General features: G+C 40.3%; 6 protein-coding genes across 8 annotated transcripts in view; 3 read left to right on the top strand and 3 right to left on the bottom strand.

Annotated features, from left to right (window-relative positions):
• Window positions 1–45,368, top strand: part of SLC1A7 (solute carrier family 1 member 7) — a gene marked incomplete at both ends in the record, with an annotated part of 47,210 nt that extends 1,842 nt beyond the window's left edge. The window contains 9 exons of the mRNA XM_080349123.1: window positions 12,957–13,172; window positions 24,591–24,633; window positions 25,530–25,749; window positions 26,808–26,907; window positions 27,917–28,150; window positions 35,535–35,729; window positions 38,824–38,958; window positions 42,949–43,048; window positions 45,132–45,368. Of these exons, the coding sequence (XP_080205249.1) occupies window positions 12,957–13,172; window positions 24,591–24,633; window positions 25,530–25,749; window positions 26,808–26,907; window positions 27,917–28,150; window positions 35,535–35,729; window positions 38,824–38,958; window positions 42,949–43,048; window positions 45,132–45,368 (1,480 nt within the window). The remainder of the gene's footprint in view (window positions 1–12,956; window positions 13,173–24,590; window positions 24,634–25,529; window positions 25,750–26,807; window positions 26,908–27,916; window positions 28,151–35,534; window positions 35,730–38,823; window positions 38,959–42,948; window positions 43,049–45,131) is intronic.
• Window positions 45,369–58,736: 13,368 nt separating this feature from the next.
• PODN (podocan) lies at window positions 58,737–81,209 on the bottom strand (the record flags this gene model as incomplete). Its single annotated transcript, XM_080349263.1, has 10 exons — window positions 81,025–81,209; window positions 78,268–78,509; window positions 76,457–76,550; window positions 74,730–74,794; window positions 70,415–70,524; window positions 68,013–68,169; window positions 65,937–66,052; window positions 63,384–64,041; window positions 60,786–60,934; window positions 58,737–58,911 (listed from the first exon to the last, which is right to left on the bottom strand). Exons 1-10 carry the CDS (start codon window positions 81,059–81,061, stop codon window positions 58,737–58,739), a joined length of 1,803 nt encoding a protein of 600 aa, XP_080205389.1. The 5' UTR covers window positions 81,062–81,209.
• Window positions 81,210–88,462: 7,253 nt separating this feature from the next.
• SCP2 (sterol carrier protein 2) lies at window positions 88,463–108,906 on the bottom strand. Its single transcript, XM_080348991.1, has 16 exons — window positions 108,823–108,906; window positions 106,848–106,902; window positions 106,187–106,258; window positions 104,776–104,907; window positions 103,725–103,789; window positions 102,594–102,720; window positions 101,646–101,709; window positions 101,303–101,389; window positions 100,557–100,707; window positions 99,526–99,673; window positions 97,504–97,611; window positions 95,362–95,512; window positions 92,827–92,920; window positions 92,083–92,212; window positions 90,613–90,692; window positions 88,463–89,383 (listed from the first exon to the last, which is right to left on the bottom strand). The coding sequence occupies exons 1-16, from the start codon at window positions 108,862–108,864 to the stop codon at window positions 89,288–89,290; spliced, it is 1,602 nt and encodes a 533-aa protein (XP_080205117.1). The 5' UTR covers window positions 108,865–108,906; the 3' UTR covers window positions 88,463–89,287.
• A 156-nt stretch (window positions 108,907–109,062) lies between these two features.
• On the top strand, window positions 109,063–116,373 carry ECHDC2 (enoyl-CoA hydratase domain containing 2; the record flags this gene model as incomplete). The annotated part of the gene is made up of 10 exons (XM_080348746.1): window positions 109,063–109,183; window positions 110,644–110,711; window positions 111,300–111,387; window positions 111,934–112,020; window positions 113,187–113,279; window positions 113,918–113,974; window positions 114,372–114,559; window positions 114,970–115,020; window positions 115,343–115,390; window positions 116,023–116,373. 10 exons carry the CDS (start codon window positions 109,063–109,065, stop codon window positions 116,098–116,100), a joined length of 879 nt encoding a protein of 292 aa, XP_080204872.1. The 3' UTR covers window positions 116,101–116,373.
• Window positions 116,374–117,471: 1,098 nt separating this feature from the next.
• On the bottom strand, window positions 117,472–138,925 carry LOC308042886 (protein zyg-11 homolog B). 2 transcript variants are annotated; one of them, XM_080348652.1, is made up of 14 exons: window positions 138,787–138,925; window positions 132,767–132,932; window positions 129,677–130,431; window positions 126,898–127,038; window positions 125,525–125,701; window positions 125,296–125,360; window positions 124,581–124,680; window positions 124,449–124,499; window positions 123,645–123,806; window positions 123,490–123,537; window positions 122,682–122,879; window positions 122,536–122,588; window positions 121,834–121,931; window positions 117,472–119,478 (listed from the first exon to the last, which is right to left on the bottom strand). In XM_080348652.1, the coding sequence occupies exons 1-14, from the start codon at window positions 138,787–138,789 to the stop codon at window positions 119,288–119,290; spliced, it is 2,208 nt and encodes a 735-aa protein (XP_080204778.1). In that variant the 5' UTR covers window positions 138,790–138,925; the 3' UTR covers window positions 117,472–119,287. The 2 variants fall into 2 exon arrangements, with proteins under 2 accessions (XP_080204778.1, XP_080204779.1); XM_080348653.1 differs by lacking the exon at window positions 122,682–122,879.
• Window positions 138,926–142,029: 3,104 nt separating this feature from the next.
• On the top strand, window positions 142,030–143,859 carry COA7 (cytochrome c oxidase assembly factor 7; the record flags this gene model as incomplete). 2 transcript variants are annotated; one of them, XM_080349222.1, is made up of 3 exons in its annotated part: window positions 142,030–142,156; window positions 142,238–142,378; window positions 143,411–143,859. In XM_080349222.1, the coding sequence occupies 3 exons, from the start codon at window positions 142,051–142,053 to the stop codon at window positions 143,857–143,859; spliced, it is 696 nt and encodes a 231-aa protein (XP_080205348.1). The 2 variants fall into 2 exon arrangements, with proteins under 2 accessions (XP_080205348.1, XP_080205349.1); XM_080349223.1 differs by lacking the exon at window positions 142,238–142,378 and having other exon boundaries at window positions 142,051–142,156.
• Between the last annotated feature and the right edge of the window lie 320 nt (window positions 143,860–144,179).

Raw genomic sequence — 144,179 nt, 5'->3', positions numbered from 1 at the left:
AGAACATTTAGTGGTGCCACTTTATTGGTGGCAGGAATAGTGATTTAGATTCTGTGCTAAGGGATGGTCCATGGTAGCTGCCTTTGTAGTGGGTGGGCTTAACTTAGAATAGCTTTTTCTCTCGTCTAAATTTGTCTTGTCTTCCAAATGACTACAGTCACAAATGCCAGTTGGATGGCCAAAAGCTCTCAGCCCAATGCTGAGAGAAGAGATAAGGAGAGATGGAGAGTAACAAAGCAAAATTTTCCGAACCAGATCTGAGCATAGACTCATACCTGGTTCTGTCCCATGCAGCTGGAGAACATCAGGACAAAATACATTAGATTTTTCTTCAGAGGAGAAAGGAGAGTTTTCCAAGGACAGCAAGAACCTCACACAAAGAAGTAACGTATTAAGAACAGAAAAGTGTTGGAGCTGAGTCACGTGCCCTTCCCTAAAATGTGTAGTTCTTTAAATCCCCTTGCTTTTTAGAGATGCCAGGAGAAGCATCTCAGTAGGTAAGAGCTGCTCTGACACAGGCTGTGACAGCTCTGTGTCACCTACAGATGTGCCAGGAGTGAACCTCTGAGCTGCAGTGTTAGAGCTGATGGCCTCCATCCTCTGAGGAAGAAAGAGAAGTAACTTTACAGATCTTCAAAGAGATTAGCTCTCATTGTAAGACAGCATGACTCTGCCTCTCTGTATAACAAACTAACTATCACTTGCTATTGCATACTGAAATTTCAGGGATTTGCAAACAAAAAATACTCCAGATATATAATTACATTCTTGTACAGTCTTTTTTTTTTTTTTTTTTTTTTCCACAACAAGCACAGTGTTTCCCACACGTGTATTTCATAAAATTAGTAAACCAGTGCTCTGTGTTTTCACCAGTGTGCATGCACATTTAAACTAAATTTCTTTTGCATTTGGAATATTCTCAGCCTGTCCTGTGGGAGCAATGACATTTAAATTATCTTCTCAGTTCCTCTGTATTATTGTTTATGAAAGCCAGGAGTATAGCACCAAGCTCTAATTTTACTCTCCTAGTCAAAGTTAATGCAAGTTTTTCCATGAACTAATAAGTAAAAAAAAAATGTCGAGAAAAGGGAAGGTGAGAAAGGAGGGTTAAAAGAGGCACTCAGTGCAAAACACACTGTCTCCAAGTCCAGATTTTATCTTGAAGGGTTGTGGCAGAAGTAAAAGGTGGAAAGTGTGTGGCTCAGAAGACTGATAATAGTTGAGAAAATCTTACACAAATCCAACCTTACCCAGAAGTGGCTGAAAATTTGTACTATCCCTCCTTCGAGCTGATGGATAGAGAGTTGGAACAGGAACTTTGCAGATTGTATCCATTAGGAAAGAGAAACTGATTATATAGTCAGATATCTCTGATTGAACTGTGTTTATTTTGAAAGCTCCTTGAATCCAGAAGAAATCAGTCAAACAACAGGAGACTGTTTCTTCAGTGCACAGTTCCTTGTTGTACCCAACTCTGTCCCAGCACTTGGAAGTGCTGTACCCCAGAGCTCCTGTACCTTTTTCTGATGTCTCAGATCACCTGTGGTCTTACTTTTTGTTTTCCCACAGACAGAAAAATCTTGAAAAAGCAACCACACTAGCCTTCCAGTTTGAGCCCTTCATGAGCTTCTGGGTCTGTTGTGATGTGGACGTTCATTAAGGATCGGGGTTGATATTATTTCAGTTGTCTGGTTACATAAACAAGCTTCACAGCATCTTAAAATGACTCTAAAAGAAGTATATACTGATTTCCCTGATTCGCTGCCTGAGGTTTAGCCCTGATCATACCTATTGGTATCTACTAAGTGTTCTTTGTATAGTTCGCTCTTCTCAGTGATGAGAACAGGTACCGGCATATAACAAAGGATGCTGCTTCTATCAGCCGCATAAAGAAATTATAACAAATAGTCTGACAGTTTGTATCTGCCTAAGGAATACTCAGCAGGGGAGTGTTACAAAATCAAAGCTTAGACCCTGCAGTTGCCAGATGCACAGTACTTATATGTATAAATATAAGATACTACTTTTAAACTTGGGAACGGGACCTTTAAGAGAGCTCAGAGAGAACAGGAGCCAAATCTGAATTTGTAGTTGCACACCTCGAGCTCTTTCTGCAGTTGGACAGGGGGATCTTCTCAACAAGCCTGGAAGATCAACTACAAATCTGAAGTTCCCTGATTCTCTTTGGGACAGAGGCCTTGATCCTCATATGAGAGCTGCAATGCAAATAATATATTTTCTCCCTTATAAGCAAAAGTTTTCAGCACATATCTCAGGTTTTCAAACAGGCACACACATACGGGGCAGTGACAGAGGTGAATCTCAGTGCATCCTGCTCTGAGTCCTCTGATACGTTTAAAAACCCATGGGTCCAGGTCTTTAGACAGACATCTGCTGATCAGCTGGCCCAAGGTGCTCACGTTTGTTAAACCATCTTTTCCTTCCACCTGGTGCATGTCTTGGCTGTGGAAGCTCAGGCTGCATTGCAGCCTCTGGCCAGGAGGTGGCTCTGCCGGGAATGCTGAGGAACCCCGAGTCGTTAGGAGAGTCCAGTCTCTCCAGAGCAGTGAAGACCTGTGCGTGTCTAGAAGGTCATTTATCTGAGGCATTTTCCAATACTGCTGCCTACCCAGAAAATTATGAAGTATATACTCTTTTTTCAATGTGGTTAATTATAACCTTTTCCTGCCACCTCCCACATGTCAATTGGCAGAGATAGCTCTGCATCGCTTTGGTTTCTCAACTTCTTAAATACCTGAAATAATCAACTCTGATGTCAATGTTTTTGTGCTCCACACAAAGCAAAATCTGGGAGATGAACACTCAGCTTTTCCATTAATATCTCCTCACATTTGCTAAAGATAAAATAAACCCTCTGACGGAATCCCGTCTGTGCCAGCAGTGCCAGCCGTGCTGGCAGCTCCTGTCCCAGAACTCACTTGCTGTCACCTCCCTATAGAGCCTCTTTGTCCTTCTGCCCGTTCCCTGCCCTTCATCTGAGGTTACCCATTTTGTAGTGATTGACTTGCAGTGAACCAGAAACTTGATTTTCACTAACTGTAACTGCACTGACTTATGTTTTGGGGGGAGGTTGTTACTGCACCCTGCTCTGTTACAACTTCATATCTTGTTGTGATTGAGGTTTTGAAGAAGCTGCAAAATGTGTCTGCTGCAGGTTGGAGAGAGTTGGGGCTTGCAGCTCCTGCTCCTTATTTGAAGGTAACACTAGAAGCGCAGAGATTATTTCTTTCCTGTATTCACCCATGTAGTTTCACAGGCCTTAAAGGAACCTAAATCTTTCTTTTGGAGCCTTCCATCCCCTCTGCATAATTGGAGAGAAAAAATAAATTAAAATGTTATGAGTAAGGGTTCTCACACACAGATTTGATTGCATGGGCCTTGCTTCTTCAGCAAAGCAGGCTAAAGCCAGAGTTACACAGGTTTACACCAGCTGAACCTGTTGAGTTCTTGTCTTATATGTCTACCTGTATATGTAATAGAATATTGCATCTCTTATTTCATCACCCTCCTTGTTTATAAGATGAAGCTTTTGTCTGGTAATACATATAGGGCTGAGTTTTCTAAGACTACAATGAGCAGTAAGCACTGAGGCTGTTTGTTGGAAGGAGTTGTCAGGGCAGAACTGAACTGGTCAGCTGTCTAGCAGGCCTGTAACCCTAATGGATATTCCTCTTAGACAAAACAGTTTGTTTTGTTTAAGCTTGGGATAATTATTGTATTTTTAATGTATTTACCACTAACACTTTTCTAGACAATTGAGAAATAATGTTTAGCAGAGATTTGATCCTTTTCCGCGTGCAGAATGTTAAAGATTGTTCCCTTTATAGTAAAATCTAAATAACTGATTTGACCTGTATTTTTTAAAAATACAAAGCTTGTTCCGCTAAGTATGTTGTACCTGATACAAGCAAGTGTATGCTAATAAAAAATTATATTTATTTGAAGGCTTATTTGGGGGTAGTAATAAATATTTGGTATTATTGAGGTTTTGTTGCTGAATTAAATACGATATGCTAAATATAGAACTGTCTTTCTTTAAGGGGATTCCTGTCCATAATGCCATCAGTTCTGGTAATCCCTTATCCTTCTGCTCAGATTCCTGAGTGGGTCATTCTTACTCATGCTGTTAAAACCTAATATTTAATTAGAACATACTCCATTATAGTTCCCTTTTCCCCATATCATTTTTTTTTCACAGTTCTCTCATTTGGGGAATGCATTGGCATTTTACCATCCCACTAATGAAGAATATTGTTTTTCTGTCATTGTTCAGCTGGCCTGTGCCATACCACATTTTGTTTCTCATGACTGATTAGTTACATTTGAATAGCTGACACCTGTATAAAATCTGCAAGGGGATGAGGAGATGCTCTGGGTGCAAGCAGGTGTAAACTCACCGAGCCCACGAGCCATACTGGGCAGGCTGGTGCCAGGTCCCTGCCGGAAGCTGTCCAGCCGCATTAGCGTGGCTTTACGCCCAAGCTCCTGTGCGAAGGACTAATGTGGCTGTATGGCTTCCAGAGCAGCCCTGGCTGCCCAGGGACAAGGCAGAGTGAGTTCATGTCTGTCTGCAGCTGTCTGTCCAGACATACCCTAAAAAACTTCACAGCAACAGTATATTCTTTGGGAGTTTAGGGTTCAGTTAAAAACATGCTGTAATAGTGGACAGACAGGAGATTGTTTGTCTTCTACCATAAGTCAGTGCCTGATATGGTCAACGTGTCTATTGAGAAGGAAAATGCAGATCTCTAAAAGGCTATGAAATATTCTTCTTACTTACCAATAAATTGAAACCAAGATTAGTTCTCTTAAGAATACTGGTTTACATGAATAACAATATGTGCAGTACTATTTCTTCTAATCCATTCCTCATATTGAGAGATACTTCCTATGTTGTCTTGACAAATTCACATCATTTAACTGAAGGCTGAATGAGAAAGGAGAGATAACATAAGCTTCTGGACAGTTTGGGCTTGTTCTTTTCTGCTATTTATGAGTTAAACTATTCCCTTTGGTCATTTTTTTCCTAAACACCATTTGCTCTGTTCTTATGTTTGTGCAGCTGCCAAATTGGGGAAAATCAAGTGCAATCAAATTTATGTACAATATTATCTAGTGAGGTGTTGAACAGCAGCTGCAAAATGCTGCCTATGGCTCTCTGAGGAGCTGCTCAGAGCAATATTTTATAATGTACCAAAGAAACTGTATTTTCACATAGAATTACATTGCTCTTGGAAGCACAGAACTTTTTCTTTACATTATTAGGCGCTGGACTTTTCCCTTTATTCACCTGGTTTACCTTGCCCATAGAAAAATATTGGCACTCAGGAACAAATCTTCCCCACCAGAGGAGGGTAAACCTTCTGCTGGGTTAGTATGGCAAAATCTGCAGGGTACCTGAATGATAACATGAAGTGTGTGTAATGTCCCATTTCTGAACTACCTGTTATATGTATCGCTGTAATGTAAACAATAATGAAATACATTCTACCACAGTGAGAACAAGCTGTTAGCCCTTTCCTAGGATAGGAGATCCACAGCCTTTATTGTGGAGAAAGTCACTCTAGAGATGTGAGTTTTAAGATGACTAGAGGGGATAAATCTATTGACTTTCAGAGTGAAAAGAAAAACTACTTGGATGAAATTGAAAGGGAAGGATTACCCAAGGGTAGGAAGAACTGGTAAGAGAACAATCTCACTCAGTACCATTATACTACTTTAAAATATCCATCTCGCTATTATATTGCAGAACTGATGTCAGGTTAGCTTGTAGAGGAAAATTCCATTCTACCTTCTTAGGAGACCTGATTAAGAATCCCTCCTCTGTGCCCCAGACATCTTCAAAAGCTTCACTACATTATCATCTGTAACATTATCGATGTTCTTATCTATGTTTAGGAATACGGAGTTTAATGGTCAGAACCCATACTGTCTTCTAGTGTTTCCTTCCACCTGTTCAACCAAGAGGTCCACGTTGTGCAGTTATGCGTGCTGTAATGACAAAATTGTACCAGCTCAGCACAAATTACTTAGGCAGTGTCAGTAGGAATTTAGTGACGTGCAGTAGACATGTATGGTCATAAAGTGAATGGGTGTGGAAAGCACTGAAGTGATTACAGATGGTATATGAGCAGTTTGTGACCTGGCAGAATTTTTCTGTAGTCCTCTGAGAGCTCTAAAGTACTTAGTGTATTGCAAAAGAAGGCAATGACATGTGACGCTTGAGGGGCTGGCTGGATTCCCTACATTTCCTTAGGAGAGAAACATGTATGAACTATAAACAGTTGAATAAATCTGACATTTCTTTATAATCCAAATTTATGTTTCAAATCCTTTTGCCCTTTTCTTAGTCTAAAAACACTTGAAAGAACTGACAAAAGAGAAAATCAAGTATTATGAAGATTCTTGGCCCTTTCCACACGTGAAGCTGCATATCCATGTTTAATAGATAATTTGTTTTCATTTGCATCCTGACCTTTGAATTTAGGACTTTTTAAAAATCAGAACAGCTAAAGTCAACAAGCCATCCTGAATTCTGTATGTGCTATACTACAGTGTCTCAGATCTCCTTTATCAGTCAGTGATCAAAGGTTGCTGTTTGTCCCTTCCAGCATTCATAGATATATCGCAGTAGCCTTGCATGCTGAGCTGTTGGGGAGGAAGCAGTGACAGTCATTGGACATTGATCTTCACTGTGTGCTGTACAAAGTCCTGACTTGTTTACACAAGTCCATAAAAATAGATTTCCTCTTGCACACCAAGAAATTACAATGCATGATGTGAATTCCTGACAGGATTTTTACTGTATATGTCAGTTTATCATTAACAGTTAATAAGTGCTAGGTAATAAGGAAAAGGACATCTCCACATTTTGGGTAAAAATTAAAATTCTTACTATTTTATAAAGCGTTATTTAAAAACCAGAATCTCAAAAAGCTGCATGTTATGATGTACTAGAAATACAATTTGGTTTCATTTGCAGATTTCAGTTTCTTTTCCAGCAGCCTGTGTGTAAAACTAAAGTATTGCAGACAGTGAGATCTTCTAACATACTGGTCATTTCTTGCTGTTCGAAGATCAAGAGCCAGACTTCCCACCATGTCTGACACCTTTGAGTGAAAACACAGATAGCTGGGCGCAGATGAGGAAAAGTCTGATGGTCCATGGCAATAGAAAGATCACTGCAGGCGTACCTTTCTTCACTTCAAATTGTTTGTCTTCATAGAATCATGGAATCATTTTGGTTGGAAAAGACCTTTAAGATCATCGAGTCCAACCGTTAACCTAACACTGTCACTAAACCATGTCCTTAAGGACCTCATCTACGCAAAATAAATGAAGTGTCTTATTTTCGCTGTTTCCTTGTCTATAAAATGGAGATACTGCCTTCCTGTATGATATTAGGTTATATTAGTAAAGCATTTTAAGATGATTAAATGGCTTGTGCTGTGGAAATGGAGATTATTACCATGTTGAGACTTGAAGGCACTGACCTTGACAAAAAGGTAAACGACAGCCTGCCTGCCCGATCAAGCAGCATTAGTGAAGCCAGCACTTCACTTTTGTGATGCTCAGCTGTCATATAATCATCTCTAATCTGGCTGTTGGGGGAGCTTCCCAGCCTCCCTGGGAGAATTTGCTCAGGAAGGTCTTTTCTACGGCGTGCAATTACAAAATGAGAACATGAGGCAGGTACTGGATGAATGAAAACAAACATGATTCTAGGAACAACTGTTGGTGGTTAATACTTGACCATTACTTCTTGACAGGATTAATGTCTTTCTAATCACACTAATCCCTTCTGATAACTTTATCCATAATCCATCTATTTCAAAGCAACATCCAGATGGCTTCTGGTGGAGAGGAAGACAAAATAAACATGCAGAATGGGGTCTTAACAGCAGCTTCTTGTATTTTCTCATTCTGAGGATATGGGTTTTGATCTTGAGACAGGTCAAAAATGTGTTTTTTATAAGAAAGCAACAGAAACTTCTTTAAATTATAGGCCATATCTAACTTTTGATCAAAATTCTGTTTTGTTTACTGGCTTTCTGACTTTCTTTCTACAATAAAACATGGGTAGATAGTTCAGAGAAGAGACAAGACAGATTTGGCTGCATCAGAACAACTTATTTCCCAGAAAACAAATCAGAGTATATTTAGAATTACTTAAGTCCCAATGAAAAAGCCAAAAATCTTTTACTTCTTAAGAATAAAAATCTAAACCTTAGAAAGACCATAAACCTAAAATATTGTGGAACATCAGGTTTGCATTGTGTAGAGATCTTCAGATTATCAAAACACCACTTTGAAGAGGCTTGAAAATCACAGACATAGGAGGTAGGACAGAGATTTGCACGGATCTACAGCAGATACAACAGTTTTGGAGGCTGTTCTTCAAATCATGTGTAGTCACTGAGAACACACAATTTAATCCAAGATTTGTTGGATGAACAAGATAGAATTAAAAAAAAAAAGATGCATAATATTCTAGACAGCAGAAAGAAAAGGCACAGGAAAATAATTTTCACATGTAATTGGAACAAACTATGCATGAGATAAAGAGGTCATGGGGCTACTTAGTTTATTGTGGTGTCAGTTATTATATCCAGCCCCAGATGTTTGAAACCAAGGTGCAAGAAACCTCTTAAATCATAGTAATCAGAGATTTCACTTAAATCCTGCACTACAAGATTTAATATCTCATCCAAAACTCATTAACACATATTTTGGAAGCCTTAGGCTTGACTTTTTTTTTAATTATTTTTTTTTTCCCCTCTCTACAAAGTAAGAAATGGTCCCTGAACACAAAATTACACTTCTGCAGAAATTTTTTTTGCCAGACCAATTAAATGAATGAGATGTACTGCAATTAATCAGAAGAGCTGCAGATTGTTTTTCATTGTCTTAATCCTGCTTTGTCCATTTGGCAATCATTAAATATGTTATGGAAGCTTTGCATGAAACATACATGTGGAAGCTACTTAGCTACATAGTAAGTCAAATTATTTTAGTCTATGAATCAAATATTATTCCAAGCCTAACCAGGCTCTGAGGCTTGACAAGATTTAAAAGTATACTGTTTTTCATTCCATTGTGTTTTATGAGAGTCTAGTAGTGGATGGCTTGGGAACATCTCTGTTCAGTCTTAGAAGCAGCTTGGGAAACTGTTGGCGAAGTTTTTATGTAGCCAAGAGTGTCTGATGAAAATTAGATTTAAAGGGAAAACCTGAACAGGATACAGTGATCTTAAGTTAAACCATCTGGAAGTTTATTCCTCCTGACTTCCTTATTCCTTAGGAAATAAGAAAAGTACTTTTTCTTGTCTTTCTTTGACTACATTATGTGAAGGTTAGAGCTCTAGACATCCATGGTGAGGAACTCCTGTGATGTAACTGTGTACTACTTACTTCATACAATAACAGTGATAATCAGTGTCTCTTTTAATCTTTATGTCTTCTGTCCTGTTCCCTCTGACATCAAATGTTATGAAGCCAAATGAAAAACAGTTAATGAGTGATCACTGTCTCATACTAGTTACAGGTGTTTCTTTCTGAAAATTATTCTGAGCAACTGCTTAAAATGGTATGACCAGTGTAGCCCCTCAGCCTTTGGAGACTTGCTTCCACTGGTCCCTTCTTAAAACGGAGCATTGCAGGCATGGAAAAGCCCAGGGCTTTGTCTGAACCCACACGTTTGTTCATGCTTCTGTCACACCACTGTTACCCCTGTTGCACCTCCATAGTTAATTACTTTTGAGGACTTTCTCATCACAGCATGAACTGAGGATGACTTTATCTGGTGACAGGATAATCTCATTACAGATGATGATCTTGTTAATGAATATCCCAAGACAGAGCAATCTCATTATTAGCCCCCTCAGGATTTGTCACCTGAGAGCCAATGTATTATTAGATTCCAGCTGCACAACACCCCCTAGATCCCAATGGCCCAACTTCCTGAGCCTGAGGTGACACCCCCAAAGGCACCTGAACTGCTGGACATATTTAATTAGGATTTTTATCCCTCAGTACTTCTGGACATATTTCTTAGGTGAACAATCAAGACAGTTCAAGTACTATGTGCAGGATTCATCTCTCCATATCTCCATATCTTTCCATCACCCCATATTTCTTAGGTGAACAATTAAGACAGTTCAAGTGCTATGCGCAGGATTCATCTCTCCATTGTTCTGTAGAACAAACACAACGCAGCGGCATCAGGGACAACAATAACTGTGTGGCTTCCCCACATTGGTAGTGGTTTCAGGGCAGTACTAGGAAGAGCAGTGGACTGTCCATCTCCTTGGTAGTGCCCTCTCCAAGTCATCACTGCATGGTATCCTACCTACATGTTACAGATCTGCTGGTCAATGGTCAAGCCATCATACCTCTGGAGTCTTTTTCCCTGCATAATATATCTATAAAGAACACTGAAAATTATTACAATGAAAAACATCCAGCTAGTTAAAATCAACTTCATTTTCATTTTTCTTTTTTGTTTTTTTTTTTTTCCTGGGATGGTTAGGGTGGGGGGTAGAACAGTGCTGAAGTCTAGCACAATGTAGGGGACTCCTTTGGGCATCAATGAGCTGCTGAATTGGTTCAATGGCCTGTGAAAACTCAGCCTGTCGTAAGAGTTCAGTCCTAGAAATATAATAACAACATAGAGATTGTTTTACAGAAAACTAACAATTAATCTGAATTAGATGTATTTAACTCAACTATTTTATCAAAGAAATGTTTTAGAATATTTACTCTTCTGTAGGGACCCACCCAAGGGAAATGCCAAGCAACTGAGCATCGTTGCTGCTACTTGTTCTTTTTTAATATGTAGTGCTGTTTTTACACAGTGCTTTACAGACACACAGAAAGGTGGAATTTTTGTCAAATACAGTGATAAAAGAGAGGGAAGAAAAACAGTTTCAAGAGTGAGAGTTATAAAGATGCTCATTTTCTAAATGATCCATATTACAGTGCAACCAGTGTTTGCCCTTGCTCCTATAGTGTTAACAAAACCAACGCTAGACGAGAGATCGGCAGTGCAGAAAAGCAATACATTTTCTTAATTAATCTAGTGGATAGCAAGAACCTGAGCACTAAATCCCACCCATTTGATTTCATTAAATCTACTATAAAGCTTAAGCTGCACTTTAGCTTTGGCTCTAGACAACCTCACTCAGCAGAGGGAGGTCAAGATCTCATTGAAGGAGGTGCAGCTTAGTAAATGACCATTTATGAGGAAAGGCCTGATAAATGGTTCTGTTTTGATGGGAAAGCTGGATAGTGGGGCACACGAAACAGTAAATGTGGTGTATTATTTCACCTGCAGTTTTCCTGAGATGTACGCTTTAAAGAGTTTACAGATAATTGGTCACAGAATCATGTAAGGTTGGAAAGGACCTTTAAGATCATCAAGTCCAACTGTTAACCTAACACTGCCAAATCCACCACTAAAATGTGTCCCTAAGCACCACATCTCCACATCTTTTAAATCATTCCAGGAATAGTGAATCCACCACTGCCCTGGGCAGCCTGTTCCAATGCCTGACAGCCCTTTCCAGGAAGAAATTTTCCCAATATCCAATCTAAACCTCCCCTGGTGCAACTTGAGCCCATTTCCTCTCATCCTATCACTTATTACTTGGGAGAAGAGCCCAACACCCTCCATGCTACAACCTCCTTTCAGGTAGTTGTAGACAGCGATAAGGTCTCCCCTCAGCCTCCTGTTCTCCAGGCTGAACCCCCCAGGTCCCTCAGCTGCTCCTCATCACACTTGTGTTCCAGACTCCTCACCAGCTTCATTGCCTTTCTCTGAACTCTCTCCAGCACCTCAAGGTCTTTCTTGTAGTGAGGGGCCCAGAACTAAAGACAGGTTTTGAGGTGCGACCTCACCAGTGCTGAGCACAGTGGGACGGTCACTGCCCTGGTCTTGCTGGCCACACTATTCCTGATACAAGCTACACACCCCGAGCAACACTGGTGTCACTGAGCACTCAAATCTCAGCCTTGCATCATTTGGAAACAGCACCAGAGTGTATGTCAGAGCTGCCTGGAGCAATTTCAGGGACCAAACAGTGCCCTGTCTAATTTGCCTATAAAAGATGGTCAGTGGGAGCTAAAGCATTTGACAGAGAGTTGCCTACCTTGGCAGAGGAGGCTGTACAAGCGAGGGGGTGACTACTGGTCAACCTCTGGCAGTGGTGAGCAGGGACCTAAAGGGGAAAGGGTGGAGCGACCACAGCCATTTCTTTGCTCACCACTGTGCAGCCATCCCTGCCCATGAAGGATTTTCCTCTGCTCACTGACAATGTCTCCACTTCAGCTGGAGACAAGCTGAATCACAGCCCACTCCCCAAAGTGCCCGCTGGTAAAGCAAAAATATACTGTGCTTTGTATTGGTTTAGAAAGAAAAGAAGTTATTATTTTAGGTTAAAAAATGGTCTATATGACAAAATTGCTCCGTTAGTGTTTTTCATTTTGAAGTCATGGTCTGGCTGCACACAGGAAGGGATAAGGGTCTTGACCACATTTCCTTCAGAGTTCTCTTCTGACCAGAATTATCCTATGATTCTGTAACATTATATGTGGCGTTTCATACATAAGTTTGTATGACTGATCATTGCCTTTAATCCTGTGAACTGAACCATCACGTGTGTAGGTTGTGTAAAAATATCCCTCGAGCTTCAGGGAACAGTCGATAGGATTCTGTCCCCATGTGTGCAGCCTAAGCTTGCAAGTTCATTGGCAATCTCCATGGCAATAGAGAGACATCCCTTTAGACAAGGAGGCTACAGCTTTAGTGTTACCAGCAAGCTTCTAAAAACACTGATGAATCCTGAGAGAAGCAGGTAAACTGCAATAATTAGGAAATTAGGTTTCCAGTTGCATTAATGTTATGCAAAAGATAGTATGTGTTGTGATTTCTTTCCACAGCTTAATGTCTGGGCTAGCAGCCCTGGATGCCAAGACTTCCAGTCGATTAGGTATCATCACTGTCACTTACTACCTGTGGACAACATTTGTGGCTGTGATCGTGGGCATAATTATGGTCTCCATCATCCACCCTGGTGGAGCGGCACAGAAGGAGAGCACCGAAGAGGGCGGAAAGCCCATCATGAGCTCTGCGGATGCACTGCTTGACTTAATCCGGTAACTACGCTTGTTCTTTCTGCTTTCTGAAGGTAACATTTTGTACCCAACTGCATGAGGAACTGTTGCCTGAGGATGAGTTCTGAACCAAAGAATGAACACTCTGTTCAAATCAGGAAAAAGAATCAAGGAAACTTCAGAAGATGATTTTCAGCTTATCAGATGTTTATACTGGCTGTTTCTAGTAAAATGAATGGCCACCAAGTGTATCAGAAATTCTCACAACACTGGGGTATGTTTTGGGTTTTTTGCCTCCACAGAATCACGTGTGGCCTGTAGAGCTCATAATGAAATCTATTAAGGCCAAGATAGTATTAAAATGCCATGTTAATTTAAATAGGGACAGTTGTAATAGGCAAAACCTTAAGAGCTGAAATACACATTTTTCAGGAAGTAATTCTTAAAAGTGCCATTACAACTGCTCATAACAACTCTCAGATGAAAGACACAATTAGAAAAACCACCGTTGTGATCTTTTTATTCCTTATTTTTATGACAGTATTTCTTCTGCTTTGTGGCTTTTTCTTGTTTGTTTTACTTGGTTTTGCAGAAGGGAGGGTTGTTCTTTTAGACCAGCGTTAGATGGTATTTTGATAGCTTTGCCTGAAAATCCCTCTTTGTCTCAACACTTCAGGTACTAGTGGGATTAGTTTCCTGACTGAACATAGTGTGTGCCTCACATTTACATTGCTCATGCAGAAAGACCAAGTTTTGCCTTTGGTTGGTAGTTTCACAAGCCAGTGAACTCATACTATATTGAGCAGGGGTGTCTAGGCCCAGTGTGTATCTAAAACATGAAGAGTTCTCTTTGTAGTTTGACTTATTAAAATTAAAAATGTTGCACAATTTTTCTTTCAAAGCCCCAAATTCCTGATGTTGACAGGGCATCAGCACACCGAGTGCTTTAATTAGAGTTACCAGGAACTCAAATCAGAAGGAACTGGGAGGAAAAGCTTATAAAAATATTTTTTTCTCCTCCAAGTTGTACTTAGCCAGGTCATCTGAAACCTCCATGTTTTTCTATTGTATCAATGTCTTACTGAGAATGAGCCAAATTCTATTAGTCACTGAGCAGCAGCTGAGCTCACTCTCTTCTGTAGCTTTCCACAAAACCATCTTCATCTGCAAGAGGCAGATGCCCACTTCACAGCATCTGTATCTCCCCTGTGCCTTTGCAGTGATGTATGTGCAGTGGAATTCACATGTGTGTGTTTATGACAGAATGTTAAGTCACATTATTCTGTTTCTGCTGCATAAAGGTCTAGAATTCTCACACCAAGGGAAAGGAACTGAGCAAGTTACTGGAGTTTTGAATCCCTTAGTACAACAGAATAGCATAAGAAATAAAAGGGAATTTAAGAAAACTGTGATCTTACTGGTTGTGTTCATTGTGGCACTTTTTGGAAACATTTTCTGGCATGCTGAGCTGTTCCTAAGGCCTCAGTCTTAAAGGCAAAGTGAGACCTTTGGTGCAATGTTACATCCACCCTGACCTTACAGCTGTGTCTGGAAAGGGTCTCCCTTGCCATAGGTTCCCGTCCCCTTCCTCTCACCAGCCCATTTGATTTTTGAGGCCCAGAGTAAGCTAGTTCATGGAGGTGAGCCACATGAAAAAGAATTTGGGTGTGCAAAATGTGTAAAATGACCAAACATCTATATGGATGGAACCTGAGATCTCAGTTACAATCTCATCTCTTCACCTCTCTCTGGCTGATCCCTGTGTACCATGGGTTTAGTGCTGAGGTTTGGGAACCATTTATTCTGCTGAGCCTTATTGCAGGTAAAATACTATGTCTTTATCTAAACATTTGCAAATATCATCTATAATTTCACTTCCTACAAACATTTACTTGAGCAAATTGTAATAGTTTGCATGCATCTTTCAGGTGTTCATGTTTCTGCCCAGGCATGTGCTTTTAGTCTGCAAAACCTTAAAGTCTTCACTGGTTTGGGCAGATGTGGACAACAACAACAAGCCAACAAGCTACTTTTATTATCGAGGCTTAAAAGAGAGAGACTAGAAGAACTCCCTCTCCTTTTGCTATGCTAAGCAGCAGTCACAGCTGCAATCTTTCTACAAATTGATGGATTTTATTCCTTCACTACAGAAATAACCACATTCACTAACTAAATAAATAAGAATAACAAAATTGTGGGGAGTGGGCTTTCAGCCTAGGCAAACACGATGGGTGAAATCCTGGCTCTGCTGAAGTCAATTGCAAACCTCCTAAGCGTCTGTGTGGAAGTCTGGATTAAATGTAATGATGTATCTGCTGGTTTGAGCTAGAAAAGCTGATCCTTTAGCTCAATGATAAATCACTTCCATTCACAGCTGGACACCATCTCTTTAGGCTCAGATTGGCTTATCTTCTCAATTCATTAATTTCCTCTCAATTTATCAATTGCACATGTGCACAGAAGTTTACACAGGAAACATCTGGTATTCTGCAAATGAAGAATCCTAAATGTACAAGTGGAGAGATGATATATCTGACATAATTGTGGAGTTTATTTTAAAAGCATGGATCTTGACATGATGATACTAACCCTATTCACCCTCACCGATTTAAGATTTGAAGCCATTTGAAGCCATTTTGAAATGATGAAATACATTATTATTTCTTGTGATGCTATATATGACATTGTCAGGTCTGGAATTTTTGGCAGGGAGGATGTTGCTAGAAATTGAATTTCTGGAATTTTGGGGTGAGGATTTTGCTTTTAGAAGTGGTTTTAATCACAAATTAAAGAATGTAATGACTTAGCAATAAATGAAACCAAGAACTACTGCAGAGACTCATGGTCATCCTAAACATATGCAACATTAATCAATAATTATTATTCTGCATTATACTGCAGATGATACTTCCCCTGTATATTTGTCTGTTATGTTAAGAAACCCAGCAATAAATCCTCCAGTGTATATGACTTGATTGCGACATAACAGTCATTGTATTGCATAATTCTGAAGTGGCTCTACACCTCACATCAAGCAGGACATACATAATCTCATCAATATACTGAATTTAATGCCTCAAAAATTGTATCCACAAGTCAACCATTTTTTGCCACGCTAAAAAGAAGTACTTGAAAGACTTTTTTCTAAAGGGAACCTGAAGAGGTTGGGGGCAGAATCTGTGGATGTGAGTCTGGCCCTACTGATTTCCTCCTAAATTCAATCTAGACAGGGAGGCCACCAAATGCAGCATAATAGAAGTGTTTTCAACATTCAATTACTCTTTATACCTAAAATCTTTAGTGCTGCCTGGGCCTGAATTGTCTGAATTTTTGCTTTAATCTGAGCCAGCTTTAAACCAAATACATCTTTCGCTGTCTGTGGAAGATATCCATTTAACCAGGCAGTTCACCTTCATACCCGTGCAGGAATCTCCCCTTGCACAACTTGCCCCTCTGTTGGTAGCGTGCCAGGCTCCGGGCTAAGGGCAGTCATGAGTAAGCAGCTGTGCAGGAGATGCTTTTCTGAAGACGCTTGTCTCTTCAGCTGCCACTTTACTACTACATTGAGACAGATGTACAAATATGATTTGATTATATTCAAGGTTTCTGGTGCAAGCACTGCAAAGCTCATGAAAGTACATTTTCTTCCATATTTAAAACTACAAATCCTCAGGCTAAGGATCATCTTGTTCTCTTTAATGCACCAAAGTACCTGGTGCTTTCTGAATTTAAATGGATTCATTCTCGTGATTTACAATACTTCTGTGAGGTAGACAAGGACCACTCTCCTTTCTTACAGCTAGAGAACCAAGACGTATGGGAAAGAAATTACCTCACTGGGGATTTTTCAGAAAAATTTGTGGTGCCAGAGGAAATATCCCAGGCTTGTATGAGATCTAGTAGGGGCTTTGTTCTAGGAATGTGGCTTTTGGGGCACCACAATGGAAGTAATAGCAGTGAATCAATGCACATCTTTACCTTCTTTTTCCTGTGTGAATTATCAAAATTAACTCTGTGCTGTGTTCTCAAAAATAAAAGACTGAATTTTTAGTAGGCTTTTGTGAGTTAAGAAATTAAGGAAGGCAACATATCAATTTTTTAAAATAATTCAGACTTTGAGTGTTTTATTCAAAAGGACAAAAAGGGACATACTTAGAGGGATAGTGTTCAATTTAGAATATTAGGTTTGTTTCATTCTGCAACATATATTCACCTGACAAGCAGAATAGAAAATGCCTATAATTTCGGGATGAACATTTGTAAAACAAGATACATGACTCAGGATCACACTGTTTCCATTAGCAGTTAATATTTCCACCACATTCTGTTGCTGTTATCAAAATACCTTTAATTTAGAAGGGTAAATCTTGTTGTAATTTAAAATATGCTACTTGCATTTGGCACAAGGGAAACAACATTTAGCTGATGAGATAAAAACAAACCAGCAAACGCAATTAACATTCACAGGAGGAAACAGAACCCAGCCAAACTGGGGGTTCTCCCCCCTGTTTTATGTACAGCTGACTGTGTGTGCAAATTTGGGCACCAGCCAGTGCAGGGTTCACATACATTTTTAATCTTTCTCAAGTCTAACTAGACAGCAGGACATCACAAGCTTATTCAATTCAAAATGTCCAAATCAAACAATTCAGTTAATATAGTCCGGGTCAAATCACGCCTCGAACCATGACACACAAATTTGTGCATTTCTGAAATTTACTGGAAGGATAAGTCAGAGCATTTTACCACTAATATCCAATTTAATAGCAGGTACCAGGAAACTCAATCTGGCTTAACCAAGAGAGTTGGGGGGGAAGGGGAAATATGCCATTTATAGTTAGAAGAGGATATAAAAACTGTAGAGGATTTATGTTTTCATGGGAATCCTGAGCACTCTTTAAAATCATTTCCTTTCCCTCTTTTCAAGCTAAGGGCAAAATTCTATTTTATAGAAATTGTATTTCTTGAAAATAGGGCAGGAGAAACCCAGTATCTGCTCTAGTTTGGAAAAAGTCCAGGCTGTGCAGAACCAGAAATCACACTTTAAAAAGTTTACAGCTGAAGACTGAATTGTATATACACGCAATAAGATATTTAAGACGGCGTCAAGTGATCCAGGGTTTAAACTATGAAAGAACATTTTAAATAACTTTGCCCTACACTCATGTGTCTTTTGCCAAAAGCCACTGTGTACGATAGAAATATTTATCTGTCCCCTATGACATTTTTATTCATTTCAGATCTCTGGTTTTCTTTTGTCTCACAAAGCCAGCCTGATGCCAGCACTGTTGTGCATGGTATGTGACCAGATGTGTGCTTCTGGTTGATTTTAAGCAGTTCAAGCTGTGTAGAAGCCTAACCCTTTATTCTGTATTTACAAAGGACTCTGAAGCCCCTAAATGTGTTGTTCCTATTTGGCATAAGAGGAAACCAACATGGAAAAAAGATAATTCCTTGATTAAAACAAGGCTGGGGCGATGGACTATGAAGCAGTTCTGCTCTCTGGTCAGGAGGCCTTAATCACAGAGGGGGAGATGCTTGGGGGCCAGAGTTACAACCCCATTAGGAAAGCTTCAGCTCTAAAGGGAAATAAATCATTCATCTTCCTGACAATTGCCCTGGACATTTTCCAATGTAAACATACACTTTTTATGAGATAACTTTGCCTTGCTGGAACCATAGTGGAAATCCATTGGTTGTTGTCATGCAACCTTTGATATGATACAGCCCTTTCAAGATTCCTAAAGATGCGATGTACTTGTGCTTCCACCCCAAAGAATGATTTTCTCAGAAAGCCACAGCCCTATTGGGGCTCTGTCAGGACCTTTTGTTTCAGAAGGAGCAGGCTAAGGATATTCACCCTCCAGATCCCCTCCTGGAACAGAAAGGCCATGCAACACTGTCACCCTCAAGACAGATAAAAAGTCCACGTGTTTGGCAAAATGAGTGCACAATATGAGTTCTGCTCTGATCTGCAAAAAAGACAAGCAAGACAAAATGGCTTAGACCTGATTAGTGATTTTTGCATTCTGTTAGTATACTTTATCACAATAATGAGGATTTAAATGCCTCATTAATTCTGCAAAAGCCTTCTTTGGTCCTTTAAGCAGGAGGTAGTAAGATAGATACTGAGAAATGAGATGACACACTGGAGGTGACTCCTAATGTGCAAGATGCAGTCTCCTGTGGGCCCTGAGATAGATCGTTTGTTCGTTCTTGCTGAATTAAATTTTGACCGTGATTCCAGTAGTGCAAACCCTGATGGAGCCCACTGACACCAGCAGGAGGGTATTTCAGATGTATATCCATATGACTAAGTACAGGATTGGTGACTCTTGTGGTACAGTAACAGTAGTCAGGAGTCTACATGGCTGATGATGAAATCATGCAGAGGGCAGCAGAAGCAAGTGATTTTTTGAGATTAAGACAAAGTCACTGAGAAAGAAGAAGCATCTGACCTGAGCCTATAGTAAATAGGAGCCACAGTGCTGTTCATTCTTGTGGACAGTTGTAAAACCTGGAAACTTTACAGTTGTCATGTCAAGCTACTCCAACTCCATTTTTACTCTCTCTATACCCCTGCTATATAGGGTGACAGGGTAAGAGCTCAGCCACCGTCAAATACCCCGTCTTAAAGTAATGTTCTTGCAAGCTCAGCTATGCCAGTTCAAATTTGAGAGCAGAGTGTCCAAAGCTGTTTTATGCCCAGTGCAAATATAGGCCAATAAAATGTTATGAGGATGCACATGTAGCAAAAACCCAGTCTAGTGGTTTTAATTCCACAGCGTGAGAGACTGCAGCCAAAGGCTGTCTGGTGTGGCAGGGATTAAATACTGATAACATCAAAGTCTGAGAGCAAAACCAGATTGCTGCTGCAGAACACAGCGTGCCCCAGCGGGGACGGGTGTTCTGAGTCGAGGAAACAGCATCTGCCGTACCTGTGGCTGCTCTTACACTAGAGCAGCTGGCCTAATTCCTCATTAAAAAGATCTGCAAAAGCCGAATGCTTTGAATCAACAGATGTTCTACTCAGGACTCATTCTGAGTTTTTCAGATATTCAGTAGTAAAACTGCAACCGAAATTTAGCCTATTATTTCTAATAGAAGTTATCCAGGAGCCATCAAACTGCCTATACTAGTAGCTGTAGGCTAATGTTCTGTGGACAATTTAGCTGACAGTATGAGCAGGAAAACACTCTAACAGTGCTGGTATTTGTATCACTACTGTAGTTCTCAGAGTAAGCAACCTTTTGAAGAGAGCAAGAGGGCTCTGATGTCCTGGGGGCAGTGCCAAGGCATGGCCTGAGCTGAAAAATGGCTTCCTAACACAATTCAGCTTCCTAAAGCAGCAGAATATTAGGGGAGCAAAACCAAGTAAATTAGTGTTAATTGATAATTTTATTTCTGGGAGAAAACGGAGAAGGAAAGAGGACCTCCCACTTCTGGCAGTAGTAAGGTGCTAAGTAGTCATACATGTAATGGGAAGCTGCACCCTCAGAGTTGCTCCTTAAACCAGGTGCTGTCTACATTTGATACAAGTCTTCAGGGTTTTCTTCAAATTCCATGGCTACCAAATTGCAGAACATGCTGCCTTAGTCATACATACACATTTCTAACTCGATAGATCCTTACATCTGAATCCTCTTATCCCATACAGAATTAGGGAAGGATTCCAGAATATGCTGGTGGAATGAACCACCTCGTTCACCACAGCAGGCTGCAGTCAAAGCAGGGTTTTAGGAGGCCACTGGTGTGGATCTGCTGCTGTCACAGCAAACGCAGGCCAGGTGTGCTGTGCCAGCTGTGGCTCAATAGCTTATGGTCTGTAGAAGGTTCACGGAGCTGACACTGAAGTTGCATGCACATTCACTCTTTTAGCCTGTGTTTAACACTCCTGCTCTGTCTGGCAGAATTCCTGAAGCAGGAGATGCTCTGGGAAATGTTCTTCCTCAGGGCAGACAGTATTTAGCTCTTAATTTTTTATGTAACCAGAAACCATATGTCTCAGTTTCTGTTTTACAATCATACCCTTGTCTTAGACCTAAATTTATCTATGTTCCACACCAGCCTCACTCGCTGTTATTGACTATATTTAATTCCCTATTATTATTTGCCAGGAATGTTGAATTGTGCCACTGAGGTTAGAGACAATGTTGTTTTTACTAGAGAAATGAATTCCAGATCACTTGAAGTTTTCTACAGTATTATATTGTGTCCTGTATCTTTTAAGCAGTCTGAAAGTAATGCTGGAAATTTACAAGTATTTTATCTGCTTAGCTCTCTTAATTGAATAAACACAGCAACATGTATAGGTGGTGACAGCAATGAATAGCTCAGCTTGAATTATTACTTCCTAAGTACTGACAGTGTCTTTAATTCGTTTTATGTCAGTGATAAATACAGTGCCTCTTCTGAGCAGAGGGACAGCCTCACGTTATGATCCTGGTAACAGATACATGTGTGTCTAGATCTTTATCTTGTGCAGAATTGCAGCGAAGCTATTACTGATCTGCAGGGGCAAGCTGGTTGCAGGCTGGCACGAGGGATTGACAGGCTGTGATTAATTTGATACTTAATTTGGCCATTAGTTTTGTAATATATTTGGACAAATGCATGTGTGTGTATGTTGTGCCAGACGGAAGCTCCCAGCCCGGCTGGCATTCCCCAGTGCTCAGGTTTGGGGAGCCAGAGCCCCACAGGAGGGCTGTCCGGAAGCGGCCAGGCTGGCTGGCAATCCTGAGTCAAATCCCCCGCTCCCAGTGGAAACATTCCCAAATGATGCCTGCCAAACATCCAGCTCGTGGCTGGAAATATCAACGTGCAGCAAAATGTACCCCTAAAGTGAGAATTTCTCAAGTGATTCTGAAGAGGCCTGACTAAAGCAACACACGCTCCCAGTCATCCCCCAGCTATAGGTGACAATTTGGTATGTTCTTCTCATTATTTGTTTTTAGTCCATTAGAATTCTTGTCCACTAATTGCTCTCTTAAATGTTTTTAATTAACAAAACTATATTTTGGCTTGGATTTTTTCAATCCAAGTAAACCAGCTTAAGATAAAAAATAAGCCGAAGCCCTGGCAAACACATTCAGGTCAGCCCTTCACTAGATAAATTGTGTAACTTTGGTAAGGCTAGTCCCAAACACTGGATCACAGTGCATTATATATTAAAAAATACTGGGAGAATTCCAGCAGTATTAAATGGGCAGTTGTAATTCCTGCAGGATAAAGAATGATAAAGGTTTGTTTAATATTTAATCTAGCTACTAACCATATGATATTTCCTTTCTCGGACAGTCTTAATTTATTCTTAATTCTACTAATTAGGACTATAAAACTAAGGGAGAAAGTGGAAATAATCAGCAATTAAATCCATATTTCTTTGTAAAACTATGGTTCATATGTGACATTTCTATTCAGAGCTGCACAAGAGTCCTCAGTGTGGATCTGCACTTTCAGAATAACGCACATTCACGCAGCAGGTCAGAGCACGATCATCACCCTAACACTGTACGCTGCTGTAGCACCTTTCATCTGCTCATGTCTAATCACAAAACAATTTGATATTAATGAAACCTTTAACAATCTGGAAGCAGAATTCCCTTATGAGGCACAATAAGGCCGTAACCATCTTGTCTCTCCCATGCTTCCCCCTCCTATAAACATCCCCTCCATCTCCAGCCCCATCCAGCTGTTCTCCAGTTAGTCCCTGTGTCAGCCAAGCCCCCGGGCTCAGGCACGCGGTTGTGTCTGCATCTGATAGATGAGCGAGGCACAGCTGGCGGTTGTCTGTGTCTCACTTTGGCTACAGGTTCGACATTTGAAGCAGAGAATCATCAGCTTTATGGGTGATTTGCAGAGATGACTCGATGCTTTGCGCAGGCCAAAAAAACCCCCCTCATTTTCAATCGTCTGTTTCAATCATTAGACAATACTATTACTCTTTAATTGAAATTCTTCTCCCTCTGCTTTACCCTGAAAAGGATAATTAATGATCTCTGTGTAGCAATTGCTCTCGGTGCCTGCTGCTACTGAAACAGATTCTACCTCATAATTTTCAGTGTGACCATAATGTCACATTATGATCACTTAAAATAGCAATAAAACTGTTTTTTCTCTAAGCCAGTGCTGCACAGCAGGCTCTAGCTGTGACTTCATTAGCAGCGGGCATGTGCTGCTGCCAAGAGAAAAGCAGGTATGGAAAATGTCTCATGTAACTGTGTATGTATATATATATGTATATATAGCAATTCTCTTTGGAATGAGAATGGACTTTTTGTATATTCTTAGGTCTTGTCTTGTCTTAGGGCGTGAGCTGGACTTTGAATAGAAAGTCTTTTGGTTAGAGAATTCAGGAGTTTCTCCTTGCATGAATTTACATATATGAAAGCATACAACTGGGTCATAGGCTGTCACTGTCTTCTGCCCATAGGTTCAGAAGCTTTGGGCTAAAAATAAATCAGTTCTGAAAACGACCCTATTAGAATAATCACAAGAATCTTTATTCCCAAATGCTGCACAGAAAGATAAGACTTTTTCACTTTTTTGCCCAACTATACTATGATTCCTCTTTGAAGCCTGTAGAGGGTGTGCTCTCCATGTCAAATTAGGATTGAATGTCTTACTGCAAAGTAGCAATCTAGCTCAAACAGAAGTTACAAATTAGCAAAAAGTCAGAAAAGATGACAGCGAAAGTCCCTTTTGGAATTAAAAATCTGTCTGTTTCACTGCAGATCTCGCAGAGTATGGTCATTGTCTTCCCCTGCCGCTCTGTAGCTCTTGGCCTCACTTCAGACTCTTGTTCTGAAGCCCTGGGGAACTGTATTAAAACAACTTTACCAGAGACTATGCAGCTCTAATCTCAATTATTTTAATCAGGAATGAGATCTTCTTTTTGAAAAGAAAATTGTTCTTGACCAAGCCACTGCAAAGCCTACATCACTTATAATTTTAGCGATGAACGTGTTTCAGGAGTTACTACAGTTTATGAGTCATCTCACAGGAGTACTTAGAAATCCCAAAGTAGATTACAGGACCCAGGAGTCTCAGGAATACATGCCTGAACACTGACTTTGCCTTGAACAGCTCATTATCCAAACAGGGAAGACAAAATATGGAGTAGCAGAATATACTTTGCCCCAGTTAACAGATAGAGAAGGGAATGATAGGAATTACATCGCCCCTGCTACAACATGGACACTGTGGCAGAGCCAGAAGCTGAAATTAGAGCTCCTGGGTCTCACTCCAGGTATTTAGAAGCAAGTCCCAAAAGGTTAATTCTGAGGAACTGTCTCTCTGTTGACGCTGGTTCAGTCAGGTACATCTATATGGCAACCTTCTGCACCCGTGCAAACTTTGCTCTCTAGGAGGGTAAATAACCAATTTATCATGAGAGACACAGGAAAAGTAGAAGTTGTTTTCAGTTCCATTGAAATTATTCTTGTATTTGTTCATTTTTAGGAACATGTTTCCAGCCAATCTTGTTGAGGCCACATTCAAGCAGGTAAGTGGCCCTATTCCTTTTACCACTGATGAAAGAGATGAGCCAACATCACAGAAAACATGTATCTTAGTAAAACAGAATCCAGATACAGACGTTGCATATTATTTCAGATACTGTTAGTACCTTCAACATTTAGGAATTCACGAGTCCCCCTTCACTAGCCTCAGCAGCCTCGGTGTCTGAAGGCAAAGCAAACAAGCACAAAATGCAGAGTGTGACTACAGAATGGACAAGCACACCTATGTCAGCTCCACCTCCTCCTGAGGCCTGATGTTTTAGGACCTTGAGCAAGCTGCTGTAGAAAAGCAGAACAATTTATGCCAGTACGCCCAGAGCGCGATTGCTCTTACCACCGTATTGCAGTCACAGAGCTGGAATTGCTTTAAGAGCACACAGTAATGCCGCACGAAGGAAGAACAGAATACCATGTCCAATTAAAACAATAAAATAATGTGTTTGGAAATAATCTAATTACTCAGATTGGAATTTGGCCAGAAAACCTAATCTAAAAGTTCTGAGTGAGCAAGAGGCATGGCTGCATTTGTTTCACCTGGGGGAATATTTAATGGAAACTTTACCTCAGGTGAGATGAAGAGCAGGGCACTCAGAACCTCTAGAGAGTCATTCCTGATTGTGTCTTATAGTAAAGCAGGTCTATCAGGAGATGGTGTGTTTGCTGCACGGGGGTCTGATTATAGGAAACACTGATTTTGTTATGCTTTTACAAAAACTCAACTGTTTTTACAGATTTTAGCAGCATAGAGACAGCACTGATCATTCTTTTCATGCTTGTTCCTTTAACATGCAGCCTTGTTGAAACAGAGCACTTAGGAGATCTCATTAAACTATTAATTCCTGCTGGGATATTATACAAAAACAATTTTGTTTTCTTTCAGTATCGCACCAAGAGCATTCCTATCATTAAATCTAACAAAGCATCATCTGAAAGCACCACTCGTCGCATTATAATATATGGAGTCCAGGATGAGAATGGATCCAATGTCCAGAATTTTGCCTTGGACATCACTCCCCCTCCTGAAGTGATTTACAAGTCAGAACCAGGCACTAGTGACGGCATGAATGTACTGGGGATTGTGATATTCTCTGCTACAATGGGTAGGTTTCAGACATGTTTGATTTGTAATAATCCAAGTGTCCATTTAAGAGGAAAAGAAAGGGGTTGGTTTGTTTGGTTTCTTGATTTGTCTTTTTTAGCTGCTTCTATCTCAACTTGGTGAAGAAAAAGGCAAGATTGTTACAGAGCTGTTCTCCCAGACTTTTGAAGATAAATTTTCAAAATCCTTGGTGACTTTTGTTCCATGCTGTTTTGTGGTATTCCACAGAAGGTGGAATTCCATATACAATACCACAGAGGGTGGTATTCCATATGCAACACTGCTGGAAATTGACTGTGCCCCAGTTTGTAGTATTTTACAGTCAATTCCCAAAGTACAATGTCACAGCAGACACTATGCCAGCCAAAAAGTATTGGATACAAATGAATTAATTGCATGTGCTTATTAGGATCAAGGGCCATTTTATACTTCTGAACACAGAAGATCATTCATTGTCTTCCTAGAACTGAATGTGTTACTTTTACCATGCCCCTAAGTCTTGCTGGCCAGGGCCTCAAGAGGCAGAAGCTGAGGGCTGGTTTCTTCATGGCTGATGTACAGAAAATGTTCTGCCAGTACTGCCATGTACAGCACAGCCCCTGCCTGGCTGTACACAGCGCACGGGGGTAAGGCAGACTGAGGCAGAGACAGCTTCCTTTGCTAGAAAAATGTTTTCAAGTTTCTCTTGAAAGGATCCCTCAAAGCAGGTAACTCCTTCTCAGAGCTCTATGAAAGATATTTAAAGAAACAGGCCTGCTACCATGGGGCCAAATCCCCACGGGAAGCTTTCGAGGAACTGCAAATGAAAAAAAAAACGGGAGCCAGGAGAGAGCGTCCTGTTTGGAGCTGAAGCACAAGGCTGTGGCCTGGCTCCCCCGCGTTCTCATGTTTGTGTAAGGTTAGATTTCCACATACCGTGTCTGTTTATACAGCACAAAGATCTATATTCATCCAGTCATCTCCCACTTGAGTTCACTTTGAATCACAGCAGGTGGGGAAGGCATGGGGGCTTTGGATTAAGGCACCTGAGAAATTGAACCTGAATGTCTTTGTTTGCAGGTATAATGTTGGGAAGAATGGGAAACAGTGGCGTTCCTTTGGTCAGCTTTTGCCAGTGCTTAAACGAATCTGTCATGAAGATAGTGGCAGTTGCTGTTTGGTAAGTAACTGTTTTAGTAAGAAAATCAACATTTTTTTTTAAAGAGTAAGAAATTTTCAACAGAAGAGGATGCACAGAAACCTCATAAACTTTTTTTTTTTTTTTTTCCTGGGGAAATAGATGAGGGTGAACAATCCTTAGCATTCTGGGGCTGCCTCAAAGATCAGAGGAACAGCAGGTAACGGCCAATACCAAAATTATCAGCTTAGCATCTTCCCCACCCTTCAGGTCCCCAATGTGACTCAGCCCTATGTAGGGGGGATCCCACTACCAGCACTCAGCCTGGCTGAGCTGGATCAGGGAATGATCACTTGGTTAGATGGGTCCAAGTGGGTTGTAATTTCTGGAAGGATGTGGGGAAGTGGCAAGTCTCTGGAGATAGCACATCTGCAAGTGGAAGGTGGCTGGATGCCTCCAGATTTTTTTTTCTTTTTTTTTTTAGTTTTAAGCTCTTTCAGCACCCATGGTTTTGTGTCCAGAAACTAACTGTTCTTTTGCCTATCTATTTGCCCCGAAGCAAACACCCAGGCACTCCAAAAGCATGTCTAATTCATGTTGGTATTTCTCCTGTGTCTTCCAAAGGCAACATAAACATTTACTTAACAGCTTCCAACTAAAATCCATGAGCAGTTAAGCAAGCACAAACACATGAGCCGAGTTTAGGATTCATTCCCCCTCTCCCCAGCAAATGACCTGCCTTAAGCTAAAACATCAGAGCTGCCTTCTGAACAAAAACGTTTAAAAGTCATTCCTGCGCAGCACCATAACCTCAGCTGTGCCGAGGAGTACCCCACACAAAAGATTGTTTAGCCCAGTGCTTTGGGAACGCTCCTCAGGTGTGAGAGAGTGGGGCTTAGTCTGATAAAAAACCAGAATCCAGCTGTGCTGCTTCCAGCCAGGCAGTTGGTACTGCTCTGCTGCTGGAAGTATAACACATGGATTTCCCCTCTCATATTGTTCAGTGGAAGTGAGCAATCTCCTAATAATGACTGTCTCTCTTTTTGCTTAGGTATTTTCCATTTGGAATTGTGTTCCTAATTGCTGGTAAAATCTTAGAAATGGATGACCCTTCGGCCATTGGGAAGAAACTGGGTTTCTATGCCATTACGGTGGTTTGCGGCCTGGTGGTGCATGGGCTGTTTATTCTGCCAATGATGTACTTCTTTATCACCAAGAAGAATCCCATTGTCTTCATCAGAGGGATTCTTCAAGCCTTGCTCATCGCTCTGGCCACGTCCTCCAGGTATTACACAGTTTCTAGACAGATGCAACAAAATACCTGCTAGATCCTTACTACAGCTTTCTCTGAGGAACAGCACCCTACAGCAGTACTGAAGCAGATATATTTGTATCTGAACAATGGCCTGTGTCAAGTTCACTGCTGTAATTTTGAAAGATGTGTCTCTCAACATTTGGAAGTTATGTGGGAGCCATTTGACCATAGTGTTTGTCACATTGTCTTCCCTCAGTTTAAAAATTATTGGACAAAAATGTTTTTTCTTGAGGACTAGAAAGGAAATAAGGGTGTTCTTTCATAATAACAAACATTGTACTTCTACAAATTTAATATATACAAGGGACACACAGCTCATCCAGAATTTGGTTTTGGTATTAGTGGAGAACCTCCTAGTTAAGTCATATGGAAACGTTTTAGCCTTTCTACTCTTCTTAGTCCTTGTTTCTTGCTGCATTAAGACTGTGTTTGCAAACTATTGTCCAGCAGTGGGAAAGTATTTAGCTGTTCTGCTCAAGAAATAATATCTTTTGCATCCTTTTTAGGGAGGATGTACATTGAGTTTTAACCATAGCTGAACACTGGTACAGTGAAAATGGGACACAGCTTGTGAACTGGTTGTGAAAATGACTCCCAGCACAGATAAACTGGTGTGTGAGAAGTTCTTGAAAGGGCTGGACTAGACCTGCATGGAGAGGAGACAAGAACAACAACTAAAATCACATTTCTGTGTAGCCGATATCATGAAAACAGAGTTTCATGGCATCAGTGGCTGAAGGTTTCTTACTCTGAAGTAACAAGAGCAGCCATACCTACCACTTCTTACACTGTAGTAAAAGCCACAGAACAAGTAGAAAATGCCGTGTAAATAGGTCTATTTAGCACATCTTGCACATTTAATATTTCTCCTGCTAACTGTAAAGGAAGAGGGCTAACGAAAGGAAAAGATACCTTTCTTTCATCTCATTTTTGCTTTTGGGTGTTTAGAGTTATTATTGTTATTTTACAGAGAGACTGGAAAATACTGAATTCTTATCCAGATTTTGAAATGATGACACCTACTGACAAACATCTACCTTCATCTACTTAATTTAGACTTCAAATTAGTAATTAGTACAAAACCAAGGATAAATTTGGAACATATATTTACAAATGAAAAATTTAAAAGGCTTTATTAACCCAAAAAATATTTATTCTAATAAACAATAATGACTGAGTATTTAATCTAGTTATACCTTAATACTGATTCATTCTTCCATCTTATAATAATTTCTAAAAGTTGAGCTCTGAAGACTAATATATCCTTTCAGGCAATAGTATTGCACCAGCTTCTTATCCCTTGTGCCTCTAATCTTACTTTTCTCTATATCTTTCCAATTTCCTTGAGGAAGAATTCGTGTAACCTCTCCTACAACAGAGTGACCCACTTAGAAATAAAGTGCATTTGCAACTGGTGGGATTACAGAAGGAATGGGCAGGAATGACATCTAGATAAAAAGTTCTGGGAAAGCAGTCAAACAAATATTGATTTAAATAACTTATTTTAATAGTCTAATATGGGCTGTTATGTAATCAGCACATATGGCTTTGCATAGGGCATCGTCACTGATAAATAATTATGTGAACTTTGCAGAGATCTGGAACTCTTCTGCAAATTATCAAAGTAAACAAATACATGGAGAAGTAACAATGCTGCTTTCCTGAACTCAGATTAGTTGATGTCATTCATTTTTGCTGTAATCTTGTGCAAAACTTGTTTTTGTTACAAAATATTACTGTCAACACTAAAAGAGAAATAATCTGTATTTTACTGAAGGGACAATGAAAAACAGAAAACTTCAGTTGTACTAGAGCTGTGCTAGACTTGTGAAAAGAGCCTAAAATTTTTATCCCCAGCCCTTTGGCCTGATTAGGCTCATTATAGTTCTAGTGAGGTCTGAGAAGGCGATTTGGGGCAGGAAGGTCAAGTGCAGATGGCTGTTTCTCTCATGAATATACATACAGTGGTTAGGGCAGGAGTGAGCAGAGGAGAAGGAATGTATAGGAATTAGAAGAGAGGAGAGGAGGTAGTGATTATTTCAGCACGTTTGGAAGGTATTTGCTTTCCACTATGCTTCATTTTACAAGGTGTTTTCATATATATCAGTTTGCTTCAAACCAGCCTATGGAGAGCAACATACTGTGACATACAGAGTCAAGAAATAAATATGTTCTGGGTGGTGTTTTAAACTCTAATTAGGCTTAAATAATTAAGGCAAGCTTTTTTATTAGAACATTAAAAGTTCATAGTTTGAGATGTCGTCATGTCCCCAGATTCAAGTGAGATGTTAATATTGCAAAGATGTTAATGTTGGAACAGGCTCATCAGGTTCACATTTGACACACTTGACTATCTGCCCTGCTTCTCTGAGAATTCTGTTTCTGAAGAACTCTGTTGCTGACAACTCAGGGTTTTTTAATCTGTGCCATTCCAGTAATTCTCTTTTTTTAGAAAAAAAGAATTTTTCTTAAAACTCTAATCTGAATTTTGAAAAAATTTTGTTCCTCATTTTGCCTTTAGCATTTATAGAAGAGTTTGTCCTTTTCTCTTCCTTTGTGTTAATGATTAACAAAAGTAACCAACCTTTTCTCCAGTGTAGGTACCTTTATCAAGGGAAGTGTAATCAAGACTTAAAAGATCAGCACATATTCCACCATTTTAAAAGCAGATTATTTTTCTTAATTTTCTTTACTTTGCATCAGCATTGCATTTTGATTTTATAACCAATTTACTAGTCTGAAAACTTGCAGGGCCTGCTTTTTTAAATAGTGATTTCCCATTTCTGTCAAGGAAGTTTATTGTTTCTTCTTTGGATCTAATCTTCCTACTCTGTCTCTAGCTATGAGAGTGTTGAGCCACTTTACAATCATGAAGTGCCCTCTTTGCAGTTCATAATATATTCAAGTCCAGGCTGCTTGTGGTATATTTCAGGGTTAGAAATGTTCCAATGCCAGTATGACCAATCATAGTGATAAAACAAGTCAGACATGACTAGGAAAGAGCCCCCAAAGCCAGCGTGGTAAGGAGAGCTGGGAAGCCATCAGGCATGGCCGGAAAGAAAAAATCTCCACCTACAGAACTGATGAGAAAGCGGTGTCTCTCCCTGCCGAGTCTCTTCCAGGCAAACCGATCTTTACCTGAGGTTTTCTTACCCCAAGCTGATGTGAGAGTGCCCACTGACAGTGGGAAATAATGGGGAATTCAGCTTTCCCTTAAGCCTGTCCTGCCTGTGACTCTCCTGAGCCCCGACACCTAGGGGAGAGCCCCTCTCCCGGGGATATTGAATACTTCAAGACTGTGCTCTTTTGCCTTCCACTGTGCAAGGAATAATTACATCTTTATAGGCCCAGAGAGGGTGTAGTTTGGGAACAGAGCTCTGGCACCAGCTGGCAGTTCAACCTGTCCAGAATCACCAGCAGGACTTGTTATGAGATTTAGTATCTTTATTTTCAGAAGCTGTACCACCAAAGTTAAGGTGAGTCCTGAGGAAAGGTTCTGAACATACAGATTTGGGGCTTGGATGTGTTTGATGGCTTTAGCTCTGTTTGTCCCTTCTTAACAGCGTGTATATGTTGCAAAGCCAATACAGGCCCAACGTGGTTTTTAAAAAATTTCTGCTCAAATAGCAGTGCCTTGTGTTGAGATAGCTGAACTTTTCACCTTCGTTACACTGAAAGGAATGGATACTGCACATAACTGAGCTGTTGCCAAAAGAACATGCACAAATAATTGGGGCTGGACAGGAGAGCTGCTTCTCCTGACAGTCAACACATCTGTATTTGGTTAAATAATGCTTGCCACAGGGGCATTATATAACACTCATAATGTAGGTATTGGATTTTCAGATCAACCTAGAGGAGAACAAAGAGTTGATTTAAAGTGTACCAATGTGTTTCTTGGAGATGTTTCTGTGTCAGTTCATGTCTACATCTAAAGATAGAAAGAAAATCACAAATCAATGTCCTGATACTCATTCCAGCTAGTCTGCACCTGTGGAAAGCTTTCTTCCCTAGCTAAAAGTCGAACTGCAAGAATCAAAAACAATACCACATGCAAAACCCAAGAATGTAACACAAGAGAATATGAAAGCCGCTAAACAGCTGTCTCATGGCAATGATTTTATTGAATCTGAACATTATTTCAACACATTTCCCTTTGGAGAGAGGTTCTGCACCCCATTCTCAGTCCACTTATATTTCTCCAGAAATCCCAATCACAACAATATTTTGGTTTGCACAGACATTACTGGAGAGGCAGGGACAGAGAAGGAGGACATCTCATATTATTTTGGTGCACCATGTAGGACACAATGAACTCAATCCCTACAACCAGCACCAAATCCTGCACCCGCTCCCTGGCCAGCCAGCCCCTGACGCCAAACCCTTGGCTGCAGTACAAGCTGGATTTGCCAACAGGCGTCCACAGCGATGTACACAGCTCCTCTTTGCTCCACTGGGAAGGTGTGTACAGCATGTGCTGTTACTGCGCACCCTGCCCTGCCAGTATCTTCTCCCCACATTGCCCCTGATCTTGTCACTTCTGTACTGAAAAAGCAGCATTGGGCCTACAGGCAAAATTCCTCTTGGTTTTAGCTTTCCTCATTCCAATGGCAAGAGGGAATTTTATTTTTCTAGGTCATCTCTCCATATCATTAATGAATTAAAACAGCATCTTCTCAGCGGTACACCCCATCAAAAGAAGCAATTTTCATCTTTTCTGAAGACAAACGATAAAGCATGAGTTTTCCAAAGGGTTTGCTGCTTATGAAACACACAGATCTTGGCGATTGCACAGTGTAAATTAAAGGCAGATTTAGCAAAAGGGAGATGAGATCAGTTTGTTGATTTTTTGGAGCAAATATCAAAATGCATTTGAACGATAAGATAAACAGAGCAAGCTGAACAGCTGTTGCTCCACCGTGACTAGCTGTCTTTGTGGCTCACACTAGTAAGAGCTTGGCCTGATCCAGCATTAGCTTATGCTCAGTCTCTGCAGCTGCAGCATTTTATCCCAAAATTGAGATAAGACTCTAAACATTTATTTTTAATTGTTAGAGTTAGTGCTGGGAGAAGATGCCTCTCCTCTTTGCTGAAGGCTTTAGGACAGTTTTTAAAAGACTTAACAGATTAAGATCAGCGCTTTAGAGTATTTTTTCCTCCAAATAAGTGTTACATGTAAGGCTTTCATGTTACTGCTCCAGTGTTTTACACTAGATAAAGCAGCTTTCAAGAAAACAAACTTAATTTAACTGGAATTATTTATTTGAGAATGTTTTTCTTTAGCCATTGAAATTAATATGACTCAAAAATGACAGTAGGAATGTTGTTTGTTTGTTTGTTTGTTTTTATTGCCACCTGTAAGCAACAGCTAAAGCCTTACATAAAACACATATTTTGTGATACATGCCAGATGAGTAAATATGAACCATAACTGAACAAGACAACCTCTTGAATACTCCACATAATTTTTGTCACCTCTATTCAGGTGCTGAAAGAGTAATAAGGGATGTGAAGTAGCAATTTTCTAAGAGAATATTTTAAGAAGTCTGATTGTATCAATCCAGGCTGAGAGGGGACAAAACCAATTTTTAACAATATGTGTTGCAACAACTGGACTGATTTGAGCAAGGAGAAACACATGAAACATATAAAACAGATCTAGTGTAAATTGAAAAGAGTACATCTAGATGATAAATTAAATTTCTCATCTGAACAGTGAGTTCTGGAAAGCCATTCAATAGGAATAGTTAGGACAGTCTAGAAGCTCTAAGGTGTGGTCTCATAAAATGGAGTGAGTCTGTATGTAGTAGTTGCCTGTGCTAAGAAGGTACAAGAATCTGTGACCTGGAAATTTGCTTCCTTTCAATATCTTGCACAATGTTTTTCATCACCATTGCACTTACATTTTGCCCATTTTATTTTTTATTATAATATTTCATAAACAACAAAACCAGCATCCAGTTATGTGCCCTAGAAATGTTACTTCTAACAGCACAAAATTCAAATGAAAGCAACACCTGACTCCCTGAGAAAATGTACACACTTAAAAGTTGAATTTTTGCAAAAACAGTGTCATATGTTCCATTTACAACAGTGGAAATAGATATAGATTTTACTGGTTGTGCCATTGTTATTATGGGATTGGTTTTCACAATCTTTGTCACATCTCAGCCAAATCTGAAGATGTCGGTCAGTTAAAATTTGCACATTTAGTTGTAAAATTCTGGTATGTCAAAGCATGGGCAAGGTGGAAAAGGACTTGTAAGATTACCTTTTTCTCCTCTTCTTCCCACAAAGAAATTAGACAGGGTTTTGTGGCACAAAAGGCAAATGGCCAAGGAAAGACTGTCTTTTTAAACAAGTAACTTTCCATGACTGAAGTAGCTGCAGCGGAGGGAGGCAATGAATAATAAGTTTATAATTGCTTCCTGGCCATGCCTGTAGTTAAGAACATCTAGAAGTGTTACTGCGGGGGTTTGCTCCCAGTTATAGCTATACCAGTGGGTTCAGTTCTACATTATCTGTGAGCCCCAGCCTCACCCTTTTATTTTATGAACACTTTATGGTAAACAAGACAGAATTTCAGCTATTCACAAATGTGTAAAAAATGATAGGCATGCCCAAGAGAGAAATGACATCTAATGTGCAGTTTGGGGGGTTATGTTTTGCTGTGTTTGTTTTTCAAAGTAAGTATTGATTAAATATTAGAACGGCCAGAATGAATATACCCCAGCAGCATTCCAATCTCTTGTGAGCTCTCACTACCACTGTAATTCATCACCTAAACTGATCATCTAATTACTGTCAATATGCAGTGAGAACTGGAACGATTTGTAAGGGCATTTCTCTACCATTTCCTTACAGTGAGTTAAGAGCCTTCCTTGCTTTATACCTTTCCTTGGTTTATGGTTACTCTTGCTGTTTAAAAATTGATTTCTAGTTCAGAAGGTTTAGAAGGAAACTTTTTTAGAAACCATGAGTGCACAACAGTTTCCAGAGATTTTACTAACAAGCTGCACAGGGTGTTTCCTCTGTTTTGCATTTAAATGTACAATACTCACTGCAGGATTTCTGTCTCTTTTCTTCAGAATGAGGGAAAGAGAAAACAACATTTTTCATTTTGGGGAAGCAAAATTTGCACTAACTCTACTGTTTATACATGTAACTGTCTTTATGCCCGCTCAAGCAGACTCAGTTACAGGACAAGTGAGTTACACGTGCAGACCAAGGAATGAGAAGCAGCGCTTCGATGGTTACTGTAAAACTCACCCTGCCTGGAGAAGGATTGCTACAATTCGCTCTGTTCCCCAGAAAAAAACCAAGTCAATGTGTGCTTCTCTGTGCTGTTTTGCAGCTCAGCCACACTGCCTATCACTTTCAAGTGCTTGTTGGAGAACAACCACGTGGACAGGAGGATCGCGAGGTTTGTGCTGCCGGTGGGAGCCACCATCAACATGGATGGGACAGCTCTCTATGAAGCGGTCGCCGCCATCTTCATTGCGCAAGTGAACAACTACGAACTGGACTTTGGGCAGATTATCACTATAAGGTATAAACCTCAAATTCCACAAGCTGCGAATCGCTTGTCTTGTTGCATCTGACACATCTTAGGATTCTCGTATGTAGCACTGATCAAAAGGAAACACATCTGTGCTGTTATCAAAGGATCCATTCCTCATGGGATGGTTATTTTTAAGTAATGTAGTGGTCACAGATTGTGCAAAAGGAAATCGTATTGGCACCATTCGACATAAGCATGTGGGCACCAGGAAATGTGTTTCTGTTTGAGGATAACTGTCTAATTTTCACTGTTTGGCACTTCATTTATCATTTACTAGGACTGGAACATTTTACTATTATTACTGGTGTTTAAAACAGGAATTTAAATGTCAGAACTGTTTTCAACTTTAACCCTGGTTTGCATCTTTACATGAGAGGAAAAGGTTAGAAAACTACAAAACTGAAGTCCTGTATCAGATAACAGGGAATAGTGTGTGCTAGGAAGCTTTTTGTCAAACCTTTGAGGAGTGGGGGAAGAGGGAAGGAGGGCAGATGCTACTGTCAGGGCGGGTTTTCATGAAGATGTCATATCACTGAGATTTTTTTTTTAAATTATCTTCTCTGCTGCTTGTTAAAGCAGAAAACTGGATAAACAACCATGCTCTCAGTGGGCAGAGATTGATAGAGCTGCATACTCCATCCTTGAAAGGACTGTTAATGGATCCAAAAGACTAGAAGATCCAACTAAACAATTACTGCCAGAATGACTCCAGTGGCTGCCAAAGAATGCCTCAGGGACTGAAACCTGCAGGTTTCCAGCAGGGAACTAATGATTAGAAAAAACATTCCTCTTAGCTAGGGCCTTGTGCAACATATTTGAGATCTGCTTACCTACCCACCCAGTGAGATCATCACTGCCCTGTTTACACTGCCGGGCCTTGCCCATGTTCTGCTGGACTTTTAAATCTTCTCAAGACGAGGAGAGTACTGAAACTAACCCCAGGTGACAGCTGGGGTTTGCTGATGGGCTTCTGGCAACATCTGGGGAGATGAGAAGCAGAAGAAATAAATCATGCCCATATGAGCTCTTGCTTCAGGCTGTCTCTCCCTCTGGAAACTATTGGAATGACCCTGTGCTAAAATTTAGGCTTTTGTGATTTTGAATTCAGGGATGTTTTTAGAATGTGGTCTCAAAGTACAGCCCAGAGCATGGGCAGATATTACATACACCTTGAAGCAGAGAATGATGACTTGAAAAAATAAGGAAAAGGAGAGTGATGGCAAATGGGTATTAGGTAAGTTCTAACTTCTCTTTGCTGAACCCTATTTTATGTCTCTGTTTTCACTGCCTATATTAAGTGCTAGTATATAAGAAGCAGACATAAGTAAAGAGAGTTGAAGGAAAATACAAATTAAGATTGGGAAAATCCAAGCAACGAAAATAAATAAAAAGACTGACTGAATATCTGAAGCCAAATTCTAACTGTATCCTATGGGTCAAACTTGCCCCAGATCTTGATACTTTAGGATCCAGAGATTTGAAATCCAAATATTTCTGAGTGCCATGATATTTTTGGCAGATGGAAAAAAATGGTTGGAAAATGATCAGTCTGCTTTGCTCCTGATTTGTAAAATCCAGGTTGACAGTTTATGTCAATGTGGTTATGCAAACCTAGTTGGAGCACAAAAATATAATAAAGATCCTATTCCCATCATTTTAGCTTATTAATAGAGGCAGCATCTACATTAAGTTAAAAAATCAATGGAATAGCCGGTTGCCTGTATAATCTTAGTTAAACATTTTTGCTCCCTATTATGTTATGAAACTTTGTGGCCTGAACTGTCTTAGCAGGCAGAAGCAGTCCTAATCAGGCAGCCAGTCTGGACCACTAACTGCAGAGTCTTTTAATGTTCATTATATAAATATCTTATTCAATTACTGAGCTTCTGTCCCTTCCTTTCTATCTATATGCTGCTTATTACAATGCTATTAGGATGCTACACAAGCTAACTTTTTCAAAATGTAGTTTAAAATCTTTCTTATTCCCCATCACGCACACATGCAAATATATTTTTCTATTGCAGGAAAGGGCCCTAATTATAAATACTGGTGTTGCTCTGCTGGTACACTGTATAGCTGTGAGCAAGATACTGGATATCTCTGTGTCTCAGTTTCCATATGGGTGAATACTGTTACCCCCATTTTCCATCACAGGAGGCTGATGAGGCTTAAATGTTTGCCAAAAGCTCTGAAATTCTGGATGGTTGAATGCAGTGGATTATTGGTGTATATGCTTTATGTCATCCGTTTACCATTGTCAACATTCGTTTTTTGTCTTTCTGCTGGATAGCCTAGCTCTTGGAAGTGGCCAAATGGGGGGAAATGAATATATCCAGTCACTTTTGCTCCTGGAAAAAAGGAATTAAATCCCTCTCCTAAAAATAGCATTATGAAAAAAATGTTAAGCCTGCCAGGTCCACTTTTGCCCTGCTCTCCCATTTATTTCTGCTTGCCTGGCTGAAACAATGGCGTGAAGGTCAAGTAAAAATACTTCCCAGAAACTGAAGAGGTACAGTCACATTCACACTTGCTTCATATTTAGATCCAAGTATGCAAAGCTGTGTGCTATGCAAGGACTTCACCCTTGGCCCAGCCTCTTTGTGAGGGATTGACATGACAGGCCCTGGCTGCAGCCAGCTGTGGATTCGCCTGGCACGGGAGCTGCCGATGGTGACTCAGAGATGTCTGCTGGGAGCTCTGCTGCCAAGGGGAAGCAGCGATGAGGAGTGCTGGCACATCCATGGCACGCAGTGCTGCGTGATGCCATCACCCACAAGGAGATGACAGAACTCAGGAAGGCACAGCCTGGCTGCCCCTCTTTCTCTGCCCTTGTGATATTAAGAGATAACAGAACTGCCCCACCAGCGCCAAGGCTGCACGGGTGAGAATTTAGTGCTGGGCAGACAGTTTGGCCTGTTCTTGCTCTCTGACCTGGCTTCTGTCCACAAAATGCTGGCACTTCTGTGCAGTGGTTTGTGTACAAAGGATTATGGTTTAGGAAAGCTCCTGTAGAAACATGGTGTGGTTTCTTGCAGAGCAGCCCATCACTGGTAAAGCTTATTCCTTTCCTTCTTTGTTCAAGTATCACCGCCACAGCCGCCAGCATAGGTGCTGCAGGTATCCCGCAAGCTGGTCTGGTAACAATGGTCATTGTTCTGACCTCGGTTGGGCTCCCAACAGATGACATCACTTTGATTATTGCCGTCGACTGGGCACTGTAAGTAACATTGAGCTTTTGAGGTTTCCAGTGTGGCAACATTGGTAAAAAAAGGCAAATGGTCTCCAGGGTATAGTATAAGTCTACAAATACGCATAAAAGACATGGGAAGTAATTATTTTGCTTGAAATGGTGCTGATGTGGCCTCAGATTAAATACTCTGCTGAAGTGGTCATTATATTGAAAAAAGACATAGCCAAATGAGGGAGAGTCTAGATGAGACTTGGGCAATATGACCTATGTGGAAAGACTGAAGAAGTGGAGTTTGTTTAGTCTAAAACCACAGCAGGCTGAAAGGTCACCACAGCATTTTCCGGTATAGATAATACTGTCCTAAAGAGGACAGTGATTGTTCTTCACATTCACAGGGAGGGAGGATGCATGCAGAAGTAGACCAAGGTAACTACCTTAAAAGTCAGATCACAGGAAAACTTAAGAATGAACTTAAAAACTCTGCCTGAAATAGCCGTGAAAACAGTACAAGAATGGTTTGTGCTGTATATGGCTACTACTGCTGTAACTAGAACCATGATACAATCCACTTGAACGTCATATTTGCAACACACTGTGTTAGGATTAATCATGTCTTCATTTTCTCAGGGATCCTGATGCAATTCTGCATTTCAGTGCTCAACAGGCAGCAGCAATTTGTAGCTCCCTACGTGGAGCCGCATTTTGCAAGCACAGCCATTCTGTAGATGTTACTTTGCTGCATCTCTAATCACGGAGGATTTAACGGCAGAGGCAGAGGCTACAACTTAACACACCTAGAATATGAGAGATTCTTGTCACCCATGAGAAGAGCCACTTTAAAAGTTCATAAGGAGTGGTTTGTTTGAACTCTTAACTTGTATGTAAATGTCCGTAAATCAACCAAACCATTTTGAACAGTGTAGGAAGGTGAATCATAAAATACAGGGCCTTAGCTCAATTAGCATTTCCATTAACTACGAAACTAGCGTATGCATCCATAAGGAAACACTCCAAGTTATTTTTTATTTCATTTCTATAAAATATATCTCTGTTAATACAGTGGAGTTTCATTACATCAAGGTTCCTGGTAAAAATGTGTTACAAGTCTATTCTATTAGATATCCTATTTTATTCAACTTTCAGCCACTGATTTTTTGTACAAAGAATTGTGAGAAGAAATTATTTACTTTCTTGTTCAGTGCAATAGAATATTATTATTAATAATAGGAGTCATGAAAGTTGTGTTGTATGCACATTTTAACACATTTTGTTTTAGGAACATCAGGAATATTCTTCTGTGAAGCATAAATAATATCTGCTGCATGCACTTAAACTTGGGAGTGACAGTTCAGATTTTAATAAAGCAGCCTTTCTAATGCTAGTCACTGAGGCTAAATAGTTAACGAAGTACAATAAAATCAAAGTATTTTAAGCTGTGTTACAAAAGCCTTTTCCCTCTATATTGCTCAGTTCAGATTTTAATAAAGCAGCCTTTCTAATGCTAGTCACTGAGGCTAAATAGTTAACGAAGTACAATAAAATCAAAGTATTTTAAGCTGTGTTACAAAAGCCTTTTCCCTCTATATTGCTCAGTTTTTGCCCAGCTCTTGCAACATCAACATTTCATTGTTTTTCCAGTAAGTCTTCCAGCATATATGGGAATTACGCTTCTTTTTGTCTAACAAAGCTTTTGAAAACAACAGACAAAAAACTTTTTCAGGCTATGATTCCAGATGGTATCAAGAAGTGAGCAAGGAACAGACCCAATTTTCTGTCTGTTGCAAATGACCTTTCATACAAAAAGTATATTTCTATATTTCAGCACTTGGTCATTTCAAGAGCCTGCAGATGCAAAGTGTCAACACGGTTGACATGATGAATACTTTCAATATTACTTTTGGAAGTACTGGAGTATGAAGAATGCTAAAAGAAAGCTGGTTAGATGATCTCACGAGGCTGAAATGCCCATTACAATGCACTGCAGGGATTACAACTCATTTAGGTAGCCATAACACGTGTGAACTTCATACCTTTAGTTAGCGCCTAGAGATATAAAGAAGGAAATAAAAATGTTTCTCAGCTAATTTATGAAACACAAGGTAAAAGTTTTGCACCTTTAATTTTGCATCTTTAATAATACCATCTAAAGCTAAATTCCCACTGCAACACCTGCCTCATGTGTTTGCACTGAAAGATATGCCACTAGCAGCAGGTTGGCCTCTTAGAGGAGAAATGTCAGTGATGTGTACTGTGGTTCTCCTCATGAGCAGTGCAGACTGCCACCTACACACACAGACACGGAACAGAGCTGGTCAAGCAATGTGCTGGGCAATCAGTTTCCTGAGGAGTTTCAGTGTGGTGCAGTTGCCTCAGAAACGTTCTGTCTTCAGAAGAGATGCTCATCAGAGCCCCAAGGGAGTGCACACTCTTGAGCTCTGTCCATACAGCTGCTTCTCTACCACAGCTGACTCTCTACACAGTGCAAAATTAACAACTCAGAATATCTTTCCAAGAATCGAAATTCAATCTCCAACCAGGGAAAAAAAAAAAGTCTGTGTGTAGCAGGAACAACTATCAATATGTGCTGTAACAGTATTTTTCCCTAGTGGGATTTTTTCTCAAGGCAAAACCCCAAATCAGAACAGCAGGAACTAGAAAATGGATTCAGCAAACAAGCGAGGACTGGGTCCTGGAGTCAACAAGCACAGCCAGGTGTAGACGGTGCAATATTATTGCTGAAGTTATTTGAGATTGCAAGTACAATTCGGAGAACTGTACACACAAATAACTTTTCATGCAGGAATTTTCAAGCTAATTAGGCAAGCAACTGCATAAACATTTGCATGCACAGACTACACGCCTAAAATATCAGAAAAAATAATCAGCACAGTTACAATTCTTTTCTATATTAAGATACAGGATCAGAAATCTGGGCAGTGTTGATATTGGACTGTCACTGACTTTAATAAGCCAAACATCTGGAGATTTCTGAACCTCCACTTTATAACCCACATTTATAAATTAAGTTACTAATATGACACAGTTTTCAGATGTGTATGTTTTTCTTGGAAAAGGCATGCTATCTTTCAGACCTTAAAGCTATATTGTCTATTTGAAATCTCATCAATTTTAACTAATAGATTCAAAGCTGTTTTAAGTGTAACACTTTTCTATGACAACCACTTACTTTTGTGTATTTACAGCGTGTATTTGAATAGATTTATTTTTTAGACAGTGGGTAGAAAGTGTGAACAGGGAAGAAATTAACCTATAAATGAATAAATGAAAAATAGTGAAACCATATATATATATATATATGTACAAAGTATTGTCAAGCATACTAATTTAAATTGGAAAAGATGATCACTGAAAATTAAGGATCTTTAAGAACCAGTGGAAGCCATAGCAACCACAGCTTTTCCAGAAATGAACATGATTTAAATATGGTCAGTTGCTGCTTAGTTGGTGAGTGTAGTTATTTAGCAATCTTCCCAGTAATTTTGGTTGTATTCTGCACATTCTGACAATACAATAACCTCAACTAGCACTTTGGTTGCTGAGAGTGGCACCTTGATAACTAATAAAAGGTACTGGTTGTACTGGCTGCCCTCTACTTTTATTGAATTAAGACATTTGCAGCACCAAACCTCCAATCAGGCCATCATACTGGACCTTAACATAAAAACTTGAACATATATGCAATCTTGATCTGGTATGTTAAACCCTTTTAGTGCTGAATCAACTTGCATGTAAAGGGACACACAGCTGCTCTGGTTACCTCCTTTACAAATTAAAGTATGTGGCACCACAGGGCACTGAGGTCTGAAAAGGCTGGAAAACGCAACTGAGCAGCTCAGTAACTCATGACTGCCCTGTGCCAAACTCCTTACTACTATTTCAAACTTGTTAGCTTGTAAAAACAGCCATACTGGCCCTCAGCTATAATTACTGCAGTGTTGAAGGCATAGGCATGTCTCCAAAGAGCCAACAATTCACCATTACTATTTCATTTTTCAGAGACAGATTTAGAACAATGATCAATGTCCTGGGAGACGCGCTGGCTGCTGGGATCATGGCCCACATCTGCCGGAAGGAGTTCATCAAGGATGGCGATGAGGTAACAACACCACGAGCCAGGGTGTGCCAGCGTGTGCCGTATCACGGCAAAGAACCTGCCAGCTCTCAGCCTCCCACATTTGTTTCACCTAGTTTATAAAAGGTGTTTCAGAGAGAGGACAGAATTGGGCAATGTGCTGTTTAGCCAGACAGGGTGGAGGGATCCTTTTCCATGAGGTCATGCAAAAAGCCACTCGAATTCAAAGCTTGCCAGCCAGATGTCTGGCACACCGGTTTAGGAGCAGGAGAAGCAGCTGCACTGTCCTGCAAATGCATGATATGCTGGAACTGTGAGTCTCACACTCAGTACCCAAGTCCTGACTGGCCAGTAAGATGTCATTCTAAAAATAAGACTGGCAACAGAGCAGGGTGATAACTATCCTTGAGTATTTGTGTGTAGGGGCAGGTAAAGGTATCTACAAGTGTACATATGCATAATCAATAAGCTCACAACAAAAGCAACTATCCTGGGTGTGTTAGCATAATCTGAAGCCACCATTGCAACAATTTCCTTTCTGGACAAGTGCAAGGGCAGCGCTCCATTATAGACTTCATTCGCAGATATCTTCATGCCTCCTACATTTAATTCAAGTTCCTCCTTACACCTTTTTTCCTTCTCTGTATTTTATTCCATGCACTCCCTATGCTACCCCTGCCTCCCTTCACACCTGTACTTGTTTTCTTTCCTCTTTGGCATGACTCATTCAGTCGTTCCTTGTATCAGGAACTCCTCATGCTCTTCCTTCAGATCCTTGACAGAGGAGATTACTAATTCCACAAGCCCATCATGCTTGGAGGTGCTAATCTCCAACCATTTCAACTCATGGCAGACCCACTACCTTTCTTCCACAAAGACAGAGTAGTTTCTGCAGAAAAGTTTCTTCGACAGGACTGTTTTTCACAAGGCACGTTTCATTTCTATGCATTATTTGTAGTATTCTACAAAGTACAAGAGTATTAATAGGAAAGTTTTATTTCAATTATTATTTCTCCTATTTTACAGATGATCTTTCTGGTAAATCCTATTCTCATCCATTCCTGCAACATGCATTTAAAATTCCTGCTCTTTCAATTTTACATTGAAAGACCATCCTTATTTTCTGAGGTACTTAGCACCTGCAGTAATTACTGATGACAGGATTAGGCCTGAATATATGGGCTACACGTATAGCTAGCTATCAAAAAACTAAACGTACAACCTAATGGTAAGGTATGTCACCCGTTACAAAGCCAGAAGTGTAGTCTGAGTTCCTACATAACACGGACCTCCTGGCCTTTCATTGCTGTATTTAGAACTCAGTCAGAACTCGAGAAGTTTCAAGAATACAAAATCCCTCCTAAGGGATTATTTAGTCATCTGTGATGAGATTTTTCTTTGCATCGTGCTCTATAATTGTATTAAAATATACCATTAGTCTGTTGTATGTTTTGGCTGCATAATTTGTGGAGTTAGTAATGTATACCCAAAGGCCCAATTTTCTCAGCTGCTTGCCCACCTTCATTCTTTGCCAGTATTTACGTATTATTTTCCTCATCAGAACTTCTGGTTTGATTTAAAGGACACTTCAATATTTAACTTATGAATCAGTCAATAAAATCCTCTATTTCTTTTGAAGTAGTGCAAACTGAAAAGCCAGGTATTCATTTATTGAGTTAGAAGAAAGGCAGAAGACAACAACAAATACTTACTGGTCTATGTAATTGCACTCAAGAGTGAGCAGTGCCCAAAGCTCAGCATGCTGGTCATGGAGAGTCCATATCTTTCAAACTTAGCCCTGACATTCTAGTCTTTATCTACCCTACTTATATTGGTTTATTGATACAAGCAGTTATTACTGTGGGTATACGTTAAATTAGAGTTGTGACAGAATGTGCGTTTTTACATACTTAGAGACACCTTCACTTTATCCAGATGGTGCAAAGATGCTTTAGTGTATATAAGAAACAGGTTCTGGAACTCTATGGAGGCCTGAGATAATCCTGGTCGATGTAAAGCAGACCACAGGCTTTCAAAGTAAGAATTCCTTTCCTGTTGTATACAGCAAACACTGGCAGTATTCCAAATCTTAATGCTTTTCACATAGGTGCCATTGATCTGTGAAACTAAGCCTATTAACGTCCATCAAATTGTGGCTTATCAGAGAAATGGCTGTGTGAAGACCATGAATGAATCTCGTGGACCAGAAACAGTGAAAGGGTTTCAGCACAACATACCCGTACAAGTGGAGCAAGAAGAAAGTCCAGTGGAGAATCACACTAAGAAATCCAACAGTAAAGACCACTGCACTATTGAAATAAATGAACTAGAAACAAATGTGTAACGGCTGCTCTCGGTGGTATCTCATACCCCAGTGACCTGATACCCAATCTCTACCTCACAGCTGGAAGAGGGACTCTTTGCCTTCAACAGGAAAATGTGGAATTATCACCACCCTGCTTGTACTGGAGCTAGGAGACCAGCTGTGAACGTCAGGAAAGGCACACAGCTTGCAAGGGACATGGGCTTCTTTAGGTGGAAGATTTTGATACTGAAAAATTAACTAATGGACGACTACTGTTTTGTTCTGCACTCAGTTGACTCCAATATAGTATTTGACACTCCTTTGGCTTCTTTTTATTTTTTAAGGTGTTTTTTTATTTGACCCTTTTTGATTTTCTAACCAAAGCCTTTTTTTTTTTTTTTTTTTTTTGGTGAATCTCAGTAACTATGAACACTGTATTTATGTAGATTTTTTGCTATGTGAAAATGTTTCACCAAAACTGCTAAAGATACTAATTTTGTCTAATATTCACTAAATAAAGAGTTTGAGCTTAGTTTTAGAACAGCAGTAAGAAAATCACACTGGTCTCATGGGGTTACACATATTACTAAATGACACGTCAAGCAGAGGTGAAGCGAAGCATACATTTTTGCGAGAACGCACATCAAGGAAATTCTGATGGGCAGCCTTCAAAGACAGGCACTCAAGTGTGATAGGTAACAAAAAGCACAGAGTCACTGCAGAGCACAGTTTGCCTTCCAAGTGCCAGATTTATTAACCTTTTTTTTTACCTAACTCTTCAGTAGAGTCAGTACCATGCACATGCAGAGGCAATGTGAGCCCTAATCCGTAAGCACTGGTGCTAATGTTTCCTCTCCTGTAATCTGTAGGCTGTTCTACTGTAAATATGTACAAACCCAAAGCTCAAGCTCTTGAACTATGTGCTTCAGGCAGACTCAACATAAACTGGACAGTTACTACCTTTCCACTACCTACTGAATCTTGCATTTTCAATAAAATCTGCTGAGTATGTTTCCAATGTTTGTGATAGAGAACATTTTTAATAAACCTGCCATTTCAAAAACAGGCTGTCTGTGCACTTTTACTATTAGTGTCTTCTTATTTCTCTGCTGAAATGGAGAGTGGAAGTGAGGAGACCTTTTCAAAAGTTGGAATTTGATCCAGAGGTTATATACTAGTTCACACCAATACACTTGACATATTATATTTAGCTACTTGTGGCACATTAGTTTCATATAACATGTGTCCAGTATTGTAACATGCTTCTCTCATCTGTAGAGAAAAAATAACCAAGTCAAAAGGACAATTTCTGCACTCACCAGAAGTGTTTCATGCATACATGACTAATGGCTTTCCTGGGATGTGCACGTTCAGCTCTTCTTCGAGGGCTCCTGTTCAGAGTAATTTTGTAATGCACTAATTAGTTGCCCCAGAGGGCTGTAGTATTGGTAGTTTAAATATCAAATGGCAAAGCCAGGAAACAAACAAACAAACAAAACCCCAAACATACACAACAACAAACTGCCAACACATTTGCCTATAATTCCTCAGAAAAGATGTATTTGAAAATACATACAGTTGGTAACTATTTTCCTGATTTTATCCTAGAGTGAAAACAACAAACACAGAACACAAAGAATAGGGAAGAACTGAAATTATTCAGAAGAATTTGCTCCTGACCAAGTCCTGTAATGGGCCTGCTCTACACAGTACCATTAAAAGGCGCGATTTGGGAGAGCTGAGGCCTCTCTGAATCGCAGAAGCACTGACTGATAGACATCGTATCTGATACTTCCATCTCAGCAGCACTGGGAGCTCCAGGACGTCCCCTTCATCCTTCCCCAGCTGTCCATCCCTCCCTGTGCTGCCTCCTCTCCTCTCCCAGATGTACAGACCTAATGATTTATGAGGCCAGACAAACCATCAGATGAGAAGTATTTTTAATTCAAACCAGTTCACATATGTTTTCAGCACAGTCCTAACAGACAGTTGTGTCGACACAAATGAAGGGGTGACACAGGGACAAGCAGCAGCAGCCAAGGATGAAACAGTGTAAATTAAGCCAACTCCAGTGCTAAGAAGCCATGACTTCTACAAGAAGAACTTTAGATGAGATAAAGCATCAAAGACCAGAAGAAGCAGCCAGTTGGGCTACACAAGTACGATGCAATTAAGAAAACAACAATTTTGCCCTTTACACTCTGTTTGGCAAGTAGGGAATGCAGAAGTCTTGAGTGAAGCCATATTTTTATGGAAGCAACAGACTGTTAAAATTAGCCTTCTGCATTCAAACCCTATTCATAGACTGTCCAGGTTTGCTTTGCAAATTTGAAATGCATTATTTTTAAAAAATTATATTGTCCAGATCTTTAAAACTTGGGATTTACACCAATATGTGTATCCCATTCATCTGAGAAATAACACCAATTGTAACTTACCATTACTTTTGTGAGTCACTGTCCCCTGTAGTTTGGAGCTGCTGTTTGGCGTCTGAAGTTTTGCTTTCAGAAGCTCTTTTCAGGGCAAGTCTATTTTCTGTTGATGTTGTCTAGCACCTTGCAACAGCAGCTGCAGTGTGAACCAACTGGGAGGAGGGCAGTGGGCCATTTTCTCACCTGCCCCTTATCATGTGTGGTATCGAGTACTGCAAACCAGAGACCTACAGCACTTTAGTTCTTTGTTCTGGCAAATATATGTTGCTTAGTGTAGTGTGACCTGGACTGGAGCATCTGACTGCTACTACAGTCATTTTGTACTAAGAACACAAGACACCACTATTAACTGTGGAGAAGCAAACACTGAAGTTAAAACAATTTTTATGGTAAGCTTTCCTCCATGTTAGCTGTTTTCTGTGTCTCACGGTGTTTGCTGTCAAGCAGCTTGATACACGGTGCAATTAAGCTATCGGTAGGTTCCATACTGTATTTTCACATATAGATCTGTTCACATTTTCCAGCTATAATCATGCTTCCTTTCAACAAAAATAATGAAGCTGTTGATCATCAAGCTAGAGTGCAAGCTTTGTGTTGGTAAATATGTTTGTTCTACTTTCAGAGCACAAAAACAGACGTGACCTTTACAGGCTCAAGTGTTTATACTAAAAAAAATAAATCAATCAGCCCATCAATCACTAATTACAACAGTTTGCATGGAATACTTCCAAGTATATGTGGAAATAACATATTTCTTTACTGGCAACATTCAATCATATTTTGAAGTTGCCTCCCTCTGCTAAAAAGAAAGGGAATTTAGCCAATTAAAGTATACTCAAGACACACCAGGGGAGAGTGTTGAGGAGGGAGAGAAGATAATTAAGAAACGTGTTGCATTGAATACAGCTACAGAAGAAATAATTTGGGCTGTAACCCAAATTAACACATACTTATCAGACAGTCATTTTATGCTGGTTAATTTGCAACTGCATTGCTCCAGAGATACTACTGAGAAGAAAGAAGCCACTGCAGATTGTTGTGGCATAAAACATCATTAAAGACATCTTAAAATAGGTTATTGAGGATTTTGCCAATGCCAAGGAAGTTTTGAAGTGTTGAATTGCTGTAATAAATCCTTGTGCAAGAATTAAAACTGGGAGAAAGAAACATATCCCACTAACTCCCAAGAGCTTTTGGCTGCCAAGCCCAATAGAGAAATTTATGGAACTAATACAGTTACTCATATTCTCAGCTAGTCTTAATTGATGCCATTTAAATGACTTAATTTCAGTTAAGTGTATTTGTGTCACCTGAATATGTATCCCAATAAGATGATCTAAATAATTGGCTAAACCATTAAATCCTAGACTCCCTCCATGCTATACTAGCAATTAGAAAATACAGTAACTCTGCAACATTACCATTTGATGAGCTCTCTCTTTCAATTCTACAACAAACAATTATTTTAGTCCCTTTTTAACAACAGCAAAGTGATTCATAATATTTTCAAAGCAGACAGGAAGCTTCATCTTCAAGCCAGATGGATAGTCTTGGAAATGACCTCAGTCCTTTCTGTGCTTTCCATAAAAATGAGGTAACTACTAGCAGAAAGTGGTTGATGTGTGCAAGCAAAATGTGTAACCTGGGAAATGAATTGAATCTGGAAAATTCAGGCTGCCTTTGATCTTGCCCAGTGCTAAGAACTCCTGTGTCTGCTTTTACTGAACGACCAGGTGTGTTTTTACATCAAGACAGCTCTCATTCATTACCCTCACAGTGGCAACGAGGAATTGCTGGTTTTCCCCTCCAGGCACTAAGCTGGCTGAGATCACAGCCCTTCAGCTGAGGACTAAACACAGTGACAAGAGAAAGAACTGTAGGTTTTTCCGTAGGGATGGTACTACTGCCTATCTTGCAGAGGGGAAGCACATCTTTTTGCAGTCATAATGGCTGGAAAATGTCTGCTGCATTTGAAAAAAAAGGCCACAAGATAAACAAATGTAATGCATCCATTCACTAAGGGCCAGGCTGTAAATGAAATCCATGTATGAAATTTTTCACTTTAACCTATGGTTTCACATACAACTAAGGAAGCAATATATGCTCAAAATTACACTCATCACTAACTACTCTGGAGCATACTGATAGATACTTCTAGAATTTGTAGGAGTTTGTCCCACAAAACCCAAAATGGATGAGATCAATAGAACGGGAAGGCTGGTCACTGCTTAAGTTCAGTTCATGATTCACTCAGACTTCTCATGTGATCTCATGGTCAAAAGACCACAAAAATGTAAGGTTTGCTTCCCATCTATAAACAGAGAAACAGTGGTTTTCTAATTCAACAGGGTGTTGCATGGTAAGGATAAATCAGCTGAAGACTGAAACAGCTACATAACACATTAAATGGGACTCATGATTACCTTGGATTAGCCACTTCTCTCCCTCTGGAAGTAGAAGATCATTATCTGCAATATTCACAGGAATTGCCAGGTTCCTGTTTTAAGTGACAAAACCTCAGACTCCATTATTTAAAATCAAGTAGCAACAGTTGCATCTCCATTGCCAAGAAGATGATGTACAGGAATGGATTTGGCACAGCTGAGACTTTTGACAAATTTATGTCACAGTATATTTCAAATATTTTACAGGCTGTCAAAGTAAAATCATAGCAGTCTGTTACTGATGGAGAGGTATTTTGGGGAAGGAATAAAGAAGGTTTCTTCAGAAAGACAAGATGGTGAGTATTGCTAGGGGAAGACGCAGAGTCACTTCTGCAATGGAATCAAACCCCTTTCCTTGCTGGTTCCAAGACGAGAGGGCACCAACAGCTGGAGGTGCAGGGATGGAGCAAGCCGCCCCTCTGCTCTCAAAGCTGCCACTAAACACAAAGCAGACAGGACTGCAGTATCCACAGGCATCTGTGACTCACTGCTCACCCCTTCACACCTAATTCCTGAGAACTATTGAAACAGACCATGCAGTTAATGGAAGAACTCTTTTCCTTCTATTTCTGATACAATGAAAACTTAGTTGTACTCCTGCAAAGACTTTTGGTGGTAAGGCATGGTGTCCTTCCTTCCAAACTAGCATAGAGCATCGTGTCCAGCACAGGAATAAGCAAATATTGTTGCTGAAGCCTTTTCAATTAAGCCATTACAAACCCCTGGTATTCCCATGCCACTGGGGATTATAGATGTGCTCAGGGTATGTCACAGTTCTGCTTTTCAGGTTCCATCATAGGAGTTTTTCTTCTTTAAGGTACAGAGTTCTGCATCTGTTGCTTTAAAATGTCATCTTTCATCACTAAGAGGAATCCGCATTTCATTTGGGAATTAAATGTATGCTGGCACATGTCTGCACACAACACTAGCTGAAAGCCAGGATTTGACCCACCACATGGAACCTACTGTAGCTAATTGTTGCTTTTGAACTTTCCTAATAAGGATAGAATATCTCTAGCTGCCCCCCCCCCCCCCCAGAAGAAGGGTATTTTAATAAGATGGAAAAAGCAGGGAAAGCAAAACAAGAAGTGTTTTATGTTCACAGATATCTCACATTACATCTGCTACAAATACTGTATGGGCTAGATGGCAAAACCAAAAGAAAAACAAGACTGACCTTGAGATATTTCATTATGATTTCATTGCTTCTAGTGGTTTTATTGGGCTTTACCACTAAGCTATTAAAAACATGTGGAAATTTTACAGAACTAAGTAAAAATGAGTATTTTTCAACCCTAATCTTCCATCTTCTTTTCCATTTAAATACTTTAAATACTTCTTTTATATATCATGAGTTTTCTTGAAAACAAACTCAAAGGAGAGAGATTGGGTTAGTCTATATTTTATTGACAATTTAATCAGTAAATCTTTGTTTTAGGATGAATTGTCCAATCTTCTGCTGTATTTTCTTTGTTTGTTTTAAATAGAAGAAATAATTTCTCCTAACCAAGAAGAAATACTCCTAACCAAATACCTGGAGAGGAGGACAGGAGGTTTTCAGTCGATCACTGTGGTCGGAGCTAGCGCAAGCATAAAAGTGTGGAAAGGAAGACTCAAAGCTCTCTGATGGAGAGAATATGCACTGTGACTGCTCATTCTTAGTTGTTTTCTCACCGGTGCTGCGCACAGGATTAATGTATAGCTCCATACCATACTTTCTGCACAAGTAACCTGCAGCTCTCCAGAGTAAATTTCACAAAAGGTATTAGGCACTATCTGCATGCCAGAGATTTTTTTGTCCCCTCTCTGAAAGCAGGTGGGACGAACGTGAAAGACTCAGGTTGTTCTTGCCTGGTTTGGAAGTGGAAGAGGGACTTTGATTCTTCCTGCCTGCTCTACAGAGAAGGGTAGGAACAAGCAAAGTGAGCTTTCCAGTGCCAAATCTTTTAAGCTGTGGTGCCTTGTGGTGTAGCAACTCTACTGTCCTCAGCACATTGGTAAAGTGCTTTGAGTTTTATGCTAGTGCTACATTTGAGTTAAACAGCCCCGAAAGAGAGGCCCACCCCACAGGAGAGATCTAGAGTGCTATATAAGTAATCAAAGCTAATTTCAATCCTGTAGAAAATAATATATACCCTAGGTAAAGATTTTTTTTTTAAAGCTAATTTCTTTAATGACTGTCAACAAACAGGTAATTATATCCCAAGAAGTAAAAGCACAAGACTCGTTCTTGTCTGCAACTGGAGCTGAAAATACTGCGGATCAATCTGAATTTTTATCGGCAGCAACGTTCTTGATGGTATCATAATCATCTGCTAAAAACAGATTCTGGAACTACCATAGGGAAAACTTGAGATAGCCTGTACAACTGTGCATTGAAACAGCCTTTGCCTGATTCAAAACCATTTAAAGAAGGACTTTATTGATGGACTGTTTAATGTCCTTGGATACTACTGAAGAATTTTTATGGAAACACTTTGTATACTGGATTATTAGAACACATTTATCATACACTGCCTCCACATGTATCTCACAGCTGGCTGACTTTACAATAGCAGTATGAATCAGAGCTACAGGGCACACCAATATTTTCCCCACTAAAGGGAATGGAGTTTCTTTAAGGGATTTACTCACTGTTTTTATATTAGCAACATAATAAAGCAATTACAATGATCTCCATAAATTAATTCCATAAGAGGAAAAATCTTGAAAAAACAAGGCTAAATTCATATTATCTAAAACTATATATATATATATATATAAATAAAAGTTTTTAGAATAACTATTCCCAAACCCAAGGAGACTTACCAATATTACAGAGTGAAATCAATTAAAAGGATATTGGACTATATCATAGAAGCTTCCCCAGAGGCTGCTTCCCATCAAATATAGAAGTTGTAAAATGTGTCTTTGTTCTTGTCACTTTTTTGTGAGTAAAATTTGTAAAAATATTCGTGGGCTTGGTCAACATGGTGACAAATAGCACCGTAAAATAAACTCTCACTAAGCATTATGAACCAATGTCAAAAGAGAACAATCATGAAGCTTTAATCGGACCCTTCCTACCTCCCCACTCTGTGGGGACCACCGAGAAGCAGAAGAAATAGCAGTTGGGTCCCAGGGAGGAGGACACTTCTCATCCCCACCCACTTTGTTAATGCGGGTCCATAGCCTCACGTGCTTAACCTCTGCTACTCTAGATCCTCAGCCTTTCCAGGAAGAAGTCCCCACTATCCCTTTTGTAAAGCAGCAGAAGGGGAGGAGGGAGTCTGCACCACATATGCCTTAGGAGCAGGCCTGCCAGCCCAGCTCTTCAGCACCTGCACAAGTTGGAGGATCCTTTCCCCAAGAGCCCTTTTACTGGACAGCTCTGTAGTATTTACAGGAGGGAGCTAAAGAAAATAATCTCTAAGTCCCCAAAGCTCGGAAGATCCGGCAGATGTTTAACCAGGCATGGCTGCCTGACCAGAGCTGCTGTGAGGAGGGTGGTTGGCAGCTGCCAGGGGTCTGAGTCGGCCATTCCTGAGGAGCTGCTGCCACTCCCTCAGGGGAGCACTTTGCAGCTTCCTTCCCGCCTCCCCACATCGCCGTTCAAATTTGGTCGAAAGTTTTCCTTCTGACATTTTTTTTTTAGTTTCTTAACTACTTTTTCCTTAAAAGAGTATCTACTTACTGTGTGAATCATCTTTTTTTCATTAAATGGAACATTTAAATCCCAAACACCACAGCACAGTCTGCATGGCCCTTGAGGCAGAGCGGGCGCCCCCTCACCACACCACAAAGGAGCTTGAACCCCCAACCCCTCACCCTGCCTCCCCCACCAGCAGCATGGCTGCTGCTGTCCTCTGCAACTCACCCCTCCTGTCAGCCGAGGCTGGGGCTGCTGGTCACCCGTGAGGTCCTGTTGTCCCTTGAAGCAGAGCTTGGAGGGTGCCATCTTGGAGGAAGGAAAGCCTCGGCCTTGAGCCACCACCCTCCCCACAGAGGAGTCGCCATGGCCTCTCTCCTCTCCTCTCCTCTCCTCTCCGGCAGGACAGCACCAGCTCCTTTGTGAGGCATTTTGCCAGTCAGCCGAGGGAGGAGCCCTCCATGTCTGTGCCCGTGGGGAGCTGAGGGAAGCAGCCTCCCCGGATCCAGTCTGACCCCAGTTCCTCAGTGCAGGCCCTGCAGCCCCTCCCGGCACCCAGGGAGGAAAAAGGGGCCATAACCCCCTTGTGAGGAGATAAACCTCTGGGGAAGACACAATTATTCGTGGCCTTTTTTCTCAGAGGCCCCCAAAGAACAAGCCCCTGGGGCTACCAGGGGAGCTGTGTGGAGCAGGAGGGAGAGGAGGGCGTGCAGAGGCGGGAGTGGGTGCCCCAGTCCTTGGGAGAGGACACCATGGGGACGAGGAACCCCAAGGAACAGGGACAGCTGCAGAACGGCCCGTCCACATCGCAGACACGGCCGGGCTACGTGCCCACTGGCTGAAATAAAAGCTCTTTATCCAGGGGCTATTTCTGGTGCCTGCAAATTTCTTTATAGCTCACGTGCTGTATTTGTACTTCTGTTGCTGTGAAAAATTGTATCCAATCTCAGAAAAATCCCGTTTTTCCCCTGTTTTGTGCAGTGTCCTTGTAATCAGGAAACACGTCCCCTAAAAGAAAAACAGCAAATAAACTTGGACCTCAGTTTGCATTCAGACCACACATGAATACCAAGCACGTGTAAATGTGTACTTAGGAATAAAGTTGTCAACTGAATGCTTTAAATCTCGAGTTTTCATTATCCATACTCTATCTCAGCCTTATAAACTTTCTATTTGTCTCTTTCTCAAATCCAAGCAATTCCGAAGAAAGTTACAAGGAAACAAAAGTTATTTTGTTTCTTTCTGGCCCATCTTCGTGGCCTAAGGAGAGGCCAACTTCGCAACTCTCCTCATTTTCACTGAAGAGAATAATAAAGACCAGGTTCCTGGGTCCTGCTCCATTCAGGTCTGGGCTGGACCTTGGGATTACAGGTGCCACCCACAGCCAAGAACAATATCTGGGCTTAGTCCTGTGGACTCCTCACTCTTCCTCATCATCTCTCATGGAGCTTTTATTCCTTTGAAAGAAAGAAACAAACTACCATTTTCGTTTGACAATTTTATGTCCAATGTCATTGAAGCTGATGATACCAGATAAACGAGGAATCAAGCCTGTGATTCTGCCTCATTGATCTCTTACATTACAATCAAAAGACATTCCTCTTGGGGGGCACTAAGGCTTTCATTGGGGAGAAGGGGTATCTTTTTTTTTTCTGCTGGGAAACATTGTCCTCTTTAAAGGACAGATTCAGTGTGCAACTGCTTTGAAATAAACTTGGAAAAGGGTTTCTTAACTCTACTGGTCTATGAGATACTCTCCTTTGACTGTAGGTGGGTCTCCTTTGGCAAAGGCTGATGCTTGATTTAAGAAGGTTAACAGTGTACCCATCATCCTGAATTTTTGGGCCCGATTCTACAAGGTGCTAAAAATGTACCTTCAGTCCTGCATTCACCACATCCAACTCTCGAGGGATTCAAAGGGATACTTAACTTCTCACAGAATTGCAGTGTAAGGGACTGAAGTTAAAAGGTAACTGAACAGTTCTCCATAAAACTGCACAAATCTGCATATTCTCAGCTTGTCCGGGAGTATAATAAATTGATTTGTTTCAGCAAAGAAAGGCAAAATTTCCACTGCGGTTTGCTGAAGATAGCTAATTGGTTTGATCTACATTCTGTAAACATTTTACACTGAAATCTATCCTGGAAGTCATTTGGAAGGCTATTTTGTTGCTCAGCTGTATAGTTAATATTCAAAAATAAGGGGGGTTTTGGCAATTTTTAGGGTCAAGCTTTTATTTTTTTCAGGAAGCAATCTTTCCTTCTGTGATTCATAATCCTATTGAGTTGTCTAAGGTAAGAAATAGCAGCTTGAAATTACTGTCATGTGCTACGGGAACCCAAACGGACAGTGCAGAACTAGAACTTCTCCATCAGGAAAAACAGCTGGTGAAAAATTCAGCCAAATGTGTTTCCAAGTAAATCCTGGAATGCAGTATGCAAAATAACACATGTTCAATCAGAAACCCTCAAAATAAAAGACTGTTTCCTCAAGCAGATTAGCTAACTCAGATGAAGGACATCATAATCAAATAGGTAGCTTGCCATGCAGGTTGTCTTGTCCTTGGTTTCCTTATTTTCCGTTATTCCAACAAGACCTGAGAATACTTAACACCATAAAATAGGTGAGACACTGTCTCCAGACTTGAACTAAACAAAGAAATTTCTCTTGACCCTTAACAGTTTTCTCCTAAGACACCGCACACTCACTTATCTCCTTTTCTTCATAAGTCTCACGTCTGACTCTTCATGTGAATGATACACGATATGTGAAAAATTCTATCACTTGTATTAAACTGCACCCTGTTACTCAGTCTTCTGGACACACCTTCCAAGACATTCACACAACTGCCACGTGGGCAAACAAGAGCAAGACAGAAACTTTAGCAAAGCTCTTGAAGGCAGACATATAGCTTTTATATATATATTCACAATAGCAATTGTTTTATCTTAAAACCTTTCTAAAAGAGGCATATACTGCAGGCTTTGGCAGTAGAGATAAAATACTATGGGATCCAGCCTTACTTTGTTTTTCACATCCAAATATACACATTGTTATAACAGAGGAATAGTTGCATCCAGAATTACTACTGCTGCTTGATGACCAAAATGCCTCATATACTGCTCCACACATGAAACTACTGCAAATATCCATCTTCCCTGATCAACAACAGCTTCTTTGGGGTTGGAGGAAAAGAAAAGAAGCATATACTTGGTTCACTTAAAATGCAGCGACAAAAACAGCATTTGAAGGCACATGTTCAAAACAGTCCCATATTGTTATTACAGATGGAAACAGTGAAGGAAGAGAAACAGAAGAAACAAAAGCCAGCTTTTGTGAGTTCCAGAGCAATCCCTTGTGATCCTTGGTCTTGTATAAGATGATTTGGAAGCTTTGGAAAGGCATTCAGGGTCTCTCCCTGAATAGGACACTGTAGCACACTGTCTTCCATGAGCCTGGCCCAGTGCCATGACAGTTTCTGTGTGATTCATTGCACGTTTTGCTAAGTGTTCTCTGTATATCTTTATAGATATATACACATAGACGTATACGTAATTTTCCATATGCTTTCCTGCAAAACATCAGAAGAACAAAATCAGTTACATAATGGAGCAGATAATTCAGAATATGCTAAACTTAGTACATGCTGACATGTCACACGTGCCCCAAACCAAACCAGAGATGCGTTGATTTGGAAGTTACATGTGCTCTAAGTCTGTAGACATAAATAATTTCTTCTCTCACAAAGCTTCCAGGAGTTCTAATGTTTTACTTTCCAAGTAGCTTTTGCCCTTTTCAAGTCCCATCATCTTTTCAGTGTATTAGCACTATTGTTAGAACTTCCTTGTGTCGTTCTCCACGAGAAAATGTTGATTAGGAACAAAACTAAACTTTTTTTTTCCTCAGGTTGTAGAGCTTAGCTCTCTAAAAGTTGAGAGTAGGGTCTTGAACCTCATCATCTTTGACCATAAAACACTTAAGAGATGTATAAAGCAGATCCCTATTGTTCTTATGGAAAAATGCACATTCTCCAACAACACTGTCCCTTCATCTTTTCTTTCGCAGTTGAAAAGAGGTTAAACTAGAGAGACTGTGTGGCTGTCCAGATTATTTATGGAATACTTAAAATCTTAATTTCAAGATTATCAGCGTGGAATCAAAGTCAGCAGCAGTCACAACCCAGAACTGGCCAGAGGCCTTTCAGTGAATCTGGATGAATGGAGCAACAAACCCTCACCAAGACTTATCTGTAACAAAAGCACAGGCTGCCCTGGGCTAGGTATCAATCCAGTCCTGGAACATCATTTCCAAAAGTGACCTGAAATATATATTCCAGAACAAATATGCCAAGTATAGCATTATCTTCCCACTCCAAGTGGTCAGTGATTTAAGGACTGCTTGAGATAGAAGTCATAATCTCAATGCCATGTGTAACGGACACTGGTAGGTCTATCTTCCTTTAAGTTGTCTCGTTTTTTAATCCATTTTCAGCTCACATGGTCTTCTGCATCAGTAAGCTTCACAGTTTGCTTTCCTTTTGAACTAGTTGCTTAAAAATATAATGAAATACCTTTTCAATTTTTGCTATCAGAACTAGTAAATAATAACTTCCATGTTTACTTATTGTGTCTGCTGTGGCTGTAAGTAGAAGCCACTGTGAACACAGATATATACTAACTGTTTCATTTAAAAAATAATGTATTTTCAACCCTTTTTGATTCTGTAATTCCCAGTCATGTTTTAGTGAAAGTTTTTGAGTCTAGGGCTCAGATACCTACTTGTTATGTTCCAATCATACTTGCAAATTGGAATTATTTATACAAGAGTCTGAGAACTGGGTCCTTGATTTCACTAAACTACAGCCATTACCTCCCACATGATGTGCTTGTGCGAGTTCATGTTTTATCTCAGTTCTTCTTCCTCTTCCTCATCTTCCACTTCCTCCTCCTCTTCTGAGTCATCCTTATTCTTTGAACTGTTGCTGAATTCAAGGTTCCCTTCAATATCCAGTACCTGTAAGTGCTTTAGGTTTTGGAAGATACTTTCCTTCAGTGCTCCAACTGCAATCTTATTAAACCTTTAAACAAACAAAAAGGCCTTCCTGTTAAAATCAACCCAATTTTATATCCAACACAGAAATGAGAAGACTAGAGGGAAACCATTCCGTAGAGTTACTCAAACTTTACACTGACCCAAGTTGCTCTAACTTTACACTGAGCCACAGCAGCATTCTCAGAGTACTGACTCCTCTGGATGGAGAAAGGAAGGGAATGCAGGTCCTGCTTAGCCAGCAGGCAAGTGCGGTGACTGAACAAAGTTTGCTCACAGAACTCTGTGTCCTCACAAAGAACCTTGCAGGAAAATACTGCGAAATATTAAGTATCTCCCGATGATTTCAAGTTCACTAACCAAGCTTTCAAAAAACTTTTCAAAAAACTGCCCCAGCCCCTCTTCCCCCTTCTATAACTGTATCCTGCAAGGAAAAAAATCATAATATTGGAATTCCTCCCCCACGAATTCTTCTCAGTATTCTGCTTTTTTCCTTCCTAGAGCGGAAAGGCATCTGCTCCATAGCCCACACTTCAAAGTGTAACTTATTTTTTCATGAGATTCTCTGCCATCCCTAGATAGTTTAATTTTTCTCCCACAAAACTCAAAATACCAGTACAAAGTATCCCTTTAGAAACAAAGGAACGTGCAATAATTTTTCATCTGTTATTTGTGCTTCCAAGAATATAAATAAACTAATCTGCAATTTAGGAACCTTTCACATATGCTGCTTGGTCTGTTACTCTCAAACATGCTTAAAATATATCTGTCTAAAATTCCAGATGTATATTGTTGCTTCACAGCATTGCACTGACTAATGGCCTCCCATTAAGAAATACAATTTAGCTTGGGTGGAGTTGTCTCCTAAATATGTTAATAAAACAGTTTTGCAAATTCCTTTTTTTTCTCTTTATATAGAAATATAGAATGTGGTATGTGGTTTCTGGTTTGTGTCCAAGCATTCACTGAAATCTCATATATGTGAGCCACTGAATAGACAGACTGCTCTAATTTACACCAGACTTCTCAATTTTATTTGCTTAGTATGGAATCATTCATCCAAAAAGGTATGATTCAGAACTAAAGAGCAGCTTAGTTGCATACAGGCAAAATAAAGCCATATTTAGTCTTGCACAGCAGGCAGCCTAGGCTTTTTGAACACATCCATGGGATCAGCTTAACCAAATATTCTGTAGGGGTTCATAAATCACTTCTAAGAAATGTTCAGTAATGTTCAATCAGATTAAAACTGAATATATTATACTTGCCCAGATTCTTGCTTCACTTCTTGTGGTACAAATCTCCACTTACTTCAGTTACATTACTGTGAGTTTACATTATATGTAAAAAGGTCAGTATCTGTCACCTACAAAAACAAAGTCCTCATCCAGCTGACAGAGTAGGAAAAAAACAGGGAAGCTTCTGAACTTAGTTCCATACCTGTCACACTTGTAACTTGTCATCTGTTTTAGACAAAACTCTTAAGGGAATGTGCACAAATTCAAGATTAATCATAGATGCCTCACTAGAGGGGCATTTTGTCAAAATCCAGGGCTACCAGGCACAGACAAAGCTGTAGTCCTACAAGTGCACTGTAAACTTCTAGTTCACAGCTGAATATTGAAACATGACATAATGTTAAACATGACTTTCCCAGAATTTCTAACATGCCTGAGCCACTCTAATAAGCACAGAAAGGACAAACTCTCCAAAGACGAAGAGCATATTACGTGTATCCATGCCTTTTCTGAGCAGGTGAATATAGTTTCATCATGCATTACTATAAACCAAAGTTGCTTATTTGGGAAGTTAGAGATTTAAATACTTTCTAAAAAGTAAGCAATTATGAAGTGGATAAAGAAGAAAAAAATCTAGTGTGTAGAAGTGGAAACTGGATCTTACCTGAGGTAAATCCCCTTTATTTTGGGTGTGGATTCAAAAGCATTCTCTGAAACCATTGTGATCTTGTTGTTCTGAAGATACAGATACTCTAGAGATTCTGGCAGGCCTGACGGGACAGAAGTTAGCTGGTTGCCGGCCATGTCTAGTGACTGCAAAAAGAGACAACAAGGGGTCAAATAAATAATAATATTTAAATATTAGCCGCAGTCCAAAAAGAGATCGAAGTTTGACAACAAATAAGCTTCCAAAGGATGGCTGTATACACACCTCCCCTTCTGGAAGTTTATCTATTGGGTTTTTATATATACACCCACATCTAAGTCCATAAAAACACAAATATATGTGTATGCGCTCATAAAAAAAACTTAGCATTGTAACAGTACAGAAGTGAAATGTTTATGCAAAGCTTATCCAGGATTCATAACGTCTGAAAATCATCTGGAAATGGGCTCTATTTTTCACATTGTACTTTGGTGAGGCTGCTTCAGAACCTCTCCCTCTGGTGAGGTCAGGAAAATGGCAAATACTGTGTGTGCAGGAGAAACTGTAAATCGTCAGCCATGCGGAAAGGCTCAGTTGGAGTTCGTGGTGGAAAACTGAAGTGATATTTACTGTAGCATAAACTAATTTAATCTGCCTGTAATTTACATCAAGGTAAGTGTGGCCACAACAATTCTGCTCTCTTAGACAACCACTTAGCATCATGATCTCACGTGAGACATCATGATGTTTTCTTTATCTCTGTCCGCAAGCTTTAGCCCACGCCTGCTTAGAGTGAATTAAAAGCAGACTGGGTTTCAGACATGCACGGGAATTCCTTGGAGGCTGCTACTGCAAACACTTCACTAGCTAAGGCTACATTACTTAGAGTTACACATAAAGATACCTGGAAATATCCTAACATGGACCAAGGTATGAAGATACCAGAACTAAAGGCCACGATCATTTCTCAGATGAATTTAAAGCAAGGAAATGGATGAAAATAAGTGTTTTGTTATCCTGTACTGCAGCATTTTCATAGCACCAAGCTGACATACTAGTCAGACACTCTTCAGAGCCACACTTCTGCAAATGATTGTCAGGTTTTCAGTGGTTTTACTCCCCACGTAATCCCAGTCTGGCTAACAGTTATGTAAATGTCTAGCTTTGCAATTGCAGATAGTCTTCAGTGATTTCCATGGAAACAGTGTGGACTGAAACGTATGCTGAGTACATACACGATCAGGATCTTATGTGATGGTTATTTGTCAAATCTACCACAGCGCACCAACTCATAAACCAATTGCACAGTTAAACCCTTAATGATAAAAAAGATTCATGTGTACTATCATGGAAATAACTAACAAGTAGTAACACTGTTTCAGAAAAGAAGCAACAGCCAAAAATGCACCATTAGTCTAACAGAATTTTATGCATGTGCTATTACCTTAGCCTTGTTTAATGTGAACAGTGTTTACTGTGGGGCAGGTACCACTGATAGGCCAATCTATAATTCTCAACAGCATCTTCCTTCCAGACTACTTTTCATCTTAGATATATTGGCACATATGCGTGTGCACACACACATTCATAAATAAATACATCTAACTGAGGCACCAAACATGCAAAATGTAATAATAAAGCCATGGACCCAATCTGCAGCTGATGCAAGCCAGCAGCGCTACACATACTGTTGCTGCACCGCTGATTTCTGTTAACTGAAAAACAAGCTATTGTTTATTCCCAGAAACACCAGGAATAGAAATGTTCACATAGATAAGTGTTTGAACTGTCTGAAAAAACACTGGGGGCCAGTGGGACATACGCTCCATGTTCCTCAGCCCTGATCTGTGCTGAGATGTACAGACTTTGCCTGTGCAGTGGCCTGACCATCTGCACCATCAATGGCTGCCACATGACACAGGTGATACCTTTATTCAGGAAACAGGTTGCTGCCTAAAAGGAAATGGAGACAAATCCTTCAGACAGTGTAACAATTCTGAAAGGTCATTTTGCACAGCACAATTGTGACTGTTCCTGCCTGCCTTATGGTTTGTGTTTAACTTTCTCCAACAATTAAACAAATGAGAAGACTGCTGATTGAATCCAGGCCTCCTAGCTGCTATCCAGGTGCCTGAGCCAGCTGAGCTGCTAAATCCTACAGCTTGGCCTGTCTGGCTATAAGCTGATGTGGGGGCTTTGAGAATTAAGAGTGTTTTTGTTTATGCATTCCTTCCTCCTGCTGTCTCTCTTCAGAGCCGATTTCAAATCTTTCAGGAGACAAGCTATTTGAAATGCATAATTTCAGTTTTAATGACAACATTCACTAATGTTTATCTGAAAACATAGGACATTATTAGGTTTCAGAAGCAAAGATGTATCTACGTTTCCCAGAATTAGCAGCATACAGGGGACCACACTCGGGTCAGCAGTGGGAGGTTCCCACCTCTGGCACAACAGCACATGATTTCTATTCTAGAAACAGAAGGTGTAGCATTTACAACGCAAGCCCAAAACATGAACAAAGCACATCTAGTCTTGATCCTACACAAATTGTCTTAGGCAGACAGACATGGACATCAGCGTTACTAACACAATTAGAGAACGTGATGTTTCTACCTGGAGACTGCTGAGTTCTCTCCATGCTCTTGAATAAATGGAATTTACTTTCAGTTTATTGTTGCTCAAATACAGTTCCCGCAGCTTTGTCATCCCGGACAAAGTCCCTTTTGGGATCATGCTTATCTCATTCTCCTTCAGCTTCAGAATCTGCAAGTTCTTTGGAAAGCCATAGGGCACAGTGTTGAGATTGTTTCCAGAAAGATCCAAGGACTTTAGTTGCCTCAGTTTACGGAAGGCCTCTCGATGGATCTGGGGACTTCTGAGCTTATTGTAGCTCAGGTTCAGCTCTTCAAGGAAATAAGTGGTAGCAAAGTCATTCCTGTTAATCTCAGAGATCTGGTTATGAAGGATCATAAGTGTTTTCACTCGCCGGGGCAGCCCGCTGGGAATCCTTTCCAGCATGTTGTTGTACAGGTGGACAGTATGCAGCTTCTTTAAGCCCTGGAAGGCTAATGGGTGAATACCTCGGGCTTTTAATTTGTTATTGTGGAGCAGAAGGTACTCCAGGTTCTTAATTTGGGTCAAGACATCTCTGCCAATCACCTTAATTGCATTCTTCTCCAGGTGGAGGAGGACGATGTTTCGAGGTAAACCACTTGGGATTTCTGAGAGGTTATTGCTGGACAAATCCAGGTATTCAAGACTAGACAATTTCCTTGGGAAAGCAGGAAAAAAAACACTCTCCATTTAGATTCTGCAAATTGAAATAACAACCAACTTCCCCTATGATTTTATAATCTTTGCTTTAGAGTCCTTCTCCCCAGCGCAGCTCCAGTTACTGCCCTTTTTTGTCTCATGATATGACTGATGAGGACAGCAAAACAAGGGGCTCCCATACTGCCCTTAGGGGCTAGGACTGGGCGCTGCCGTTGCTCCCCAGCCACACCAGCAAGACAACCTGCTGGAGTTCCCAGACACCATCACTGGGCTGAGACCCGAGATTGGTTTTGCAGTCTGTTGTTCTCTCATTTGACACCACAAGTAGCAACATGTGAGCAATTTCAGTGAATTAATACCACAAGAAAGATGCCATGAGAGCACCATTAGAAAACAGAAACATAGCATGAGCATAAGTAATTTCTGTCTCTCTGAATGTGTATATTGAAACAGAAAAGGAGGCCTGCTTTTTAGATGATGAAATACCACTCTTATGAAAAGCAGAAATGCTAAATCAGTGTCCTAGGCTAAGGTAGCGAACTTCTCCTGACCCTCTAGCATTATGGAAGTGAGTCAGGGCTAGAGCTGCTTTGTGTAAGCTACTGAATCTGGATTCCATGGACTCAGTTGAAGCTAAAATAAATCCTCAGACCAGCCACTTATACCAACTGGATGTGGATCAATGGTATTATACGCCAGGACTGAGAAGCCCTCTATTCCCTTGTATTTCCAGTCAGTTTCTCAGTTCTAATGAGACTTTAAATCTGCATGGCACTACATAAACCACTGCAGATGACTAGAAAGTTTTCAGGAAATACAAGAACTAACTCACTACAGACATTACTTACTGGCTGCTACACTGTATTCACAGCTATCCAAGCATGCTCTGAATGAGCAAATACACTCTTGGGTACATCTCAACAGCACTGTGCTGTGCTCTACAGGCAGTAGCATGGAGAAAGGAACAATATCCACCTCCCCTGCCAACTGTGAGTGGTGCCTCAGCTATAGCCACTGTACTCTGTTCATCAAAATCTGAACAGAAATGATATGTCCCACAGGACCTGGAGGCAGACACAGCACAGCTATGGTAAATTACTAAGGGAGGTGTCAGGGAGTGGGATGCAGAAAAGGAAAGCACTGTTTGACACATTTTCATGTCTGGAGATCAGAAAAGTTTACAGAATTAAATTATGGGCAGGACAGACTATGTTATATAGATTTTCAGGTAGAACAAGGGCAGCACTCACTGCAAGTAGAGACACAAATGTTAACTTTTTGAAGACCTAAGTCCCAGGCTAAATTTTGGAGAGCCAAAGGCAACTTCTGTTGCACCAGTTTGCAGCCATCTGCCTATTGAGCAGCACCACTGCATACTCCCCTACCCTGGCAATCCATCTGCGCTGGGGTACAGCTGTGCCAGATGCATTCACAACCCTGCGTCTGCTTTCAGGTCACCTTCACAGAAACACAGAAGTGGCTTCAGTGAAGAAGAAGGTCTGGCTTTAACTTCCAGTGAATTGCCCTTGAAACTGGAAAATCCCAAGTAACCTCGCTTTTGACTGAAAGAGACCATCTTTCAACATGGTTCCAGGTGGCCTTTTTCCCTGGAGTGACTGGGTCTGTGGCAATCAGAGAGTGGTGCATTCTGATGTTCAGTGCCGAGTATTTTGTATGAAAGTCTTCTGCAGTGTGAATTCAAACCATTCACCCAGCCCTTTTGAATGGCAGCATCTACGTCTTCTCACATAGACTTAGCAGAGAAATGCATAACATTGTGCAGCTTTTAATAAATGTACTTTCTAAGATGTACTTTTTTCAGTAGATACATTACTGTACCAGAAGAAAGAGACAGACACAAGCAGAGGTACAAACTACAGATCTCAGTCTCACCAGAAAGTTTCGTTGTCCATTCCTTCATTAGTCAAGTAGTTATTCTGCAAATACAGCTCCCGCAGACCTGTGAGTTCACTGAAGGCTCCTTTGGGAATCTTCTCTAGCTTGTTGTTCTAGAGCCACCAAAAGCACAATGCACATTATTCCACATGAAACAACACAAGACATCCAGGTTCTGCTCAATCAACACCAGGCAATTAAGCTTCAAAAGGGCTACACATAAGATATTTCAGGAGGCATTAAAATTCTGCTTAAGAAATAAATACAAATACTAAACTGAAATAATACAACCTGTTTTCATTGATTCCCCATGGAATCTTTCAGACAAGGAGTCAGAATTTGCCTCCCCCACCTGATGGTTTTATTTTGTATTCTTAATCCTTTCCATCTATGTGAAAATATATAATGTAATCTAGGCAACTACCTCTGGAGTTTGCTCAAAACTTCTGGATTTTGTAAGACAGATTTCACCATAAAGAAGAACTAGTTTGGAAGCTGGGAACCAGCCATCCTTCCAGCATTAATGTCTTTCCAAATGGTACAGTTCCTGCAATGCACACTCCAAAATAATTACTCCTATTGCTTTTGTATGGCTTTGGAGTAGTCGGCAAGCAGACACAAAGAAAATACAAAATTAAATTCCACTTAGAAATTCCATACAGGAAGTGTAGGAATCATAAAAGGATATATGAAACATTGACACCGAATTTGTTGAACTTCCCACAATCCATATATACCCAATCGACAGACTGGACTGGATCTATGTGCCAACTAATATAAGCAGATACCACTAGAAACAGATTTGTCTGCGTGTCTCAATGAATAATGAAAAACAAAACCAGATGTGTCACATCTGAAGTACACCTTTCAGACCCTTGTGGGCCACTATTCACTCTCATTTGCCATTGCCCTATTTTTTTCCCAGCCAAAATATCAAGGTGAATGTTACTATTGACAGGCAGTGCACTTGAAAACAAAATGCTCATTTCTCTTTTCAGCCCCTCTGCCCTTAACACAACTGGTGCCATCAGGGAAGGACATGAGTTCAAAGTGTAGTCTTCAAAGTCTGAGAGACCCCTTTGGGATATAATGATTACTTATAAATGGCAATAAAATGCAGGGGACTAGTAACTTCACACTTCGGAGAGACATTTCAGCAACTTAAAGGATCAGACTGTTTGCCTCTTCGTCAAGCTGGAGAAGCCTGTTTTCTAGAAGACTTCGATGGGAATTAGTGGTAAAACTTTCAAAGGAAAAGAAAGCTGGGAGGCAACACAGAGCTGCCTCAGTCCGGGGGCTGATAACAGGCTCCAGTTTACACACGTCCAAGGAGCTGTCAACACCAAGAAAAAGCGGAACCAAGATTCCCCACCACTGCAGCTCTCCCATTGTTAACAAGGCTGAGGTCTCTAGCAGAGACATGACACAGTGTTTTTATCGAAATCAGATGACATGGAATTAAAAATGTGGAGAATAGTTAATACCACAACTTCTGCTATTGCACTATTGCTGGAGAAGCTGTAGCAGTGAAGAATCGCTGATCCAGACTTTCTTTGTGTTGTCTGAATTGCCAGTTCAGTAGCAAACAAAAATCACTGACTCTAGGAAACAGTAGTCTGTGTGAAAGGAGTAAGTGAGCAAAGCCAGGACAGAGCGGGTAAGCAGCTGTCAGCAAAAATAGCATCACTGGCAAATTTAACAGGGAAGCCAGTCACTGGATGGCCATGGAGAACGATCTACCTTCTTGTACTAATATGCATTAATATCATTATATGCAGGAAAGGAACAACAACTCTACCACGCAGGTCTTTGCAATACATTTCTGTGAAAACACAGAAAAGGATTTTTGTCCCCTATGAGCATTTTGGTGTTTTGCAAAAACACAGTTACTTATGAACAAAAACATAAGGACATGGGAGGCAGCTACTACAGAGGATACAGCACACGAGACTTGCAATGGGCCTGGGAAGGCGGCCAAGTGCACTGAAAGGGCTCGGTTGTGTGGTCTGGGTCCCACGCAAACACAGTACTTGGTCACAATCATAAAGGAATTAAAAACCTTGCTGTCGTTACCTTTAAGTGTAATTTATATAGTGCTGGCGGGAGATTCTTTGGAACATACTTCAAGAAATTGCTGGACATGATGAGTATCTCCACGTTATTAGAGCCATTGAACATATTATCAGGTAACCCAGCATCTGAAAGTTTGTTGTTATGAAGATACACAGATCTGTTGGAAGGAGAAAAAAAGATGACATAAAACACAGTGAGATCTGGTGGGTTTTTTTGTTTACTGAGAGAAAGCTGTTTAAAGACCATATTTCAGTCTTTTTTTTCTTTCCTTGAGATAAGTAGATTTGTTTTTAAAATGAGCCCTTCAATTCAGCAAGGGATATATGATGAAAAACTAAATGGCTGCTCCAAACACTGTCTGAAATTTAGGTCTATTCAAAATCCAAACCTGTGTTTGAATACAAATTTCACAAGCAGTCTTATCTTCTTCACAAGAACCTGAGTGCAAGTCTGGGATTGTGCAGTGCTTCGAAACAAAGAATGTCAGTGTGGTGGCCTCACCCAACAGGGTCAGATTTCATATCTGACTAACAGATATGCCCCCAATTTTAACTTCTACTTGGAACTTAGTCTGGGCTCCTTGGGCTTGAAAAATCAGCCTGTAGATCTCAGGAAAGGGCTGTCTCTCTCCTGCTTCCACGAATGCTGGAAATACCCTGGGAAATAGTTTCTGTCCTACTCCTAGAACTCAGAAAGGCATAGAGGACGGACAGAAAGAGCAGATTTATTCAATTTGGAAGAATTTTGGTTTTTAATGAACCTTTGGGACTGAGGTAAAGAGGGTTTCTTATTTTCCCTTTGCCCTTCTTACTTTTAATGTTTAATATTCAAAGAAGAGTTTCTCCAGTCAGATTTTTAAAAATTGATTGGTTCTTTCTTACACAGGTTTTAATTCTGTATTAAACAATTGACCCTATGAAGTTATTCCTGCTTTTCGTTGGCTTAACTGCTAAATGCATCCATGTGATTCCTTTTTAACAAAGAAATTACAAGATTTTACTGACTTAATTACCCCTTGCTTTCCTGTGTTTACCCCCAGATGCAGCAGGCAGCTAAAACTGCAGAGCCAGGTTAAAACCGCAAAAGAGCACAGTGTCAAAGTTTGCTTTTTTAACTTGTTCTTGGATTCCCTACCAGTTGCAAAGAATTTGGCAACGTATTTCTGGAAGGAAGGAAAGGCTCAATTGTGTGATCACACACTCCAGGGAGTTCAGAGCCACACTGAAAAGATTGTTCACCCTGCACAGTCAGCTGTACTTTTCACTCACAAATATTTTCCTTTCTGAAAACCCTGCTTTCCAAATAATCAGTCTGAGATCATGAACTCCGCTGGGGGCAAATAAACCAACTGAAACAAATGTGTTAGGATTTTGTATCAGCAATCTTGGAAATTCATCAGTTACTATTCTGATTAAAATTAGTGTTGGTACAGGAGAATGTGAAAATCACTTCAGAAGAGTGCAAGAATTTTAATGTGAAATCAAAAGACAGCAGCTTCTGCAACTCAGATTAAGGAAGAACAGATGTATAAATCCACCTTCTTGAATGATGAGATACTGCCAGAAATCAGTGACTGACTCAGCCTTTTCAGCTACCAAGAGCCTATGAGACTAAAGGTCTCGTAAGTACCGAGTGGCTTCAGCTCTCAACAAATTCAATGGGAACTGAGTGTTCTTCAGTTCATCACAAGATGCCTCTAGGAACTCAGCCAGGTTGGCCATTATTAACCACTTCCAAACTTGGATGTGTTATTGCTGCCAACAGCGTTTGAGATGTCTTTGCAGGACTGAGACACTGTAGTGTCTGTACAGATCACTCAAAATGCCTTTGGAAAAGACCGTATCTCACAGGAGGTGGTCTGCGTGCATCTCAATTTGAAATGGGCCAATGTGCTGCACTGGATCCAGCTGAGAAAATCACAACCTGAACCCAGCAGAGAGAACTTTGAAAGCAGACCTGAGGGTATGAACCACTTCTGAAGGTGCTAAAGTGCTTAACTTTAATATTCTTGAGTTATACTCAACTGCATTGAGTACCATACTCTCAATCTGATTCTGCTTTCCTTAAGGAATGCACTATAATAAAACTAGGGATTTCTAAAGAGTTCACTCCATTTTGGGAAACCAAAGCTGTTCCTTTCAACTCCTAACTGATACACAAATAAAATGGAGACAATTTAATTTTCGTCTATGCAAAGTGGCTGGCAGCTAGTAAAAGCCCTTGGAATTTGTTTGTCTGAGAGATTATTTGATTTTTCATGCTGAGAATAACAAATGGTCAGCTTCTTTCCAAAGAACATAAGTAGGCAATAACATGGTTTAGTCAGATAATTTCTTATCACTCACCAGCTGGCTCCAAGCAGTGGAAGAACACTATTATTGTTTTACTTCCTGATCCCTTACCTCAAGTTTGGTTTCTGTCCAAAGGTGAGCCCATATATCTTAGTGAGATAATTGGCTGCAAAATCTGCACTGATCAAGGTATTTGGTAGGAACTTTGGAGCCACTGTTAGCTGTAAAACAAATATATAGAATTCCAATTAAATGCAACAAATGTTTTAACCAAGTATTAGACTAGCAACAAAACACATGAAAATTTATTTTCTCTGAACAGGCAAGAATAAAAGAATCTGAATGCAGATTGCATGAACAAAACCAAATTGTCCTCACTCACTAATCTCTCCAGGAAGGAGACTGACTTTTGCTCCAAGATATGTGAATGTTTGTTTTGGTTGGAAGAGTTCTGTCTCTTTTTGGTGGAAGAAATCAAGAAATTGTTATTCAGAGAGCAAGCATGTTGCTTATTATTGTTCCTAATTCCTCAGTCTGCTGTGCCAAAAAAATCTCACCCACCTCACAGTGGCCTACTACTTACTTATGGAAGTATGCTGGGGAGAGGGGGGAAGTGTCACTTCATATGTCTGTTCCAATATTGCACCCATTTACCATGATATTTTCAACAGAGGATTCAGGTTCCCAAAGGACAGGGAGGCTGTTGAGCCAAATGATGGAATATCAAATGAGACTTCAAAGCAAAGACCTACAGTGGAGACTTTGTTCATTACAAAAGTGATGTATCAGAAATAAATTACAGAAAGGTTCTGCCTCCAAAACTTTATAGTTGACCAGAGGTTTAGGATTTGATGGCTCTGCTCTTGGCCTGTTGCTGTTTCTATCAGTGATTTGGAAAAAATAATGCTAGGAATGTTTGCATCTAAACAAAAATTGGTGGGGTGAAAACTAATGATTAAAAAAGCTCAGTTTTACAGAGCATCCAGATAATAGAGCTGGCAGGTTCACTGACAGAAAGCAAGAATACAGGTCACAACACAGTTTTCTGGAAAGCATAAACCCAGAAGATTTATGCATCAAGATTAAATCCTTGGGAAACAAATTGTTAACATGTTGTTGTAGTAGATAAGATCCTTGAGTATGCAAGCAGAATAATACTGAATTGCCACAGGCAGGTGCAATCACCATGGTTACAGATGTTAACTACAGTACTAAAGAGACCACTCTTAAAATATTTTGTGTACACTCTGAAAGGCTCTGGAAAGAACAGCTTTTCCAGGGAGATACTGAAGTATTTTTCACCTAAAGCTTTGAGATGAGGATGGGAAACTCTGGACAATGGAAGAGATCTGCCTTCTACCTTGACATTCTTTGAATCTGTAAAGCTTCTTCCTCCCAGCACTGTTGTGTGAAGAGGACCTAGTCCTTCCAGCCAGCTAGGGACAGCAAACCTCATATGATGAGAAAACATATTTTTTCAAATTCTTATTACAATATAAGTGCAATTGGTTGTTAATCATAATGTAAAACAAAAAATATTTTTAAAATGTGTGAGAGAATAAATACTTTACTGAAGAACTGTCTGACCCAAGTCTTAAACTCCCTATTTACCTGAAGGGTGTCTAGATCTCTCTCTACTGGTTTGTCAAGTGTGAGTTGATGGACTATATCCATGAACTTGGAAGTTACTCAACTCACAATCCAGTCCTATTTTTTAAAAGGTGAAAGTACATTATTTACATTATTTACTGTTTTTCCTTTTCATCTGTGCCAAAACCCAAAACCTCCATCCTTAAACTGTCTTAAATGTTTAATGCTCACAAACACAAGAAAGATCTTCCCCACGGATTGCACTCCTATCAGTGTTTCCAGAGAACACATAAGCAGTGGAAATAGGTATTTTACGTATTACTACAGTTGCCACAGTACGCCTCTTGGCTTTACCAGTAATCTGTCACCTCCTGACCTGGGAGATACGATCTCAGTGAAGTTGATCTCTGACCAGGAATGTCTGACAGTGCCTCAGAAAGAAACAAGTCTCTACCGTGACATAATATTTAGAATTCAGACACAGGAAAGAGACTTAATCACTTTCATACACACTGGCACATTAAAGTTCTTCTCCTGAAACACGGTCTATTAGGTCATAATGTTTCTACAAAACAAAGGGCATGGCTCAGATATGTGAAATGAAAGCCACCAGAACCACAAGAAAGAGCAAAGAGAAAGAGAAGGTTCATCCAAAAAGAGTTTTCACTTGCTCAGGACTTTGCTTTGGCATTTCAGCACTTAGTCATGAGACTAATTGATCTCCACTGGTTGACTGCTTGAAGGATTAACGCTGGATTGTTGTAACTGTCAGCAAAAATAAAGTTGACTGAGTAGCTTTGTGTAGTATGTTGCCTAATAAGTAGCAATCTGCATTTCCCCAACTGCAATTTTCTTGCAGCTTTACTGCTGGATTTTCCTTGCCATAGGGTAGATGGTGTTTCTTTACTGTTAACTCATGAATTAACCAATGAACTCCAAAGGATTATACACAAGTTATTACCAGTTTTGGAACATGTTTTCTTGCTTATAACAAGCGTTGATGTGAACAGAAGAACTGGATCCAGGTGAATCTCGTATCACTTTGGGGATACTGGGAAATGTTAAGATCTGACACCAAAGTCACCAGCTTATAGTAAATAATAATGACAGCTCAGGACCTGGTCTCCAGTTTGGTGGGAGAGATCTCTGTTATTAACAAGGCTTATTGGGGATACCACGTGGTAGATACAAATCACGAGATTGTGGTGAAAAATTTTAAAGGAAACTACGGCACCCGTTAGTTACTTGAAGTACATGCTACTCATAAGCCACAGAAGGCTTTTACCTTATTATGAAATTTCTTTTTTCTGATCAACTATGCTAGTTTGACGAAAAATAATTTAGTTACATCTGATGGGATCACAACTGAAGATAAAGCAGCATTAAGATAATCCATAAAACACGGAGCAAACTACCAGCAAATCCCTGCTCTCCTCCAGACACCACAGTTACTTGATCCGCAGTGTTTCCTGCTGCAGAGTGGATGCAGTTTGAAGCCAATCTGGTTTGTCCTGGCTTGTGATTTATAAAGAAATGTGTTATTTTTGTGGGTCCATAACTTCTCACTGTAACTAGTTCTGACATTCGCTGATGTTTGCATTTTCTTTCGGGATCCTTTTCTCTCTGCAGTTAAGCCAGAAAAACCAAACACTTTTGTTTTGTCACAGAGGGAAAATTGGAGTGCAAACTTCTGGAATATTAGTCACAGTCTGGCTTGTTCCTTTTTATGGAGTTATTAACTGCCAAGATTGTTATATGGAAATGGTGCTTGAAAGGGAGAAAAGAACACAATGTTACTGTACTAAGGAATGGGTTCTATTCTCAGTCACTCCATACAGAAATCTATGGAGTGATTCTGGATTTGTCTTGGCCTGACTGAAACCCGGATGTGGCCACATGAATATAAACAAAACACCAAAAGGTCACAGATTTTAAGAGGATAATAAAATATATATACAGACATGCAGAGAGAGAGAGTAGGGGGAGAGGGAGGGAACGATGGAAAGGCAGGGATTTTGTAGACAAAAGAAGCTCTCCCTGAGGTATTACCTTATATTTTTCTGTGGCATCCCAGTTTCATCTGTAGCAAATATTTGTAGACAATTACTGGGGTAAAAGAAAGCCATAATGGGAACCACACAGATATAAGGATATGTGAAAAGTTATTTCATTCCCTAGCCTTGGCATGAAAGATGTGCTTCTGTCACGACATCCAGCTTGGGTCACTGCTAGGAAAGCACCTAGGATCTTCTCCATTAAAAAAGAAATTCAGCTCCTACCGCAGCTAAAAGAATAAATTCATTAGCTGCTCAATTTCCCTGTATGTGGGTATCCCCCCATATCAAACCCAGTAGGGATGGGAGTCAGGCAAAACTGGATAGCTTTCTACAGATCTTGATGGCCTAAACACCAGTATTCGGATGCATTTGTTCACAAATTTTTCAACTGGCGTCATATGCAGCATTTTACATTGTTACCCCACTGCTTATTTGCATAGAGACAGCTACCAAATCTGCAAGCAGCTGATCCAAAGCCTGCTGAAGACAGCGGTAATTTATAAATGCAGGGGCCCTCTGTACCTCCTGGCACACATAAGAGAAACTTTTCTCATGAGTCGCACAAATAAATAAGTGTTCAAAATAGACTGGCATGCGTACCCTCTAATTTTTTAGCATACTAACTGATTGTCTTGACCTTAGATGAACCTGCATTAGAATATCACTTTAGCACAATTTTACTTAGGTAGGATACATATTTTAAAATAATTGAAGACTTGCTTGTTTAACTTTCAGAACCCAATTAGCAAAGAACACTGAAGGCCTTGTGAGCCACTTACCTTGTTGTTTGCCAGGTACAGGTAATTCAGGTTCTCCAGATGTTCAAATGCTTCCTCTGGCAACCCTTAAAAACAGGAATAACTAATCAGTGACACTGGCACCTTATTGCCTGAGTGAAAATACCAGAGGGCAGCTTTCTCTCTCAGATAATATTTTTGATGTGTGATTTAAATATTTTTCATTACCACTGAAACAATCTGACTCAGACCTATTGTTTTCTTTCTGGGTTTTGGTTTTGCTTGTTTAATTAAAAAAAACCACAACCAACCACACGAACAACTCCCCCCAAAAACAACACAGACTGTTAAGAGCAATGGAAGACTACTAAAAATCCTAAGCATGCAAGACTTGTGGCCAACCCCACTGGGAAGGATCAGGTACAGAGCTGTGCAGATTCGCTGTATGGCTGATTATCAGTGCTTGCAGCACCCATGCTGAGAAGTTTCTTTTGTCATTTGCTCATGAATCTGCAAATCATTTTTCTTGGAAGGACATAACCAGAGGTTATTTAATGATCATATCCATCTGATATATGACCATGATGTTGCCAAAATAACACCAGTATCTGCAAGTCACAACCCTTCCTTGTTCTGCTCCCCCACAATCCAGACATCCACGCAGTAACCAGCTCAGAGAGCTGATCCAACTCGGAGCTTACCTCCCCCAGTAACTATTAATTTTCAGCTGAATCACTCCACATCCAGCTGATCACACAAGCACAACTGCTGTCATGATGGAAAGGCTACAAATAACATTTTCACCTGGCACTTAGATAACCATAAGTCAAAAGTGAAGCTTTTTCCCCATGTCAAAACATGTTGGAAACTCAGGGCTGCACTGAACCTTGTGAAAGAAACATCAAGCTCCAAATGTAATAATGTCAAAGTCTGAATCTATTAAGCACAACCTTCCCTGTGCTATGTAAGAGTGACATGTTTTGAGTCCCACGCATAACATGCCCACATTCTCAGGAAAGGTTGTTCTTGTGTCACTGAATAAGGATAGCAGCAGCATCAGACCAACCAGGTGACACACAAGTTAACAAGCATTACATCTTTTGTATTGTGACACACAAGTTAAGAACCATTACATCTTTTGTATTGCATATCCTCCTCTTACTATTTACTCCAACTTCTCTGTTTCTTCTTTGGCTTTCCTTACTAACTCCTTGTCAAGTTTCTCTAATAAGCATATGATTTAGCAAGCAAAACCTGCCTACAAAAATCAAAACGGTTTTAGAAGAAGGGCAGAAGTTGCCTTATTTGTAATATGTTATATTACTAGACAAGGACTGAACAGGACTAAACTGCACTGACTGACTAGACTGAACCAAAAAAGTGGATTAAGAAACAAGGTCAGTCAGAAGGAAATCATTCAGCATGTAGACATTCCTGGTTCTCAAGTGCATTGCATTGATGTGCCTGTGGGACCAGAGGGAGTTTCCTGGACGAGACGATCTCACGCCACAGCACGCAGAGCTGCTGCCAGGCCTCCTCCACTGGTTCAGTAAAGCTGCATTCTTATACACTGAGTATTGTGTTTCAAATGATAAAGTGCCTCCATGACCTGTGTGATGGCCAAAGGAGGGAGGCTCATAGCTAACCACTCCAGCCAAGCCAGTCCATCATTTCTTGTGCCTTTTCTGATCAGCAGTCACTGGTTTCAGTGCATAAATTGGTGCTGTGGAGCCATAGGCTCTGCCCACTCAACAGCTCTGCAGGCTTACCTTTTGAAGTCAGCCTGTTGTTTTGCAAATTGAGGGTTTCCAGTCTGTAAAGACGAGCAAGCTCTCCTGGAAAGATTTCTTCTATCTGGTTATTCTAAGAAAATGGAGAGTATTAATCATCAGCAATGTGATCCCAGAAGGATCCCAATAAACCCAGACTGTGAACTCCAATAAAATTTGGAGATGAACCCACCGTGTCAAATCATTGTCAACAGACTTCTCTCTGTAATGATTCAAGCCCAGATCTCAAAACCAAGACATCCAAACCCAGCAGCATTCGAGGGCCTGAACCAAGTTCTGTAGCTTATGCTCATCTCCAGAAATATCCAGTTTATGCACTGGTAGCATATAGAATGTGATTACATCTGGCAAGGCCCATAATCCATCTGCCACCGCCAAACCTCATAGCTGCAGCAAAGCATTTGCTACAAGGTTGGCACTGTGGATTTCCAGATTTATTACTTCTGTTATTTATGTGTTGTTTTAGAAACAGGAGAGTCAAACTAGGCTCACTTTCTCTGGTTTTACTGTCAGGGGTGACTGCCATCAGACTCTCATTAACATCCTAACGAACATTTTAGACCGTTAATGAGTGATTCCAGTGTATCAGCGCCCAGGGGACCAGTCAAAGACCCACTGTGCTGGAAGCCAGGCCAATACACAGAAAGTGACAGCTGTTGCTCCAAAAAGCTTCTTTCCTTTTGGCAGCAGCGGCAGAAGCCATGGCAAGCACACGCCTGGGGCAGATCTGCTGAGGAAGGTGCCAGCTTACGTTACAGTTTTTTCTAATTCTGCTCACTTGGATAGAAAGCTCTGAACAAAATCTGCAATTTATCCATTGAACAGAATGGACAAATGGGAGCAATAAACAAAACGCAGTTGGTTAAAGGCCAAAGAAGCGCGAGGGAAAAGCCTGGAAACGCCACTGCTCAGAGGAGGTACGGCCACCCCTGTCAGGATGTCGCGGGCGATGGCACTCACAGTGATGGACTCTGCTCCTTGCTGAGTCCTGTGCCGTGGGGAGGGGGCTGCAGGGGGGCGGGTCTGGGGGACACTGGTGGGGTCTGTCTCAGGATTGGTATGTTGTGTTTACAACGCTTTAACTAACGTGTAGTGCTGCTAGAAATTTTCTCTTTAATGAACTAAGTTAGCTTTTCAAAAATACCTCAAAAACATACAGTCATAGAATGTCCTGAGCTGGAAGGGACCCACAAGGATCATCGAGTCCAACTGCTGTTCCTGCACAGGACACCCCACAGTTCACACCTTGTGTCTGAGGGTGCTGTCCAGTCTCTTCTTGAACACTGTCAGGCTTGGGGCTGTGACACCTCCCTGGGGAGCCTGTTCCAGTGCTCCAGCACTCTCTGGGTAAAGAACCTTCTCCTAACGTCCAACCTAAACCTCCCCTGACACATCTTCCTGACATTCCTTTGGGTTTTGTCACTGGTCACCAAAGAGAAGACTCTGGTGCCTTGTGGGGAAGCTGTAGACTGCACCTTCACCAGAAACACTAGTTATTACTTTGGACATTTTTTTTCCCCCGAGAGCTGAGAAGAGAATAAGGAGTAAAATTTCTTGTCTTTTTTCCTCCCTGGGTGTGTGGGGAAGAGAACTTATGCCGGTAATCAGGTGCGAGAGTCGGGCGAGAGCGCTGGGCCCGCCTCACCTCCTGCTTCCAGCGTGAGGCCGAGGAGCCGCCGAAGGCAGCGGGAGGGAGCCGGGCCCAGGCGAGGGGAACGACACGGCCTCGCGGCCCGGGACAGCCGGGGGGCGGCCCGGGACACGTGTGGGAGCCGGACTCGGTCCCTTACCTGCAGGGAGAGGTGGTTGGTCAGCTCCGGCAGCAGGAGCGGGAACTCCTTCAGGTCGATGCCGCCGCAGTCCACGACGCCCTCCTGGGTGCAGCCGCAGTCGCGGGGGCAGGCGGGGGCCGGCCCGGGCGGGCGCCGCCGCTCGGGGAAGTCGTTGTCGGCGGGGGGCGGGCGAGCGGCGGCGCAGCCCAGCGCCAGGAGCCCCAGCGCCAGCAGCGCTCGGCCCCCGGCCGGCATCGCCCCTGCAAGCCCAGAGCACGGCGGGATCAGGTCCCGCGGGAGAGGGCCGACCGGCCCGCAGGAGCTGAGCCCCCCTCATCTCCTGCCCCGGGAGCCCGAGGCGCCAGCCCCGCCACGTTCCCGCTTTCACTGCGTGCTTCGCGGCCTTTCATGGCGGCCTAGGGACCGAGATGAGACCCGGGCCGCCAGCCTGGAGCGGCCCCTCCGGCCCGACCAGCCAGCGGGTCCCCGGCTGCCGCAGGCGGCCTGGCAGCATCCCCCGCGCCGTCCCCGCTTCCCCCGGTTATTTACTGCTATTTTCGCATTGAGAAGCACCAGACGATCCCGAATATTTATAGAGAAGGTTATGCAATGTTATGTCTATGTAACTCTTGGTCTTACAGTTCCCAGCAGTTTTGCATAGGGGAGAAACTCTTCTCGTTAAAATAAACAAGGTGTGCTGGAAAAGAGTGACCCACGGGTCAGGATGCCTCTGGGAGGGGCTGCTTCACGTGCATTGAACAATAACAAAATCTCATGGCTACTGAAAAGAAAATGGGCTTCCTATTGATTTTGGACAGTGCTGTCTGAACCTTGCAGGCCTGGCTGAGGTTCAGCTTTTATCTTTCTGGCAGCAGGTTAAAATAATTCAAACAGAAGTTGAATATCTCCTGGACCAGCCAGCTGGCCCTCAGCCAGCACCTTCAGTCTCATTTGTTGCCCTTCTCATATTTCTTATATAATTACTTGCAGTAAGAGCTGGGAATGGTTGGTCTTTTTTTATTTTCAACGATTCCTCACAGAAGTGTTTGACAGTGATGAGAAATTACTATTTAGGCTGATCTTTTAAGGTGAAAAAGCACAATGGATTAATGACCTTAATACAAAATAAGTACTTTGCTCACCTCTGCCCGCCCAGGTTCCTTCTTTGCACCAGAAACAAGAACCTCCCAGAGCCAGACTGGCAGCTGTCAGAACTGGCATGTCTCCCTTTACATCCATGGGGCTTTGCTGCTTTGCATGAGCTGAAACTCTCTCTGGGGCTCTTAACAGACTTTGGGTGCTTGGAAAGTATTGGAGAGATCCTGTTCTTAGTCACAGTCATGAAAACCTTAAACAATTTCTGATTTACACTTGAAGAAATGGGAGAAGGTGGGACTGCAGGACAGATCATCCTGAGACACGGATGGTCCTGGTCCTGGTCTTTGCTACCAACATGCTGAGTGATTTTAAGCATTTAACATTGTTTACTCAATCCCTCTTCCCCCCATTGCACTATTCCACTCCTTCCATATCGGTAAAAGCTGAATATAATGCAATTAATCTCTTTTATCCAACATTCCAGAGATCAGAGGGTGTTCCTTATATGGCAGCTAGATATTGAGATCAAAATTGGCCATATGAGTATGCTAACAGTGGATTAGTTAAATCCTTAGTATTTGGTGACCTACTCTCAGAAGATATTGTAAAAATCTTAAAGAAAATAATCTCAGAAAGTATGATATATCAGATCTCTAACAGTATTTCTTCCTATATATCAGCTTACTCTTATAGATACTTAAAAAAGAAACTAAAAAAAACCCTCTTATATGCAGGTGACAGCCAGCCCTGCTGTGACAACACCAACACTGTTCCCGTAGCACAAAGTTACCTCATGGTTGGTACTGGGCTCTATGGATTTGTGACATGTTGAATTTCCCACGTATATAGCTGAAAAGATGTTTAAAACTCAACATGAAGTATTGTATCTATTGCACCCTAATGTTTCTGAGGCGCTCTCACCCCGTTGTCATCAATATGCATACCTCTGCTACAATGCCTTTGAAGTGAACGCTGCTCTGGTGCCACAGGGAGACACTTTGGATACAGCAACATCTGCTTGCATCTGGAACGCAGGCAGTAAACCCAGGCAAGATTTTTATTTTCTTTTAGTTCAAAGAAAGTCTGAAGTAACTCGTTCCATTTAAATTCATTCCCATGGGCCTGATCCAAAGCCTTACTAAGAAATCTTACTACAGGAGTAGCTCAGAACCCACCAGAAAGAGTCCTGTTCTGCTGCTTTAGTGGGCTTTGGGTCAGGTCCTTCCACCGAAGGATGCCACTACACTGCAACCCGCCCAGGGGTTTCTGTAGCTGCATCTTTCTGAGTCCAGACTGATTTCTGAGTCCATCACTGATTTCTGCACTTTGCTGCCACACAGCACCAGAGGCAGAGTGCTGCAAAAGGCACAGTCTCAAGAAGTAAGCTGAACTTTCAGGAGTTACCGTCTGCTTCTCAGTGATTACAGTTACCTCAATAAACAGCATCATGTTCAAAATATCTCACCTCTCTGTTTTTCTCTACATGCATTCTCACCGCACACACACACCCCGACAGATAAACGTCCTCTCCTCCAACATCAACAGGTTAACTGAGTTTGTTACTTACACTGAATAGCCTTTCTAAAAGCTGCAGCTGAAAGGCAGGCTGATGGATGTTGTCTGATAATCCAGCTTTAAGAAAATAAAAAAAAAAAAGTAAAGTGCTGAAAAACTCACCTTTGCTGTCAGAAATCAGATGAATGGAGAAGAACATTTCTCTTGCCCCCACAGGCTGCTTTGGCTCATGCCATGCCCCTTACACACGCTGAGCTCAGAGCGACTATCCCCTTTCCAAACCAGATCCTTTCCAGATGTGAGCAGCAGAATGAGTGAGAGTAATAGGCAACCCTCTACCAACAAGAGTTTCCTGCACTTCCCAATGAAATCGGAGAGGAATTTTCCAAAGTCACCATATGGGAAAATGTGAGTAGGAAAGAGGAAGCAGCTATAGTCTGAATATAAAGATGGGGGGGGGGGGGGGGGGGGGGAACAACAACAATCTCCTGTTGCTTTTTGTCAACAGTTTTTGAGATCCATGAGAGATGCCAAAAGCGAGCATGCTGAACTGACAGGAGAGACGCAGAGACAGACTGTGATTTAGCCTTTCCTTGCAGGATACCGGAGCTGCACTGTCCTTACCAGATCTTTAATTTTAGCTACATCCAACACAAAATCTGAATTCCAGGCGGGAATGTCCTCCCATTCCCTGGAGGGTCTGGTTCAAATTAGCCAGGAACAGACAGATCAGCAGTTTTTTGTACATTTCATCTCCCTCCCACTTAACTCCCCCTGGTTTTCAACCCATCTACTGATCTTCAGTGGCCAGGGACAGATAGGCTGAAACTACAAATGTCTTAGAGGCAAAGTCCCCAAATTTGATAGAACACCCCATTTACTCAATTACTTTTTTTTTTTTATCTTCTAAGCCCCATTTTACAGCACTAAATGTCAAAACAACCCTCCACCACACACACACATACTCTCCAGCCATGGTTACGTTTAGCTTGGAAGCCTCACATTTCTTATTTCTCCCCCTTAGCAAAAATGACACGAACATGCTGTTTATAACACAGTATGCTCTAAGTGCAGTAATACTTCCAAGACAGCAACACAGCTTCTTGTCACTGACAGCAGAGTTAGTATTTTAAATATAAAGCCACCTGTTTTGTGGATGCCCCACAGCGCTCCATACAGTACCTCCAGAAAAATCTGCAGAGGATCTATCCTCACCCAGAACGCGACCTTCTTTCTGAATTCCAAAAAAGGGACACTGATTCTTTCCTCTCAACTCCAGCTGAACTGAAGTCTAAAGCAATTAAGTTATTTCCTCCCTCTCTTCTTCCAGGCTCATATCAACTGGAGCTGATCTCCCTCTGTGCCACGTGTAAGTTCCAAACGTTAGTGTGGGAAGTCTGTTTTTACTAAAACAAAAATAAAAACAAAACAAAGCTAGCTGCTTTTTCTTAGTGATTCAGAGATTCAGGATGCATTTGCCTGCTACTCATTTTACATCACAGTACTCTTGAGTGCACACAAGTGTTTTCAGGGAGGAGGAAAAAAGTGTATGTTGGGGGACCACCCATCTTACCCCAGCCTGCAGGCAGGAGAGGAGGAGGGTGATCACCTGGCTCACTTGATGCCAGAGCAGCCCAGAAGAGAGTGGAAGTGCATTTTTATATGCTGTTGTGTTAAGTATTGTACTTAGCTGTCATGTAGCATGTAGAGGTACCCCAGGACATTGTAAGAGGGGCATCGTGCCTGCTTTAGTAGGGAACAGAGGCACAGAAGCATCACACCCAAGTTGGGATTATCCAGCAGGACAGAGCCAGTACTAGAAACCAAATATCCCACAAGCAAAGGTAACACACCCTTAGACAAATTACCTACACAGGCTATTTTTTTCCCAAGCTTTCACTTCCGCCACATCTTACCCTCTTACATCAACATATCTCAAACTCACCATCTCATGTCTCCAGGCCCAGAGCTGCATTTCCATCAGTAGAAGCCACCCAAATTCCCAAGAAAACCAGAGCTGGAATTAAACCTATCTAAAAGCATCCTGACCCACCACTAAGCCAAAGGCTGTGCCCTAGCACGGTGTGTGGACTCACGCAACCTCTGTTTCTGTCCACTCCAGCTTCCTGGTGCTTTCAGAGGAAAAGAACTTCCACTGCAAGACTCACAACACAAAATTAGTTGCAGGAAACCTTTCCAGTCAAACTCAAGCCTTTGTACTCATGCGTGTTCCCTGCTGATGGATGAGTAGTGGTTGCAGCATGAACAATTTTGGGGTTTAAAAACTGAAGCCTCAGTTTAAACTTTGGTGTGATCACTCCTTCAGATGATGAAGATGGCAGAGAGACAGGTCCTTGGGCAGAGAGCTGCTGGGGTACTTCACTGCAATGGCAGCTGTGACAGACAGCAGGTGCCCCGGCACACCACAGTGCTTTTGCAAGGCCTGACACAGAGCTCTGCACAAGATCCAGTCCTGGCTCCAGCAGGAAAAAGCCCAGTGGTGGTCAAGGACAGACTTTGCTAACTTGAGCTCCTATTTTTCAAAGATGCTCTTGCAGACCTCAGCATAAGGACACATCCAGGACCAAGCTGCAGTACACTGTATTCCACTGCTATAACTGAGAAAGCCAGATGACTTATTTAAGTTACACCAAGACTGCACTGGCCTTGGTGGAACCATGGAGGTTCATGACAGCACAGGGGTAGCTCAAACCCATGAGACGTGCTCAGCTCTGACTCTGCAACCATTGTTGCTGTCCTGAAGAGATTAAAATTTACACATGATATGATAAACTCAAGTAACAGACACTCCAGTCAAGCAACAACATGGCAGAGAACAAAAGGTATAAGCAGATCTATTGAAGCATGATCTCCAAGAAGAGCTGATGCCTGTAGCCCCACTGACTTGTGATCAGCAGGGAGTGAGGCATGAGGCATTCAGGAGATTTAAGTTGTAGTTGTATCTTAAAAGGTAATAAAATGTTCTTTACTCTCACCTTTATTTATCTGACTTAAATAAGACTATACAGAAATACTGGCATTCCTCAAGTGTCCACTGCTATGTGCTGATAACTGTGCCTTTATTTGAAAGAAGAGAAAAAAGCCCATTAAAATTCTTTCAAGTAACTTGCCATCATTTGCTTTAAAAAATGAATAATCAAAACAGAAAGAGTAAAAGGGGGTTTTGTCTCCAAAGCAGGAAGGGAAGTATTTTTCAAACCTAAGAATGCACAACAGAGCCTGGCCATGAGCCTATTGGCATCTGTGCCTTGATCTGAATGAACTTATGTTTGTCCTCCCAGAGGACATGTACTGTTTAAAAAGAAAAAAAAAATCCATTACTGCTTTTAATCTACCTGAAATATGGGATACAGACACAGCATATTTTGTACTTATTTTATACTATCCATGTTCCTGTTAGCCTGCTGCAACGTTATTAGGATATTTCTGTTCCTATATCATAGTATATAAGTAACATTTCCCACACAGGGCCATATAAAGCCATCTGCTTTTAAGTTAGCAATGAATTCTTCTTACACATACAGGGTACAGAACAGCTCACACTGTCAATCTAACAAATTACACTGCTGTTTATTTAAGTAATAAAGGAATTTGTTCCAAGCAGTTGGGGTTTTTTTCCAGCATTTGTTTTCCACATGTGGTTTGCCTTCTCAAGTGTTGATTTTTCACAGTTAAGAGATTTTTTCCTGCCTTTTATCCACCCGGCTAATTGCATTCTTTTCTGTTTAAGGAGAGCTGACATCCAGCTCAGTGCTCTGTAAAACAGGAAGCAACGTAGTTCCTGTTCCAAGGATGTAACAGTTTAAACTGACCTCAGATGAATTGGACATACAGGAAATGGACAAATCCAGCCTGGTGATTATCTCAAATTTTTTCTATTGTGAGGAAAGATGTAGTCAAGTCCCTTTGTCCCATCCTCACACATCCTGAAATGTTCTGTTACCGGAAAGAATGGCGCCCCCCCTTAACCCAGCTGCCACAAATCACGCTCAGCTGTTCACAACCTCCTCACCTGCGCAAACTAACCCCTCTCTGCTGCTTGCCCAAGGGATCCCAGATAACCTCCTCCTAGGAAGACTCGCTTTGCACAAATAAAGCTGTGATGCGGCACCTGCCAGATTCAACATTCCCTTTCTCACATCTGCAGTTACAACACCTGTACTGGGCACTCTGTGTCACACATCCCCATGGAGTAACTCAAGAAGTAAGGGGAGGCCAGTATAACAAAATATTGCTGCAGTAACTGCCTTCCCCCAGACCGCCTCATCTTCCCTCACTTATCCACAGGGAGCTCTCGCAACTATCCAAAATTCAGAATTTCGTAACAAATTCCTATTTGTTATCCTGAGCAACACAGGAACTGAGATGTCTTGAAGGAGCACATTTTCTTAAGTAAAGGAGCCATGTTCTGACCCTCAGCTTTTCTTCTCATGACTCAAATTAATTCTAAGAAAAGCAGGAATCACTTCGGAAAATGCACATGGTATGAAGTGTGTAAGTGCAATGCACTGCATTGTACCTAAGCAGGACTGAAACTCAAAGCTCAAGTAAAAGTTTAAAAAGAAAATGTGTGCTTCAAACCCAAAGCATTCACTCAAATTCCTGCAAGCCAGATCTGCTGAGCCAGGCATTGCTCTGCTCACTGGCCCCAACTCTGACAAATCCTTCAAACTGCTTCCCTCATAGCAATGAAACATGTTTTACCTTTTTTCTTCAGTATGAAAATTCACATCTGAAAGAAATACATGAATTTTACATAGGATATCCCTGCCAACCTGACAGCATCTCTGGCTGACAAATGATTTCCACACCACAGCTGGCAGAAAAACCCCAAAATAAAAACAATAGCTGCAAAGGGTATTCACCAGAGTCCATGAAAAGAACAGCCCTCCCAGGCATTTTAACGTCTAAAGCTGAAATATCCTCTCCTGTGAACTGGGAGTTTGAGAACACTGAACCCTCTGCCTAGAGGATCAGAGCTTCTTTTTTCTTTGCACAAGGCCATTGAAACCAAAAATCTAAACTTTGCTATGTTCAGTGACTGGCCACCTCTTGGTGTCTCCAGCTACCTTTCTAATTCTGCCCTCAAGGACTCACACTAACATCACAGAACTGAAATAACACATAAACTTCATAAGAAAGGCTGATCTAAAGTTACAGAGGATTTTAGCTGGAGAAGAGGTGCTTAATGCTGCTTGGTCAAGAGAGCACTATGGAGTGAGAAAGAAAAATCTGTAAAGAGATTTCTAAATTGGTACAAACACAGGTAATGTTACAAGTTACACAAAAAATCAGTAACAGAACGTAAAGATAATGCCAAAATCTGCTCTGTATCACAGAGCTTTGCCTACTTCCTTACCATGATGAACAGGGTAAGTTTATTTCTGCCCATTGTGTAATTTACTTATTTAAAGTTATCAGATTCTAAGACCGCAGAATGTAAATGGAAGATCTGGGATTTTTAGAAAAGATTGCCCCCACACCTCACTCCCAGGAAAAGGAAAAAATCAGAAAAAGTATAGAATATTTTAAAAATACTAACTTATGACACTGAAAGTGAGAGTAACACAACACAGATGTCTAAAAAGACATTCACCAGTAGATGGGGTAAATATACAACTTTAGCCTTTAAATATACTGGAAAGGAGAAATACAAAACTGACTAGTTCTCTTACTTCCACACAGAGAAAGCAGGCTGTGCTAGCAGCATTACTCCCTCTAGCTACAATCAAGAACTGAACTAAACATCTACATTGAATCTGGGGTTTTTCTATTATAATGACATAATTTCTGCAAGTGCCCCAACCTGAAAGCCCTGGGCCTGTACAAAGCTAGAGATTTCTTTGGAGGCCAGGGTCTCAGACTTTGATATTCCTTTGGTAGCAAACAAACTCCAAAGTTATTTTAACACTTTTTTTTTTTTTTTTTTTTTAATATCACCATGCAACATTTTTTACCCCTTAAAAATGATCTCAACCTGCAGGTAAGCACATCTTAAACTTTTATTGGTATGGACTGTGATCTATGCTAGCTTGTTTACATATCCAAATTTGTTTGCTTCGTTAATCAATCCATGGCCAATAATATGCTGTAGCTGTGCTCAAAACTCTTGGAAAAGGCAGGTTCCAAGCTTGCATTAACAGATACCTACTCAAAGCTCTTCTGGTAGTATCAGTGATTCAAAAGGAGGGCAAATGTTGCTAATAAAATAGCATATATGCAACTCTGTGCAGAGGAATAAATTGTTTTCCATACAGAATTACTGTTGCAATCCCATAATTCCCCTTTATTTCAACCCACAAGCCAAATGGTAAGAATTTAGGAAAAAAAGCAGTGAATACATGAGCAAACACTGTTTTATAGAGAGCTAACCCTGCGTTCATTTGAGAGATATGACTCCTCACTACTTTACTTCGGGTAAATCAATAAATAAGCAAACAAGAGGAACCCTGATTCATATGACCAAATTGTATCGAATTGTATGGAACGAGGCCATATTTGTCCTATTTAAAACTGAGCTAATTACCTTGAAAAATAATATGAACAGTGAGGTGATAACAGTTGATTTATCTAGCTATTAAAAGACCAGGGCTGAGTAAAGGAGCTGCAGGCAGGTCTGAACACCCAGTGCCTGGACAGTAAAACAGACAGTTGAAATTCAGTATAAAAGTGATGTAGATGGAACCATAATTAAAAAAAATGCTTCCACTTCACAGTGCACAAATAAGCAGAGTCATTATGAAAGGAAGAGGTCCCCAGTTTTAAGATATCTAAGAAACAGCAGCCCAAAACTAGTAGTGGTCCGAAAGAAATTAAAGAAATAAAAGAAGAAAACACTCATATCTTGAAAGCTTTTAACAGGACAGTCAGAATGCAGTGTGCAGGAAAGACAAAAAAGCAACTAAGAGGTATAAAATAAAACTGCAATGTATAAGATAAAAATAATAATAATTATAAAAGAATAAATTTGATTCCACATGATGTGTAGGTAAGCTACAGAAATTCCTGGCCCATGCTAAAAAAGGATTCACACAGGGACTGGACAAACTCATAAAAGAGTATCCACCAAGAACTTTAGATTCAGATATACCACTTCTGGCTCAAATTTGTGAGCCTGAAAAAGAAAGTAAAGTCACTGGCAGCTAGGAAAGTATTCTGGGCAAACAGATCTGTTATCTCCATGTTCTTTCTAAGGTATCGACAGTCAGAAAATATCATGGGCTAAATCAACTTTTGGTCGGATTCAGTACAGCCATTCTTACTGCTCAGCAATCTGTTAAACTTTCACACCAGATGTGCAGAATGATTGGCCCGAATTAGCTCATTTTTATTATGATTTCAGTTAAACCAGGGACGTGAAAGTCTGTGCATAAGTTCCTCATTCATGGCCCACATATGTGAGGATGTGAGGTGTATGTACTGGACTGAGATGTAGTTTACGGAGTATCTACTGACAATGCCTGAGGAGGAAAAAATGGAGGACTGTAGATGCCCTTCGTCACTACCTGTATAAAAACAGTCAATTTGGTGCATTAACATGAAATCCATGTTTACAGATCTGAGGAACAGACACACAGAAGAACAGGAAAAGTATATTTAATTTTCTATTAAACTTCCAACCAGAGTACATTTTCCCCAAAACAGAAGTTAAAGCTTTTCTATTACAGATAAGAATTTCCTAATGATCAACACTGCATTTTTCTCAGGAGAAAACAGGTAAAAAACTTGGTTATTGTCCCTCTCTGCTCTCCTGGAGAACCTGATCTTTTTTAAGGTGAAGTATTAGCAAATACCGTGAATCTCAAAACAACATTCTAGTTCCTGCTTACTTCTGGATATTTTGCTTACTTTTTAAATTCCAAAGTAGTAATAAGAAAAGTATTTGATAGCAAATTCCTAAAGCCTATTCTAAAAAAATGTTTTTAGACATCCCCTTTATAAGACCATTTTAATTGAAGGAGCAGCAAGTTTGTTAGAATGAAAGTCTGAAAGCATTTGCTGTATATATCCCACGTTTAATCTGCTATTACAGCTTTGAAAAAAATGCAACTAATTTATCTGATATGTCTATTTATAAACTTCCTCACTCTCTTCCCAACTAAACTGAATGAGTAAGCAGCCTTATTCAACTCTAAGTTTTATAAAAGTTTTCACACTGATTAAAAGAAAAAATATCATAAATATTCACCATATGCCATTTGTAAGAGTTAGTGCCTCAAGCTTAGCCTAAAAACTTTACTGTGGAGAAACAGATGGAATTTATTAAGAGAATTAAGGTCTCTAATCACAGAATTTAGGTGAGAGGTGAAATCAAACCCAGCCTGCACCATATTGTTGATAATATCTAGTTTCATCCTACTTTTTTATCAAGAGTATCAAGTACTGACTGTTTACTCTAATGAGTTCAAAGTTTAGCTTTGCCCGGCTGAAGTTGTAGATTCTGAAGTTTCATTGCCATGCCCATGTTCCCAGCAATCTTCAACTTGCCTTGAAAGAATGCCTAAAAAGAAAGAAAGATTATATGAAATGCAATACAACATACTATCCCACATGCAGCCCTCCCAAAAGTTATGTGGCAGGTCCTCGCCTGCAGTTTTACAATTCCTACAGCTGTAGCAGACACTTCACATTCAGCAACAAATGCACTTTTGGACACCAGAAGGTAGAACAGTAAACTGAGGAAGTTGTATGCTTATTACATTTGTGATAACTAGAGAGAATAAACTTGGTGTTGCTTGTTTCTTGGATTACCATATCAAAAGATCTGTATACAAAGCAGGGCAGAATACCCAACATTTATTCCATGAACTTTCATTACTAAAAAGTTCACTATTTCTACTGAAGACAGTAAAGCAACACTGTACAGTAGATGCCACAAATGATTTCTTACTGAAATCCCACCCAGCCATTACTGGTTTTGTTACTGATTAATTAAATTTTATAAATCTAGTTTGTGACACAGATACACTAAAGATTTGTTTAGTTTTTTTCCTCTGGATCTTATAAAAAGATGAACTGCATGCACTAAAATATCCATATTGTAGATGCAAAATTGCAATTGGTTCTGAATTTCCTACAGGTACGTTACATTTCTGTAATGTGTTTTACTTTCAGCTTCTTGTAGACACACTAGCTGTGAAAATTTTCCCTCTGAGTACTAGACCAAAAACTCAAAAGAATGTTACACAGAGCATTTCAAATTTATAAGCACAGAACAGCAACTTAAAATTAACTTAAATGTTCAGTTTACTCATACACTATGACTGCTTTTGACACACTGAGGAATTAAAAAAACCCAAATAATAATAGGCATTCAGTGGATGCTCACCTCAATTTCTGTTTTTCAGCATCAAGATTATTTCTTACATTAATGTCAGCTACAAGTGTAAAGCCCCTCAAATACAGGGCAAACATTCATCCTTTCTCAAGTCACACTGCAAACACTATTTCCCCCCCTCTTCTCTGCAAGCCAAGCATTATTATATCCCCTTCTGGATTACCTACAGATGTTTGAGATAATATGTACCTGTTCAAAAAAGCAGATACTGTCTTTCCTGATTAATCTTTCTATGAAAAATTGGCCAAAGTAAGTCAAGATTTGTAATTTTTCAGATCAGCCATGGCAGTTTTGGAGAAGGGGATTTATTCAAATTATTTCAGTTTAAACACACTCAAAACAAACAAAAAAATAAGTCAGTCCCCTTACTGTTTCATCTCTGCTATACTTACTGTCTGAGGATTCATTTTGCCTGTCATGAGAGCCAACAAATCAGCATCAGCCATTGTAATCGTACAATCTGCCTTCTGATCTGTAAGACAGAGTTGCTATCAAGATTCAAACTGGGAGATGAAACAATAATAGAAGCTGCAACTCCACAAAGAATCTGGTGACGCTACAGGTTAGCAAAACAGTACCTGAAGTACATACAAATAAGGGTCATTATAAAAATATCAGCAAGAGATGGCCCAACAGCCAACAGGCATCTGTGCCACCTTGGAGCACTGAAGAAAGACGAACCTTTCCGAAAGGTGCTCAGCAAATTCATTTATTGAAAAGAAACAATTATCTGCTCGTAGTCAGTCAGAATGTTAATTGCAAACATTGACAATGGTCTCAAGTTTTATCAACCTTAGATTTGCTACGATTAGGATAAACTCAGAATAAATGCGTCTTCCCTGTGACACTCTGAAAATATTCATCACTGACATTTCAGGCATTTCCTGCCCTCTCCTCCAGTGGGAACAACACATGCATTCGAAAAACACTAATTTGAATTAAAATCCAGAAGTTTTGGGGATCTTCTTACAAGAAATAAGCTGAAAAACTATTTTAATAAGCTCTGATAAAAATATTAATGTATATACCATAGGGCTAAAAACTGCACACGATCCCTGCACTCATTATTAAACTTAACTCTTTGACGAAGTGTTGTCCATACAACAGAAAACAGGGCTTGTCTTTTTGTAATAACTTAGATCAATGAATTCCAAATCAAATCCCCTATCATGTTTTTAATTAAAAACTTTGTGATGCAATTTCATGCATATATGAGATTCTGGGGACAGACTGTTGGGTTTAGCTTTATATTTACACTACTAGGATGCATGACTTCAGATACGAGACATTTTCATGGCAAGGGCATAAATCGTTTGTTTCCAATACTTTTATGGGGTTCCCCACCATCATCCATTCTGTGTCTTAGTTATGTCTGCCTTTTTCTTAAATGGAACTTAAAGTTCATGTCAGCTGGTACAGTATTGAATCAATCAACTTTTACATTTAACTAGCAGCAGAGAAGTAACTTGACAATAGACCAGCTTACTGCCTGCCAGTGTCTCCAACAAAGAAACTGAATGGACAGCTACAAATTACATTTTTAGTCAAAATTACAAGGTGAGAACAACAAAATCCCTGAGGTTTGAATTGTTGTTTTTTTTTTTAGTTCTGATTTCTATTTAAGTCGTCTGGAGCCTCTAAGAAAACATGCAACTATCTGGAGAGAATTCAGAGTAGAAGATGGTGAATTCTCAGTCTAAAATATCAGGGATTAAAAGCATCAGTAATAAGAAAAGTGTAAAGGTAAGGCAGCTCCACACCACCTTCGCTCAAAGTCACTATAGCTTAAATAGAATAGGAATTTATTTTCTTTTCATTAGTTTTATGTGTTTTCTGCAATGACATAATAAAATAGCACTAACCTGAATTAACTGCCACAGAGCCTTTGCCATTTTTCACATCTACTATCCAAGTTGCTTCCTTCCCACCAGGACCATCTTTTATTTTGAAGGCAAAGACTCCACCGATTTTCTTGACAAATTGCTCTCCTTCCTGTAATGACCATGTAATGTGCAATTTATTAATTTACCTAAAGATAATTTTTTAAAAGTTTGAATAAAACAAAGTAATTTCAAAACCTTTACCCTTTCTACTAGAATAGAAACACCTATTTTCCTCTACTAGTCTTCATTTAAACAATAATTAAAAGCAAACAAAAACCAAAACAACAACAAAAATCAAAATACAAATGATGGCTATCTATATTAAAATCTACCAACTAAGAAAAATGACCACTGTCCTAACAGTCTTGTCTTGATCTAAGTCTGACAAAACATGATTTCTTCTTCTAATCACACCTACAAAGCAACAAACACCAAAATCAAACTTAAAGTTTCTTGTGTTAGTTAGCAAGCCCCTCATATACAATCTAAACTTTCATTAACCAATAAACACTTATGCAGGTAGGAACTGCCTGAAAAAAAAAAAATGACTTAAAATCATGGCACAACATAAAAAGGTTTCTGACAGTGAAATTCAAAGCTGTAACATTTGTTTCAATGAGCAGCATTGAGGAAGTGATTAATGCTACTATATTCCCATCAGGTTTCACACATGTCCTGTCATAAATTAAAATCCTGTTGTAGGTAAAAGTAGTAGTAAAATACCTCTTGAAGCTTCTTTTCAATCTCTTTGAAGACCAGGTGTGACTTAAATGCATCAACAGCTGCACTGAGAGGCACAGCCGCAACACGGCCGGTGCTGAAATGAAAAACCTGTTAATTTGCATATCTTTAATCACATTTTCAGCATCTTCAAATTATCATGAATAGGCCTAACACCAGCAAAAACAATCACACAAACACTTTAGCAGTACAGAGCAACTACATGACACCGAAGTAACTTACTCTCTCATGGACTTGACAGCTTGAATGACAATCAAAGATCTAGATGTTTTCACATGTATGGACAGGATGCTAATTTTATAATGAAGGTAAATCATTAATCTTATTAAGATAAATAAGCAAACACTACTGCCACACCTCATGCTTAAGAAATGCGGCTAGAACTTATTTGTGTGGCATTAACACCATCCTACAGATATTTGCTGAAGTAGCAACAGTAGGAACTCATTTGAAGAAGACACATCAATTTTGCTAATAATCCAAGGCTGTACTAACAGGACATAAAACTGTAAGGTGTCAAAAGAGAGCAGAACTGTTTTAAAGACCAATTCAAAATGAATCAAGTCCCCCTGTCATTTACTTTGATGTAAATTCTTGGCAGCTGTTCTTGAAGCCACTAATTACAGGCTAGATCTGAATCCAATAAGTCTACATGCATGACTGTAGAAAAAATGGTATGAAGTATCTTCATAAATATGAAACGCCATCACCTTTCCCTTAATTACGCAATACACAACATCATGCCATTACGTAAGTGAGGCCTGAACAGATTAGCTGCACTGGTCCATTTTAAAGTCTGATACACGTTACTGCAACTCCCTACTCCCTGTGTCACATAAAGCCTTTGGGAGAACTTAAGGTTTTTAAGCTTCTGTAATATAAGATGAAAACAGTATTGCTTTAGGATATGCCTAAGAAGGAACTTAAACTTCTCAATACCAATGAAGGTGAAGTCAACTATAGTAAATTAGACTTCATTTCTTCAGGAGAGACCTTATCTATACATGGAAAGCTTTTCCTGACAGGAAGGTAATACTTGGAGCAGTATCTCAAGGTCAACAGCATACAAATAGCAAACAATTCCTTGTTTCATAAAATTACAATATTTTTAAAGAGAAAGCTCAAAGCAATGCAAAATAGTACATTCTCTGTAGGTCCTTTCCCTTCAGATTTAAAACTGTGTACCAACACCCACTGCCAAGTTTTGTGAGTATGTTTAAAGAGAACACATAAGATATGTTTTTTCCTGTATCACACCTATTTTCTCATGTGGTCTAACCTCTTACAGATTACAGAAGCAATAGGATTATCACTTCTGACCCTGTACTATAAAAAGCTGCAGCCCCTCAAAATTCAATTGCTTCTCTCATTAGCTCCTCTGCAGATTATACTGTCACCTCCCATGAATTGTACAGGTCCAGCTAAAATACACACTAGAAATACGAGTTGGAAGGGGAATAATTATTTCTCTAAGTCCAGAAGATGATAAATCTTACCGTTCATAAGTTTTCAGAGCAAATATAAAGTACTAGCATCAAGCTTTAAAACCAAAACCATAATACCCATAAAGAGTTGCTCAATCTTTCTAAGCAAGGTTGAAACTGAAAACATAAAGGAACTGTGTATTTTAAAAGCTTCTCCCAAAATTGCAGTATATTTACGAATTTTAAGTATTTTCTCTCAATTCCTGCCCATCCCAGCACAGAACTACAGCAGACAGCTTCATAGCAGGGTTCTCCTCTCACTGCAAGTGCCAATTCATTAGCCAGGACTGGACGAGTAACATGCCTGCATTCTAATGAGTACTTAGAATACCACATGTCACACATACAACTGCAAACAGCTCCTCATGAAACCAAACTAGTAATGATTTTAACATTCCTGTGCATGTCTTGCTTTCTTGGCAAGCCCCTAGTTTCAATTAGTTCACATTAACATGGTCTGTTTTGTTCCTGGAAAGCTTGTTTTGTTGGCTATTTTCTTCCAATTAGACTTCTCCTCACAGGAAATCACATGAACCATTTTACAGGCCAGTTTGCTCTTTTCAATAACTCACAGTGCCTATTGAGCACCAAGAACAAGCCACTTTGAGTTATAATCTCTGTATATACCTGCAGCACTATAGATACACAACAGGTCCAACTGCTGAGCAAGTTTTAGCTTACAGTGCAATTTCTGCCTTGCACAAACAATATATCTAAAAAAATACAGGAAAATTGGTATTGAAACACAAACATATGGGTACACAGTGAACACGAAGCGAGCTTATTTTACCACACTCCCCAACCCGCAGTGAAAGTTTCTAGTAACGGTATAACTAAGGCACGAATGCCGAACAAGCGTTTCCGTTTAGCAGCGCGTTTCTCCACAGAAACACCGGCCGAGGTGACTGTTCTGGGGGCTCTCTCACACACAGAGCTGTTCTTCTCCTCACGCAGCCCCTCAGCTGTTCCACCACCGCTCCTCCAGGGGCGCCGGGCGGCGGCAGCGGCCCCGGGGTGCCCGTGCGGGGCTCACCTGGCTCCGGGGACACTCATGCCGTACAGGGTCAGCACCGCGGCCCCGCCGAGGCCCAGGTTGTGCTGCAGCGCGACCTTCGCCCCGGGAACCTGACGCCTCCCGGCCAGGCCGCGCAGCTGCCAGCAGAGTTCAGCGCACTGCGCCAGGCCTGGGGAATCGAGCACAGATCGGAGCTGCTTACAAGAGCTACGGAACATACTGCAGATGTATCCCATAGACATACTTTCCTAACAAGATATTAAGTTAATACATATAATCGGATTGGAGAAAATTAATTCTTGACAGCTCAGATACCTAAAAGTAGATTTTCTTCGGAGGCCAAAAGTGAATCACTTTCATATATGCCTGATTTTCCAATTATATCTAATCACAGAATCATTTCGGTTGGAAGAGACCCTCAAGATCCAACCATAACCTAACCTAACCCTAGCACTAAACCATGTCCCTAAGAACCTCGTCTGAACACCTTTTAAACCCCTCCAGGGATGGTGACTCCACCACTGCCCTGGGCAGCCTGTTCCAATGCCTGACAACTCTTTACAGGAAGAATTTTTTCCTAATATCCAATCTAAGCCTCCCCTGGTGCAACTTGAGGCCATTTTCTCTTGTCCTGTCACTTGGGAGAAGAGACCAACACCCTCCATGCTACAACCTCGTTTCAGGCAGTTGTAGACAGCGATAAGGTCTCCCCTCAGCCTCCTGTTCTCCAGGCTGAACCCCCCAGTTCCACCATCAGACTTGTGCTCCAGACCCCCCACCAGCTCTGTCACCTCCTCTGCACTCTCTCTAGTATTTCAATGTCCTTCTTATGATGAGGGGCCCAGTCTCAGTCTCCCTCTTCTATCAGCTATTTCTGCACTTAAGATCCAGCTCCACTACACACACATTTCTTCTTCCCTCCATCACCCACAAACCTCCACCTCTTCCCCTCTCAGGCCTCTGGGCAAGGCAGGGGAAGAATATGCATTTTGTGCACAGAATTTTACACGTTGCCAGCTGAAACATTACCAGGGTAACAAGTGTGGTAACTCCAGTCATACATGAGAATTAACAGGTTTCATTTGCATTCTCCCAGACCCAAGGAGAGAATGTGTGCAAGGGTACGTCCTGCCCTGGCAGGGTTTGGAAACTGAGGATGACCGATATGACCCCTCATTAGAATATAGGTAGCCTCAGGACTGTTTGATAGTGAAATTAGGCAGACATGACATTTCCCACATTTTAATGACTCTTCCCCTCCATCCCTTGGCAATAGAGGCACCAGCACCAGTAATTTCCTCTGGATTTCTTCCTGTGTAACTAACAGAAATGTAACACACATCCAGCAAAGTGACACCCTCATCCTGTCACAGATACCCACAGTCTCATTTACCTAAAATACTTTTCTTCCAAAATTTCCTGATACTTCCCCCCTCTACACTAACTGCAGATTATCTAGCTGTTACAGCTGTTTAGATTAAGGTTTGTTGTTTTCCTCTTCTCCAGTTTTTTGACAACTTCTCATTTTCAAATAAGGAAGGTGAATTATTTTCACAAATCCAAACACATTTTATCCAAGAACCACCTCATTTGGCATAGCAGTTTAAAGAAAACAAAACACAAAAAAGCCCTATGTTGCTGGGAAATGGTGACTAACTAAGCTTCTTTTGTGAAACCAGATCAATATTTTTACATCAAAGGCTTAAGAGAAATAGCTTTTGTTACAGCTAACAAGGGTATGGGCTATTCAGACGCAATAAAAATCTCCAAGATCTGAAGTTTAAAGGCTGACAACATTCAAAAGTGGTTATTCAAACTACATTTATCGGGAAGTTGTACTACTAAGCAATTCTTCAGGGAAAAAAAAAAACCAAAACAAACAACAAAGAAGTTAAGCTGTTTGCAGGTTGCTTTAACAAACAGAAAAAGCAGCACCATAAAATTAAATAAGTAATTAAATTCACACTCCAGTGCTTTTGGTTTGGGTAATCCTACATGCCTGCATGAGGTGGAAATGAGAATCAACTCCAGTGCTCCCTTCCAGCCTTACAAGGCCCTCGTGTCTCACACACAGATCAACACAAGGGGGAAGCATCTGCCCTTCTCCAGAGCTCTATTGTGGATCTAACCAGCATAACTAAATGAAATGGTTTTGCATACCTGTAGCTCCAAGCGGGTGTCCCTTTGAAATCAAACCACCACTGGGATTAATAACCCATTTTCCTCCGTAGGTATTGTCTCCTCTGTCAATCAGCTCACATGCTTTTCCTACAAAACAGTATTTATAAAATGTTTTCCTTTCGTTTTTAAGCGATTTTTCAACTCTACTGTCACTTACTGAAGATGGTGCATGTCAGGCAAAACCTAGAAAATACCACACCACAGACTTTACAAAGAGAGGGCTGGAAGTAGCCAAACTAAATTAATGAGAATTGCTTATACCGCTGGAGAAAGTCTAACATGGAAAAGAAGTAAAAGGGCTAGTGTTTGATACAAAAGCTTTTTAAAATTTGCTGTTGAATGTTTTCATTGATGTATAGTATTATGCTATAATAAATATAATGAAGTTGCTCATTATTCTATTAATGAAACTGCAGCGATAATTATGTTTTTTGTAAAAGAGGGGTTAGTTATCATTTGTGACGCTCAGAACATGGGAGTCCTGGTGAACAAGATGAACATGAACCAACAACGTGCCTTTGACACAAAGACAGCTAATGGTATCCTGGGCTGCATTAAGACATTAGGATAGTAAACAAAACCACTTGTAACACTAACACTTAGAATTGATTCACTTTCCAGACTACTAGTTCCCTGCCTTCAGGAGACAGTTCTCCCCTTTAACCAGTCCCTTACTCCTTTATTCTTGTACCAGCTGCTTGAGCCTACATTATTAACATCCGGGTCTAATAACGATCTGCCCCATTTCCTGTATTTGTAACTTACTTCTTCCCATTAAATGAGAATCCCAGCACATCTAAACCTGCAGTGCGGTTTATGCCATTTCACTAATCTCTGTCTAATTAGCCTGTCACCTCAAGATGAGCCTCATGTACTTTGAAGGTCAGACTGACTGAAAGGTGGCGAGAATTGCACTATAAGAATGCCACATACAAAACACATTGGCCAAACAGAAAAGCACCATCAGGATTCTTCTCTTTTTTTGATTAAATGAATGAAGCTAAAAAGCTTAATATACCTATCTAAATAATGTCAACCAGTTACCATTTTTCCTGCAGATACCATAAAAACACAGCAAAGCAGACAGTAAAAAGCAAGAATACAAAGTCAGATACTCAAAGAACTACAAATACATAAAAAGTCTTCCTGAAGATCTGTGAACTTGTCTGTTCTGGTGAGAAAGCTTAGACTTAATGCAATACACCACCTAGTGACAGAATATGATATTTTCTCAAAATTAGTTAAAAACAACAAATTAGGGAAATATTACATCAGATGATTATTTATGCAAAACAAGAATACATTTAGTGTTTAAACATATCAAATACTGGAGTAGCAGTTCAATGCATTTTTTATTTCAAATCAAAAATCTCTTCAGTAGAAAATCTTAATGGTCTGACTTACCTACATAGAACTAAACTCCACTACAATTTAACCTGTTGTAAATCCACTCCAACGACATTAAACTAATCTGGGGACAGATTGTGCATTGTTACACAGTTGACTTTAAAGTCACGTTCACAGCTTGCTAACAATTCTGTATTTTCAAAGGCAAAGATGTTTCAAGATTTTTTTAAAAGTCATATCAAAGATAAGTAACTTGGTCGTGCCCTCTGTAGGAAATTCTTGTCCCATTTTTTTCTTCCTAAAAGGTAACACAAGGATAGATGGAAATCTTGGATTTCTTGCTTGAAAGAGCCATCCCTGCACAAGCTAGCCATCTGATTTCACACACTTATCCAACACTTGAATTTGCCTTGGATATGTCTTCAGAAATCACAGTTACATGCTCATTTGTTAATCTAATTCTAGAGTTTGCAGGTCTGTGTGTTATTACAGTGGTAACTTGCTTTTCCTTCTTATGAGATTACCTAATAAGAGTTTCAAACATAGAAGATCTGTTTACTAGACAACTCAAAGTTCTAATTATATGAACAGATAAAAAGATATTTCTAATGCTTTCCATTTTAAGAAAACAATGATCTCCACTGATGCTATTACCTTCTGGACAGAGTCCCAGGGCTTCATAGGTAATTAACTCATTAACTGAGAAACAGTCATGAAGTTCAATCACATCAACATCTGTAGGTTTTAGGCCTGCTATTTCAAAGCATTTTTCTGCAGCTTTTTTAGTCATGTCATAGCCAACCTGCAACAAGAAGAAATGGCGTATCTATCATTAAAGAAACATAGCTAACAATTTCATTTCTACACTTAAATGTGCTTTTATGTGTCCTGTAAGTGAAAGTAACCTGTAGGAGATGTCATTCTAATTTATTTCAATGCATCACATATCATAGCCTTTAATATTCCTACAGTATGAATGAACAGGAAGAAATAATACATTTTAAATCCCCTTGTTGGCATATGGAAAATTTTCTGGGGAATATCCTGTTTTCTCAACATTGCTTACAAGCCAAATCACTCCTTTGCATGACCCCGATCAATAGCATTGAAACAAATCCTCAGACTATGCTGCTACCTTTTTCTATCAGGCATCTGACTAGAATTGTATTCAAAACCCAAACAGAACATGACCAGAGTAAAAACTATTGGGTATTCTAATGGTTTGACTATCATTCCATTATTTTAGTCAATATGCAGTGGGATCCAAGCTCTGCAGTTCAGGTCTTTGCCTTCATTATACTTAAGGAAGTAATCATGACTACACCCAATGGGTTATTGCAACTCCAGTATTACACAGACATAAGTAAAATGGTTTTAAGCTTTATTACTACTATAAACAGAAAAAATAAAGAAATGTGTTTATCACTGTTCAAATTGTTTAAAAAGTAGCCTTTAAATAATTTGTTAGAAACTAGTTTTTTTATAGCCTGTTTACCAACTTCTTACTGTTATCCCACAACCACACTCTGCCTACTCCACCTGCCCAAATGAAATTACTTTTATATTTACCACAAAGTGTGATTTGTTTGCTTACTGACAGAGAAATGTCTACAGTGTCATAAGGACTTGTGGGTATTAAAAAGCAACCCAGAAGAGCATAATGGAACACAGAATTGTAAACCTACCATCTTCATACAACTGTTCTCTTCAAACGTGCTTGGATAATCAGTAGCCATCACCTGGGCCAGAATTTCCACAGCTTTTGGCTGCAACTGGTGCCTTTTCACAAACTCCTCACTAGCCAAAATTGCAGCTGCTGCACCATTTGATGTTGGACTGATTGAAAGAAAAATAATGTCATCATTCTAAATTAGTCACGTCAATCTTGCATAGAATTATCTTTTAAAACAAACAAAAACAAAAAGGACAAACAAAAAACCACTTTCTTTGGCTGATACCACTGAAACCATAAATTCCATCAGTGTTTTCTGGACACTTTCAGTAATATTTAAAACAGACATTTGAAAAGCATAACATCAAAACTGAAATGTATCATTAGGTTTTAAATTTAGAACAAAAAAGCCTCTACTTAGCTATAAACAGTGTTAGCCACAAGCCTTCCAGGGGTGTATAGGAAAGGCTGAAGAGAAGAATTAACAATTAACAGCAACATATGCACATGGGTAAAAGATACAGAATGACAAGAGAGTCCTAAAGTACAAAACTCATTTCAGCCTACTGTATTATACTGTGAACAAGTATCTGGACAGTGTTTGGTCAAGACAGAAATTCCACATTCATTTTATTTATAAGTTTTACTTCACATAATCTGTAAATTTTCCTTTACACACAGACTTTTATTTAAATAACTGTTCTACCATATTTATCTTAACATCAAGATTTATTTCACAATGCTAAGTCCTCTCCTTACCAACACTGTAAGACGGTCAAGAAATCAAAAATTTTGCGAGAATTCAGAACTTCATCTAAAGTGTACTCCTTTTGGAACTGGGAATACCTAAGAAAAACACACAGATACCATCTTAGTTTTAGCACAGCCTTAGCAGTCAACATACTAATACCACACTATTAGACAGCTACAGAGCTGGTTTTTACAAAGTATAAGGCACTGGATATTGAATTCATGCTGAGTATAACTCTCATTCCATAATAAAGAATACACTCTGCAAAGTATTTCCAACAGTAATATTCTGTTTTGCATGAATTTTGTAGCAGCAACGTAGTTCAATATAGAGGTAGGGTACATTACTCACGGGTTGTTAGTGGAATGGCTATGATTCTTCCATGCAATTTTTGCAAAGTACTCTGGATTTGTCCCTGGTAGGTGAAAGAAAGCAGTGTTAAAATACTTTGTTTACCCAAACTGTGCTAAAAGAGCATTTGGAAAATTTTGTCATAAGAATTTAACCTTTAAAAACATCTTTACGAGAGACTAATTGTTATCAAGGCTTCCTTTAGAACTTAACTTAGGTCTAAAGCTTAGATAAAGACTACTAAACATGGCTGAGTTTCAGCTAACAGAACATCCTACTTAGGTATTTGACACTTACTAACATAAAGATACAGAAAATAACTGCATTTTATTTATTCGAGGTATTATATTGTTGAAATTTGAATGCTCATTTTCACATCAGTACAAAACAGCTGCAGTGAAATATTTGGAGTCTAAAACGTTTCTGTATACTAGTCTAAAACTAAGTGCAAATAAAAGATCCTTAACAGGCCAACCTCCTACCTTGGAGGCAACTCCCTTGTCTGGCAAGAGGGTAAGAAACAGCAGCAGCAGCATCCTAGTACTATATTTGGAATATCTGAAAGCCTTTGTCAAACAATTCAGTCCCAGGTCTATCTACCCATCCTAAGACACAAGGAAAAATGCAGGAAATCATACAACCTTATCACCCAGATCTTGCAGAGGCACAAACCATAATACCATTAGCATGATTACCAGGCACACTGTATCACAGCCTTAATTTTCTCTCCTGATGTTTTTTGTTTTCCCCACACATCACCACCTTTTCTGTAGATAACTCTTTATCTAAATGTATTCCCATATGAGTTAGCTGTAGATGTTGCAGCTGTAGTACCTGGGTAAAAGAAAGAGCCCTGAATGCTATCATTTTTTTAAACCTAAATCCTAGTATGCATATTTTTAAATCACTTAATTAAAAGAGGACAATGAAAAAATGTATTTCACATACCATATTTCTCCATATGTTCTTTGCCAGCACTTGCAAACATCTGAGGTGCTACTGGAGCACTTGCTAAGCCGTATTTATTTATCATGATTTCCAAATGTTTGTCAATTGGATTAGTTCTGTCTGAAAACTAAAAAGAAGATAAATAGTTATGAAGCAACTCAATTCCCTTTCCTTTACAACATTGCCACAAAAGTGCCCTCAAGCAAAACAGGGTTTTTTCTGACATTTTAACAATTCCACCGGACAGCATGTTGTACTCCAGTGACATCTTTTGAAGCATTCATAGTTTTGCAAGTATAAGAAAGAGTAAATAAGCAGAAAATGCTTAACATTATCATCACTGCACTGATTCACTGCAAAAGCACCCCAATGTGATTTCTACCAGTCACTATTTTCAGTAGACAACTTCAAGTATTCTTCACCTCAGCTTAAAAATCCTGCATTTAATATAGTTCCAAGTTATAAAATTAATGCTGTATCATAAAACATGTTAAAGATTAACTGTTACTCATTTCAATCGGTTGTTAAATTTAACACCTCTCACCCAAATTTCTGCATATATTATCAAACTTCCCAGTTCTGTAATTAAACAACACATGGGCTCTAATATTGCCTGCCATAAGGCAAAACACAAACAAAACCCCAAACCTCTCCAGTAGAAACACGGAAGAGACAACAAAGAAAGGTTTACAAAAGCCTTTAGTCTTTGGGAAAGTGTATTAACTGGTCAGCTGAGTGAGCATCAAGACAAAAGACCCAGATTTTTCTTCTTTGATTTGCTGTGTCATTTTGAGAGACTCTTCAATTGCTCAACACTTCAGTATTCTTTCACTTTCATTATTTCCTATTAACCTTGCCTTTAATGTATTCTTGGCAAAATACTAAAAGCAAGACATACTAATTAATGTAAAATGTAACAAAATTAATTCTAAAACATTCCATGCAAAAATTGTGTATCATAGGTGCACTCAGAACCATAAAACTCATTAAAGGTTGCTATGGATTAAAATAATGGTTCATTTTGTAATCATCTACAGAAACATCTTAAAAGAACCAGTATTTATGAGAAGACGTTTCAGAAAATCAGGAGGTGGATTTCATATAAAAATATAACGTGTTTCAGATACTTACACCTGAATTAAGGGATCCTTTTGCCATCCTCTCAAAGCCAAGTGCCAGAACACAATTTGCCAAACCTTAAAATGAAATTTGTGGCTATTTAGAACACAAGGTAATTATAAATGACATTATGTACTAACAATTATTCAGTCTCAAGAAACGGTATGAAGGCCTACGAGTTGTTCTTCCTCCTTTCTTCACTTTTGAAAGAGAGTCAAATTGGGGTGCAAATGGTATTGATACAAACATATCAATACTGAAGAATGAGAGATCACTACAAGGTTTCAGTTTATTATTTAAATGTTTGATAGATTATCTTAGATGATCAAGCACTTAATGTCTCTGCTACAAATACTAGAATAATCATACAGAATGTTACTATAGTTTTCATTACATAAACATCAGCATTTAAGTGTAAGAAAGTATCATAGTCCACAAAGGAACCGCAGAAACAGAAGGAAACACTCATCTGTCAGTTCAAAGCATAGTCTGTCCCAAGGCACTGCTCTCTTCCTCTCCCCTCCAAAAATGTATTAGTCAAACACTCACCTTAAGTTAAAAAAAAAAAACAAAACCACTTTTTAAAAAAGTTACACTTTTTAACAGATTCTTCTTTCCACCCTGCAGGGTCTAGTGTCTTGCAGTACTATAACATTAATACAATATTACACTTTACACTACTCCAAACAATTATTCCAGAAAAAAAAAAAATTACCTGGCTTTCTACTCACTAGGTTCATACAGCTTATGACAAGGGAAAACACATTTATATATCCATATATATTTCATCTTAGTGCATCACAGACAGTCTCTTAGGTGCACACATAACGCTCTAGTTCATAGTGACTGTCCTACTTTTCAAGTGCTTGGTCTTATATTTTCATATACAACTGAACAACCTTTTCAGTTGAGTAAGGCAGAAGACACAACTTTGCCTATGAGGATAGGATAAGACATTTACCACTCAGAGTACTCACACATTCACTAGTCCCATTCCTAAATCAAGTTATATTAATAGAAATAGGGAATATATATTACCCAGCCCCAGAGCAAAACAACTCACCTCCTTCTACAAGCTGTCTGGCCACGAACAAAGCAGTTGACCCAGTAGCACAGTTGTTATTAACATTAATGATAGGGATGCCAGTCAAACCCAAACCGTGATAGATAGCCCGCTGTCCACAGGTCGAGTCACCTTTATACAGAGACACATTAAAATAAGGTACATAGAATCATAGAATCATTTTGACTGGATAAGGCCCTTAAGATCACAGAGATGAACCATTAACCTAACACTGTCAAGTCCACCTCTAAACCATGTTCCCAGAACCTCATCCACACATCTTTTAAACACCCCCAGGGATGGTGACTCAACCACTTCCCAGGGCAGCATACCCAGACTTCACCAGCAAAAAGAAATCCTACCATCTATGTCCAATGCCACCACTTAAACTGTAACTGGAATTTCTGAACTGTCACCCTGAGCGTGTCTCTCATGTTCACAGTACAAGAACCTTAGAAATAAGATGAAAATAATCAGATTTTTAAAAGAGAAGTTTGTCCTGCTTCTGTGACAACAGGCCATGAATCAACAGAAGGTAACGGAATTGGACAGAAACATCTCAGAGGTGTGGCTTGGAAGATGCTACAGATGTCATAGCTGATTGACCCTACTTCAGTTGCCATAACACAGTCATTAACAGAGGAACAGGAAGAAAGTAAACGGAAAACTCTTAGGAATGGAAATAGATTTCCCCGTAATAGAAATCTGATTTGGACTGCTCTGAAAAATACATCAGGCATCTGTTAACTGGAGTGACAGGAAAAGGTTCAAACCAGTCATTTACACCATCTCCTCCTGCAGTGAATGCAAGTTAAAAGCTTCTGCTGAGGGTATTGACTAGAAATCTGCTTGAGGGCTGTGCTGGTTTTGGCTGGGATGGAGTTGGTTTTCTTCCTAGTAGCCAGTGTGGGGCCATGTTTTGGATTTGTGGTGAAATGGGTGTTGACAATACAGGGATGTTTTTGTCATTGCTGAGTGGTGCTTGTATAGAGTCAAGGCCTTTTCTGCTCTCACACCAGCAAGTGGGCTGGGGTTGCACAAGAAATGGGGAGGGGACACAGCTGGGACAGGTGAACCCAACTGACCAGAGGGATATTCCACACCACATGACATCTTGGTCAGTATATAAAGCCGGGGGAAGAAGGAAGAATGGGTGACATTCAGAGCAATGGTGTTTGCCTTCCCAAGTAACCATTACGCATGATGAAGCCCATGACTAGAACTGAAAACTCCACAAATAAACAGGCACAGATCTGTAATCACTAAAAATAATCTTTTTTTTTAAAGTTTGAGACAGGTCTACAAACTGACACGTGATTAAATACTATAACCTGAAACCAATGGGATCCCTCATGCTTTATCTACACAGATGTCTGCAAATGTCACATCCCAATCAAATGACAATACTTACCATAAACATAACCCACGCATGCCTGCTCCACTGCTGAATAAGGAATCCCAGCATCAGCTAAAGCCTTTTGGCCTAAAATGTTTAAAAATTGAAAAAAAAAAGATTAGAAATTGAAGGTTAAAAAACCAAACAAACAAACACAAAGGCAGCTGTCACAACCATAACAAGCAAACCTAGCTCAGTATGTATGATTCACACATTCATAAACAAGAAAGAGAAAGCTGTAAACATTTCTTATTAGAACATGTGAATGGTTAATACAGTCTTGCACCTTAATTCTCACAAGAACAATTTTGTGGTATTTTGAGTTCTGAATAAGCTCCTTTATCAGAAAACATCATGCAATCAATTCTGTGTTCATGCACAAAGGTTCTCTGTTTCAATAAAATTATATTTGAATAATATAGGTAGGTATGAAATTATTTAAAATGTCCAATTCAGTTTTAAGTTATCCTTTTGACTTCAGTTCTGGAAAGCAGCGAAACAAACAGGTCAGTTATGGATTTTGTGAAAGTGTTCTATCAGTTTTATATTTGCCTTTTTTACGTATCTATTTACTGAACAGCAGCTGCTCCTTCATATGTATAATAAAAAGATTAACTGTAAGGCTTAAAATAAGTGTCAACAATCAAACTAAATGCTTGCTTTATTATTAAATTACCTGCCTCCTTAGCCATTTCAGGATAATCAACACTGTTTGCATCAGGCTTCAAAAACTGACAAGGAAAAAAAAAAGTCACAGTGAGATGTAATACATTTTTTGCTCAGATTGGTATATTTAAAAGCTTATATTTCACTTAGAAACAGGTTTGTGAACAAACAGTTTTAAATTATGCAAACAATTTAATCGACAAAATCTGCACAATTCCCGAGTAATACTGCCACACTCTGTGATGGCTAGAAGCAAAAAATAGTGCAGTCTTATGGAAGCTGAGGACCATTTTTGCTCAGTCTTAAAGAAGATCCATGACTGGTATGGAGATGCAAAATAACCCTGTCCAAAGCCTGTGGTTGGGACAGAGAATAACTGTCATCTTCACCGATCCATTACAATAGATGACTTAATCTTCACTAAGACTTTGACAAAGAGTTTAACTTCATTTTGTTATACTAATTGTAACAGGAAAATGCTTGTTCTTGGTATGGAACTTAATTCTACATAAGCCTCCCTTTCGTAAGCCTTATTTCACTTTGTTACAAATCATATTCTACCTTACCTCTCACTGTTACAGTAGAGGTGGTCATTTTCTTAGTACTATGACTCACTAGAGTCCACCAACATGTTTTGCATTGCTTCAAGATTAAGAAAAATGTGACCGCTAAAAAAAATCTTCATACTAGCTACTTATATTTGTACAAATTATTTGATGTTGTTAGTATATAGAAGCTAATTTGCTACCTCCTTATGCTTACATCCCCAACTCCAGCCTCCCGCAACACTTAGCTGTACCTTCCTTTCCTTAATCTAGCCAGAGAACCTTCATACCAAAGCTCATAAGAAAAAAAAAAAACAGTGAACTGAGCATTATAAAAGTCTGTAAGAGTGACTGATGTTACTTGGGCTGACAAAGGGGGGAAAAAAACAGAAAGAGTATGGACAATTTCTGAAATGACACTACACTGGTAACTGAGGTGATCCACTTTTGAAAATGAAAAGCATGGCCTGCGGAACTGACAATTGCACACACAGGGAACACAGACTGTTGGATTAGGACGGTATACCAATTTTTAGCAGACACTACATCATTAAGAAAAAAAAAAAGAGAGAGAAAGGACACAATCCTAGAAGACTTCACAATAAAATGTTTAACATTAATATGGTGTCTGACAGGTTTTAGTTGTCTCTTCTGCACTGCTGTTCCTTCCTGGAGAACATCACAAATGAGTTTGAGGTGAGGTCAACAGCTAGCAGAATTAAGTCTTTTACCTTTTATTTCCTCCCGTATCACATCATATGCTGGAGAAACACCCATAAAGCAACAAAAAGTTATTTTAAAAGTGTTGTCCTGTGTTGGTTTTTTTTTTTTTTTCTGAGTTCTCTGGCAAACATCAAAGTCATCTTAAGTTTCACTCACCAAGATAAAAACTGTCCCTCTATCTTTTGCTGCTCTGAAAACGTGCCTTGCTGCGGCGATGGAACGAGCAGGGACACGGATGGGCAGAGGGTCTGTGAGGCACCCGTGCCCACCGGCCCCGCGGCTCAGAGCGAGGGGACGGGCCCATGGCCGGGGGTCACAGTCACACAGGGACGCGCTCTGGCCGTTCTAAGTCTGTTGTATCGACCCGCTCCCATCGGTTTGACTTGGCTGGCGGCCCGTCCTCCCCCCACGCCATGCAAAGGTGAACTTTACGCGGGGCCGCTCCCGCCCGGGCCTGACCCGCTGGCCCTGCGCTCCTCCCCGCCAATGTCCTCCTGAGCGCGTTTGTGAGGGGCCCCATCTCCCTCAGGGGAGGAAGGGAGCGGATCGCACAGCGCCGCCGTCCCCCGCGCCCCGCTCAGCCGCAGCAGGGGACCCCCGCAGCGGAGTCGCCTCAGCATCGCCGCCGAAACACGACCCGCTGGGGCCGACCCCCCCCACAGGCGCCGAGTTTGTCTGTGCTCCTCCCGCACAGCCCCGGCGCGCAGAGCCCCGTACCTTGGTCATACCGACGCCCACCACGAACACCCGGCGCTGCATGGTGGCGGCGGCACACGCACACCCCCCTCCTCCGCCGAGACCCCTCGCACGGACAGCGGCGAGCGACAGCTGAGCGAAGGGGCGGGAGGTGAAGAACCACCCCCCTCTTACACCTCCTCCTTAAAGGCGCAGCGCCCCGCTGTCCCGCCCCGAGGCCCGGCCCCTCGCTGCCCGCAGCCGGACGCGGGGAGCGGCGCCATGATGCGGCTGGGGCGGGCGGGCCGGGAGCTGCTGCGCTGGGGCCGCGGCGGGTGCCCCGGGGCCGCCCCGCGGCGGGGCGCGGAGGTGCTGGTGGGGGCGGCCGGCGGGGAGAGCAGCGGTGAGTGGCGGCCCCGCCCGGGCGTGCGGGGGGCCGGGGTGAGGCCCCCGCGCCCGCTTAACGCCGCTTCTGAGGGGTCCGTGGGTCTGAGGGTGTCCGAGCCGGTTTTGTGGTGCTGCGGGGAGGCGGCGTGATGACCGACCTGGTGTTAGCAGTTCCGGTAAAAACACGTCAGCTCCGTCCCCTGCTCTGGTGCTCGTGTACCCCACAAGAGGACTGACCGCCTGTGGAGTCCAGAGCAGGCAGGTTGCTAATAGTCCCTCTGAGTTATGCCCTGGTACTTTTCTCGAGAGTGCAGCTACCAAATAAATAGCTAGATGCATTTTTTTATTTAAAAAGTTATCTCTGCAGGAGATCTCAATACCAGAAGTTCTGGTTTGCATTCCTCAGATTTTTGTGGTATCAGTGACATACAGTGCTGAAGGTAGGACAGCATCAGGACATGTCTGTGCTTATCTGTGCATGGGTCACTGAGCAATTTGAGTTTTGGTTCACATTGCCATTGGAATTGCTTTTTGCTAAGGGCAACTGTTGCAGCAGTGTATAAACAGCCCTTGGTCTTTTTGCTAGTTACATCTACCTGAATGTAGCTACCAGAACTGTGAATTTCCCGTTGCCAGTGCCCGCTGTGCCGTTGTTATGCGTGACACGTCTCTTGTTCACTAACCAACAGCTGCCATTGGCAGAGGAAGAGACAGAGACCTGCTGGCAGAGCAGGACCAGGGGTGGCAGATACAGGTGCATCTGTGCGCCTACAGCAGCAGCATCTCACAATGTTCCGGCCTGGGAAGGGAGCAGAAGTTCAGCCAAGGAAACTGGAGATGGTTTTTTTTCTCTCCAAAGCATACATTGGAAAATCATTTACAAAACACAACTGCAAGGAGGAAGTAGGTAGATGCTGCGGTCTGATTTTTCTGCTTGGACTTCGGAACTTTGAGTGAAGTCCTTTCCACTGATGGGCTTATTAACTTTAAATTAAATGGAGCTGCAATTTCAGAATGGTTCTGGAACACAGAGAGCGACCAGTCTCTGCTATTCTCATGCAAACAGCAATCACAGGCGGATGGTTTTCTTCATTAAGGAATATACTTGAACATAGTAAGATGGTACAATAACAACTGAAATCATATTCAAAACAGAAACCTAATCTGGATTTTTTTTTTTTTCCATTCCTGCAGTGATTTTAAGACATATTCTTGGATATCATGTTCATTTTTTTTTTAAAGTCTGCTGTTTTATATTATTCACAGTGCTATTGAATTTTACAGTTGTCCTGCATAACTGGGTTTAAAAGAGACGGTCTACCACCTCCACTTTTAAAATAACTGATTGTTTTAGAATGTACTTTATATGCATTTTCAGGACAGAGAAGATGCAGCATATGCAGACATTGTTCCCAGTTGAATTACTGTGTCAGAGAATTAAATGAAGTATAACTGAAATTGTCTCCTATTACTAAGGTATTGCTGAAATCCTAATGAACCGACCCCACGCGAGAAATTCATTGGGAAAAGTATTTGTAAATGAAGTGAGTATGGGCCTGGCTTGTAAACATTTGGAATCACAATAACTAAATGCACAAAGAATAGTTGTGGGAGACCTGAAACAAAAACTTAATCTCTTGTTGAAGGTCTAGGAGACTGCATTGGGGTGAGGCAGGTTGGCCTGAACAAAAAGATGGCGATTTGTCCATACTTCAGATGTAGACTGGACAGGGATACTGGAGTTAATTAAGTTAGATAACTTGGATGCAAGTTAACATCCTCACTTGCGTAATTACAACAAAAACATACTAATTGTCAGACCTTAGCAGATGATCTGTTCAAGGCTGATACATTCTAATGAAAGTCTGGCTCATGCCTGGAAGAAGAGTTTAAGGTACAGCAAAGGTTCATCTTGGAATAGAAGAAAAAAAGAGATGGGGAGATGTGTCATTCTGAGGCTGTCATGGAAAGCTCCTGCTGGCTCCATATATGTGTTTTCCAGGAAATTTCTGGCACCTGCAGGAAAAAAAAAAAACAAACTTTAACCATAGATTAGGAGCTTGCTATAATTTAGGTATATACATTTATATGCTTAAGGTTTTTCTTCTCTTGTTTGTACTCCCTCCTCACAGCTGTTCAGTGCTCTGGAACAACTCCGCCTTGATGAGAAGGTTCGCGTGGTGGTATTCAAGAGTGAAGTGAAAGGTGTATTTTGTGCTGGTAAGTAACAAAGGCTCTGCAAACTATTGTTGAAAAATGTGGTGGCTCTTAGGGCTGTGGGCTGATCAGATTGTGCAGAAAAGCAGTTGGAAATGCTCACTAAAAGAAAAATGGGCTGGCTTTTGTGTAGCAAATAACAAACACATCGCTATCTCTTTCTCCTGTCTGCCTCTCGGCTTCAGTGCTGAAGACGCGCGTGACGGATTGAGCCGCACAGGCTGCAAGCTGCTGCTGTTGGTTTTCTGTTTATAACCATCTTCAGGCACAGGCACCTCTAGTGTTGGAGCCCTTGGTTTTCAGTTTTATGGATTATCATCCTTATATACAGTGACTGGTGCTCCCCTGTGGAATCTTTGAAGGGCACAGAGCCCTAGCCACTGCTCCAGCCCAAATGTCCATGCTCCAAATTCCATTGAGCTTACTTGACCAGAACACTCTATTTCAAGGCTTCAGAAATGGTCTGTCCTCTGGGATGGGCGGAAGGGAACATAGGTCAGATGTGTTTTCCCTGTTCCTGGATTCTAACTTTTTAATTCCTCTATTTAGGTGCAGACTTAAAGGAACGTGCAAAGATGGATGATGCGGAAGTTTGGCACTTTGTTAAAAGGCTGAGAAATCTCATGGATGAAATAGGTAAATTATTATCTCAGTTGGGACATTCATCCTAGGCTACCTGTACTGAGACATGCGGAACTGCTGCGGGAGGGGAATGATGCAGCCGGATAATCCCCGCAGGTTATCCGTTCAGGAGTAGCTTCTCAAAGGGCACCAGTTTATGCCTGAAACAAAGATTTAATTAGAATTAAATATCAACTACCCTGCTGCTACTCTAAGGCCAAGATGCATTTCACTGCTGCTTTTTCCATGATGAAGAGCAGAACACACACACATATAGTAAGTGTCTGCTATAACAAAGCATTCTATGTGCAGTTCTGTGTAATCGGGAAACAGTGCCAGGCAAAATGAGACACGTTGGTTGTCCTGCTTTTGATACATGCTCACAAACACTCACGATACAGCAATGACCTAAAAATACGGATTTAGGTCTCTGAATGGATTTGTTGAATGTCAGGGTGTTTGTACCTAGAATTCCCACACACATCTTTTTTGTGAAAGGAATATGGACTTTTGCAATATATTTTCGTCCCCTATTTATGAATTATTCTGCTCTCACTAGAGAAGAATACCAAAGTGAAAGCTGACTAAAATACCAATCGGAATTGCTGTAATTAAACAACAATGTAGAGATAATGACCCTGTCTCCCAAACTACAAAAGCAGTTGGGTGGAGTAGTTAGAGCACAGAACTAGCAGGTGTCTGAAGTCTGCTTCCATCTCCCTGAGTATTTAAAAAGGTATTTTACTGAGCAACTAATCACCAGATATCTCAGGTTCCTCAACTATGAGGTGACAAGTGTTGACCAAATTCAGGAGCTCTGGCTAACAAAAGCACCAGAAAAGCTAATACTCGTAACAGTGACTAGGGATGGTGTCTTTGACTGTTTAACTGCAACAGCTGGGTATTTGCATAATAAATTTGCAAGGAGACCATCCAGTTTTGAATTTGCATGCTGCTTTGCATGTAAGAGTATTTTGCATTCTTACAACAAAGGGAGAAGTGCAAAAAGACAGTTTCTACTGTTTAGAGACAGTCAGAAAGTTTGTGGCAGAAGATGAATTCTTGAACAATTTTGAATTGGAGAACTACAAAAAGCTTTAGAATTACAGCATTTAAATTCCAGAAATGAGCGAAGCAGAACTTCTGGAATAAAACTATATAATCTGTATTATTTTCTCTAGCTGCCCTGCCTGTACCCACAATTGCCGCAATAGATGGCTACGCACTGGGTGGTGGACTAGAACTGGCGTTAGCGTGTGACCTTCGAGTAGCAGGTTTGTGTGTTGCTTACTGTAGGATTCTTCTTGTAAAGGTGACTATATTTTAAAGAGAACTTATGTGCATGATATCTGGCTGTTAATGGAATCCAGTAGGCTAAGAGAGATACTTCATGGTTCAGGAAATGAGTAGGCATTTGTTCACAAACTGTAACATTTAGTTACTATTGGGAAAGCAGTTTCCTTGCTTAAAAAGTAAAGCCTATTTTTAGACAAGATTAGGATTCCTTCAGAAAGCTATTTATTGGTAGAATTAAATAGTTACGCAATATTGGATTGGCACTCCGACTAGATCTAATCTTCCCTACTTAATTCAGTTTGGACTTGGAAGTCTTCTTTCTTCTGTTTCCATTCTTCTACCCATTGCATTTTATCTAGGATGGACCTAAGGTTCATTTTTCTAGATAAAATTGCTACCTGAGGGGTAAACAGTCATACTACACATCCCTTATCTGACTTGAGACAGGTATTCATTAAGCACTGTAGCATTCACACTTTGTGGCTACCTGGAGAAACAGAGTTCCAGTTCAGTACTGACAGCTTGTAGTTTTATTAGTCAGTTCAGTATGGAAAACTTGTAGTTATAGACATCAAAAAGTAACTAAACCCCATAATTTTTTAATTTTTTTTAATAGCTTCATCAGCTAAAATGGGCCTTATTGAGACCACAAGAGGGCTTCTTCCTGGAGCAGGTAACCTCCATTAAATCTTCAGTCTTACTTTCTCAGCTATATAGTAAATATTTTGCTGCTAGAGCAATTGGACTGTTTCAAAGGTGAATTGGAAATAGCATCTTACAGTGACCCAAGAGATGTATGAATCCACAGTTCTGTTCCAAGCCCTGTCTCAGACTTGCTATGAATTTTGTAAAGTCACTTAATACCTTTTCTGGCAAATCAGAATCCTCCAAAGGACACTAATGCCTTGCAGATACCTTGCAAAACGTTGACACATTCAGGTAGCAGTTATTAAAGAGACACGTGATCCCTTTATTTTTCAAACCTCCTGGTTATATAAGGAGAAAAAATACTTTTATTTATTGAGGTATTTCTCAGAAATGGAAAATGGTATTTTTGCTGTTGTCATAAGGTGGAACCCAGCGCCTGCCTCGCTGTGTTGGAATAGGTCTTGCAAAGGAACTCATTTTCACTGGTAGACAAATTGATGGGCAAGAAGCTGCCTCAATGGGATTAGTAAATCACGCAGTGCCACAAAACAGCGAGGGAGATGCAGCTTACCAGAGAGCACTAACTTTAGCTAAAGAAATCCTTCCTCAGGTAAGTGGGTTATTCATGTGGTCAATGTGAAGAAGGCATTTCTGCTTCCCATAAGAGAGAGCAAACAAACATTCACAATTTTGTTCTATGAAATATTAAAGTCTTTGTTCCTGATGTTTAAGCCTTTTAACTCTTTTTTTGTAAATGCAATTTCTGTAGGAACATGTATTAACATCCAGCTCCTTAACCCATAGGACAGTTTTACCTCGCAGCTGCAGTTATGCAGGCTTGCAGCACATACTGTAACCTTGTACCATGTACATCTGTTAACTGTAGATAATAAGTATTTAAAAAAACCCCAATTTGTTAAGTTACTGCAAGTATCTGTAGACTAAAAGATCATTTGGAGGTAGTGTAATGATGTAATTACACTACTATGAAGTGTTAAAATGTTTGTTTTTTTAATTAAGGCTCCATTTGCTGTGAAAATGGGGAAACTGGCAATAAACAGAGGAATAGAGGTAACAACTTTTTTTTAAAATACTGAGGTAAATGAAGCAGACAGGCCACTCTTACAAATTACTTCAGTAAAAATGTTTAGAATAGTTGAGTTTATAATCCCTGTTTAGACAAGACATTTAAAACTATTTCAGGGGTTTCAAAGACTTTCTTTAAAGACAAAATTAATACAGCAGGATTTTTTTCTATAGATGCTACCACTGTAATTCTAATACAGGAGTGAAGGTCACTCATTACAAGAGGATGTTTAGTGATTTGAGGGCTAAGAAATAGTTTTGAGGGCTGTACTTCAGACAGGTCTCACTCCTTCCCTCTCACCCCCAGGTTGACATTGCATCAGGGATGGCTATCGAGGGGATGTGTTACGCCCAGGTAGGTTACCTTCAGACTACATTCCTGAAAGGAACAACTGTATACTTTCTAAAGCCAGATATTCACAGTGTCCTCTTGTATTTACCTTTGACAGAACACCTAACAGCTAAATATAAAGCTTTGAGATACTCAAGTGCAGTTCGAGATTCCTGTTTCAGAATATTAACTGTTATGTCATGCATAGCTGCCTCTCAGCCTGCCCAAGACCAGAGTCCTTCATTAAATACCCTTCTGGCTAAAATAATTGTATATTCTTAGTTTCAACCATATGTTAATTACAAAATGAGCTTTACCAATAGCTTTAACAAATGAAAAAAAAAAAAACCACCCAAACATTCTTCTGTAGTCATTCTTTCTGACAAGTTTTGAGCACATAGACCTTTTTCAGCTAATGGAACAATCTAATTGCTGGTCCATTACTTTAAGATGGTAGCCTTAAAACTGTGTTCCTATATAGTTCTATGGTCTTGGTTGCTTTGCTTGTGACTTACATAATAAGACAATCTCCTTATTTTCCTTAATGTATCATTGAAAGAAAAGCAATCTTAAGTCTTAGACCACTATTGCCAGATTAGTCAGCGCTTAAATCAGATTTGTCAATGAAAAACATACCTTTTTCTTTTTAAATTTAGAATATTCCCACAAGAGACCGTCAGGAAGGGATGGCTGCCTTCAGGGAGAAACGACCACCTCAGTTTATTGGCAAATAATGCTTCTTACCCTCCCCTTCATTTTGAATGTAGAGGAGGACTGAAGAGGACCTGCTGATTTTTTTTTTTTAATTAATATTTTTATGACTGCATTCTGTGTACTTAGCTCTTTGCCTTGGACTGGATCTGTACTCCACTGGATCATTTTGCTGTAAGAATTCCCAAATAAAGATTTAACTTTGTACAGCTGCTCTCTTTCAAGAGCATACATCTTAAGTCATTGGTTATGACTCTCAAATAGATGTCAAGTAAGGAATATGGAGAAACTTTGGCTCACCATGAGCAAATTAAAAAAAAAAGGCAGATAGCATGCTGCATCTAAACACTGATACAAAAATATTATGACTCTGAAGAGAAAGTCAACTTACATTATCAGTAGTCTTCCAACTAATCACACAGAACAAGAAGTATTAACAGAGCAATGGTGTTTGACCCCAGATCTGCTGTGAATAGTGCAAAACACAGAGTTATCACCCCAGCCAACAGAACTTCTCTTTGGCAAGGCCTGTATGTGCACGTACATGTGGCCACTGTTACTGGTCTATCCCAGACATCTTGAGCACGTCACTCTTCTCCCATGACCTGCTCACCTCTGCTGCCTGGCTGGAAGTTGAAGTTATTTTCTCCCACTGCTTAGAGGTTCTCCGGCACCAAGACACACCACACAGTTTAGCTTATAGCTTCTTACTTCCCTAGACTGGGGCTTTCAAGCAAAAGAGAATTAATATAGTTAGAGAAATGTATTTTCAGTAAACATAGGTTATCAAAATACACTTTAAAAAGCATGGCTTACTGCACTGCAACAGTGTCACTTCATGCTATGACAGTCTTGCAGCACAGTGCAATTTCACCTGTGCCAGAAGTTAACTGAACAATTCTGAGAGAATCTTATCAAATTATACATGAGTCTCCTATGAAAAGATCTGCAAAGGGTGAAGCAGAGTCACACTCTTCAGCCTTCACAAAAAGAAGACACATGCTACAGGTGAAATACAAGAGTTTAAAAGTTACTTCCAGAATTATTCTACCCTGGCAAGACCTCCTGAAGCTGCACAGGAATGTGAACAGACCTTTCAGTAACTGCCACATGCAACTAAATTTAGTGGATTTATACCTTGTAGACATTCATACTTTTCAGCTTAAAAGTTTGTTTGCCTGAAGCATGTGGGAACAAAACAAGAAGGGTATGGAAAATCACTTCCAATCTCTGTGCGTGCTGGCTGCAGAACTTCATGAAATGACATCTTCACCATCTGGCTCATGCCAGTATCATATTCATTTTATGCTGCATGGAGTAGTAACTTTTTTCTCCAGTTTTAGTTAAGATGCTTCAGCACATTCTCCTGGTATTATAAAAAGCCAGTACTGTAAAGGAGAATTGTCATCTTTATTTTAAAATCTTGCAGCAATTGATTTCTATTCATTTTATTAACACCAATTTTGACAAGCTTTGTGTTCCATTTCATGTAACAGAAATTTCGTAGCAGAAGTACCATAGCAGACATCTCAGAAGGGTGGTGGGTAAAGGCTTGTAGGCCATTTTTCACTTTTAAAACCACCTAAATAATTCAAAGCTACAACCAATTTAACTTATTTCCAAATCAAGAAAACCGTATATAACCAGATACACACATGAAAATGATGCTCGTCAAATTATACCTTAATACAAAAAGCAATTACACAACATTGATTAAATTACTGGATCAGTACCTTTTGAAGTTGCTGAAATACACAATAACTAGATTATTGAAGATTAGAGGTGATGTTTTTACTTGAAGGATGGGAGGTGAAAGAGGGAAGGAGTTAAAAATAGTAAAATATGGTCATCATGAAGAAGCCACCCCTGCTAGTAAGCTACCAAACAGGAGTTCTCTTTTTAAACTCACCAATATGTTACAGAAGAGTCTCTGAATACCAATCAGTTGCCATGGAAATATGCCATGGAGACTAACCAGATAAACAAAACCACTTGAAATAAAACCAAATTTGAACCAACATGGAGTTTGCTTCCATCACTTGTATTTTATCAGGCATCTGTATACTGTGCAATATATTTCATTCAACACATCATTTGAAACCCATAGGTAACCAAGAAAGAAAGAAGTTGTTACAATTAGCATCTTCATGTAAAATTTCACACTCCACAAAACAATGCAATTGACACAGGGCTTACATAGGACATCAGGTGATGTTTTGCACTGTGATGACCTGGAATACAACTCACTGCACAACACTGACAGAATATTTACAGAAAACAGAGCTATCATTAGTTTCTTATAAATAAGGTGACCAAATATCCTGGGCCTCCTATGGAGACATGCAATCCCCCTCATGATGAACACAAGTCAGCATTTTGCTCTGATGAGCCTTCTCTTTCCCTATCTGTATTCTAAAATTGAAAGATAGATACCACACGCAATCAAAAGCAGTCAAACAGCAACAAAAACCCCTTCTTGCAATCAAGTTTAAAGTCTCAAGCTTAGTTTATCCTTTTAGTATTGTGTCTCCTTTTAATCCTGTTTCTATTGCTTTAGTTAAGCAGGTTTCCCTTTTCCCTGATGCAATGCTGATGCCCACCTTAGGACTCAGCAGAGCAGAAATGCAAAAAGGCATTTCTAGCAGTAAAGAAAACAAAAGAACACACTTGCAGGCAAAAGGAAAATTAAGACCCCATTTGTGTCTAGAAGGGTTATGAGACAGACATTTTGGTCGCCTTAGTTACAAGTCTCACTGTAACCTGCATGCATGTACTTTTGTTGTAATTGGTAAAAGTGTTGAATCTCACAACCACACACAGTTCTATTCAAATACCAAACTGGTAAATAGCATTATCAACAGCAATCAGAGGGATGATATAATTTTCTGTCCCAGAAATCACCAAATAAGATATTCCTAGAAGTCTCTTTTTCAGATGTGCATACTGATCTGTACAAGTCCCATCTCTCTGTAGCCAGCAGAAATCCTAGAGGTGTGACCAACTCAAGCATCAAGTGACCCTTTACAAGTTGCATATGCAGTTGCCATTAAAGTTAGCATTCACCAAAGGTTACCGTACATTGTTCTGGGTACCACAATTATTGGCAAATCACTTTAATGGTGACCACTATATTACAAGTTACTCCAGCTACACACACATTGGAAAGGATTATTACAGTGACAATACTTTACACTCCTATAGCTGTGACTTTCAGTTTGGTTTATTTTGTTGTGGTTTTCTACATGGCGGTGGTCTCCCGTGACGCATAATGTGTTTTTCCAAACTATCTAGGATGGCAATAGCAATCCTTTGGACGTGTGGATCAGTCTGGACGTTTTCCTTGATGTTGTATAAGTGCTGTAAACCACCTTCTTCAATTAACATGCTGCAGTATCTGGCAGCTGTAATAAGATCAAAGAAAGGGAATTTAAAAAGTTATCTAGAATAAATGTAGCAGATAGCGTAAACACTAATTCAAACCCAGTTTGGTCTCCTAGACGAGGCAGCACTTAGGACACTCCCTAAACCGTCTACACAAGTTCACTTGTACTTCAACAAGTAACAACAGAACAGAGATGTTTGAACAGCACTCCAATTGTAATCAGGTCTGTTTCCATGTCTGCCTCAGCTGACTGGGAAGTGCCTTGTAACATGCACAGCATTCTCTCTCCCCTCCCGCCTCCTCCATTTTAAGTGCACATATATAAATTGTAAGAAATAGGATTCAGAAGTACTGTATCTCTGAGTATCCAGGTCAAAATATCACCTTTAGCAAAAACCTCAGTACAGAACAATAACCAAAACCGGTATCAGATATGCCAGATATACCACATCATTTGTACACGCTTGTAGAGTTAACAGGAACTAGCTCCTTCCAAAACAGTTTGCCAAATACTGTTGATGGTGGCTTTTAACTAATTCTAAGTTCCTATGAATGCCTTTTCAGGGATAAAATGATGCTTTTCTTTCCACTTCCATCATCGATTTTAAAAAGTTGTAAGCATACCTACATTGGCTTCAGTGTTATTATGTGCAAGGACCAGCTATAAAGAGCCGCATGTTTAATGTAACATGCAAGCTTCAGAAGTTGTTACAAAAAGGTCAGGATGACTGTAAGGCAATCCACAGAGCATTACCTCAACTGTGCCCCATTTCACTGCTCATCTCAGTGAAGCAATGCCAAAGTTGTTTAAATGGTGACATTAAGCATTACACTGGGGATCATGTTTACTGCAGTGCTGCTAATATTTGAGTTAAGTTAGCTCGCTAAGTTGGATACGATACAGAGAAGCAGCATGAGGAAAAAAAAAAAAGAAAAATTAATCCAATTAATTCCAAACCACTTTCCACCCTCATCTAAAAGAGAAGGTCAAAATAAAATGCATCTCATCTCCAGGACAAAACACCCTCTTGGTGCCAAGCACCAAAAGCTTTCCCCCTAAATAAATCTTCACGTTTCAAAATTCAACACACTTTCCCCTCAGAAGGAAATGGTTTCTCCACAGTTTTGTTCAGAAGCTTCAACTACTGTCAGAACTCAACTTCAGGAATACCGTCCTGATCTCAAATCAGGAGTACACCATCCAACTATTTCCAGCCTCTCCATTCTGCAGAGTGGTTAATCACTGTCAATACAAAGCTCTGTGGCATGTTGAAAGCTCAGAGGTTAGCGCAGCACAAAATAAACACAGAAAATAAATAGAACAAGTAGGACCACACTAAGTAAACAGCACTGAGGCACAAAAGAAATCACAGGGTCTTAATCAAAAACTGTTATCCGAAGTCTGACCAGTAAATCGACTTTGTCAGAACAGTCCTTTAACACGGGAAAGTACTCACAGATCTCTGGACAGTGTACCCTGGGAAACAGTGTCTCACTACATTTACAAGCTCTATAAAGAGCAGAAAAAACAGTATTTTATGTGCAATTCTATATTATTATGCTATGTTATTGTCTGGTCCCAAATAGATTGGTTTTTTCACTGTAGAAATAGTGATTTATGGGACAGGGCTAAACAAGCACAGATACGCTACTGTCAAGAAGATTAAAAAACTGCCAGAGAAAATACTTTCCATACTTCAGAGGAAAGCTGCTTTATATCTAGTAGAAGTTAGTGACAATACACACATTCATGTCATACAAACTCACATTTAAAAAAAAAAAGAAAAAAGGCATTAAAAGCCAGGAAGGTTTGTCCAGTCTTATATTTAGGTATGTGCACGTTACTTCCTATCCCAACATTTCCGCATTTCATCACATGCTCCAAAAGCATTTTACAAACAAGACACTGCTGTTCTCATTTAACAGATGGGAAAGAGATTAAAAAAACTGACCTTCATGTCACAGCAAGTTATTGCAAAAAGGTGATCAGAGCTGAGGATTACCCAAAACTTCTGTTCTCGTAAGACATAGCTACCTGCTACAATCATTGTTCTTCATTTAAAATAAATTTGTTGCCCATTATTAATATTTATATTTTTGAATAAAAACACCTGTGCAAGCCAAAAATGTAGTTAACACATGTCCACATTTTTTAATTAATACTGTGCATTTAACAGTAAAATTCCAGTAAATAAAAAGGATGTAAAGAACTTATTACCCCTTTTTCCTGCCCCATTTAGTCAAAGCCTAAGTGTAGTTTTTCCAGAGGATTAGAAGTAAATATCCTAGGAATTCTTATTTTTCCCCACTTCACGGTAGTGAGTAACACACTAAGAAATAAGGATTTTAAGGGTAATATTATCTCAGTACATACGATTTTTGCTGCAGACATGCTGCATGGCCCACACTGCCCATAACTGCACGCCAGGTGTCATGAAGCAGCCAAGTAGTGGAAAAAACGGATTGAAAGACCTATAAAAAAAGAGAGGAACAGCAGCTCTCTTTACTACTGGGTATTATGACTTCAGAGGTCACATGTTGTCTACACATTCAGCTATGGCTTTAACTAGGAGATACAGTTGATAAACTGGAGTTTTCAACACAGCAGGCAAGCCTTTTAATGTTTAAGACATTTCCTAGCAAAACCCATATACAGTAGATAGGTGGTATGCTTCTACCATAGAATTTAGATGCCTCCCACTCCTTCAAGAGGAGTAAAACCAGTGGAAATTAGAAGGACTCAATGGCCAGTAATTATCTAATTGTACTTTTTGGCCTCTAGCTTCTTTATCTAGGACAGATAGTGCTAACCTAGAGGTTAATCTTTGTGTCTCTTTTACGCATGCAGCCAAATACCTTTAACAGAAAAGCAGCAGAACAACACTTTGTTTCCCCAGGAGTGCCTAACCTTCTCTGGTTACAAAGGGAAAACTAACACATTGTTTTACATTTTAGGCTGATAGGCATTTTTCCACCAGACAAAACCATGTCTGATTAGCAGCTCACTCCACTTTGGGAACAAGTTTTAAATCTAGTTCAGTTTATTTTCCAAACCCTAAATCCAGACAATAGTTACCTGTAAGCCACCATCTCACATTCTGGGGTTGGCCAATTCAAAATAGCAGAATGCTGCAAAATACAGAACCAAGAACACTCATTGTTAAATATAAACATTGAAAAAAATAGAAGAGAGTATGATAAAATTCACCATCATTTCTGTACCAGCTGTTCAAGGAGAGATGTCCTCTGGCTGCGACTTAATGTCCAGGCCTGCTCTCCTCGTGATATCAAGTGAGCAATAATCCCTGCTGCGAAGTAGCTAACTTCCACCTCCACACTGTGCAATAATTTACTGATGTGGTCTATAAAGTCCTTCCACATTAACTCAGAATGGAGTTCTTTAACTTCAGCTATGTTATTCTGGGGGGAAGGGGGAAAGAAAAAAAAATATCAACAGAAAGAATACGACATGAGGAAGACAAACATAAGCTTGAACTACATTGCTTAAATAAACACACACAAATGCCAGGATGAGATCTCCATACATCCAGGTTACCACCAGATGCCCAAAATACTACTTTTACTTTTGAAAATTTTTCCAGTCTAATGCAGGAATTTGCCTCAAAACAAAGGTTTTCTCAGAAGTAGTTTTAGGCCATTAGCATGCAGATTACACTACATTTAACACTAGTTTTAACATTCCCAACCACAATTTCAGTAAACTTCAGCAGTGCACAATTCTGAATTCCAATGACTTTAAACCTACTTTTTGCATTTGGACTCATCTGAAGCCTCACTCACCATCCTTTCTTAAAAGCTCTTTTTGTTTTCTTTAACAGTCAGTTTCAACACAACTAGTGCTATTGGAGAATTGGTAAAAGAGTAACAAACATCAGTAGCAAATAATGCACACTATAAAGATTAAATAAGAATGTAAAAATATTAGGCATGTTTTCAGATTAACATGGGGTAAAAAAATTCAAAAAATCCATTTTGAAAAGTATATGTTTCACACTTTTTTTCATCTCACCAGAAGTCCAAGAACTTTCTGTTGGATAGATGATTCCGATGGAAAAGACTGTGGAAAAAAGAAACAAACTACAGGTAACCAGTGATACTTATTATTGAAACAATGTTAATTATAAACCTACATTGATAATCCACCACTGAAACTGCACTCCTTACCTCTAAGACTCTCATGAAAAGTTCTAACCCTTGGTTTTCAATGAAGTGCCGACACGTTGTTGGAGATTCATCAGTGAGGTTCCAAAGTGCGCTCAGAGTGAACTTGAGTGTAGTATCTACAAGATTCTGATTTGTTTTCTGTTTAACTATTTGTAGAAGTTGCTGTAAAAATAATATATATAAAAATAAAAAAAATCCCAGTTACAATTGCATATGAAAACATGTGTTACCTCCTCTGCTTCCTTCTGCGCAGATTGTGGTAAAGCATAGCTACCATTTATGCGCAGAGTAAAGATCTAAATGTTTAGGATCAAACTATACAAAATAAAATAGCTATTAAACTTTTTACCTTCTCTTTGAACACAGTTGCCTGCCAGAGCAATTACTTTGTTTTCACTTTAACTACAGTGCAGTACTATTGCACAAAGACATCCACAAAGCTCTGGACCCCATGTGAACATTGACAGCATCAACCATGTACTTTAATTTTTTTTCAGCACCTTTTGTCTTATACAATGGATTTCAAACCAAGAGATCTCTTGATTTTTTTACTTCGTATTAATTGTGTCAAGTTTTTCCACTTTGGCCTCTTTTCATCTACACTATTGTGTCTCGTGGTTACCGTCTCTGCTACTACCTCTAACAGATTCTCTAAGCTTTTCTAAAGACCTTTAAAATGAATACAGGGTAATGTGTTCTTAGAATTGTATCTCCTTACATTTACTTTCCATCTTTAGGAATACCGTTAGCATGAATAGCTGGAGAAGATGGTATTTTTAACTGTCAGGAAAATATGTGACTTACCCTAACAATGAAGAGTTCTGCACCAAGCTGAGCTGTTTGCTCTGTTGAAAGCTGTAAACAAACAAAACCATATCAACAATTTTTTAGACTTTAGAAATACTATGCTGTCATCTCAACACTTAAATTTCATACCTTTGCAGCAAGAATGGAAATTATGGCTACAGCCATCCTTTGCATGTTCTGATCTTCATGATTACATAGCCACTGCATAACAAGTTTGGCTGCTTCAAACCTGGAAATTAAAAATAAATCTAGTTTTCAGAAGTTTAAGTCTTAGTAAGAAAAAGATTATACAAGACAACACACCTAGTAAAAGTGCATACAACAGAAAAACTTTTAGAAGTATGCCCTCATACCAAAAAGAAGTAGAAATATACAATGCAATTACAGGTATTGTATGAGCCTCAGTCAGCTTTGAGTTGTTTCCTTAGAGTTTCTTCCTTCTAATTATATATCAAAGTACACAGGAATTGCTTCCAAAGAAGGAAGAAAAATTTGGCACAAGCTTTTCGAACATCAGACCAACACTTCAAAGCATTTGGGCAAAACACTGAAGTAGAAAAACCTCTGCAAAAAGAACCCTGTAGTTCCCCAGGAAATCCTGACTTCTCTTTCACACAATTAGTGATAGACCCATCCAGGTGTAGCAAAAAAATATACCTCTATACTAAAGGATTTTTTCAGACCTATATTTGATTGCAAATTATAAACCAAAAATCATATAGGCCAGACAGATTCAGTGCAGTGAAATGATTAAAACTGAGAACAGAAACAAACCTTCTGAAGGAACAGACAAAGAAACATATTCTGCAATGCTACAACTCATTTTAACTGACATAAAACTTGCCTGTTAAATGGAACATCCTGAAGGATTCTGTCACTGCATAGTGAAAGCAGGCAATTCTTTTGCAGCTATGACAAATGAAGAAGAATTACTACAGAGACATACATATTTCACAGTACTTCCTTGCTATGCATCATTAAACATACTTCCATGAGATAATGAGATGTGGAGAAAACTTTAAGATCCATAAAACAGAGAATGCTACAGAAAATCAAGAAATGTCATCTTTTACCTGCTGATGATTTGGGAAGTGTTCCATGGCCTTCAGGAGCAAGTGAGTGACATCGGCCAGAAGTCGCACAGGCATCCCTGCTGCTAAATCTTGCTTGGTCAGGTTGAAGACACATGCACTTGCTGCCAACTGCACAGGCAAGTTTAGGGGGTGATTTCTCATTCCAATTACCACAAGCTGAAACATAAGAGTTTTGCCCACATTAGTTACATGTTTGTGCTCATACCCCAAGAGAAATCCACTGTTGCTTTGGGCCACAATGACTCACAGCACCCAACTTCTGCCTCCCTTTTACTTAAGTGAAAAATCCATCTGCTGTGATTTTAATTCTCAGGAGGAATATCTCCTTCTGCTCAGTGATTCAAGGCCAACAACTTCTACTTCCCCAAGTCCTTTTGCACTGCTTGTAGCAGCCTCCCAAAGAAGAAGCTGCACAGGATGCAAGAGATTGCTAGAAAGAACCAGGGTTTGCTTTGGTATAAAAGTCACCAAACCCTTTCAGAGATGACTGAGGTAGGACGGAGTTTCTGCAGGGTAATGGTAATGATGTGGTGGCTTGTCTGGTGACCAGCCATTTCAGATCACATCCTGAGCTGCTAGGTCAGGATATATTTTGCATCTTCTTCCTGAATTATGTTTTTGGCTATGTATGTTGATTGTGATACCATCTAACAAAATATTTTCTTGTTAATTATTGATTGACCAAGTCTTTTTGATATTGAAGCCAACAAAATCAAGGTCACTTGCTCAATGCCAAGACAATAGTAAAAAACAAAAATCATCTGACCTACTGACTAATTAAGCCATCTCTGGTGCTCTAAACATGGAAAGCCAATGCCTAGAATGGATTTCTAAGGAAGTTTCTAGGATTTTCCAAGTTAGAGCCCAATATTGAACACTAACAATGATGTTTATTCACTTGCTATCGTACTGGAAGGTGACAGTGGAGAGAAATGTCACTAAATGCCTTCCTTATTATTACAGTTTCGTAAGAATCAGCAGAAAGCACTGTTGTACCTGAAGAATAAGACTAGACAGACCTTTGATTTGACCCAGTACATATGTTCTCATGACAGAATTCATTATCTGAAGAAAACTTCATATACTCAAAATTACATGAAAAAAATAGATGCTATTCAATTTAGCTACTATACATTAGTCCAGATCAATTTGACCTGACATAAAACACTACAGAGCATCTTCTTTATCATCATTATTTAAATAGTTAATTTTTATCCAATGTTGCAATTTTAATCTTAAAAAAAATCACAAATAAAAATGTAAAAGCTTGTAAAATATTTTATACTAGAGATTTGGAGATAGCCTCAGTTTGAGGAACAATGTGTGACAACCATCAAAATTATATTATTTACCTTTAAAATTTCAGGCTTTGTTTTTTCCATTACATGTGTCAGGCTGAATAAATGAAAGAGTGCTTCTCTCACAAAGAACGCCCGTTCACTGTAACGCTTCAGTGCTTCAGAAATCTGAGTTTCATTTGCTTCTCCTGACACCTACAAACCAAGAAATAACCTTCAGTTCAAGATGTTATCATTTTATTTAAAAATATTGTTCTTAAACAGTGCAAAGCTGCAGCTTCAAAGGTGCCCTTTTTTTTAGCCAAATCCTTCAGTAAGGGAATTATGACTTTATCTGGCCACATTAATCCAGAACTACACAATCTTCAAACATTCTTCATAAAGAAGAACCACATAGTAAGTCAAAATTAGGCTTCAGTCATGTCTTTAAGAACAGTATGAAAACACTAAGTAAAAGCAATGCTTTTTAACTTACAAAAGCCACTTATGATGTACCAAATACCTAAAACCATTTGTAACTGAATGCTCTGTCAAATGCAGTTGATAAACTAATGAAGATGGTACTTTGGCTCTAAGTTTTTGACTCTAGGCTCTAGCTCTGACAAAGAAAAAAAAAGCCGTTCTTAGAGCTTATAAGAAACTTGATGTAGTCAATCTGTAGCAATAGTTTTCCAGCACCATCTTAAAGAACTCATGCTCTCTGCAAAAGAAGTAATTTTTTAAACCAGACTTTAAATACATGTGAAAACTAAACAATGAGCTTAGGCGAAGGCTGTATTAGAAGCTATGACCTGTTGACTTACATGAGCTTAAGTTCAGATTATTAAATCAGCAACTAGCTGCAATTTTTCCACTTCCCAATCTGCTATATTTTCTATTTAACTATATTTTATCTACTTTATAGTTATAAGTTGTATAACTGTAGATGATTTGTTCCTCAGTATTACTATTTAATGAATCATTGCTGCAATTACTATTTTTTTTAATTCTTAGGGAAGCATGCAGAACTTGTTCTACTTAATGCGCCATGTAAGGGAAAGCAAATGTTCATAGACTAAAGTGCATCCTGTATTATATGGAGCCAACTTTTTTGAAACTCGCTGGATCAGGGATATATTACAGCCCTGAGATAACTGATTCCATCTTGGATTTTGTTGTATATTCTCAACTGATTAGAACAGGGCAATCACATTTACTGACATGTTTTGCAGCCAATTATACTCTAGACAAAGAATTTCCACTTCATGTTCTCAACTATAATGCCTACTTAGTGTTCAATCTTTCAAGAATTTTCTATAATCAAATTTCACAGGACTGCTGTAAAGACAGTAATATTTTACTTCCGCTGTCTCCATGAGTGCTGTGTCCTGTTTATTCTACAGCAGTGTCTAGACTAAACAGCTGAATAATTCAGTATATTGACTAATGAATTTCAGGTCAGACACACACAAAAAAGCAAAGAACCCAAATTGCTGCCTACAGTCTCTTCTTGACAACTATGCCTTAAAAAAAAAAAAGGCAAAGTGCTTTTTGCTAACTACATTGCAACAAGTTCATCATTATTTTCACATTACTAGAACATTCTTCCTTCCTGTCTTTCCATAGCACAATTGCTTGTATGAAGCACATATTGTAAATAGCAAGGATTGCACTGAATTATTTGATACCACATGAGGTATAGTTTCCTGTCACTGTTCAGTCATGCCAAAGGTGAACTTGATTTCTCCAATAACATGTTTCAACATTCATATACATAGCTACCAGCTGCAACAACCAAGTTCAAGAGACTTGGCCACCAACAACTGTCAAAAGTTCCAGGAAAATAAAATAAATAAATAAATATAGATATATAGATATATAAATTGTGTAGCTGTGTTACCTCACCTGCCTATAATACGAGCATTCTGAATTTTAAAACTGAAGTGCAAAATTCAGCTTGCATAGGAGACAGGCTAAACTACAGACCTATTATGCAAACCCTTTCTCATTCTCTCTGCAGTTTCCATGATCTTCATGGCACAGTAGGGAAAAAAAAAACACTCAAAGAGGCAAAAATTATATACCACTGACATGTCTAAAACACCTCTTTTTCTTCTTTAATTCTGACCCCTTCATAGCAGGGACAGGAGAGGCTCATTCTCCAGTAAGTGCATACATATTCTACACAATAGGGAACATCATCTTGTTGTCTGGCACTAAAAGATAAATAAATGCACTTCTACAAATATCATCTTATCCTAAGGAGCTAAGTAATTTAAGATTTATTCAAGAGGAAGTTTTTCATCCTAAGTAATTGCTTCTTACATGTTCATCACCCAATGGCCTTTCAAGGTGGGCAGAAATATTGTAGTAAGAAACAGAAGTGGTGATGGAGTGAAACAGCAGCTCAGTTACTAAGTTTTATTGTATCTGCCGTGTTAATCATTAACTGCTCAAAGCTTATGCAAATTGTACCTCCACCTCTTACATACTGCTGCCTTACACTAGCCACTGTGCTGGAATCCACATAATATTATTCCAGTAAATGACTTCAGACTAGAGAAAGTTCATCTCTCTTAAAACTGATATGTTAAATCAGGACCCAAGGCTCACTGAAAACGCACAAAAAACAGATGCTTCTTACAATACTGTGTAAATTTAGCAGTTTCTGTGCAAGGATTAAGTAGGAATTTGATAGGAATTTGACATGAAGTCAGTAATTACAATAAACAGTTAAAAAAAAAGAACATACAGCCTCCTTCTGAAACACCCACATACATTTGTTAGAAATGATTAGTTCTACTTTTTTTCCACACATTGTACTTTTTCAGTAAAACTAATTCCCCCACTTAACCTTTAAGTTTCCTTCTCCCGTTAGGAATTCTGAGTAGCCAGCATCCGTAGCTAGCAGTCCTACAAACTGCATTGTGGGCCGTTTCTGAATAAACGCTGCTACAGCTTTGTCAGTAACATGTTTTCTTCCAGAAATGTCCAAAGACACAAGGTTAGGCAAGATGTCTTTCTGTTCCAGTAAACGAAGTGCTATGTCTGATGTGAACTGTTTGTCATCTGAAATATCAAGGTGATTCAGGTATTTTAGTTCTCTTATAACATCCAGAATCTGGGTTGTGGTCATTTTCAAGCATTTCAGGTGGTGCATGGTCAAAGACTTGAGTCGCTCTTTGCAGGTGAGGAGTGCCGTTATGTCAGTGACAGAGGTGTTCGATATATCCAGACTTTCTAGCCTAGGAAGTGAAGCAACATCTGCCAAGTCCTCGTTGTAGAACAGAACATTGGTAATACTCAACGCACGAAGCCCAGACAACTGACTGAAGCACCTCTCGTATGGGTCTTCCAAAGAAAGAGTCAGCGAGTTCAGCACAAGGCATTGCAGATTTTGTTGGATCCATTTATTGCTGCCGAGTCCACTTATAATGTCTGTGATTGTTATATCAGCATTTACCCCAGTAGCATCAAGTTCTACCAGCTTGTGATGGCAGAACGCTTTCCGGAAAGCCACAGCAGAGATTTTCGCTTTTCGAATACAAGCTCGTTTCAAACGCATCTGGTTACCTCGGAAGATGCCCACAGTTCCATCATTCAGAAGCCCTGTTGGAAAACAGCATTAGTGTTATAGAACACCACTTTGATTTTAAGAACCCAAAGGGCAGAAAGTATTAACAAAATTAATTGCACAGTAGTTTATCTTGGATCATTATGCCATGATCCCAAAATTCTAAATTTGACATTCCGCTTTTAAGATTACGATCTCACTTTTGGAAAGTGTCAGGTACATAGGACAGATACATTAAGACATAGTATATACACATTATCTGTCCAGTTTAGAACATGGAACATGCAATAAATAAGATGTGGACATTACTCAAAAACATTCAGACTGCTGCCTGCCTTTTCTGGATTTTCTCACTGAACTAGCTAGAAATGTTCTAAAAACAGAATTTAAAAATTTCTGAAAGCTATTCTTGACTGGTCACAGTTCTCTTAACCTCAGGTAATACTAGCACTCAATGACCAGTTCTCATCTTGCTTTAACTCAATTGAATAATTTAGCATTTGACTGAATTCATAAGTATGATCAATACATTAAACTAAGTTCCTCTGTCTCCCATGAAGAAGGTAGGAGTGTTGCTGAGAAACAAGCTGAAAGTGAGAAAAACCTAAAAAGTGATTCAATGAAAAGAAAGGGGAGGACAAGGAAAGGGTGGGAAGGAGAGAAAGACAGCTACGAATAAAAGGAACTGCAATAATCTCGCTTGAGATTTTTATCTTTTTGCTCTTTAGCAAGACTACTGCAAAAGCAGTCTTCTCTTGCAGCATATTGGCAACATTCAAACCCAAATAATGTGTTTGGTTCCATGCATAGGAGTACGCAAAACGTATTGACATCAAGACTTCTTATTGCACCCTATCAACAGAAGAATTGCTCCTTTATAGAAAGCCATATGAGAAGGGTATGGTTGCACAAGCATGCACACAAAAGCAGTAGAACATGTCCCTCCAGTTTCACTCTAGAGGGTTACAAATGTCAACACTCCCTGGTTTTATTTATCTTCAAGCATACTGAACATGGAAAATGCAATATATTTGCATTAAAATGCCATTGCCACTACAGTTTGGATTTAAGTAATGAGCTAGTAATTGCCTCTGCGACTAAGTCACACTCCTCTTTTGCAGAGAAAGCAAAAATACGGGGTTAGACAATTGGTAACCAGCAAAAAAAAAAAAACCCTAAATGTGGTAAATAATCATAACTTAGTAATGCTTTACCAAATTACTTCTTAATTTTTGCTAACATTTTCATTTAAGGATCAAGGTAGGCGTTCTCACTGGCCTAACTCACCCACACCCTGTTTACCTGCTGCGCACTTTGACATCCTGCACCCTGGCACTGTGACGTTTTGGTGTCTGGAACAGCCTTCCTGACTATTAGCACTGCTAATAAGTTTCTGGTAATTCAGTTTCCTTGAATCTGATTTCTCAGGACTACCATAATTACTTATCAGAAAGTAATGTATGTTGAAGATTAAGAGGCTTTTTGGTTTGTTGTCCTTTTTTTTTCTGGACCATCCTTTCTGTGATATTTGATTAGAACAACTTCAGAAAGTAAGAACATCAGTATTTGCACAATAAGACTCAATCAAATCTGCGCCTACAGCAGAGGGTGCTTGGTCTGTTTAAAGTAATTTTTCTAGTGTAACATCTCATGTTGAAGTAAAAGTTCCCAGGATCTCCAGAAATGGGTCTCCTGCCTCTTCTCTAGGGTACTCTATACATTTACTCTTTTCACACTAAAACTTTTTTTGACACAACATTTTCCTTCCTCATGCTTAAAGCAAGGAAAGGAGAGGGACACCCCTCCTCAAAGATGTGCCAACAGAGAACGTGATAGGCCAGTACCTAATATGTAAGAACAGCACGATGCGCTTTTAGATGTTTATTCTACTCTTGGAACTGCCTGCTATTGAGAAAATAATTCCACTTCAACAAAAGTGCCAAAACTCTTTTAATGAAAATCATAAGATTATTTCCTAGCTTAATCACAAGGACACATAGTAAAGAAAATGCAATTAATTGCTCTTTGAGAGATATTGAAATATTTGAGTGCTGCTAGAAGTGGTAAATCAAATCTTTTTTTAAAGCAATTGAAATAAGATCTATTAAAGGATATTAAATTAAAATAACATTAAATTAAAATCATAAATCCAAGGCAAAGGCCTTTCTATTTAGAACTACCTATATGGCAACAGAACATTCAGCTGAAACTGTGGGAAAAAACCCCAAAATAACAGAAATTCACTATGAAGAGATTAAGGAACAGTTTTAACAGCTGCAACAGCATAATCTACTAGAAAATACACCAGAACTGCAGTGTCACATTCCAGTAAAATATTGTCACTGATGACCCCCAAATAATTGTTCTTACCATGAAAAGCCATTGTCTGCAGCAATCGATCAGCCACTTCTTGAGGAAACATTCCTGGCTCCTGCAGGCACAGTGTTCCATCCTGCCTTTCTGTGCAAAACTTCTCTAGGTTGGCAGTCAGGAAATTCAAACAGATATCGAGTAAAGAATAAGGAGAAGCTTCCTCCTGCCAATGAAACAATGAAACAAAGGAGATTTAGTCAAACCATTCTGTCTGTGAATCTTTTATTTCTCTATAGTGTCAGGTTTAGGCAAATCTTTTTTTTTGTTAGTCTAATTCTCATCGGATCAGGAAAATACTACAAAAGGAGACATCCCCTTTTGAGCCACGGAAAGGTCTAAGTCAGGTCACACAACAACAAACTGGCCAAACTGATGGTCGGGCTCCTCCTCCAGAACCACATCCAGCCTGGGCTGCTGGGCTTGTGTCCACAGAGAAAGAAAAGGAGTTGTTGACAGGTTTATTTGAATTTATGAACTCTGCTGGGAATTAATCAATGAAGACAGACCAAATGAAGATTTAAATCAAATTTTACTTCTTAATTGAAACTATTTTAACCTTTGATTGAGGTCAACCCACATTTGAAGTCTACTACCAATCTACATGAGAAATGTAGATAAATTTCATACATTGTTCAGAGCAATTTTTGATACTGAAAAGGGCAACTAGTGCTTCAGATCAGAAAAAGGAAACTCAAAAAGAACTATTATATTGCTGCACAAAATTCAGAATTAAAGTAACAACTATTACAGTATTCCTTCTGATTACAGATACTTATTTTCTCCTTTTTACACTAAGCACCTGGAAATCACCTATAGTAGAACCCCGGGTGCCAAGGACAAAGCAGAATATCAACTTGGAACTTTTCCTTCAGAGGTTGAGATTGTACATTGATACATGAGAACCTCCAATGCTTTTTTATTCTATGTCTAATAAAAGCCTACTGTTTTCAGTCACACAGATTAATCAACATAAAGAATGACTCGCAGCACTGTGAATCATCCCCAGCACTACACAAAAGGCAGCCGAGTGACTGGTACTTACTCCTCCAGACAATTTTGAAAATAACAGCACCAACACTTGCCAGATTTCATCTGTAAGAAAAACTGTAGCTTGCCTTTTAAACTGAAAGTTCTGGATAATTCATATGTCTTTCCTAGCTCATTTAACTTCTTTTCTGTTGCTTCCTCTGCCTACTATGCTCATAACAGAAGTACAGAAATATATAAAAGATTATATAGAAGAAATATCAAGAAAATGACAGAAATAAGTCTTCTAAAATAAGGTACATATATTTGAAGACTTGGAGGTACCACATCAGGGCAAAGATGGAATGGAGCTTACCTTCAACGAATCAGGTATTGACAACAATGGAAGACTGCAGTTAATAGCTCCTGAAGACTTAACTACAAATTTGGGAACCAGAAACTCCAAATTATTCAAATACCAGCTCTTTCTGCAGTTTCTGACATGCAGCTTTCAACTCCTTTGAACCAGTTTTGCTGAGTCCTTAATTTATTTTTTTTTTAAAGCTTGGTTACTGTATTTTATTGTTGAGGAAACCGGAGTTATTTTGTGATGTGACTTGCTCACATTACCAGAAAACAGGAATTTTGGCTGCCTCCAATCTTAAACTGATATGAAAATGAAGGACAGAATTTGGAACTGTTAACATCTTTTGTTTCTTTATAACATACAACAATGAACAAAATAGTTCTAAAGAGAAAAAACAACTAATTATTTAAAAATAGTACATTTACTTGAAGGAAGGGGGAAAATTCTCTTTTCAACCTGAAATGAATACACACACACAGGACTTATGTGACAGCTGCTGATTAAATTAAAATCAGAATCCTTACTCAAAGGCGCATGAAAATTATTCCCACTGAAGCAAAGACATCCTCATCTCCCATTACATCTTGTGCTTCTAATTTGATGTTTAAATATGACAAAAGCAGCATACTGGCTCTCTTCATTTCTTCTGGCACCATTCCATAATTTCTCCCAGAAAAGCTAGAACACTTATATATCAATGAGCAACCCCCAATGACAATTTTTAGCTCTGCAGATTGATTCAGAAAACTGGTTTTTTTCAACCAATACCTCCAACTGGCCAGTCTATAATTGTTTTATACAAAAATTAAGCCAATATATTCCAATCACTTTTGAAGTCCACACAGGGACACCTCAATACAATAAAGGAACAAGATCTACAAGTAGCAATAGATTACACTTGCAAACAACACAGTACTGTTTTTATTAACTCCACATACACCAGTTACAGGAGACATCTGTAATATTTCTTCAACTCGCTGCAAAAAATCTAACAAAACACACCTGACAAGGGCTCCTGAGCTAACCTGGGCAGATAGGAGAAACATTTTTATCTGTATCTAATAAAGTCTCTTAACAAGGATCATAAAACCCATTTCCTAGACTGTCTGCTACTGAAACAGAACAGCTTGAACACAGCCTGTAAACCTTTTATGTGAGCCCTGGCATTCTGCTTCTCAACTTCTCTTGACTTAAGGAGAATATTGCCCCATTAAAGACCTCATAATAGAAGTGTTTAGTTGTATTTAAGCTCTTCCAAGGTTCAGATTTAAGTGGTTTCTTTCTCTAGCTATGCTTTTGAAACAAACTTGGCATCTGTTTTCAGCTCATTTCACTTTGTGTTTCTCGTACTCTAATGAAACCCTGTAAATGTGTGTGAATCACAACATAGGAAATTTTTTTTTGTTTACATTTAATAAAGATCATTCAGCAATATTTGACTAGAACTTTCATTATGTATATTTGACATTTTCATAGCCATCTTAACTTTCATACTTCCATGTAACCTCAGAGTTTCTTTCATTCTATCAAATGAATTCAGTGGCCAGAAAATCGACAAATTCCCTAAAACATTAAATTATGCATTACATGACACAAGTCTGGGTGTCTCCATTAGCTAACACACATACTACTAAGAGTAACGTGACATCTAAAATCAACTAGTTTATAGAAGAGTGAAAAAAGTAGAATGATGTCATTTAGATGGACTTTAAGGCATACTTCAATTATTTAAAACGAAAATATAACTTTATCAGTGCTTAATACAATCAAGGCAAACAAACCAAAGTGCCTGGGGAGGTAAGGGGGAAGGAAGCTGCATGGCTACTGCCATCTAACAGTAATCCAATACACCAGGAGACTGAAACGCAACACCAGCTCCAGTGCTACGTTCCCCAGTTCAGCTCATAGCTCAGACATGAGTGCACTTGGAAAGGTTCTCACAAAGAACGCTGTCCTCCACGTTTTCCTCTAAAAACTCCTTGAATAAACTTTAAATATCGTTAGCATATGTTTACCTTATATTTCAAAATGCAGTTGGGAAAAAAAAAAAAAAAAGAGCTTAAGGGCACATCTTAAGGTAGCTGGAATAAGTTACTTAAACCCAACATTACGCCTAGATTAACCAGCTAAGCACAAGTATAAAACAAAAACCCTGTTCCTTTGGGGAAGCTTCACCACACAACCACCTGCTTATACAACAACTGAAAAAGAGACAGGTTTAACTAGTGTTTTCCATCAGTAATTGCAAAGTACCTTCGCACAAAAAGTACTTTTCACTGCTGTGTGGGCCTTTTTCACTACAGGTATTGAGATCCTACCATCTCCAGCCTGAAAGATTTGGTTCCTTCTGACTTTGTGTCTGATGCTCATTAAAAATATTTTTTCCATAGAAAATATTTTTTTTTTTTCCTCCTCAATAAACTACTATAAAACACTGGAAGGAGTTTGACCTGATGATCCTTATGGGTCCCTTCCAACTTGAGAAATTCTATGATTCTAAGACAAATACCAATTTCAGTTCCAACAGAATCATTTCTATGATATACTCCTCAATTTTTACACCAAATTGCAAACTCAGTATGACAAAACCCAAGTGTGTAAGCTCTGTGTATGCCAGGCCCATGTTCCCTTTTCTCTCCCAAGTCTCAAAGAAGGAGATGGGACACAGGATAAGGGACATTTCAAATTGTGGCAGTTATTTCTCTCAAAAAGTTAGCAGGCAAATTGGACGTAAGTTAGAGTGTTAATCTTTGGTCTTGGGCATACTGTGTGTGTTTCTCACTGTTTTCCACCTCTCCACAGCCCCAAAAGTTTTCTTACTTGTTTGAAGTGAACATTCTTAAAATGCTCAAGAAATCGCAACTCAAGTAACAGTTACCAATATCCTTCAGAGTGCTAATTAAGGAAAGGCAGCAAAAAATAAACAGTTATTTATGATTTTTCTACCTAAATTAAATGGAAAGAAAGAGAGTAGTCACCTTATTAACCAAAGTCAATGAAGGATTATGGTCAAAACTCAAATTTAATATTAACTACTCTGGCACAACAACTGGGAACATCCTGTTTTAAGTTGCTAGTGGTACAAAGTTAGCAGAGGTCATTAGAGGTCCAAAGTTAAACAGTGCCACATCAAAACTACATAGAAAGGCCATGTATTTCAAGATTAACATCAATAACATCAGATATGAGTTCATCAATTAGAAGTTACTGGAGAGAAGAACCTGAATGGCTTGTTTAACCACAAGGAAACAGTGTGAAGCAGCCAAAGAAGGTATGAGGAAAAGCATCAAGCAAAAATAAGGAAGAATTATATAATTTTCAGGACACTTGGAGTTATTATGGGGCTATTTATGTTAAGAGAGATATGCACCATTTCAGTTTGAACAAAACAGCTAACAGAATACAGAATGCTCTAGGGGAAAAAAGTCATGTTGGGAGTATGAAACAAAGCCAGCTTTTCTTAGCCATGCAGATCAAAAGGTGAAATATATGAATGCCACTTATGAATATTGCACAGTGAATAAAAACCATAGAGAGGAAAAAAAACTATTAAGGCGAAACACAGTGCCAGCACAGCAACAAAGGTACATAGAAATGTCATTAATTATAATTTTGCCATAAATTCAGATGTCCGTACACAGCTCCAAAACTGGTATCAAACAACAACATTCTACCCTAGCACATGCAGAAGATCTCTACTTTTGAAATAAAGATCAATAACTTTATTAGGGGATTAAATGAAACCATGCTTTTATTAACAAGCGATGAGACTAGATAACCCACGGAGCTCCTGCTAGCCCTTTAAAGGCAAATATGCACACTCATTTCTCCAAGAGAGGGGCAATCAGAGCAGCACCCATACGTTCTGCTCAGGCCTGCCCGTCACAACTGCGAGAGCACGCAGCCACACACGGCAGAGCGCAGGGCCCGCGTACCGGGCATACCGCAGCCCGCGCTGCGGGGGACACGGAGGCCAGCGAGAGCTCTGCTGTCGGCGGGCCGGGCTGCACTCGGGCCGGGGGAGGCAGAGGCGGCTGCCCGGCCCTGTCCTGCTCTGCCCTTCACGCCGCCGGCTGAGGGACTGATCCCGCCGGGCCGCCCCCGCTCCCGTGTGGCGAGGATTCGGCTGCAGCCGCTCCCCTCGGCCCCGCAAGGTGCTGTGAGAGGAGCCGGGCAGCGAGGCCGGGCCGGCCGTGCCCCGCACAGCGCTGTGATGCCGGGCGGCACCGCCGCTGCCCCTCCGCACCGCGCCGGCCTCGAACCTCCCCTCCACCGGGTCTCGATCGCCCTTTTACATAACGGGTAGGGCGGCAGCCGCGGCGGTTACACAACAGCGGCCCAGGGGTACTTGCATGAGGGGACGGAGCCGCCGCGGCCCCGCCGGGTCGCTCCCGGCCCTGCCCTCAGCGGTGGCGGGGGAGGCGCCGCTCCGGCCAGCGGCCCCACCTGCCCGGGCGCGCGGCGGCCGCCCCGCCTGACAGAGCGGGGCTGGCGCCGTCGCCATCACGGCCCCTTCCCCGGGGCTGCGGCGCCGCTTCACCTCAGCCCCGTCCGCCGGGCTCCGTCACCCTGGGGCAGGGGGACCAGCCTGTCCAGCCCCAGAGGTGCGACAGCGACTCCCTCCCCCCCAACCCACTCCCCTCAGCAGCTCCTCGGCCCGGCGCTGCCCGCGGCGCTCACTCACCATCGCGGCGCTGGGTGCCGGAGGCGAGCGCCCAGCGAGCCGGGTCCCGGAGTTTGGCTCCCCCCTTCTTTTTTTTTCCTCTCCTTCTCTCCGTTTGTGTGGGTTTTTTTATCACCTCGACCTGGAAGTTAATCAGCCTCAGCCGGCCGCCGAGCCCGCCTCCTTTAAAGGGGCCGCGCCAGGAACGCGCTGCTGGAGGGAGCGGGAGCCCTGAAAGCAGGTGTGAGGGGGGAAAGTGCCGGGAGGAGAGGCGGTTACACAGCACCGAGCATCGGCCTCGCCTGTTACAGCCTGGGGGACACCGCCTCGGACCGCTTTCAGTTTTGGGCCCCTCACCATAAGAACACTGAGGTACTTAGAGAGTGCGGAAGAGGTGACAAAGCTGGTGAGGGGTCTGGAGCACAGGTCTGATGAGGAGCGGCTGAGGGAACCGGGGGGTTCAGCCTGGAGAACAAGAGGCTGAGGGGAGACCTTATCGCTGTGTGCAACTACGTAAAGGAGGTTGTAGCATGGAGGGGGTTGGTCTCGTCTCCCAAGTAGCAAGTGATAGGATGAGAGGAAATGGCCTCAAGTCGTGTCAGGGGAAGTTTAGACTGGGCACTAGGAAAAAATTCTTCAAGGAAAGGGCTGTCAGGCATTGGAACAGGCTGCCCAGGGCAGTGGTGGAGTCACCATCCTTGGAAGGGTTTAAAAGGCATTTAGATGAGGTTCTTAGGGATATGGTTTAGTGCTAGAGATAGGTTAGGTTATGGTTGGACTCGATGATCTTGAGGGTCTCTTCCAACCAAAATGATCCTGTGATTCCACGTTTTTTGGAACAAGGGTGAAGTGATGCCAAAGCGCCAGTAGGACCGTCTGAAGAGCAGCTGCTGAGGCTGGAGCGCCTGTATTGCTGTTCCTGAGCTTTGGGGAACCTCTCACAACCAGGAATTCAAGGGCAGCTTTGTGCAGGTTGCTCACAGGTTAACCTCTGTGATTTAAATGTTTCCTGCCCAACCTAGTTTCTTCTGTAAATAGGAACAATAACCTCTGGTACAATAGACTTTGCCACCTGCTTGGAAGCTGGTGAAGAGCTTGGCCATAAGCTTTTATACGAAATAATTTCGGGCTTTGATACAGTAGTAGTGATGAAAACCTGTCTCCTACCAAATACATACTATAATCTATTGTGGGTAAAGGGAATACAGTTATCTTTTTGTTTCAAGATACAAAGTAAAGAGTGATACCATTACCCTGTCCAAGTAAAATGAAATTATGAAGAATTTACAGTTAAACCTTTTCAGGAATTGCTGATTTTACAAACAGCAGCTCTAAATAATATTTGTTTGCAAACTAGCAAAACACACAAATATTATGGAACAACTGTTAAAATTATTTATGTTTCTGTCATTTGAAGATGACAAAATATTCTACAAGTAATATTGAATACATCAAAGTTTAGGGACTACATAACAAAGGCCAGTTATAGTCCCAATTCTTTAGATTAGGATGTTGACACAGAGAAAACAAATTACATCAGCATCAGAAACTGCAAAGACAAAATCTCAGGCAGAACAGACTCTTCAAGGATTTAGGCCAACAAAGTCAAATAATTTCAACTGACCCTGAAATTTTTCAAAGCCAGATTTTCAGAGAAACAGTATCAGCGGTACAAAAGCAGTTCATCTCCCAAAGACTTTGTGCAGAACAGGGGACTTGACACGAATGTTCTCAGGCAGCAGTCAGCACCACCCAAACTACCTGTAGCTTCTTACTTGTGTTCTCATGGGCATGTCAGTGGTTTGGGTCGATACATTTTGAAAATAAGATTTTAGAAAATGTGTCTTAACTTCAGCTCCAATACTGAAAAGGTGAAAAGTTTTAAGGAAATACTATCGCAATGAAGTTAGCAGAAGCTTTGTAACTGGCATTTTGGCAGTCAGCCTGGCAGGCTATGCCATCGGCGATGGTACTCACAATTATCTCCAGCAACAGACAGCTCCCTATGGGAGCTCATAGACAGGGTTTAACTGAGTTTTATTTATCCCAAAAGATTGACAAGTTGGTGTTATGTTACTGAAACAATCTCAAATATCTTTGAAATTCATTTTAACTCAAATGTCCCTTGAAGTTAATCTTAAGTGTTCTCTGAAATGAATTTTAATGCTAAGCAACATGTCACATTTCAAATGTGCTGCTATACTCTCAGAAAATTCAGTTTGTGCTCAAATCTGCTGGAACTGGATAGTGTGCCATATTTTGTGGTAAATATCCTAATATCACATCAGGTTTAAATTAATCCATAACTAGAGAACTAGACTTTGTTGTGTGGTGTTAACAACCATGGCACTGCCTGCTCAGGGTTCCGTCTCTTCAAGAAGCATCTTTAAGATCTTTTGTTGTATCACAAAAAAGAGTGGTTGCTGCTAACAGTCACAGCTCCTCAGTTATAAAATTGAGTTTAAAATTATTTAGCTGTTAATCCAAGACAAAAGCACGCAGGCAGCGAGTTGGGGAATTGGTAAAGCAGCTCCCGCTTCTAGGCGCTGTGTAGTCTATTCATGTGTGTGTTCATGTGTGCACTCATGTCTCAACCCACGGATTTGATTGTCGTGAATAAAACCTCATGAAGTAAAATACAAAAAACTGTATTATTGCTTAAAACCTATGAATGGTCAGTCTCTGGTGAGGGACAGATGAGGCAGTGCAGCCCAGCACAGGGACTTGCACTGCTGAGCGGCCTCGGAGCCGGTGCCCCGAGGGTGGGCAATCAAAACAATTAAACAGTATTCCCTGAAAATAAACAGTTTCAGAGCAAATATGAGGCCTTGGTACTTATTTTTAGAATGTTCTTTAAGCTTCAATGATTGTTTGCTGCTACCCTTATCTACAGTCATGCTGAAGAAAGGTATAGCTCAACGGAAAGCTAAATGTATTCACGAGGTGTTAATGTCTATTGTTGTTATTCGCAGTCTTTCAGGGAAAGCCAAAGTACCTACCAATAGCGCTATGCCAGAAACTAGTTTCTATACCAACAGTGTTGCTTCAGTATGCGATGAACTGGTTCATTCTAAAGTGGTGGCGGGGCCGGCCGGAGGCAGGAGGATCGGGGGGTCTCAGGAGGGGCCGGGGAGCTGGCGGCCCCGCCACAGCGGCGGGCAGGCTCGGGTCTGCGGCCGGGCCCCGGGATGGGCCCCGGCGGGCGGCGCCGCAACGATCGCTCGGCGCTCGCGGCAGGCGCCACATCGGTCGCTCGGCACTCTGGGCCGGCCTGGCAGCTCCGGCATGGCCGCGATCATCAACCTGGAGGACGAGGAGGAGGTGAGGAGCTACCTGGAGAACCTGCACGTGGAGTACAGCTACCAGTGCTTCAAGGAGAAGGACCCGGACGGTAAGCGGGCCCACCGTCTCACCCCCTGCCCGCCGCCCCGGGGCTCGGCGGGAGCCTCAGCCCCCTCCCCGTGCCTTGCAGGCTGCCAGCGCCTCGCCGACTACCTGGACGCCGTGAAGAAGGACTTCGTGGCGGCGGCGCGGGTGCTGCGCGACAACTGCGAGGCGCACGGGCACAGCGAGAGCTGCTACAAGCTGGGCGCCTACCAGGCCATCGGGAAAGGTGAGCGGGGGGCAGTGCTGGTTACCCGCCTGCCGGCCCTCCGGGGTCCCTGTTCTGCCCCCATGGCCGCGGTCACCGCCGGCCCCTCGTGCCTGGGACCCGTCACTCGTGCCCCGGCCGCTGGTGGCTTGGGCGGCGTGGCGGGTTCGTCACCCGCAGCTCAGAGGGCACCAGTCCACCCTGCCACGGTGGGCACCGGCGTGGGGAGGGCACCTGGGGGAACAGCTGCTGCTTTTCCAAGGGTGCCAAACACTGGCATTTCCTCCTGACCTTGAAGGAGGAACTACCGGTCCAGCCCCCTTCATGGTCATGTAATAAAAGCTGGAGAAGGGTGGAAAAACCTTAAATTGCTTCCTTCTGAAGAAACACCTTTAGGTTAACCACCTGTATCACGTTTTTATAATTATACCTGTGTAAGTGGTAAGTATGTCCAGTGTTGAATGTTGCTGTGTGTTCTGTTCTTAAAACTTAGATTTCTTCTCACCTCTCTGTTGTTTTTTAGAGAAAGTAAGGCAGAAATAAACTTACAGATTGGTAATAGTGCTCACATAAATAGGGCCCAAGTCTGCTCAAAACGTATCTGCTGGTAGGGTAATGGAAAGCAGTTAAACTACCAAAGCTTCTTCCAAATGACAATACAAGGAAGGAACATATTTTTACAGTAGTACAAAACTAGTAACAATCTTAGTGTACCTATAGATGTACTGGCAAAATAGTACTTTACCTAGTGTAAGCTATTAAGAAATCCATAGATGTAACCTTGGAAATGATGTTTTGTGGTTTTGGTTTGTTGGTTTTGCCTGCATAAGTTGTGACTACTGGGGAGTGGAGGAGGGTTTCCTACCTGGAAGACATCAGCAAAACCTTTGTGAGACAATGACAGTTCCTCTGAAGTCCTAAATTTTGTCTGCATCATCTGAAGTGAGGGATGCTGCAGTTCCCAAAGAGCACTGGGAAGCATGCTGCCGAGCAGAGAGCTCCCGTCCGCTTTAGCATGTCCTTACCATAATCTTGTGGTTTCTTGGCTGACAGGAGGACTCGACCCCGATCTGAAAGCTGCTTACAAGTCTTTTATGAAGTCATGTGAGAAAGGTGGGAAGAAGTCAGTAAATGCATGTCATAACGTTGGGCTGTTGGCCCATGATGGGAGAGTAAACGATGATAAACCTGACCCTGTTGTCGCTAGAGATCATTACACAAAAGCCTGTGATGGCAATTTTGCTCCTAGCTGCTTCAACCTCAGCGTGATTTATCTTCAGGGGGCACCGGGGGTGCCTAAGGACATGAACCGTGCCTTGGAGTACTCGCTGAAAGGGTGTGAGCTGGGTCACGTGTGGGCTTGTGCCAACGCCAGCCGAATGTACAAACTGGGAGATGGCATTGAGAAGAATGATGCTAAGGCAGAGGATTTGAAAAACAGGGCAAAACAGCTGCATAAAGAACAGAAAGAAGCCTCAAGTTCTATAGTGTTTGGGGAGTAAAACTGCCAGTTGCAGTTATTAAGACCGCAGTTTTAAATGGCAAGTGAACTTGTCATTTAAATCATGAGCCTACAGTTTTCAGTCATAATAAATAAATATCCTGCATTTGCATATGCAAATAAACATTTTTGTGGATGCAACAAACACGATCAACTCTGCTGTGCCTTTCTACATTTTTAAATACACAGGTTCTTAAGTGTATTGCTTAGATTCCTCATCTTCTTTAAGGAAGACAAAATCATCTGAGCTTTTGGAAACTTGTCCCCATGGTTTCAAGTAAGAAATTAGTCCATAGCATCCTTTTTTTTAACTCCACTGCA

The sequence above is a fragment of the Nesoenas mayeri genome (assembly GCF_963082525.1).
Source record: "Nesoenas mayeri genome assembly, chromosome: 8".
NCBI lineage: Eukaryota > Metazoa > Chordata > Aves > Columbiformes > Columbidae > Nesoenas > Nesoenas mayeri.
Note: the sequence above shows the minus strand (reverse complement) of the source record. Positions and strands in the feature narration are given on the sequence as shown.

Bases quoted from the DNA above. Each gene is read 5' to 3' on its own strand.
- LOC308042886 (XM_080348652.1), bottom strand. The intron at 127,039-129,676 runs GTTAAGTGGGGG...CTTGGTTTGTAG, and splicing joins CGGGAGAAGGAAACTTAAAG to GTGTCAGGAGAAGCAAATGA. The intron at 123,538-123,644 runs GTAAGGAGTGCA...TTTTTTCCACAG, and splicing joins TTTTCATGAGAGTCTTAGAG to TCTTTTCCATCGGAATCATC.
- SCP2 (XM_080348991.1), bottom strand. From the start codon at position 108,864: ATGCAGCGCCGGGTGTTCGTGGTGGGCGTCGGTATGACCAAG. The intron at 106,259-106,847 runs GTAATTTAATAA...TAAACATTTTAG, and splicing joins TGAAATGGCTAAGGAGGCAG to GCCAAAAGGCTTTAGCTGAT. The intron at 102,721-103,724 runs GTAAGTATCTGA...TCTTCTTTTTAG, and splicing joins AAGGATCCCTTAATTCAGGT to TTTTCAGACAGAACTAATCC.